Raw genomic sequence first — 141541 nt, 5'->3', positions numbered from 1 at the left:
AGTTGTGTTGGTGGGCGGGCCACATTCAGACCCAATGTCTGTCCCCAGCCCACCACTGGGGCCCCACTCAGACTGGTGTGTACCTTATCTTCCCCTCTCCCAGGGGCGGGACTCACGGTGGAGTGGTGTGGCCCCTGTCTGAGCTACTCGCACACTGCCAGGCTTGTGGTGCTGCTTTGATGGGATCTGGCATATTAGCCAGGGTGGATCCGCAAGGTGCACAGGGGCAGAAGGCGCAGGCTTAGCTTGCTTTGCCACAGGTGGTGTCCTGCGGGAGGGGCCCTGCAGCACTAGGAGGGAGGCTGACCCATTGGAGGGATGGATCCACAGAAGCACAGCGTTGGGTGTTTGTGCAGTGCAAGCAAGTTCAGTGATGGGAATTGGTTCCCTTTAGGATTTCAGCTGGGGGATGGGAGAGGGATATGGAGCTTGCCAGCGCCTTTGTTCCCCACTGAGCTGAGCTCTGTCTTCCAGGGCTCAACACCTCTCTCTCCCAGTGTCCTTTCACCCTTCTGCTCTCCAAGCAGACCTGTTGACTTATAACATTCCAAATGTTAAGTCCTGCTGGCTGTCAGAACTCACGGTGTCCGGGGCTCTGCCTTGACGGGCAGGCTGCTCCTCTACCGCCCCGGCTCCCTCCCGCCAGTCCGTGTAGCGCGCACCACCTCTCTGCCCTTCCTACCCTCTCCCATGGGCCTCTTGTCTATGCTTGGCTCCGGAAAGTCCGTTCTGCTAGTCTTCTGGCAGTTTTCTGGGTTATTTAGGCAGATGTGGGTGGAATCTAAGTAATCAGCAGGACGAGGTGAGCCCAGCGTCCTCCTATGCCACCATCTTCCGTGTTCCTCTCCCAGTCTTTCGTTTTAAAGTCTATTTTGTCTGATATAGTTCTTGCTACCTGGCTTCCTTCCACCACCACCCCCACTTCCATTGGCATGGAACATCTTTTTTCATCTTTTTACTTTCAGTCTGTATGGGTGTTTAGGTCTGAAATGAGTCTCTTGAAGGCAGTATATGTATGGATCTTTTTAATTTTTTTAATTTTAATTTTTTAAATTTTTATTTAAAGATTTTTAAATTAATTTTTTAATGTTTATTATTGAGAGAGAGAGAAATCAGGAGCATGGGGGTGCAGAGAGAGGGGGAGACACAGAACTTGAAGCAGGCTCCAAGGTCTGAGCTGTCAGCACAGAGCTGGATGTGGGGCTCAAACCCACAAACTACAAGATCATGACCTGAACCAAAGTTGGACACCCAGCTGACCGACCACCCAGGCACCCCTAAAGATTTTTTTAATCTATACGCTCACCATGGGGCTCAAACTCACGATGCCACGATGAAGAGTCGCATGTTCTGACTAAGCCAGCTAGGTGCCCCTGAATGGGCGTTAAAAATCCAATGCCTTTTGATTGGAGCATTTAGGCCATTTACATTTAATTATTAATAGATATGTACTTACTGTCATTTTGTTGATTGTTTTCTGGCTGCTTTTTGTAGTTCTGTTTTTTTCTTTTCTTGCTCTCTTTATTTGTGATTGATGACTTTTTGCAGTTTTACATTTGACTTTCTCTCTCTCTCTCTCTCTCCCCCCCCCCCCCCGTGTGTGTGTGTGTGTGTGTGTGTGTGTGTATCATAAGTTTTGGGTTTGTGATTGCCATGAGGTTCCTATATAACATCCTAAGTATATAGCAGTCTATATTGAGTTGATGGTAACTTAAATTTCAACACATTATGAAAGGACTATGTTTTTACTCCCTGCCCCCTCTAGATTTTATGTATACATTGTCCTATTTTACACTTTCTTATTCTTATTTTCTTCTAAAAAGGACCCCCCCCCCCCCCCTTAAAGAAGTCCTTTAACATTTCTTATACAGTCAGTTTAGTGGTGATGAACTTCTTTTAATTTTTGTCTGGGGAATTCTTTCTCTCTCCTTCCATTCTGAATGATAACCTTGCTGGGTAGAGTATTCTTGGTTGTAGGTTTTTTTTTTCTTTCAGTTCTTTGAATTCCATTCTCTTCTAGCCTGCAAAGTTTCTGAAAAATCAGCTAATAGCTTTATGGGGTTTCCCTTGTATGTGACTTTTGGCTTCTCTTTTGTTGCTTTTAAAATTCTCTCTTTACCTTTAATCTTTGACACTTTAATTATTATGTGTCATGATGTGGACCTCCTTGAGTTCCTCTTGTTTGGAACCCTCTAAGCTTCCCAAAATCTGGATGTCTGTTTCATTATCCAGGTTAAGGAAGTTTTCAGCTATTATTTCTTCAAATTTCCCCTTTCTCTCTCTCTTCTCTTTCTATGATCCCTGTACTGCCAATGTGTATTTACTTGATATTGTCCAAGAGATGTCTTAACCTATCTTTAATTTTTTAGGGTTTTTTTGGAGAGTGGGGTAGGGTCAGAGAGAGAGGGAAAGAGAGAGAATCTCAAGCAGACTGTGCAGTGTCAGCATGGAGACTGATGTGTGGCTCCATCTCCCAACTGTGAGATCATGACCTGAGCCAAAATAAAGAGTCAGATACTTAACTGACTGAGCCACCCAGGTTCCCCTAACCTATCCTCATTTTAAAAATTATTATTATTATTATTATTATTATTATTATTTTCTACTGTTCAGCTTGGGTGCTTTCTATTATGCTGTCTTTCAGATTGCTGATTTGTTCTGCATCTGCTGCCCTATTGGTGATCCCCTGTAGTGTATTTTTAATTTTAGTTATTATGTTCTTCAACTCTGGTTGTTTTAAATATTTTCTATCTTTTTTTTGAGCTCTCACTGAGTTCTTTTACTCTTCTCTCCAGTTACTTAAACTCTTTATCAGGTGTATTACTTATCTCTGTTTCCTTTAGCTTTTTCTGATATTTTGTCTTGTTCTTTCATTTGGAGCATGTTCCTCTGTCTCCTCATTTTGCTTAACTTTCTATAATTGTTTCTATGAATTAAGTGGAATAGCTGCTTCCCCTAAACTTGAGGGAATGGTCTCGTGTATAGCCATTTCTGTGTAGACTGTGTGTGTGCCTGGTAACTGTGGCTGGCTAGAGCTGTGGCTAGTGTGAGCTGGGGGTCCCCTGATACTTCATGCTGGGGCTCCCTGATGAGATGGCTGGAGCTGAAGTGGGCATGAGGTGGTGCAGTCCCAGGGCTCTCTGTGCAGAAGGAGGCCTGACATGACAGCTGAAGTTGAAGTGGGTGCAAGCCAGGGGGTCCCGGGGTTCTCTGTGCAGAGGCACTTAAAGGGAATATGGGATGGGGTTGTTCCCGAACTATCCATGCAGAGGGCTCCCTGTCAGGACAGCTGAACTGAAGTGGGTGAAAATAGGGGTTTCTGGGGCTCTGTGTGCAGAGGTCTCCCAGGGAGGACAGCTGAAACTGAAGTGGGTGCAAGCTGATGTCCCAGGGTTCTCCATGCAAAGGACACCTTGGCAGGATAGCTGAAATGGGTGCAAGTCGGGGGTCCAGGGGTGTTCTGCACAGGGGACTACTGCAACCCATTGGAGTTCATTAAAAAAGATATTATTTATACCTCTTTCTCCCCCACCCCCCACGGTTGCCCTAGGTTTTACAATATTCATCCTTTCTAATCAGCCTATCTTTAAATGATATCCTACTACCTCACATGCAGTATAAAAACCTTGCAAATAGTATTATCCCAAATTCTCATCTTTTGAGTTATTGTGGTCATATATTATTTTTGCACGTGTTATAAACCTACCAAACATTGCTATTATTTTTGCTTTAGACAGTCTAAATCTTTTAGAGTGATTAGACATAAGAAAAAAATGTCTTTTAGATTTACATTCATTTTAACTATTTCTAGAAAATTTCATTTCTTTTTGTTAAGTCAAGTTTCCATCTGTTTTATTGCATCTTCTGGAAGGAGATTCTTTAACATTTCTTGAGTGAGACTCTGCTAGTAATAAATTCTTACAGTACTGGCTTATCTAAAAACATCTTTTTCCTTCAGCTTTGAAAGATATTTCTATTGGATATAGAAATATGTGTTTCTCAGTTTTCTCCCTAGCACATTAAAAGGAGCCACTAAAGAGGCTTTCTTAGTTTGGGACTAAGGAATCTACTATAATTCTTATCATTTTCCTCTGTGTGTAATTTTTTTCTGGTTCCTGTAAGATTTATATTCAATTTTCAACAGTTTCCATGTGATGTGTCTAGGTGTAATTTTTGTGGGGTGTTCTTGGTATTTATCTGCTTGGGTTTCATGGTTTAATGATTATTTTTGGAAAAATTCTTGGTCCTTATCTCTTCAGATAATACTTCTGTCAAATTCTCCGTGTAATATTATCCCACAGCTCTTGGATGCTCTTATCTATTTTTTTTCCTCATTCCTTTTCACTTCCTTACAGAGCCTATATAATACCCTCCTCTTGAATGTGAGTGGGACATGTGAATATAATGGGATATCACTCCTGTAGTTCTGTTACCTACCTGAGAGAAGGGATTTCATATATGTAATTATGGCCCCTAATCAATTGACTTGAAATTACTCAAAACTAAGATTATTATGAGTTAGCCTGACCTAATTAGATGACCCCTTAAATGAGGCCAGACAGATTCAAAATAAGTGAGATTCTCAAATTGGCCTTGAAGGAGCGAACTGCCATATTGTAGAGAGGACCATGTTGCAGGAAATGGTCTTTAGTTGACAGTCTTTAGTTGACAGCCAGCAAGAGAGCAGTGACCTCAGTCCTATATCTCTAGGAAGCTGAGTTCTGTCAATAAGCAGTGAGTTCAGAAGAGGATATAAAGCCTCAAATGAGATTACAGGCCCAGCCAACACCTTGACTTCAGCCTGTGAGACTCAAGCAGAGAAACCAGTTTTGTTATGCCCAGAATTCTGGCCTAAAAAAAACCAGATAATAAATAGGTATTGTTGTAAGCTGATAGGCTTGTGGTAGCTTGTTGTACAAATAGAAAATGAATACAACTTTTACCCAGTGATTTTTGTTTTGTTGAGTTATCATTGACATTTACCATGATACTAATTTCAGGTGTACAACATAATGATTGAATATTTGTACATATCGCAAAATGATCACAGCAAGTCTAGTTAACATACATAGTTATAACACTTTTTTTCTTATAAGAACTCTTAAGATTTACTCTCTTAGCAACTTTCAAATATACAGTACAATATTAACTATAGTCAGTCACCATGCTGTACATTATATCCTCACTGGATTGGAAGTTTGTACCTTTTGACCTTTTGCACCCATTTTGCCCATCTCCCCACACCCCTACCCCTGTAAGCCATCAATTTGTTTTCTGTATCTATGAGCTCAGGGTTTTCGCTTTGGTTTTGTTTTATTTTTTAAGGTTCCACGTAGATGTGAGATCATACGGTATTTGTCTATCTGATTTATTTCATTTAGCATAATGCCCTCGAAGTTTATCCACTGTGTCACAAGTGGTAAGGTTTCTTTCTTTCGTATGGCTGAACGGTACTCCATGGGCTGTATATATACACACTGGATAGACACAGGCATCCATCTATGAACACTTGTTTCCATATCTTGGCTACTATAAGTAATGCTATAATGAACATGAAGGTGCAAATGTTTATTCAAGTCAGTGTGTTAATTTTCTTTGGATAAATACCATAAGTGGAATTGTGGATCATATGGTATTTCTATTTTTAATTTACTTTTTTTGAGGACCCCTGTACTGTTCTCCATCATGGCCATACCAATGTATGGGGTTCCCTTTTCTGCACATTCTCACCAACACTTGTTATTTCTTATCTTTTTGATGATAGCCATTCTAAAATGATATCTCGTTGTGGTTTTAATTGGCATTTCCCTGATGATTTGTGATGTTGGCCATCTGTATGTCTTCTTTGAAAAAGTGTCTATTTGGTTCCTCTGCCCATTTTTAGAACAGATTTTGGGCTTTTGCTATTGAATATACGTTCTTGCTTATATTTGCTTTGTATGAGCTCTTGATACATTTTGGTTGTTTCTCTTTATCAGGTATGTGATTTGCAAATCTTTTTCCCAGCCCATAGATTGCCTTTTCATTTTGTTGATTTCCTTTGCCATGCAGAAGCCTTTCACTTTGACGTAGCCTGCTTATTTATTTTGCTTTCTATGTCAACTCACCAAAATTTGACACCCAAAAGCTCATCACCAAGACTGATGTCAAAGAGCTTACTGTCTGTTTTCTTAGAGGAGTTTTATGAGTTAATTTTAGTGTATGGTTAAATAGTGGTCCAGTCTCATTCTTTTGCATGTGACTCTCCAGTTTTCCCAGTCTCTTGAAGAGACTGTCTTTTCCCCATTGTACATTCTTGGCTTCTTTGTTGTAAATTAATCAACCTTATATGTGTGAGTGTATTTCTGGGCTCTGAATTCTGTTCCATGGATCTGTGTCTGTTTTTATGCCATGTCCTACTGTTTTGATTATTATAGCTTTGTAATATAGTTTGAAATCAAGGAGAATGATGCCTCAGTTTTGCTCTTCTTTCTCCAGATTGCCTTAGCTATTTGGTGTCTTTTGTGGTTCCGTACAAATTTTAGAATTGCTTTTTCTATTCTGTGAAATATGCCATTGATATTTTGCTAGGGACTGCATTGAATCTCTTGATTGCTTTCCATTCTTTCAGTCTGTGAGCATGGAATATCTTTCCATTTATTTGTGCCTTCTTCAATTTCTTTCATCAACATTGTATCATTTTCAGTGCATAGGTCCTTTGCTTCCTTAGTTAAGTTTATTCCTAGGCATTTTATGCTTTTCTTTTTTTTTTTTCAGTTTATTTATTTTGAGAAAGAGAGGGAAAGCAAACACAAGTGGGGGAGGGGCAGAGAGCAAAGAGAGGGAGAGAGAATCCCAAGTAAGCCCCACACTGCCAGCCCAGAGCCCAACATGGGGCTTGTACTCATGAACTGTGAGATCATAATGAGCCAAAGTCAGTCGCTCAACTGACTGAGCCACCCAAGCACCCCAAGCATTTTATACTTTTTGAGCAACTATAAATGGGACAGTTTTCTTAATTTCTTTCTTTATTACTAGTGTACAGAAATGCAACAGAACTTTGCGTATTCGTTTTGTATCCTGCAACTTTACTGATTTCAACTATTCTAATACCTGTCATCTGCAAATAGTGACAATTTCACTTCTTCTTTTGCAATTTGGATGTCTTTTATTTCTTTGTCCTGCTTAATTGCTCTGGCTGGGACTTCCTTATTTTACAGGAAAAGCTTTTACCTTTTCACCACTGAATATGACGTTAGCTGTGGGCTTGCTATATATGACCTTTATCATGTGAAGGTACTTTTCCTCGAGATTTACTTTGTTGAGAGGTTTTATTATAAATGGATGTCGAAGTTTGTCAAATGCTTTTCCTGCATTTTGTGGCAGGTTTTGTTTGGTTTTTTGTTTTTAATAGATACTCATTTTCAACAGGGCCATTTTCTTTTTCCCTGTGACACTTGAGTATGATCCAGATTGCAGGAATGTTCTCTTGGAGAGATTTTGCATTTGTATCCAAAATGTATCCTGTTAATTTCTTAGCGTGGCTTTCTAGATCATGTGGATGGAGCATGCTGAAACATTGAAACACAACTGCACAGGGCAAGGGTGTTCCATTTTTCAGGAGAGACTTTTTAAACTTGGAATTTAGGTACTAACAAACAAGATTTCTTTCATGTTTCTTTGTGGGTGTGATCCTAAGATACCCCTTTAATGTGAGGGTGTAGTTTCAAAAATTAGAAAGCCCAAGACTTCTCTGCATCCCCTGATGGGAGATAAAATCCAAGTGCCAATGAGCTTATTGTCACTTGTTCAAACCATTGTACTGACTATGGTCCCACAGGTCACAAAAGACGTTCTTGTTGCTAAACTAAGTGGCAATTTAAATCTTCACAACCCTTGAGTTTTTTGTTGCATATAAACCACTTGCTTTAAATTTTGCTCTTCTTGTCTGTGGTGGAAAGAACACTTTTACGTGGGATTAGGAGATGGGTGTGTGTATTAATCCTGCCATTTGTTGGGTGTGTAACATTGGTTAAATAACTCAACTTTTGAGGTTGATTTCTTATTTAAAATGAGGATAATGCCATCTTCGTAGGATTCAGAGGTTCTAGTAAGTTAGTATCTATAAAAGTACTTAACATATTGTAGAGCATGATAGAAATAAGTTATTACACTATTTTGGTTCTCTTCTGACCACTCTCCCTTTTTTCTCTTATTATAATCCTTTGGTGATATTCAAGACTTGATCTTCTGCCTGTCTCCCATTACAATTTGTCTTTCAAATAATTCAAGATAATTAATTCAGTCTCAGGACTTTAAAAATCAACTTCTAAATCTGTTTTCAATTTTTTTCTTACTAAAACAATACTACTATCAGAGGGCTGTGATGATGATTGAATGAGATAAATGCAGGTACTCTAGTAAACAATATACTCAATAGAGGCTATTATTACATTTTTATGTGCTTCCTGGAGATAGATAGGTAGGTAGGTAGGTAGATAGATAGATAGGTAGATAAATAGGTAGATAAATAGGTAGATAGATAGGTAGATAGATAGGGAGATAGATTTTTGAAGTAGGTGTCACAGCCAGCACATAGCCCAACTCGGGGCTTGAACTCATGACCTTGAGCTCAAGACCTGAGCTGAGATCAAAATTTGGACACATAACCGACTGAGCCACCCAGGTGCCCCCTGGACATTTATATTTTTAAAAATTCTAGTTAATTAACACAGAGTGTTACATAAGTTTCTGTTGTACAATATAGTGATTCAACAATTCTATCCATTATTCAATGCTCATCATGCTAAGTGTACCCTTTTTTTATTTTTTATTTATTTTTTAATTTTTTTTTAACGTTTATTTATTTTTGAGGCAGAGAGAGACAGAGCATGAACAGGGGAGGGTCAGAGAGAGGGAGACACAGAATCTGAAACAGGCTTCAGGCTCTGAGCTGTTAGCACAGATCTCAACACGGGGCTTGAACTCGTGAACCATGAGATCATGACCTGGGCCAAAGTCAGATGCTCAACCGACTGAGCCACCCAGGTGGGGTCATTTCTGGGCTCTCTATTCTGTTCTGTTGACGTATGTGTCTATATTTGTGCCAATACCATACTGTTTTGATTACTATAGCTTTGTAGTATACCTTGAAATCTGGGATTGTGATACCTTCAGTTTTGTTCTTTTTTAAGATTGCTTTCCTATTCAGGGTCTTTTGTGGTTCCATACAAATTTTAGTATTATTCCAGTGTCAACAATGCTTTGGGTAGTATGGCCATTTTAAGAATATTTGTTCTCCCAATCCATAAGCATGAGGTATCTTTCCATTTGTTTGTGTCATCTTCAGTTACTTTCACTGATATTTTATAGTTTCCAGAGTACAGGTCTTTCACCTCCTTGGTTGAGCTTATTCCTAGGTACTTCATTCTTTTTGGTGTAATTATAAATGGAATATTTTCTTAATTTCTCTTTCTGCTACTTCATTCTTAGTGTATAGAAATGCAACAGACTTCTGTATATGGATTTTGTATTCTGTGACCTTATTGAATTCAGTTATTGCTTCTAGTAGTTTTTTTTTTTTTTTGATGGAGTATGGACATTTACATTTAATCTCCACAATACTATTCACCTGTCCTTCCCAAACTGTCTCCCTTTCCCAACTTATTTTTATAAGTGACACCACCATTCCCATCTTTCAAGCCTGAAAAATGGAGTCTTCTGACTTTTTTTTTTCATCATCTCTCTTTTAGTCTATAAATTCTATAGGCATTTCTTGCAAAATATTCCTTACACCCATTCCCTTGGCTACTTACTGGCCCTTCTTTCCTAGTCCTTATCACAACTCATGGCTAAATTCCTGCAATTTGCAGCTGGTTTCCATGTGGGCCAGCCTTCCTATTGTCTATTTCTTAAACCACTTTCCTCATGTCCCTTTTTGGAAAGTCAATGGTTTCCTAGGTTTTGTAGTCTCAATGAACTTTGAAGGGCCTCTATAATTGTAGCTATGCAACATCATTTGTTATTCCTAATCTTTTTCCTATTTCTCCATTGTCCTATGAACATACTTCTCTAACCTTGTGTCTTCACCTTTGTTTTCTTTCTACCCCAATCTCATTCACAATTTAAGGTGAAGCTCAAATTTAATGTTAGTCTGTCTCCTTTTCTGAACTTATAAAGCCTGTTTCCTAAATTATAGACTGGGATTATTTCCTGTCATAGGTGTCACAAGTATGCTCTTTTTCCAAATGGATTCTACTTGAAGGTAGGATCCTGGTCTTTATTTCTACTGTGGGCCCTATAGTCCAACACCTCAGCACAAAGTGGCAGTTCACTGGTACTTACTAGCCAAATTCTTCTCTTCCATGGCCTGTCATTTAGTGGGCCAATACTGATAAGTACCTTCACCAGCAAGAGAAATAACAGAAGCCTAAGTTAAATTTCTATTCGAAATTTTGGTAAGATGTTGTGGCGGGGGGAGAATTTTAAGCAAGAGGTTACAATATTTTAAAACTGGGGCCCGTGGGTGGCTCCGTCGGTTGAGCGTCTGGCTTCGGCTCAGGTCATGATCTCAGTTTCGTGAGTTCGAGCCCCACATCGGGCTCACTGCTGTCAGCCTGTCAGTGCAGGGTCCGCTTCAGATCCCCTGTCCTCCTCTTTCTGTCCACCCCCCCCCCCAACCCTGGCTTCTGCTCTCCCAGAAATGAAACAAATATTTAAAAAATATATTTTAAAATTATCTATGATTTTATATATGCCTCTGCACTACTAGTTATGGCAGGCCTACAGATGTCTCTCATGCAAGTTCTCAACTTATGGAGCAACGTCCTCTTCAACAATAGCTCACTACTTTTGAGGTACTCCTACGGCATCTGCAGGTAAGTAGGACACTTATTAATGAAAATGATAGTGGAAAGATATCTTATTTTCAAAATTGTCACCTAATGTTACCGTGTCACAAATATACCCTAGTCCATAAAAAATAACTTTATTTTGCCTTTAATATCATGGGAAAGGTCTGAAGAGCTTTGCTTGCAATACGTTGAGCTATTGACAAGGCTGTTTATGCTTTTGCAGATGGCCTCATGGCACCGGAAGTCACTTCAGAAACTATTAGCTGAGCTGAATAAACTAAGATGCAAACGAAGTACTTTCCTAAAAATTTAGCAGTTGGGGAAAGTCAATAATAATCTGGTTTTTTGAATGTCCAAATTAATTAATGCTAGAATAGTTGTATTATCTCATTTTATTTTTCACTGATGTTATTTAACTAGACCTTAGGACAATTTTGGATGGAGAAACTTAGCTACGTGTTTAAATTAAAAAATTATTGGTAGAAAAAAATCAAACAAGATAAATAATGCAGTAATAATAGATAATGCAAAAAGGTTTACTTTTGAAGATAATGTATTAACAAATTTTATTTCCTCCTAAACCTAATGCATTTGTTCCCAATTCTGAGAAACTTATAATAGACAACACTCTCATCTCACATTCTGCTAAGTAAACCCCATTAAATAATTATTGCTTATTTTTTTTGTCAAGCTATAGAAAACAGAATTTCTTCCTAATGTACATGCTTTTAGAAAATTAGCAAAAATAATTTTAAAAGGTCCTCCTTTGAGAGAGCCTTCCTTTTTTTTTAAATTGATTTAAAATTTAATTCCAAGTTAACTTACAGTATAATAATGATTTCAGGAATAGAATTTAGTGATTCATCACTTACATATAACAACACCCAGTACTCATCTCAACAAGTGTCCTTCTTAATGGCCCTCACCCTTTTAGCCTATCCCCCCACCCAACCACCCCTCCAGCAACCCTCAGTTTGTTCCCTGTATTTAAGAGTCTCTTATTGTCTCTCTCTCTGTTTTTATCTTCTTTGTCCTTCCCTTCCCCTATGTTCATCTGTTTTGTTTCTTAAATTCCACATAAGAGTGAAATCATGTGATATTTGTCTTTCTCTGACTTATTTCACTCAGCATAATACATTCAAGTTCCATCCATGCTGTTGCAAATGACAAGATTCCATTTAGTCATTGCTGACTAATATTCCACTGTATATATATATACCACATCTTTATCAATTCATCTGTTGATGGACATTTGGGCTCTTTCCATACGTTGGCTATTGTCAATAGAGCTGCTGTAAACATTGGGGTACACATGGCCCTTCGAATCAGCACTCCTACGTCTTTTGGACAAATACCTAGTAGTACAATTGCTGGGTCATACATAGGGTAGTTCTATTTTTAATTTTTTGAGGAACCTCCATACTGTATTCCAGAGTGGCCGCACCAGTTTTCATTCCCACCAGGAGTGCAAAAGTGTTCCTCTTTCTTCATATCCTCACCAAAATCTGTTGTTTCCTGAGTTGTTAATTTTAGCAATTTTGGCAGGTGTGAGGTGGTATCTCACTGTGGTTTTGATTTGTATTTCCCTGATGATAACTGATGTTGAGCATTTTTTTCATGTGTCTTTCAGCTATCTGGATGTCTTCTTTGGAGAAGTGTCTATTCATGTCTTTTGCCCGTTTCTTCACTGGATTATTTGTTTTCTGGGTATTAAGTTTGATAAGTTCTTTATAGATTTTGGATACTAACTCTTTATCAGATATGTCATTTGCAAATACCTTCTCTCATTCCTTTTAGTTTTGCTGATTGTTTCCTTTGCTGTGCAAAAAGCCTTTTATCTTAATGAGGTCCCAATAGTTCATTTTTGCTTTTGTTTTCCTTGCCTCTAGACACATGTCAAGTAAGGAATTACTGTGGCCAAGGTCAAAGAGGTTGTTGCCTGTTTTCTCCTCTAGGATTTTGCTGGCTTCCTGTCTTACATTTAGGTCTTTCATCCATTCTGAGTTTATTTTTGTGTATGGTGTAAGAAAGTGGTCCAGGTTCATTCTTCTGCATTTTGCTGTCTGGTTTTCCCAACACCATTTACTGAAGGGACTGTCTTTTTTCCATTGGATATTCTTTCCAGCTTTGTCACATTAGTTGGCCATACGTTTGTGTGTCCATTTCTGAGTTCTCCATTCTGTTCCATTAATCTGTGTCTCTTTTTGTTGTCAGTACCATATTGTCTTGATGATTATAGCTTTGTAATACAGCTTGCAGTCCGGAATTGTGATGCCTCCAGGTTTACTTTTCTTTTTCAGGATTGCTTTTCTATTCGGGGTCTTTTATGATTCCATACAAATTTTAGAATTGTTTGTTCTACCTCAGTGAAGAATGCTGGTATTACTTTGATAGGGATTGCACTGAAAATGTAGATTGCTTTGGGTAGTATTGACATTTTAACAATATTTGTTCTTCCAACCCATGAGCATGGAATGTTTTCCATTTTTTTGGTGTCATCTTCAATGTCTTTCATAAGCTTTCTATAGTTTTCAGTGTATAGATTTTTCATCTCTTTGGTCAAATTTATTCCTAGGTATTTTATGGTTTTGCTGTAGTTGTAAATGGGATTTATTCCTTGATTTCTGTTTCTGTTGTTTCATTATTGATGTATACAATTGCAATCAATTTCTATACATTGATTTTATATCCTTGCGACTTTGCTGAATTCATGTATCAGTACTAGCGGTGTTTTGGTGGAGTCTTTTGGGTTTTCCACAGAGCATCATGTTCTCTGCGAAGAGTGAAAGTTTGACTTCCTCCTTGCTGATTTGGATGCCTTTTATTTCTTTATGCTGTCTGATTGCTGAGGCTATGACTCCCAACACTATGCTGAATAACAGTGGTGAGAATGGACATCCATGTTGTGTTCCTGACCTTAGGGGTAAAGCTCTTAATTGTTCCCCATTGAGGATGATATCAGCTGGGTCTTTCATATAGGGTCTTTATGATCTTGAGGTGTGACCCTTCCGCTCCTACTTTCTTGAGGGTTTTTATCAAGAAAGGATGCTGTATTCTGTCAAATGCTTTTAGCTGCATCTATTGGGAGGATCATGGGGGTTCTTATCCTTTCTTTTATTGATGTGACCTATCACATTGATTTTGTGAATATTGAACCAGCCCTGCATCCCAGGAATAAATCCCGCTTGATTGTGGTGAATAATTCTTTTAATGTATTGTTGGATCCAGTTTACTAGTATCTTGCTGAGAATTTTTGCATCCATATTCATTAGGGAAAGTGCCAGTAGTTCTCCTTTTTAGTGGGGTCTTTGTCCGGTTTAGAAATCAAGGTAATGCTGGCCTCGTAGAATGAGTTTGGAAGTTTTCCTTCCATTTCTATTTTTTTGGAGCAGCTTCAAAAGAATAGGTGTTAACTCTTCTTTAAATGTTTGGTAGAATTCCCCTGGAAAGCCATCCGGCCCTAGACTCTTGTTTGTTGGGAGATGTTTGATTACTGATTCAATTTTTTTTACTGGTTATGGGTCTGTTCAAATTTTCTATTTCTTCCTGTTTCAGTTTTGGTAGTTTATATGTTTCTGGGAATTTGTCCATTTCTTCCAGATTGACAAATATGTTGGACTATAACTTCACATTATATTCTCTTATTATTGTTTGTATTTCTGCTGTATTGGTTATGATATCTCATCTTTCATTTGTGATTTTATTTATTTGGGTCCTTTCCTTTTTCTTTTTGATCCATCTGGCTAGGAATTTATCAATTTTGTTAATTCTTTCAAAGAACCAGCTCCTGGTTTCATTATCTGTTCTACTGGTTTTGTTGTTGTTGTTGTTGTTGTTGTTGTTGTTCTTTAAATTTCATTGATTCATTTTTTAGTATCATGGGTTTCTGCTCTGATATTATTTCCCTTCTTCTCCGGGTTTTGGGCTTTATTTGCTGTTCTTTTTCCGGGTCTTTTAGGTGTAAGGTTAGGTGTGTATTTGAGAACTTCCTTCCTTCTTTAGGAAGGCCTGGATTGCTATATACTTCCCTCTTATGACTGTCTTTGCTGCATCCCAGAGGTTTTGGACTGTTGTATTCTCATTTTCATAGGCTTCCATGTACTTTTTAATTTCCTCTTTAATTTCTTGGATAACCCACTCATTCTTTATTAGGATGTTCTTTAATCTCCAAGTATTCATGTTCTTTCCAAATTTTTTCTTGTGGTTGATTTTGACTTTCATAGCATTGTGGTCTGAAAATATGCAAGGTCTGATCTTGATCTTTTTGTATTTGTTGAGGTCTGATTTGTGACCTAGTATGTGATCTATTCTGGAGAATGTTCCATGTGCACTTGAGAAGAATGTGTATTCTGCTTTAGGATGAAATGTTCTGGATATATTTGTTAAGTCCATCTGGTCCAGTGTGCCATTGTTTCCTTGTTGATTTTCTGCTTAGATGATTTGTCCATTGTTGTAAGTGGGGTGTTTAAGTCCCCTTTTATTATAGTATTAGTATCAATGTGTTTCTTTAGGCTTATGATTAATTGATTTATATATTTGGGTGTTCCACGTTGGGGGCATAAATATTTACAATTGTTAGATCTTCTTGGTGGATAGTCCCCTTAATGATAGAATGCCCTTTTTCATCTCGTTATATCTTTATTTTAAAATCTAGTTTGTCTGATATCAGAATGGCTACTCCAGCTTTTTTTTGATGACCATTAACATGATAGATGGTTCTTCATCCCCTTACTTTCAATTTGCAGATGTCTTTAGGTCTAAAATGAGTCTCTTGTAAGCAGCATATAGATGGGTCTTGTTTTCTTATCCATTCTGATACCTATGTATATTGATTGGAGCATTTAGTCCATTGACATTTAGAGTGAGTCCTGAAAGACATGATATTAGTGCCACTGTGTTTCCTGTAGAGTTGGGGTTTCTGGTGATGTTCTCTGGTCCTTTTTAGTCTTTATTGCTTTTGGTCTTTTTTGTTTTATTTTGCCTTTTCTCCACTCAAAGAGTTCCCCTTAACATTTCTTGCAGGGCTGGTTTAGTAGTTATGAACTCCTTTAGTTTTTGTCTGAGAAACTCTATCTCTCCTTTTATTTTGAATGACAGTCTTGCTGGATAAAGAACTCTTAACTGCATATTTTTTTCAATTCAGCATGTTGAATATTTCCTACCACTCCTTTCTGGCCTGCCAAGTTTCTGTGGATAGGTCTGCTGTGAACCTGATCTCTCTTCCCTTATAGGTTAAGGACTTTTATTCCCTGGCTGCTTTCATGATTCTGTCCTTGTCTGTATATTTTGTGAACTTGACTATGATATGCCTTGGTGATGGTCGGGTTTTGTTGAATCTAATGGGAGTTCTCTGTGCTTCTTGGATTTTGATGTCTGTGTGCTTCCCCAGATTAGGAAAGTTTTCTGCTATAATTTGCTCACATAAACCTTCTGCCCCTTGTTTTCTCTCCTCATCTTCTGGGACTCCTGTGATTCAGATGTTATTCCTTTTTAATAAGTCACTGAGTTCTCTAAGTCTTGTATTATGACCTTTTGCCTTTGTTTCCTTCTTTTTTCTCTGCTTCATTATTCTCCATAATTTTATCATATATACCCCCAATTCGCTGCTCTGCTTTGTCCAAACTTACCATTGTGGCATCCATTCAAGATTGCATCTCAGTTATAGCATTTTTAATTCTAGCCTGACTAGATTTTATTTATTTTATCTCCACAGAAAGGTAGTCTCTGGTGTCCTTCTATGCTTTTTTAAACCCCAGTGAGTATTCTTATTATCGTGGTTCTAAATTCTGGTTCAGACATCGTGTTTATATCTGTGTTGATTAAGCCCCTGGCTGTCATTTCTTCCTGTTCTTTCTTTTGGGGTGAATTCCTTTGCTTGTCATTTGGAGGAAGAAAAAAATTAATAAAATATAAAATTAAAATTAAAAAATTAAAAACAAAACAAAAATCAAATAAAGGAAGCTAGATCCTAGGTGTGTTTTGGTCTGCTTTTGAAAGTAGCTTGATAGAATAGAGGAAAAAAGGGAAAGGGAAGAAAAAAGTGAGAAAATAATTTAAGAATTAAAAAAACTAATAGAATTATAAAATAAAATAAAGAAAATGAAATAGAATAAAAATTTAGAAAAAATAAAAAATAAAAAAAGTATTTTATCTTTCTGTATCCAAGAAAGAGAAAGAAAAGAGAAAAAAAAAAAACAATTTAAGCAAAACCAGAAGCAAAGAAAACAAATAAATGAGCCAGCAAACAGAATGAAACCAAATGAAGTTATATCCAGTTTCCCCTACAACTGAAACTGTGGAGCACTCTATAGTCTGTACACTAAACAGGTGGAGTATCTTGTGCTGGTCTTCTGGGGGATGTGGTTGGAGGGCGCAGCTGGGCTTGGTGTAATGGCTCCATTCTCAACTAAGTGGCACCGCTTAGCTTACTGGGGTGGATCAGTGTGGTGCGCATGCTGGTACGCACGTGTGCGAGCACGAGAGAGGTGGAAATGGCTCCACCCAGCTCCCTAGTGTCTGGCACAGGAACTCTTTGCCCTCACCGACCTGTGATCAAGCACCCCTCCTTTGTCTCAGGCCTCTGTCCACTCCCCGCCTCTACCCTGTCCCTGTCCAAGCTGTCCGCTTGCCAGGCAGCACCTTCTTCCAGTGTTTTATCTCAGACGGAGTTGTGTTTCAAAACCCTACACTTCGGAGACCCCTGTGGCTTAGACCCATCTACACCGACTCTCTGGTGGAGGGTCTTGCTAAGCAATGGCCAGGTGCCGGCTTGCCCCAGAAACGTTTGGGTGATTGTGCAACGGCAGGGGTTGAGATAATGGCAAATTACAACATACAGCTGTTGCTAGGTTTCACTGTACTCTGGTGTTTTTATCCCAATACCAGCAAACATGGCTGCTCTTCAGAGTTCACTGGGACCTTTGCCTATGGGGAGGCTGTATGGCCTCTACCAAATGCACTCCAAGTAGGGGAACTGCTTCTGTGTGGCACACATACCCCCTCAGGTTGCTCTGCCTGCTCCTGGGCATCCACCATGCTTCCTCACCAGAGCACTGCCCAGCACTGAGGTCCGGAACTTCAGGCTCTGCACTCCCCTGTTTATAGAATCCTGGTGGTGTTGAAACCCTCTCCTTTCTCCCCATCAATGGTTTTGGGAACAGATTTCTTGTTCAGTCTCAGGCTGTGTTTTCACTCTCTCTCTGTGTCTCTCTCCAGGTAGCTTTGGGGAATGCTTTTGTCGCACCATCACGATACACTACACTCTCCCCCTTGCTCTGTCCTCTCTCTGCCAAAAACACCTCCCTTCCCTCTGCAGCTTTCCTCTCCCCCAGTTCACCTCTCTGTACCATGTACCTACCAAATTCTATGGCTTAAGTTATGCAGATTGTTGTGTTAATCCTCAGATCAGTTTCCTAGGGTTCAAAATTGTTTGGCACTGCTCTAGCTGTGTTTCAGGGACCAGACAAGCTCAGGGTCTCCACGCTGCTCCGTCACCTTAACTCCTCCTTGGGAGAGCATTCTTTTGGTGGGGGATGCAAAACCTAATGTAAGTGAATAAAGCAAACCAACCTTTATTCGACATAATGGACATAGTTAAAAATGCTTCCCAAATAATTGAGGTAATGATAAAACCATGGCAACCATTTTGTTAAACACATTCTAGCTGAAGGAATTGCTTTACATTTAAAATTTAATGCAAAATAAAGAGGCAAAGGAAGGCATTGTGATCATGACCATATACTAATGACTTCCTCTTCTCAGAAAGCCACTGGAAAAATTTGCATGTGCATTCGATAAAAGATGCAACTCACTGTCCCGTTATTGAATAACGAAACCCTTCTAGAGTGCTGTGACACATTTGATAATTTATTTTACTATTAACATTTGATTTTGTACTTTAGACTGCTACAATAGAATAAAACTATGCATATATTTTTTATTGTAGGCTTCAATGTCACGTGGCCTTTGTTATTTCAGAATAAATCCTTTGATTTTGAAACATTTTCACTGACTGTGCTTTTCCTATGGCAATACATGGAATTGGCAACTCACCACTTATTTAAATGGTAGATTGCTTTTTCCAGAAAGGTCATTCTAAATTTTGTGTGGGTTTTTCTCTACACAGAAAGATGCTAGCTCTCTAGGATCATGATACTTAGCTTCAATGAGCACCCATGTAGAAGTCTGTTGTTAGTCTTGGAAAGACCTGTATTTTTTTTTTTAACTGTAGGAGAGAATTACAGAAAAAGAATTTGTATTTATTAATAGTTTAAAGAAACGATTTCTCATAACTACATGAGATACAAAATGGTATGAATTGCCTTCAAAAGTAACCATTATCCTGTGGTCAAAATAATCTAGAAAATGTCAGATTAAAAAATTTTTTTAACTTTTTAAATGTTTATTTTTGAGAGAGCACATAAGTGGGGGGAGGGGCAGAGAGAGGAAGACACAGAATCCGAGGTAGGCTCCAGGCTCTGAGCTGTTGGCCCAGAGCCCAACGTGGGACTTGAACTCATTAACCGTGAGATCATGACCTGAGCCGAAGTTGGATGCTTGATCGGCTGAGCGCCGCAGGTGCCCCTAGAAAATGTTTTCTTCTAAATGTCTTTTAGAACTAAATTTTTGGATAACTGTGTTCTCTAGGCATTTTTTTCCCTGTGTCTGTGCAAGTGTATATTTATACAAATGAAGGCCTACAAGTAAACAGATTTCTCCTATAGTTATAGTCTCACAAGTGAATTCTTAATGTCAAGTGTTAAACGCTACAGTCTGAGATGTAGAAGTAATAACACTACATTTAACAGTAAGTACATGCCAGAGACAAGATCATCTTTCCTGTCCTCTGAAACAAATCAATGCAAACAATGAGTTTGACCTTTTAATATTTTTGTCAAATTTTGTTAGGTATCAGCAGCTTGTCTTCATGAAATCTTTTATCTAATATCATGTAATCCAGATTAAGTACCTTCATTAGAACGTGTACCTTACAAAATAGCCATGTGATTTTTTTTGCATCTCTTCAGATTGGCTCAATCTGAACAAGACCAAAATATCAATTCACATGCTCTCCATCTTTAATTTCTTCACTTAGCACTGACCACTTTTAGCATTTGTATTAGGTTAATTGTGGTTCCCAACACTTACCCCCCCCAACCCTCTTTGGAAAGGAGCTCCATCCACAAAGGCACGGATTTTTGTGTTTGGGCTCCTGGTGCATTCCGTGTGCCCAGAACAATGAGTGACACGCTGAGTAGCTCTCACTCACTGAATAAAACGAGGTAGAGGGGTTCAGAGCCAGCACAGCACCGGGGTGGGGAACAAACCATCTTGCAGGCCGCTGTATGGACTTCAGCTCTGAGTACAGCGAGCTGCTCCAGGATTGGAGTAGATGGAGCACCACAAGCTGATTTAATTTGAAAAGTACCATTCTAGCTGTTGTACTGAGGATGGGCTGAAGGAGGAGGGGTGGAAGCAAGGAGGCCGTTTCTAGGCAGATACAGTAAACTGGGTGAACGATAATAACGGTACAGAGCAATAGCACTGTACAGGGGCAGAAGTGGTTGAATTCTGTATTGTTCTGAAGGTAAATCCAACAGCATTTCCTGACCGTTCGGAGGTGGGAAGAGAGAAATCAAAGACACCACCACCGTTGTCCTGGCTTAAGCAACTGGAAGAAGGGAGCTGTCATCAAGTGTCTTATGAAAGACTGCTGGAGAAGCACACTTGACAGGAAGGTGGGGGGGGGTGCTAAGGAGTCAGTGCTGGACGTGTTACACTTGTAACTGAACTATAATGGTTGGCACATAACGTTGGACGTGTTACGTTTAAGATGTTTTGTCAGGCAGTTGCCAAGAGATGCCAGAGGTGGGCGGACTGGTGTATGGGTATCGTTGAGAGAATGTTCGTGGCTGGGGACAAAAGTTAAAAGTTCAGTGTATCTGGCTGGGGCTTAATGAATCCAGAGAAGGACACGGCCTGAGCACCCTGCAGTTGAAACATCTTTAAGGAGGATTGAATTTTATCACAGAAATAGAAAGACTATCCGGTTCTTCTCAGGTAACAAACATCCTGAAGGGGGCAGAAAGCATATTACCAAGTGCTGTTACTTTACGAAAGAGAGGTAAGGACAAGCAAATTATGAACATAATTTAAAGATAGAATTTATTCTCTGATGGTTTACTCATGCAAACTGCACATAAAAGAAAGTAGTACAGTTTGTGTAACATTGCAAATGTAAGGACTCAAAATGCTAGGTACAGAAGTAGTGCGACATCCTGAAAGTCAAAATGGAATTTGTGTTTATACAACTAAGAATGATTTTCATTTGCTGAGCACAGACTGATTTACAATGAAAGTTTTGCTAACCTTGGTAAGTTCATTAACCGTTTACATGACTTCTTACATCTATGTAGTTTTATTTTACAGTTGCAAGAATTCCTGTTACCAAAAACTTTAACTTGCATAAATAATAAAATGAAAGAAAAATGTACTGAAGGACTTAGGAGAGTGAAAAGTTGAGGCTTTTCCTAACCCATCCAAACTTACAATAGAAAATTGCCTTCTTGCAGAATTCATATTTTGTGCCTTTGAGATCAACTCCTTAGCATAACTATGAGAAAATCATGATCAGAAATTCATTGCTTTAAATTACAAAATCAGTTAAAAATAAAAAAAATTTAGAAGTAGAATTATCAACTAAAAACGCTCACTCTTGATAAGCCAAACAATAAAAATCCTATTATCTTCATACTTAAAAGTCCTGAAATGTCATTTGTATAATTTGAATGTTTCCCAGTTTGGAACTTAGGCAGGTGGGATAGTTCCTTGAATTACCAAGGATATTCGATATAGGTTTTTAAAAGGTCAGTCTCGTTAGGAGATGGCACCGAGACATTCGTAAATAGTGTAGTATAGATGCAGAACAGACTACACAGCTTATTATAAATGCGTTACAGATATTTACATAATGGAATCCTGCTCGAATGCCAGAAGTTGCTACTGGGTAGGACTCGTAACTATTTTACAAAGTTTTCTTACACACGTCTACTACTTTATTTTTCACAATTTAGTCTATTTTAAAATATTGTACTGTATCTTGAACATAACTGGAGAATAAAAATAGATAATGGCACATTAGAAAACTCAGTATCCCACGGATGATTGGATAATGAGAAAAGTGTACCTACAATCATCTCCTCAGAAACAAACTACATCATGGAATGTTAGTTATCCAAGCCTGCACAGTAATGACATTTTAAATTGCAATCATCTATCGGCCAGCATCACACCGAAGGCATCGTTAAACATTCAAGCAAAGACTGCTGGCATAAACTATTGAAAGAAACATACACACATAACACACATACACACACACACACACACTCTCTCTCGCTCTCTCTCTCTCACACGCACTCTTGCTTCCCACATTATAATTACAATGTTCTAAAGATAGATACTGATTTTTTTTTTCCCACGAGAAACGTTATCAAAATTTGCTACTAAAAGATGACAGTGCTTTCACAAGAATAAGTACAAGTTAGCTTGCAAGTACAAGACAATGGGGGCAAACAGCCTTAAATTTTCTAAGTAATTTTTAGGCTTTTTCTGGCAACCACACCATACTTGAGTATGCATAAACTTCTCAGTTTGTAACCTGAAATCTGCAAAAAAACCCAAAACCTAATTTCAAAAAATTATTAGCTATCTGATAACCCTGTATCATAGATGATATAATTTCATGTTTTATTAGCCTCAAAACATAGGATTTAAAATACTGAATTTAAGACTTGAAAAATAGTCCTTTTGAAATGTTAGAGGATTCCAAAATTCCCGTCTACCTAAAATCTTAAAGAAAACGCACGACGAATGACCTTGATTTAGTTTGAGGGTGCATAAAAGCACTGTATGTCTTTTACCACGTTTCACTCACTTAAAAAGTGTTCTCTAATGTTCTTCCTTTTGCATAATGTGCAAAATAAAAGGCAAAAAGATTAAAAGCAAATTTCTATCTTTCTCTTGCTAGTGCTTTATGACCTTGTTAACATTACAAAGTCAACAGGGACGATGCAGAACTTTGGTATAAATGATATGACAATACTACCATCACAGTTGAGGGTAAGAGGTGGTCAAAAGAAATGGAAGTGGGAAGAGACTCAGTAACACCCCCATTTATTAAAACACCACCAAATTAAAAGTGAAATAAACCACAATGAATTATAATACAATTTACACATTGAGCACAGAAAATTAATAAATCTAACAATATTTATAAAAAAAGCAAAATCAGTCTTTTTCCAGAGACTAAAAACTGTTGTTCAGGCTGATCATCAACTGCCGCTACACCAACTTTAGAGCCAAATTTAATTTCAAGTAAAAAAAAAAATTTACAACCACAGATTTCGCATCAACGGAAACCGGTCTTTCCTTGATTTCCCTTTGAAGTCACTAATGAGTATCTAAAACTGCCGCACCGCAGGTTTTTAATCAACTTCCTGAGGGCTGTGACTGGGAGGCAGGAGCCATAACAATCTGCGACAGCGCGGGCTCTGTACTCTGGTCCGCCATCTGTGTGAGTACTGAGGTGGCCACAGCTTCGGCCTTGGAGGTTGAACTGACTCCATTGGATGTGCTGACAGAACTATGCTGAATAGCTTCAGGGTGCGGGCTGCTCGGCACTGACAGGTCTTCTGAACTATCGTCTTTATCAGCAGCTGAGCGGAAAAAAGAAGAATCACGGTTTCTTAAAAACAGCTGTAAGAATGTATCAGCAGGTTGTCAACACACAAGAGTAAAAAGTCAGGGTTTGACAAAAGCGGTTATTTAGATACGATGGTATGACTGGAACTGAGCAAACCAAAAGGTGGCTTTCCGATTTTACCTGCAGCAGCTCAAATGAAGGCCTCGCCATGCACACGGAAGCATCTGCGTGCCCAGCTCACAGAACCGAGCCGAGGACGTGTTTGCTCAACAGCGTTAAGAAAAGTCAGGTAGGAATTTGGGAGACAGCCTCTTACAGATATAATCAGACCCTTACCAAGTAACGACAATTTAACACAACCGGTCTGTTTGCCTACATGCCATTCTTATTAAAAGATGAGAAAATTTATACCCACACGCATAAACAAAATGAATTCTTCCATACAAATTGCACTTTCAAATTACTCCCTCTGCATTCTCTAGAACTATATTTATTCTGGCTGACTTTCCATCGATGGCAGCAATGGGTGATTACAACACCTGACTCTAATGATGCATACACATGAGAATGAGCAATATTTAGAATCTAAATGCCACCAGCTGTTAGAGCTGCACGAATTAATTGGGATTCAAATAACAAATTATATAAAACTCTAGAAACTACAATGGAAGATATTCAGAAAGAGGCATTCTGTGTACTTGTGAAAATCTACCAACTTTTAGGACTGAACAATGCATCTCCTACATCTTTCTCATTTTAACAGGATCAAATCCAGTAATTTCATTTAGTGAAAAATCTGATACGCACACCGCACCGGTAGTTACGGTGTACGTAACTTACAGAATGATAACATGGACCAATGATAACTGTGAACCTAGCCCCCAGCTTAAGAGAACACCGCCAATAACAATGATGCTTCCTGGAGGCTCTTCTCCTCATCAAAGGTAATCACTGTTCTGATAGCTCTTTAACCATTACCTTGTTTTTTGTTCGAAGTTTTACCAAATAGGTATGCATCCCTAGAAAGTAGCATTTAACTTTTGAACATTCTGAAAATTGTATCATACTGGATGTATTCTTTTGTACTTTTTTTTTTTTTTTATAGAGTTTATTTATTTTGAGAGACACAGAGCTGAGGTGGAGCAGAGAGAGGGAGAGAGAGAATCTCACGCAGGCTCTGCACTGTCAGTGAACAGCCCAATGTGGGGCTCGATCTCACAAACTGTGAGATCATGACCTGAGCCAAAACCAAGAGTCAGACGCCTAACCAACTGAGCCACCCAGAAACCCCTCGTTTTCTTTTCACTTGGCTTTAAAATAATTTTTATTTAGCGCTTAAAGGTAACAAGCGGGCTGTCAAATCTGACAATGCAGACTGGCCTGCTTACTGGTGGCCAGGTGCCTATTCTGAAAGTCCATTATTAAAAGACTGTGGACGCTATGAAGCAGGACTTATTCCATGATTTGTGATGCAGGAGATGGAGGAGGAGAAACCTGGCCAGCTTGATTTTAGTTCACATGAAACTCATTTTGAGAGTTTTCTGAAATATAGGACTTAAAGAATTTTGACAAGTTTGCCTCAAATCCATGCATTTTTTGGAAAGCAGTTTTTAAAAATGTATTAATTAGAATCCCCTCTTCTCTATAAATCTCCTATCAATGCAAAATCACCCCTCAAGATATAATTAAAAAATCACAATAAACCTTTTAAAATTATATAAAGTAGAAAGGATCCTTTTCTGAGGAAGCAATAACAAATGTTATAAAATATTTCTAATTCAGTTACATAGCCAACAGAACAGTTACGTGTTCAAGAAACCCAAACCCTGGCAATGGCACTCAAACTGACAAGAGTACAGTCCCCTTTACGTCTCTTCTTCAATATGAAAACAAACGGACCTTCCTCTCAATGTTAAGTTCTAGGGATACACCAGCTTTCAAAAATCAAGAGGCGAAGGTGCCTGGGTGGCTCAGTCAGTAGTGTCCAGCTCTTGATTTCTGCTCAGGTCACGATCTCACAGTTGAGCTGAGCGTGGAGCCTGCTTAAGACTCTCTCTCCCTGCCCCTCCATACCCACTCTCTCTCTCAAAATAACAAATTTAAAAATAAAGAGGCTGATCTATGATGAGAGGTCTAAGGAAATGTAAATACAGAGTGCAGGCAATGACAACATAAAACAGTAAATTTTAAAGACAAGTGCTGATCTCCAGACTTTCAGAATCAGGCAAAGCAAATCTTTAGGCTATACAAAGTACCAGGTACCGATTTATAAATGGCGTAATTATACATTCCATATGTAAAATACCTTTATAAAGGGATATACCTGCACCTATGTCCACTTCTGGAAGGTGAGGAGAGAAAAATCACCAACATAACCATAAGCACTAGAAAGAGAAGAGTTCTTACTGCACTCACAGAGCCCTTTTCAGCCCTGCTTAAAGCTAAAAAACCCCCAAGTGTTTGACAATTCACGCTCTGAAGTTTTCCACCTATGTTCATACATATTTTCATTAATGAAAATATAAGCTCTCAATTACATTTAGGGCCCAAAGAAGGTTTCCTTCGCACTTAAGATTACAGAAGCAAGTATAATACAATTTTAATTATGCTCCAAGATTTAGAAAATAGGAATTAATGGTAATAAGATCACTCTTGTGCTTTATTTTTCATAGAATCCAAACATCAAAAATATATTCCTATTTTCATTCATGTTTTATACTGTTTAAGGTGACCAACTGTCATGGTTTTCCCATGCCTGAGGGGTTTCATCCTAGGATGCACGGACTTTGATAATTAGAAGTGAGACCGTAGGGTGGTGTGCTTTTATACTGTCACCTTTATCTGAAAGATTTTTGTAATATTCATTAGTTTCTATTAAACCTTGACTTCACAAATGTTTTGAAAGTCTTAACTACTATTACAGTTCACCATCAGCAATAGCCGTGTGCTAAGACATGCATAGTGTTCACTATTTGTGAACTTCCCCACATTTTCTCCAAGATATAAGTACTCACTTATTCAATCCATCTGCCTTGACTACTAAACAAAAGTCAGATTTTCTCCTTCAAACTTGAAAACGGAAATTACTTTACAATTTCTACAAAATCCAATTATCTCCCAAGAGCTAAAGAGAACTATTTTATACTAAAACCGTATTTTACTTCCATTTGATTATCTAGAGGACTAGGTAGGAAAAAGGCAGGAATAGTTCCAAACGTCAAAAATGTGTTATTCATTTCCTGCAGTCTATACAACCTAGCATAATATGTATTTCCTAAAAATTTATTAATCTAGACTTTCAGTTTATTTAAGGGTATGGCACATAAACCCACACATTTATACCTTAAAAATATCTTTATAAATTGTTGCTTAAAATGAAAAATCGGCTTGCCTTTGCTGTGCACATGCTACCTTGATAAGACATAAAACTGATGGGATTAAAAAATTGCAGATGAGATAAATTTTTAGTTGGATGCAACTGAAGAATTCATTTTCCTTCTAATTTTATAGAATCATTTGTATATTCTTTTTGAACTATCAAAATTCAAGAGTGCTCTCTTGTTAAGAAAATCATAGATGCATAATGCTGAACTCAGTAGCTTCTATCAGAAATTATGTTGTTAAGTCAGATGGGAGCCATAATGGCCTCATCCCTGCAGCAATCATTGTTAATACAAACCCCAAACATATTTCTATATGGTTCCAATTTACTCCACAATGTGTTTCACCATCCTGTGAAAATGACTAGATATCAAAGGACTGAGATTTATTTGCTCAAAACTGACAAAAATCAATGTTCTAAATATATATGGCAATAGAGAGTTGCTAAATCTACTGAATCTTTTAAATTAAAAAATATTGCCCATTCTGATGAAACTGCTTACAATGACTACAAGTAAAGATGGTGGCCATTAAGTTTTATCGTGAGCACCTGAGGAACTGTTTGCATCCAATACAAAATGTTTCTTTCTTTTGAATTACTGACACTGGCAAATTAAAATGAAGTGGATACATATGGTTGAAACAATCTTCACATTTACAAATATCCTGAAATATCACTAAATCATAAAAACAAAAGCTGTGGGTTATATATTATGAATGTTGCCTAATGCCTTCCCAGCTCTGTTACTTGTTACAAATTTGTGTACGATGGACAAAATTGGCCATTTATTCAGAGTAACAGCTGGCTCCAATATTGTGCATCTTATCAAAAAAGAAGGACATTACAAGAAAGAAAAAGCACAATTAACCTCTAAAATGCTGAAAAACAGAAGAATCTCATTTTGGGGAAAACATGTAAGAGGAAACTTAGAAGCAGATAATGTTAAGAAGTGTTCTACTGTAGCATTTTTATGACCAAAAGACTCAACATAAAGATTCACAACAATAAAAAAAACTGCACAATGCTGATATTTAAGAAAGAACAATAGGATCCGATACTGTAAATGGGCACTATGTATTGTTAAACGAAGATAGTTAATTAAAAAAAATTACTCAATGGAGGCTGGAAAAGAAGCAGTGTTTCACTCTGTCGTTCTAAGACCAACCGTTACCCTGGGAAGATGAAATACCATCAGTACTTACAGTATATTTTGAATTATTAACCTGTTTTGTTGATGTATAGTAATCCCTCGAAAAAAGGCTAGAAACAGGAAAATTCAAAAACTCTAGATTCTACAAAGTATATTCCCCGTTCCATAATAACCTTGCAGAAGTTCTGATATTTAATATTAAGTATTAGAACTGCAGCCTCTGTCTTTTTAACTGTAGCGTGGTTCACTCTGGCAGTATTTCACCGACGCACCCTAAGGCTATAGGTGATGGCACATTACTCACTATGATAGCCAGATTTCTTCTGCATGGCGGTTACAGGGCAATCTTTATGAGCCAGAAGAAGCTGTTTCAGCTGTGCCACTTCATTTCTCAGCAGGGTGACTTCACTCTAGAGAAGAAACAACTTATGTACCTTAACAGCATCAGACTAAACGTTTCTTACTGCTGATAACAAGTGAAAATTAAGGATATCGGGTATCTTTAACAGAATATCAAGGAATAAAATACACTGCTCGAGCAGGCTTAATCAGTACACATCAGTTTTTGTATTTTAGCATTTGTACAAAGACTGCAACTTCTATAAAAATTTAAATGAGGTAACAACATGACTGGATAACATATTTCAAAGTTTTTATGTTACCATTTGCCTTGGGACTGCTTATATATTACAGGTAACCTGCAGAAGGTATTTTTTAGTTATGTTGCATGCTCTTTTGATTATCTGAAAAATTAGAAACATCAAGGGAGTCAGAATGAATGTTCACTGTCTCTGTTCACTTGAAAGTGAAAAATTTATCCTGGAAACTCAATTAAGCAAGTTTCTGGTTTTCTGGAAACTATGAAAGCCTCCACAGAAGAAACCACAATAATCAAAGAATCATGGATACCTAAAATGCAACAAAGCACTGTGTTGGACACGGAACCAATGATAGTAGATATAATATCTAGATGACTTAGTTGCCCTTGATCTAGGTAATCTGTACACATCTAAATTTAAATCTGATAAATTAATGGTGATTTGTCCTAGTCCTTATTTAAAAATGAGCACTTCACAGCCTTTGTTTTGGAGGCGTTAATCTGGTAGATTCTATATTAAAAAGTTCCAAATTAAGGGAGTCCATTTAATTCCCTTGGGTCACCCCCAAATATTAAAGATGCAGAAGTTAGTGATAATTACCAATACTCCAGAGTGAGTCATAATATGAATTTAATAAAATGGTAGGAAAACTTAATTTACAAACACATCTACTTATTTGGACTCACATTACCCTTAAGTAACCCGAAGTTAAATAAAGAAATATAACAAGCATGTGTACGTAAAAGCTCAGGAACTTTGTTTTCCACCCCTTGGTCTCTTAACCAGGAAGCTGAATGTAGAATTATTTAGAAGATTAGACTCATTAGATCCTATTAACTGATCAATGACAGAAATATAAAAATCCAAAGAATGAAACTTAAGCAAGTAGACTCATTAGATCCTATTAACTGATCAATGACAGAAATATAAAAATCCAAAGAATGAAACTTAAGCAAGTCTCTTGGGCCAAATAGTTTCTCGCACCCCCACAACAACAAATTGCAACAATGCATTAAAGCACAGAACAAAAATTGATGCTCACAATAACTCGGAACATTAAAAGGCTAAATTGTGTTTAAAATATTGTATTTGAGACAAGAATGGGTGTATGGTGATGAAAATATAAGAGGGAAATTTTTAGTTTCACTTAAAAAAAATAAGCTGCTTATTAGAAAACTCATTTCTCTGTAATACTGCAGTCATCAGCGTCAATACTATAAATTATAGCTCTTTATTAATGACACCAAGCACGAGAAACCACGTTATGAAGAACCTAATATATATTATCCAAAATTCCTCCCTCCCTGCTGCATCAGCTTGATTTTGAGATCCATGTCTAATAAGTTTCTCTCATTAATTTCTGTAATATGAAATAGGGTTGGATATGTATTTTTAGCCCAGAATATATAGTATAATCTTATAATAATCTCTTATAATCAGGTACCTGTGACCACCCTTTCACATTAGTTTGAACCTATGAAAAAAAATACTTAATTGTTCTGAACTACACAAACTGAAGTTCTTGTGAATACACACTATTTTCTCTACCTAGAAAAGCTTTCCTCTCCTTTTTCTCATCTTGCTAATTTTTTCACTCATCTTTAAGAGTCCACTCAGTATAAATTTGGATAGGAAAATAAGTTAGGAGTCCATTTCTGTGTTCCCAGAGCCATATATACATACGTGTGCGCATTTACGTAGTATTCACCACACCAGGATTGTTAATTTTTGGTTTACTTGTTCATCACCTCTGCCAGATTGGGATTATCTGGCTCTCTGTATCCCCAGAGTACAGCACACAGCCTAGTACGGAGTACTATTTAGTACTATTCTAGAGAGAACCACGGTAATTCTATGTCCAGGGGAGGGTTAAAAAATACCAAAGAAGGTGAAATGAAATTGCTTAAATAATATAAAGTTGGTCAGAGGTCCCAATTTCCTTATTTATGCCCACAACCTCACCAACACAGCTACACTGTTAATTCTTCTCAGACATAAAATGAAAATTGGCATATTTTACAGTATCATCTCACAGAATTTAAAAAATCACAAATGCCCTCTCTCCTAAATATTCTATATAGACATTCATCATAAACCATGTTATGATTTTTTTTTTTTTAGTCAAAGTAAAACATTTTTGGTAAGACAGATGCTGAAAAAAAACTGTTATTCTGGTCTAAAAGTAAATTACTTTGGCATTGTCTGTACCATTGCTTCATTCCATCTGTAGCTACTCAAAGGTTAATTACATACTAATGAACAATTCTTTTTTAGTTTATATGAGTAATCTATTAAAGGTTTTCATTGATCACTGGCTATAGATTGAGGACCAAGTATTCCATAAATTTATGATCTTTGGCTTTTCAGTTTAGACACTACCCCTCCAAATTAAATAAGGGAGTTTCTCATTGCTAAAGGTATGATTTTCCTCATGTTTAGTCTTCACAAAAATCAATGATTAAGTATCAAGATTCCCCTCACACAGTTCCAAGGACTGTCATGGATGCAAAAGCTTACACTTGAGAATGAAATATTTAACTTATGTCTATGACGATAGAAGAAGAAAAAAAAGTATTTTGGAAATACTTTGTGAAATGAATGGGAATGACCCTTTTCTCATTCTCCTTAGTCTCATACTTTGTTTCATGTCAGTCTCCTCTGATAGATCACAAATTCTGTAAGTGCAAGGACAATGTCTTTTTCACTGTTGTATCTCCTGTGTCTAATAACATGCTCTGCACACAAAAGATGCTTAACGACAGAATGAATAATAAATAACTAGCATTTGCATAGTGTCGTTATAATAGACTTCTCTGTACTCTCTCTCTCATTTGATCTTCATAATAGTACTTATTCTAGGAGTATGACAGATGGGGAAGTAAAGGCTCAAAGATTTTTAGCAAGGCCTACTAAAACGAAGAACCAGGTCTCAGGCTCATAGTAAAATGCATGAAGTAGAGGTGGTATCACTATCACCCTTTCCCCCTCTACAGCGGAATTTAAACACTCAGGGGAAAAGAAGGAAGGCGGTGATAGCACACAATACTTCCCCGCCACACCCCCACCTTGGAATTAAAACAAACAGGTATAGTATTTTCCAACTGTCACTATTCCTTCCTATTTCAAGGGATAAATACTGAAATAAAATATTGTTTAGGTGTCAGAAATAAAAGGTTTGATTCTATTCCCTTTTAAGTCAACAAAGCAATAACAAAACCTTTTCCGTGTCATCATTAACTTATGAGTGAAGTCTTCCAAGTACCCAGCTATGAAACAATGCTTCCATTTTTAAATTTTTTTTTTTTCCAACGTTTTTTATTTATTTTTGGGACAGAGAGAGACAGAGCATGAACGGGGGAGGGGCAGAGAGAGAGGGAGACACAGAATCGGAAACAGGCTCCAGGCTCCGAGCCATCAGCCCAGAGCCCGACGCGGGGCTCGAACTCACAGACCGCGAGATCGTGACCTGGCTGAAGTCGGACGCTTAACCGACTGCGCCACCCAGGCGCCCCCAATGCTTCCATTTTTAAAAAAACTTACTAAGCTTCTACTCCACACACATTTTGCCAACACTTAAGTTTCAAAAGCAAAATCCACGACAAAAACTCCCAAGTTTTATATCAGAATAACTGTTAAGGAGCTACGGTGAGTAAAGAATCTGTCTTTGTCCACAAAGGAAACAGGGTGAAATTGTAAACTGACAACAAAATTTCAAAATGAGTATAACTGAAAAGCAAAGTCATGAAGAGGCAGAAACTCTTTCAAGTAAAAGACCACAAAAATCACATATTACCTTTAAAAATATAATAATTTATAACCAACAGTATCCAAGTTTTGGTCTAGATTACCATGTCTCCAATTCAACTTCATGATATTGCCTTTTAGCAGCAATTTTAGAAGGCTAAAATATTAAATTCAGTGAGTGGGGCAAGAAGATTGAATAATTAACATGTTCTTTAAAACCTAATATGTATTTGGTAAAAATATGAACAGTCACACCTCAACACTCATTAAAATTTATTTATAATATATAAGTAACCATGGATCATTACTGCCCACTATACTGATCAGCTACGCCTGTATGTCACGTGAAGGATTATTAAGGAAATGTAGAATTGGTGAATGTTTTTACATAAAGTAGAGTTTAATTATTTCTCTGACATTCAATTTTCTTTACAAGTCATTCTGTTCTTCACAGTTAACAGTTTTGCTGTTGGGAGACTGAAAGTTTTCCTCCCTGAATCCAGGTTAACTCTTTACATTCTGAAAATCAGAATCTGTCCCTTTTTAGAACTGCTATTTTATTTGATAACTAAAAAACAATGAATAAAAACCATATAGCCACTTGAAACAATTACTGAAGCATACTTTATTCCCAAATCGTTCATGCTTCTCAAAAGCCTTTTCACCACTGTTACATCCTGGTGCAGGTCATTCTTAAAATTCCACTTATATTTAGGGATTCATTCCTATAGTGATTTCCATATCTACACATTTATTCATCTAACTATAAACTTTTTATTAATGAAAAAGTTATGCTCCAACTATTTTTTGAGTAATTTAGTGAGGTGACATTCCATGAGCTAGAATTAACCATTTTTTAAAAATGTTATTAATTATTTTGAGAGAGAGGGAGACAGAACATCAGCGGGGGAGCAGCAGAGACAGAGAGGGAGACACAGAACCCGAGGCAGGTTCCAGGCTCTGAGCTGTCAGCACAGAGCCCGAAGCAGGGCTTGAACCCACAATCTGCAAGATCACGACCTGAGTCACCCAGGCACCCCTAGAATTAACCATTTTAAAGTGAACAATTCAGTGCGCCTGGGTGGCTCAGTTGGTTAAGCATCCGACTCTTGATTTCAGCTCAGGTCATGATCTCATGGTTTGTGAGATCAAGCCCTACATGGGGCTCTACTGTCAGGAATCCCTGCTTGGGATTCTCTCTCCTCTCTCTCTGCTTCGCTCACATGTGCACTCTCTGTCAAAATAAACAAACAACAACAACAAAAATAAAGTGAACAATTCAGTGGTGTTCAGTACGTTTACAATGCTGTGTAGCCACCTCTCCCAATCTGGTGATAAAACACTTCTGTCACTCCAAAGTAAAACTCCTTACCCATTAACCAGTTTCTCCCTATTTCCTCCTCCCCATGTCACTGGTAACCACCAATCTGCATTTGTCTCTATGGATTTCTCTTCTCTAAATATTTCATACAAACGGAGTCACACGTGACTTTGTTTCTGGCTTCTTTCACTTAAGCATGTTTTGAGGTTCATACACATTCTGTACTCTCACTCCTTTTTATGGCTGAATAATATTCTACTGTGCATATATAACATAACTGCCCCACTCACTTTCTCACTTTCTTTTTACCCCTAATAATATATTACAGATTATTTCCCAGGTTGATACATACATACGAACTTCATTCTTAAGCATTTTAAAAAACATCCCTGATAACACATCATTTCACCTATCTTCACATTCTGATATGCATTTCTAAAACTAAGAACACTTTCTTATCTAACCATGAAGCCATCATCACTTAGTTTTTAATGATTAAACATATGGATTTTACTTTTCTGTTTGTAATTTGAAGTATTAACTAACGTCCTATTAAACTGTAGCGGTTAATTTAGGAATTTCTTTAATTTGACTTCAATTTAAAAGATTCATGCTTTCAAAATGATACGTTTGTTAACTTTTACTGAGGTGATAAATCTTGCCTTTATTCCTCCAATCAAGAAATTTCTACCCAGATTAGGAAAACATAAAATATATTTTAAGATAATGACATTTAATCATAGTTTGTATGGTAGAAAAAAACATGAATGAAGTAAGGATTACATACATTTGTCTCGAATGTTGAATTTTCCAAGGTTTTCTGAAATAACAAAGCACTGTTGCTATTGATAATGGTGATCAGTGCTGCAATACAATTAAGGAAATAGCAATATTTCATTAAAGCTGTTAGTACTACCATACCTTGGGTCACAGCAGAAAACTGGCCCAATCTGAAGTCCAAGAATACCCTGTAGATACCATATATTTCTATACCACTTTAAAGTTTTCAAACATTTTTACTTCTTAAATAGAATAAGCCAAATTAGGAAAATATTGACCAATTTAAGATTTAAAATTTATGTACTTAAAAATTCTTGCACTTATTCTAATTCAAATGATTTATGCAAAAAACCCTCAAGAGAAGTAGGATCAGCAGGCATTATCTCTATTCTATGTGTAAGGCAATGGAGGCTAACAGAGAATGACATGCTTCATGTACAACTAAAAAACAGCCATTCATTTAGAAGAATAATCTTGTTAAGAACAGAAAGGAAACAGATACACCTAAATCATTTTGTTAATGTAACATATTTGAAACTTTAAATTAGTACCTATAATCTGTTTCATTTTAAGAGGACAGAAAATCATAAATATCATGTTTTTTTCCTAAAAAGTTATGAAAATAGTTTTAATATGATTTTTATTTTATGGAGAGAGAATCTTTCTTTAAGTTTACTTATTTTGAGAGACAAAGCATGAGTGGGGCAGGGTCAGAAAGGGAGAGAGAATCCTCAGCAGCGCAATCTCTGTGCAGACCCTGCCGGATCCCATGGTTTGTGAATTCATGACCTGAGCTGAAATCAAGGGTCAGGTGCTTAGCTGACTTGAGCCACCCAGGTGTCCCTAGAGGAAGGGATTAGGGGGAGAGGGGGAGGCAGGGAGGGAGAGGGAATGAATCTTAAGCAGGCTCCATGCTTAGCACGGAGCCCAGCACAGGGCTCGCTCCCCATGACTCTGAGATCATGACCTGAGCTGAAATCAAGAGTTGGGATTGAAAATAGTTCTTGACTAAGAATTTACCAGATGATGATAATATATGTTTAAGATAACCTAGTATGTATTTAAAGTCTCTGTGATGTGGTAAATGTTTAGATTTTTTTCTAAATGGTTAAAATGGCTAAAAATAAATTTTTCAAGACAAATTTATTTGTTCTCGAGCTCATTCCATCAACATCCAAAGCACAATAGAGAATTTTAAAAGATGACTGCTTCACATATGAAAAAATTTTTATAAAATTTACGTTAGGTTAAATACTTTGTCTGATGTTAAAAACTTTTTCCAAAGTATTGAAACAGACATTAATACTGGTGACATCTTTAAAGATAGATTTAACAAGAGAGCAAGTCTCCCCATCAATTATGATTATAAAGAAAGATTCGTTTTTAACTGGGAAAGGATGACTCAAAAGACTGACCGGTAACAAGTACAATTCACTGACATCAATTTTCTAGTTGATGCTCATCGTTTTCCCGGAGAATATTCACAACATTAAAACAAAAACAAAAGAAAGAAAAAAAGAGCATGAAGGAAATCGACTTGGTACCGACACCATCACTGTAAATCTTACCAAAGACTCAACAGGAAAGAGCTTTAAAACCTTTATATCCCATGAGGTTCCTAAGAAACCTGTCTGCGGTGAACTGGCAGGTAGAAATGATTTCTACTGCCACTGGCCATATTGTACCTGTTCTGTGGATAATCAGAGCCCTTCAGTTTCCAAGGCTGTCAATCTGACACCTTTTCCGAGCACTATATTCACTCTAAATAAACAAAACAAAATTTATAATTCAAAGAACAAAAGAAATTAAGAACAAAAAATGCTACTAAAGCAACTTTACAGCTGTGACAGAAACCAAAAAATAAGAAAAATGAAATACCAGTGGTATTTTAAATTTCAAGGTTCTTTGTTTGAACTTTATACCACAACTTTATAAAGTTTAAGCAAGATAGTTTTGGTACTTTTGTATCACACAAGAACTTATATTTAACATTTCTTCATAGTGTCAGTGTTTAAAATGTTACAATCCTTCATCTCAGTATTCAAATAGGTTTATAAAACTATGCTTTAACTACAGATTCCACACACACCCAATATTGTGTGCTAAAATGTCTGGATGGCTAACTGGAAAAAATAGGGAAGAGCTAAGTTCACAATTACTAAAAATAAGACAACATTTACATATATGCACCTTACCTGCAGTTGACCGTTTAATGAACTCAAGTCTTCTGCTTTCTTCTCTAAAGACTGAACCCAGACTTTCCTTTTTTGTCGGCATCTTGATGCTGCTGCTCTATTTCGCTCTAGAAATTTCCTCCTTTTTTCATCAGGATCTTCATTAGCTGCTCTTCTTCGACGACCGCTTGTATTTTGGGTCTGTGGAGTTGTGTGAGCTGGAGAAGCCTATAATAAACACAAATGGAAGCTTTTTATGTTTGTAGCTGTGAGCGAGAACATAGGCAGTAAAGGGTTGCTACTATATTTTCTAAGTCTCATTGTATATTATCAATATTTAGGGGTGACATGAAAATAACCCTGCAGTTTAACGAATTCCTTGAAATAAATAAGCCCTGCTAAAAAAATAAGATTCTCACTTTTTCACTACCATAGTGACTATATTTAAAGTTTGTATAACATTTTCATTTATACAGAAATAATGTGGAAAACTTGAAAACATAATACAAATGAACACGTATAGATCTTGTGTTTTTCCAACTTTTTTTTTCAATATATGAAGTTTATTGTCAAATTGGTTTCCATACAACACCCAGTGCTCATCCCAAAAGGTGCCCTCCTCAATACCCATCACCCACCCTCCCCTCCCTCCCACCCCCCATCAACCCTCAGTTTGTTCTCAGTTTTTGAGAGTCTCTTATGCTTTGGCTCTCTCCCACTCTAACCTCTTTTTTTTTTTTCTTTTTTCCTTCCCCTCCCCCATGGGTTTCTGTTAAGTTTCTCAGGATCCACATAAGAGTGAAAACATATGGTATCTGTCTTTCTCTGTATGGCTTATTTCACTTAGCATCACACTCTCCAGTTCCAGCCACGTTGCTACAAAGGGCCATATTTCATTCTTTCTCATTGCCACGTGGTACTCCATTGTGTGTATAAACCACAATTTCTTTATCCATTCATCAGCTGATGGACATTTAGGCTCTTTCCATAATTTGGCTATTGTTGAGAGGGCTGCTATAAACATTGGGGTACAAGTGCCCCTATGCATCAGCACTCCTGTAGCCCTTGGGTAAATTCCTAGCAGTGCTATTGCTGGGTCATAGGGTAGGTCTATTTTTAATTTTCTGAGGAACCTCCACACTGTTTTCCAGAGCGGCTGCACCAGTTTGCATTCCCACCAACAGTGCAAGAGGGTTCCCATTTCTCCACATCCTCGCCAGCATCTATAGTCTCCTCCAACTTTACTTTTTAACATCATGGTATTATACAATCCTTTGAAAAACTGTGAAGTACTAAAGGAAAAAATTTAATAACTTACTTAAATTCACTATGAAAAAACCGTTTTCTTACTATTTTTGAAGTAAAATTTTAAAAATAAAAAATAGTAAAATTTTCTTTTAAAAATTGGTTTCTCTAAAATTGAGGAGTAAAAGTACAGTAGTGCCCCTTATCAGTAGGGGATGCGTTCCAAGACTCCTGTGGATGCCTGAAGCCACGGAGAGTAGCAAACCCAATATATACTACGTTTTTTCCTATGAATATATACCTATTACAAGGTTTAATTTATAAATTAGGTATAGTGTGAGATCAAAAATAACTCATAATAAAACAGAACAATTATAACAATATACTGTAATAAAAGTTATGTGAATGTGGTCTCTCTTGCTTTTAAAATATTCGTACTATACTCACCCTTCTCGTGATGATACGAGATAAAACGTTTATGTGATGATGTGATGTAAGGTGGATGATAAAGACACTGTGGCATAGTGCTAGGCTACTAGTAATGAGCCTTCTAGCAATCTGTCAGAGGGAGGACCATCTTCTGAGCCATGGTTGACTGTGCGTAACTGAAAGCACGAAAGCTAAACCGTGGGACGAGGGAACTACTGGATATACATAGTTTGGTACACTCTGCTTTCCTTCAATTTGTGAAATTTAGGGTCAGGTTCACATGATTATTAATGTTCATCTTCCTGGTGGGCAGAATCTCACGGGAGTCTAAATTTTAATTTTAACTGGTTCCCCTTGCTCAACGGATCTGCCTAGTTATCTAAGATCAGCCAGGGACAGAAATTTTCAGTCAGTCACTAGTGATACTGTCTAGTATCTGGGGCTATAGAACGATAAGCATTTCCAAGCCTTTCTTAAATCCCAAAATTGTGCCATGGAACACCTGAACTTGGGAGACAGGAAACAGCGAACCCTTGGAAATAGTGCAAAGGAAATAGCACTTTGTGACTACAGGTACGTGACCCAAAGAAGCCTGAAAACAATCTTTTTGCCTAATATGAATTACATTCCAAAATGGGGTGAATAAATAAAATTTCTACCTTCTAATCTACATAATAAGCAATAATCTTATATATAAGCTCAATCAAGGTAAGCTCTGCAGGGAAATCATCAAACTACTTCTCACTCGACAAACTCCAAAACCACAGGTTCTCATTTAATTTCTTTTCCAAATAACTAGCATTAAAAATTATGAGGGTAATTTAACTTATACTGTATTTTAATTGTAATAAAGATTAAGTATTAAATTAGATCATTTATTTTACGTACATAATTGCAAGTTAATCTTTTAGAAAAATATTCTATGGCTGGTTTCAAGAATGGCAACCTTGAAATATTTTCTTGTCTTCATCCTCTTAACTTATTGATAATAGCAGGTTTTTTCTTTTACTCATTTGGCTGAATAGGAAAGAACAGGTTTGTTTGTTTTTTTTTAAATTTACAAGTCAGTTATTACAGCAAAGGCTAATCACATGTATTAGAAGCAGGAACTAATACAGGGTTACATTTGTACATTTTTATACCTCACAATTTAAGGCTACTTAAAAGCATATACTCCTCCTTCTCTCCTTTCTTTCAGTGATCCATTCATTACACATCATTAAAAAGAACACAGGAACTATCCTAGAAACTATAAATACAATATTAAACAAACATAAAGTCCTGCCTTATGAAGCTGTCATCCAATATGATATAAAGATACAAATAAAAATTAGATCCAGGGAAATAATGGTTAGCTTTATATAGAAATTATATAAAAATTTATATTTTTATAGTTATATAGAAGTTATATAGAAATTATTATACAGAAGTTATATAGAAATTATATATTCATTTCTTTTAAATAAACTTGGAGGATGTAAAAACCACACACAGCTTGCAGACGATACAAAAAAACAGCCATGGGTGGATTTGGCCCATGAGTCCGTTTGCTAATGTCTGAATTATGACATTAAAACACACCCACTTATTTACCTTCTCTCTTGGCCCCTATGTTGTTTAGTCGATAACTACCATAACTACATTCCACTTTAAGTTTTGTAAAAATAAAATACAGCTATCTAAAAACTTATGCTTATGAGGCAATCTAGAACTTGCCATTTACCTGTTTAATAGCAAAGTTTTGCTTTTTAATGCCAATGCTAATACTGTTGAAGTATCTCTTAAGATAAAAGTTCTAAATAGAGTTCTGAAACATTTAACAGAAATAGTTACCCTTCCATGTAGAAATGCACTGTAGACATAACAGACCTATCAACCATCTGATAGGCAGTCACAAACTACAGATAAATGAAAAGGACCTCTGGTATAAACAGTGTCCATAAAGCATATATATCTGCTCCTTTGGTAATGTCTCTCACATTTTAATTTAAGAATCATTTGACTGGGGTGTCTGGGTGGCTCAGACGGTAAAGTGTCCAACTTTGGCTCAGGTCATGATCTCACACAGTTCGTGAATCCCAGCCCCACATCGGGCTCTCCGCTGTCAGCATGAAGAGCCCGCTTTGGATCCTTGGTCTCCCTTCCCTCTCTCTGCCCCTCCCCAGCTTGCTCGCACCGCGCTCTCTCTCTCTCTCAGAAATAAACAGAAACATTAAAAAAAAATCATTTGATATATGCCAGTAATCTCATAAATACAATCCACAAAAAATGAGTTAAAAAGCGTCAGTGGAGATTTGTGCTATGTCAGACCAACATACATAGACAAAAGCATTTACAGGGTGTCCTGAGCAGTAATAATTGCTCGACTATTTTAATTATTTACTTATTTATTTTCGGGTGTCAATACTTTTTGAGAGACAGCATGGGTGCAGAGGAAGGGCACAGGGATAAGGAGAGAGAGAATCTTAAGCAGGCTTCACACTCAGCGTGGAGCCTGATGCGGGGCTAGATCTCACAACTATGAGGTCATGACCTGAACTGAAATCGAGTTGGACACTTAAATGACCGAGCTACCCTGGCACCCCTGGGTGTGAATACTTTTACACTGAACTACCTTTCCTAATGTTTTTGGTACCCTTTTGAAATATGACCAGAAGTAATTTTTTCAAAGTATATAGTTTAAGTTTCCTTTAAGTTACCCCGTATTTGTTTTTTAAAGGATAACAGAGTGTAGATTATAAAAACAACACACATACCGGAGTTTCTGTAGTGGATGTGGCTGGCTGTTGTAGGGACTGTGGTCGAGATTCCTCTGACTGAGTTCTAACCAATCCACTACCATGACCTTTGACAGTATCACCATTGGTAACTGGAGGATGTTGCTGGGTCAAAGCAGCTTTTAATCTCTGAAATGCAGACATCAATTTAAAAAAAAAAGTTCCCTGCTTTCCACTCAAGTCCAACTCCCAAAGTATTCTTTAGTTAACCAAAAAAAAGTATTTGTTAAGAAATGCATTTGGCTTTAAAATTAGTTTTATCATTACAAATAGTAAGACAAACACTCTGGAAAGCTTTCCTGAGTCTTTCTGAGTACTACTATAGGATTTAATACTTTGCTATCCTAATCAATTTTGAGGAAGGAGTGAAAAACACCGTTAACTGAAAATAACCAGTTCCGTTCAACTAAAATAAATAAGTTAATTATGTACACTGTCACCTATTTTCTTGCCCTTCATTCCTGAATCTCCATCTTTTTAGGCTCTCCTAGATTCTTAAACCTAAATCTCTTCCAAATTTGGGCCCACTTTGGACAACTGGGCTTATTTGGACAATGACCTGATGTTGCATTTTTTAGGCCACTATATTGACTGTCAGACTGAACCTCCTCCTAGAACCTATAGCTAGGTTTGCCTCCCGTAGGTCTTCCCTGTCTCCAGTAAGAAGGTTTAGTTAGAAGTCTATCCCCTCTACTATGTTCCATTTGCCATTTCACTGAATTGCATCTGACCCACTGCCAGGGTATGAGTAACCTAGGGTCAGAAGGAGGCCTTAGACACTTACGGCTACCTCTTAATAAAAACACAATCTGCATAAAACTTACTATTCTATCAGCAAAAGTGTATCATATGTGAATATCTTAGTTCCTCAAACAGTAAGCTCTTTCAAGAGCAGAGATTTCCTTACATTTCTTTGCATCCCTTTTAAGCGACTGGTACACGGATTTGCTACATGGGTGAACAACAAATGTATTTGTTAACTGAGAGAAATTGGATTCTTTGGCAAAAATGGCACAAGCAATATCTGGGGTAGTTTTATTGTTAGAATCTGTAAATATGAAATAATTAGCACAAGATAATCATACCATAATATCTTAGCAATGAAAGGCACCTGAGAGACCTGGGATTATTATTGTTGATATTGTTCTCAGTAACAGTTGTAGTCCTTAAGCCCAGAATAAAGTTTCATTATCTGTGGGGGAAGGAGGCTACAAAATTGATATGAGAAATGTGTTGCAGTCTATCCAGTGCTTTCCAAACTTCCCAGAAGTCATAATTGGCTGGGTGCTAAAAACAGATTTGTACCCACCTTTCTCTCTCCCTTCCTTGCCGATGGCAGGGAGGAGTGGGAAAGAGATAAGAGCTTTTGAAAAGCACCCAGGTGATTCTAGGACAACTGCTTTCATTTACTCCAAAAAGAGCAACTTAGCAAATTATACAGCTATCCCAAAATTTGTAGTTTATTTTCATCTATGTGTATCTACGATGCCATCTACAAGTGATCCAGACCCCTGAAAAAACTGAAGCATATATGAAAAGGTCCACCAAAATTTCCCTTGAGGCAATAACTATATCTAGACAAGTGTTACTGGACATTTTCTCTCTACTGCTAATCACTGTAGATGCTGGGTATGATTTTAAAAATAAGCCAACAGTTTAAAAATAAAAGTTTACTGGGGTAGAAGTTATACATCGTAAAATGAAGCCTTTTTTGTGCATAGTCCTATGAGTTTTAACAAGCACATACAGTCATGCAACCACCCCCTACCATCAAATACAAAACAGTGCTATTATCCCACCAAATTCCCTCATGCTCCATTCCTGTCACTCTTCCTCCCACCCCCAGTCCTTAGAAACCATTAATCTGTTTTCTGATCCCCAAAGTTTTGCCTTTTCCAGAATGTCATATAAATGGACTTATACAGTGTTACAGCCTTCTGAAATCTGGCGTCTTTCTTTTAGCATAATGTACTTGAGATCCATCCATGTTATCAGTATTTTTTCACTGAGTTTCTAACAGGACAGTGTCCCCATTTTACAGATTGGGAAACCAGAGATCATTTGCCCAAGGTCGTCTTAGTAGCTAAGACACATGAAATTGAGACACTCAACTGAAGGGATAGTATGGAAGTGGATGGATTAAACCAAAATGAGGTAAGTGATCAAAGGAGTAATTGGCTCCAACCAGTAGGACTACTTAGGCTAAATGGTAAAGAACTCAAAGTAGAAAGGAGTTTGAAAGTACAGGTCAATATAAATAGAAGGAGGAAAATCTGGGGAGGTGGTCAGCCTGCATAATTCTATCTTTTAAAAACAGAAATGTTACACATCAAAATAAAAGAAATAGTACCTATAGTGTTAGGTTAGGGCTTTCACTTCTAGATATAAAATGTACATAAATCTAGGTAGTGGTTGAGATGTGAAGCTTGGTAAATTATGTGTTGGTAAAACATTTTGAAGTCCTTAGGTAGAAAACATCATAGAACTGAAGAGCATTTAAAGTTTTATAGTGAAGAGCTTAACTCTTAGAATTAATGAAATACAGTAACTGCACATAGGGGAGTCTGAAGTACATAAACATCACTCTCTTGAATAATCTTTAGTAGGGCAAGTTACTACCTTATAGAGCACTTAAAAGCAGCATCAGTATTCATTCATTATCCTCTCTTGACTGCCCCAGTGTATACAGTACTCACCCAGTGAGGAAGCTCTAATGTTTGCTCCATGCTGTTACATTGATTACAATGGGTCTGACTTAGAAAGTGTGCCACTGGGTACAGAATTTAAGAAAAAGATTTTCAAGGGTTAACACTGTTCTGAGCTGCGTGTGTGTGTGTGTGTGTGTGTGTGTATATATATATATGTATTTTTTTTTTTAAACAGCAATAAAAATACATGTGTGCTAAAAAAAAATTAGAATGGGTTAGGTGAAAAAAGTTGTCACTAAACAGAATTCATAAAAATTTTATAAGGATTTTCTATAATCCACCCAAATATATTTGCTAGAGACATCTTAAATAATGACAAATAGTTTGGTTCAAAATTATTTATTTTAAAATAGAATTTTGGAACTAGCAGATATATTGATAATTAGTCCAATCACCAATTTACAGATGAAGGCCCAAAAAATGAAGTTACTTCCCAGAATCACAGTTAGTTAGAAGCAGAGTGACCAGAAATTCTGTTGACTCCTAATTCGTTGAACATGTTTTAGACAAAAGTTTTGCCAAACTAGAGTTTTTGCCTAATATTAACTATTTTAGATATATTAGCAATCAAGAAGAGTATCAGACATTGGCCAGCTCATTTCTCTCCATATGGATATTTAATATAAGTAAATGAAAAGACTGAGTACTCAAAGAAATTCAGTAAGATCCATAAGGTCTGTATTCTCCAACATGTCCAATTAAAATAAAGCTTGAGCAGAATTTTAAACTAGAGGCACTGTTTGAAAGAAAACTAAAATATCTTTATTACTCTATTTCTAAGCAGACTAGTGTTTTAATATTTGGAATTAATTTTTAGCAATGTAAAATTCAACTACTATATTGAAACTTTTTTTCTTAGATATAAAATGTGTCAATTAAAGGATGATTGGTTTGTTGTGCTGGCCAATACAACTTACTCATTTTAAGAGATAATCTCCTAAAAATAATTTGCTTTTCAAATTCTATGTTATATTTCACATTCCTGGAAACAAATTTTATCACATCTGTCAGAACTTAGTAGGAGCAAACTACTCCATCATAGTTCAAAGAAAAAACATAATGTTCTCTAGAAACAATTTATGAAAAAGTCAGATCCATATTTCATATGTGCCACAAAAGCTCATCAGCGTAATAACCCTCCTTCTCCTGGGTGTTATCCTACCATCTGCTGCTCTATTACTTATCTTTATTTTGCAACTAATTAACAGCATAATCTTCTAAATTCAGCAAGTTAATTATCATTATTGTGGTCTTTGCAGCATCATCAGTCCTCATGAAGTCTTGTCTCCCCACCCCCAGAGAACGTATGAAAATGAAGTAGGTTGGGAGAGAGTCTGTTTCTTTGGAGTGGGCTCATTAGGTGTTTGCTGATTAGCTTGGCATGCAGAGGCAGGTCAGAAGAATTCTGCTGAACATGAGGTTCCATGCAGGGCCCAACTAAGTTAATGTAGGTTTCTGAACATTTGCCAAGATGCCCTCTGTCAGCTCTCGGTAGAAACCCCCTGCAGAAAACCTACTGGCTTCCCACCGTGTGCAAAGTTATTTCTCAGTTTGTCACACAACACTTCAAGGAAGGATTGTGAAGAATGCTACCTAAATACTTTATTAAATCTTCTTAACAAAGCTCCTAGACAATTAACATTGTCTTATTCAGACACATTACCTTTTAGTTACAAATATTAGGTAAGAAAGTTGTTTTAGTAGAAGAGTAACACACATAGCAAACACCTACAGTTTACTTGCTTAATGACAAAACTCCTAAATCTAAATGTGGGGAGGTCCATTGCAATTCTATGGAAGACAGTAGATCCTAGGAATTTTTTTATAATATTAAAAAATACTAGATAATTTTGTATTTGTGAATCCCCACTTACATTTCTTTTTCTTTCCACATTCTTACTTTTCCAAAGACTTAATGTTCTAACAACCAAAAAAACCTTGCTCTGGAGAAATTTCTTTAGCAAAAAAAGGATCCTATTTCAATATTTATAGTAGACACAAACAATATGTATTTGTCTTCCTTATATGAGCACTGGGTTTTGAAAATCAGGGCCCCACAAAAGCATTCCTGGCTATCTTCAGATACAAGTAAGTTTTCTCTTCAGCTGTAGTGTGCTAGTCATTCTAATGTGTTCCAATGCTATTTCTCCTAATTTTTTATTTTTTTAATGTATCTTTCACTATGTTTAAAAATTTTTAGTTCCAGTATAGTTAATATACACTGTTCATTTCAGGACTTATATAGTGATTCAACAATTCCATATACTGGGGCGACTGGGTGGCTCAGTCGTTTAAGCGTCCGACTTCGGCTCAGGTCATGATCTCACGGTTTGTGGGTTTGTGTCCCGTGTCAGGCTCTGTGCTGACAGCTCAGAGCTTGGAGCCTGCTTCGGATTCTGTGTCTCCCTCTCTGTCCCTCTCTCCCTCACTCTCTCTCTTCTCTGCCCCTCCCCCACTCACTCACACACTCTCTCAAAAGTAAATAAACATTAAAAAAACCCCACATTTCCATATATTACTCTGTGCTTATCTAGGTAAGCATACTCTTAATTCCCTATTTCACCCATCCTCCCCACCTCCTCTCTGCTAAACATCTGTTCTCTATAGTCAGAGTCTGTTTTCGTTTGTATTTTTTATTTCTTAAATTCCACATATGAATGAAATCATGTGGTATTTGTCCTTCTCTGACTGGCTCATATTGCTTAGCATTATACTCTCCAGATCCTTCACGCTATTGAAAATGGCAAGATTTCATTCTTTTTTATAGCCGAGTAACATTCCATTCTCCATATATACCTCTTCTTTATTCATCTATTGATGGACACTTAGGCTGCTTCCATAATTTGGCTACTGTAACAATAATGCTGCAATAAACACAGGAGTGCATATATACTCCTTTGAATTAGGGTTTTTGTAATTTTGGGGGAAAATACCCAGTAGTGAGATGACTGGATTTTAGGGTAGTTCTATTTTAATTTTTTTTAACTTTATTTATTTTGAGAGAGCGAGCGAGAGAGAGCTAGAGAGCAAGCACAAGTGGGGGAGGGGCAGAGAGAAGGAGAGACAAAATCCCATCCACGTCATCAGTGCAGCTTGATGTGGGGCTCGAACTCACAAACCATGAGATCATGACCTGGGCCAAGATCAAGATTCAGACGCTTAACCAAATGAGCCACCCAGGCGTCCCTTTAACTTTCTGAGGAACCTTCATACTGTCTTTCACAATGGCTGCACCAGTTTGCATTCCAGCCAAGTGCATGATGCCTCCCTTTTTCCCAACATCCTTGCCAACTCTTGTTTTTCTTTTTTTGATTTGAGCTTTTCTGACAGGTGTGAGATGGTATCTCAGTGAGGTTTTGATATGCATTTCCCTGATAACTGATTTTCATATATCTGTTGACCATCTGGATGTCTTCTTTGGAGAAACATCTGTTCATGTCTTCTGCCCATTTTTAATTGGATTGTGGTTTTTTTGGTGTTGAGTTGTGTTAAGTTCTTGATATACTGTGGATACTTACCCTTTATTGGGCACATTATTTACAAGTATCTTCTCCCACTTGGTACGTTGTCTTTTTGTTTTGTTGATTGTTTCCTTTGCTGTGCAGAAGCTTTTATTTTGATGTGCTTCCAACAGTTAATTTTGCTTTTGTTTCTCTTACCTCAGGTGACCTATCTAGAAAGATGTCATTATAGCCGATGTTAGAGAACTTACCGCCATACTCTCTTCTAGGATTTTTATGGTTTCACTTCTCACAATGAGGTCCTTAATCCATTCTGAGTTTATTTTTGTATATAGTGTAAGAAAGTGGTCCAGTTTCAGTCTTTTGCACATAGCTGTCCAGTTTTCCCAACACTGTTTGTTGAAGAGACTCTTTCCCAATGCATATTCTTGCCTCCTTTGTCAGATTAATTGACCATATAATTGTGGGTTCATTTCTGGGCTCCCTATTCTGTTCCATTGATCTAGGTGTCTATTTTTGTGCAGTACCATACTGTTTCGATTACTACAGCTTTGTAATCTGAAGCCTGGAATTGTGATACCTCCAAGTTTTGTTCTTTTTCAAGATTGCTTTGGCTATTTGGGGTCTTTTGTGGTTCCATGCAAATTTTAGGATTGTTCTAGTTCTGTGAAAAATGCTGTTGGTATTTTAATAGGGATTGCATTACATCTGTAGATTGTTTTGGGCAGTATAGACATTTTAAACATATTTGTTCTTCTAATCCATGAACATGCAATGTCTTTCCATTTCTTTGTATCGTGTTCAATTTCTTTCATCACTGTTTTACAGGTTTCAGAGTACAGGTCTTTCACCTATACTCCTTATTCCTAGGTATTTTATTACTTTTCGTGTAATTATAAATGGGATTGTTTTCTTAATTTCCCTTTGCGCTGCTTCATTATTAGTGTATAGACATGCGATGGATTTCTGTATATTGATTTTGTATCCTGTGAACTTACTGAATTCATTCATTAGTTCTAGTAGTTTTTTTGGTGGAGTCTTTATTTTTTTAATGTTTATTTATTACTGAGAGACAGAGACAGAGCCCAAGCATGAGAAGGGCAGAGAGAGAAGGAGACACAGAATCTGAAGCAGGCCCCAGGCCCTGAGCTGTCAGACAGAGCCTGACGCGGGGCTCAAACTCACAGACGGCGAGATCATGACCTGAGCCGAAGTGGGACACTCAACCGACTGAGCCACCCAGGTGTCCCTTCTGTGGAGTCTTTAGAGTGTTCTATACAGTATATAGAATCATGTCATCTGCAAACAGTTGAAGTTTTACTTCTTTCTTACAATTTGGGGGACTTTTATTCCTTTGTCTTATCTGACTGGTGTGACTAAGACTTCCAGTATTATGTTGAATAAAACTTGTCTTCTTCCTGACCTTAGGGGAAAAGCTTTCAGTTTTTTACCATTATGATGTTAGCTGTGGGGTTTTCATATAAGGGCTGTATTATGTTAAAGTATGTTCCCTCTAAACCTAGTTTGTTGAGGGTTTCTATCATGAATGGATGTTGTATGTGGTCATATTTTTTTCTGCATCTACTGAAACAACCTTATGGCTTTTATTCTTTCTCTTACTGATGTGATGTATCATGTCGATTGATTTGTGAATATTAAACCACGCTTGCATCCCTGGAATAAATCCTACTTGCTCATGGGGAATGACTTTTTTAATGCATTGTTGGATTTGGTTTGCTAATATTTTGTTGAGGATTTTTACATCTATGTTCTGTAGCGCTCTCTTTTTTATTTAGCAGTGTGTTTATTTGGTTTTAGTATCAGGTTAATATGGCCTTGAAGAATGAATTTGGAAGTTTTCCTTCCTCTTCTATTTTTTGGAAAAGTTTGAGAAGAATAGGTTTTAACTCTTCTTTAAATGTTTGGTAGAATTTATCTGTGAAGCTGTTGGATCCTGGACTTTTGTTTTTGGGGAAATTTTTGATTACTGATTCAATTTCATTGCTGGTAATCTATATGTTCAAATTTTCTGTTTCTTCCTGCTTCATTTTTGGGAAGTTATATGTTGCTAGGATTTTATCCACTTCTAGGTTGCTCAGTTTGTTGACACATAATTTTTCATAATATTCTTACAATCCTTTGCATTCCTGTGGTGTCGGTTATTATTTTTCCTCTTTCATTTCTGATTTTGTTTGAGTCCCCTCTCCTATTTTTGATGAGCCTGGCTATAGGTTTATCAATTTTGTTGATCTTTTCAAAGAACCAGCTCCTGATTTCATTCATCTATTTTTTTAGTTCCTAGATCATTTATTTCTGTTCTGATATTTATAATTTCCTTCCTTCTGCTGGGTTTGGGTTTGGGTTCTTTTTCTAGCTCCTTTAGGTGTAAGGCTAGGCTAATATTTGAGATTTTTCTTGCTTCTTGAGGTAGGCTTGTAATGCTATAAACTTTTCCCTTAGAACTGCTTTTGCTGCTTCCCAAAGATTTTAGACCACTGTGTTTTCATTTTCATTTGTCTCCATGTGTTTTTTGATTTCCTCTTTGACTTGTTGGTTGATTCATTCACTGTTTACTTGCATGTTATTTAACTTCCATGTATTTGAGCTCTTTTCAGATTTTTTTCTTATGGCTGATTTCTAGTTTCACTGCATTGTGGTTGAAAAGATGCATGGCATAACTTCACTCTTTTTGCATTTGTAGAGATTTATTTTGTGGTCTAATATATAATCTGGAGAATATTTCATGTGTACTTAAAGAATGTGCATTTTGCTATTGTAGGATGGAATATTCTGAATATGTCTATTAAAACACTAGTCCAATGTATCATTCTAAGCCACGGTTTCCTAATTGATTTCATCGATGTAAATAGCATGTTAAAGTTCCCTACAATCACTGTGTTACCATCAGTTAGTTCCTTTATATTTGTTACTAACCATTTTATGTATTTGGGTGCTCCCATTCTGGGTGTATAAGGGTTTACAATTGTTACGTCTTCTTGTTGGAGTCCCCCTTAATGATTATGTAGTGTCCTTCTTTGTCTCTTGTTACAGTCTTTGTCTTAAAGTCTATTTTGTCTGATACAGCTATTGCTACCCTAGCTTTCTTTTCACACCCCTTTGCATGATAAATGTTTCTGCATCCCCTCTTTTTCAATCTGCATGTGACTTTGGGTCTGCAAGGAGTTTCTTGTTGGCAGCATATACACTGGTCTTATTTTTTTTTTTTAATCCCTCCCATCACCCTATGCCTTTTTTTTTTGGAATGTTTAGTCCATTTACATTCAGAGTAATTATTGGTAAGTCTGTATTTATTGGTATTCTGTCATTTGTTTTGTGATTGTTTTTATAGATCTTCTGTTTTTTCCTTCCCTTGCTCTCTTCTCTCACCACAAGTTGGCTTTCTTTAGTGATATATTTGGATTCCTTTCTCTATTTTTTTTGCATACCTATTACCAATTTTTGATTTGTGGTTACCATTAGGTTTGTATATAACATCTTCTGAACCACACATCATTTTAGCAAAACGAAACAGGGAGGATGTTTAAGTATTTTCAAAGAGTTGAAGGCAACAACAAAGCACAGTCCAACTCAAGCCTGAAAGAAGACATTGTAAATTTTACTAGAGGGTTAGCAGACTGGAAAAAAAAAAATTATTTAATGTGTAACATGAATCAAAGGGATAAGAGCTGGGAATCACTCATTTGGAGAAACTGGATTTGGAGTCCTATCACTGATGGAGAATCAAGTCCTGTGATCATTTACCTGTCATTAAGGAAACCAGTCTCAACTTTCTTCAGTTGGGAGGATACAATTATTTCCTCAATTGGTAAGTCTTTTACCTTATTAAGCTCCAGGGGGCTAAAAATCAATGACACTGACATATTAATTCAAATTTTAAAATCATCTGTACCTATTTGGTATTCTATGTTCTGAAAGTAATTAAAGTAACTTGCCACAGAGTAATCAGTTACCCTTGAATTTCAATTTAAAATGGTTAAAAGATCAATTCAGTCTTGTGATTTTAATTGGAAGAGCTAAAATAATCTCATAAGCCTCCCAATAATGGACTATTTAAGAAAACCAAGCCTCATATCTATAAGTTTAATTAAACTTAAAAGGTTATTAAAGTACTTAGAGAAGTTTATTAGACAACTGAGGTACCTATAGGGAAAACAGGATATATTAAGTTTAAAATGAAGTTTGGCATGTTTAAAATTAATTATATTTGAAGACCTTTAAAAGCAATTATATAGTTGTATTTGTAAACTGGCCTTAAAAATTCAGGGAAGAACTAAGTTTCTGAATTTGTAACTTTAATAAATCTAATATATTTTTTAAAAGCAGTCCCTGAAAAAAAAAATAAAAAATCAAATAAATAAAAACAGTCCCTGAATAATGGTTTTTATGCACAAAAGTTATCAAGGGCACCAAAAACAAACAACTCACTGATATAATCCTAACTGCTAAAGAATATAATCAATGGCCTTAAAAGAAGACTTCTTTGCCTCTCTTGATGATCACCAGAACGATTTGCAAGAGAAACTCAAAATTTAAGATCACATCTGCTGAATTTCTTAGTACCTAAGAAATGTATGTTAAATAAATGATAATGGACAGAAATAATTATTAAATGAGACTGAGGGAAAACATATGAACATGAAACCAACTACAAAACCCAAACTATTTTTAGGTCATTTCCCAATGTTGGTAGATTGGTTTTGTACTTGTAACAATATAGAAGTATAGTTGATAACACGCAAGCAGTGAAAATTCTTAGACAGTAATTAGACTAAGGGAAACCAGACTAGCAATATTTCATAAAAATATAAAACCAATGATGAAATGTGAAATTATTTCTGTACAACAACAAAACCCCCAATTAATCAGAATTCCCTTAGCATTCTAGACAATTGGTATTTTGTTACCAGTTCATATTACCTGGATAGAAGGGCAATATCTAATTTTCACAAATGAGCCAAACAGGTATGATATATTAGAAAATGGAAACATAGGACAAGCAAATATACCAAAGGTGGTATGTTCTCAAACCACAACGTAATTAAAATAGAAATCAAGATAAAAAGGAAAGCCCCCAGATATTTGGAAATTATACAATATACTTTTATATAAGTGCCAGTAGTTCAAAGAAATCACAAAGGAAATTAAAAGATATATGATAATGAAAATATAGCAGATCAAATTTGTGGAAAGAAATTTATAGCTTTAAATGCCTATACTGGAAAGGTAAAAAAGGTTTAATCAATAATCCAAGCTTCCACTTTAAGCCAAAACAACATAGGCACATTAAACCCAATTAACTAGGAGAAAGCATTAGAGATAAAAGTAGCAATGAATGATATGTTTGTACTATCATTAAGAAGAATAAAGCCAAGCTACCCACTAAGAGAAAATATTTGTAAGACATATGTAACAAAAATTTCGTATTTAGTATATCTAAATAGTTCCTATAACATAAAAATAAGAGACAACCCATTTTAAGAAATCAGCAGAAGATATCACAAAAGCATCTGGCAAAATCAGAAATTAAATAAAACCATAAGATACTGCTACAAACTGCTAGAAATGTCTACAATGAAAATGAGACAAAGCCAAATGTTGGCAAAAATGTGGAACTGGAATTCCCATACTCTGTGAGAATTCAGAACTTTGGCAAATGGTCTGGCAGTTTCTTACAAAGTTAAATGTATACCTACCCCTTACTCAGCAAATTCTACCCTTCAGTAGATAGGCCAAATGAAAATAAACATCCGCAAGAAGAGTTACACAAGAACGTGCACAGCATCTCTGTTCACAATGCTAAACACTGAAAACCATTCAAGTGTCCACCAACAAGAGAATGGATAAAGAACCTGTGTTATATTCACACAATGGAATACTACTCAGCAATAAAAAGCAGCAAACCAATACATTCAACAACATTGATAAATCTTGTGGCTGGACACAAGAATATATATGGATTCATTTATATTAAATTCTAGAACTAATTGCTGGTGACAACAGTTGGGTATACTGATTGCAAAGGGAAATAAACTTTCTGGGTAGATGTTAATGTTCTATATCATGATAGCAGTGTGAGTTACATTAATACACTTATACATCAAAATTAAAATTGGTTCATTTCAATGTATATAAATTTTACACTGAGAAAGGCCTATTAAAAAATAATTGAGTTGGGTAGGGAATGGTCTGAGGCATAGATAAAACACGAATGGCAGTTACAGTGCTAATAATTGAAGCTGGTGATGGGTACATGGGGGTTCATTATTCTATACTGGTTACTTTGTATATGTTTGAAATTTTCCATAATGAAAAGTTAGAAAAAAAAAAAAAAGGAAACGGACTAATTTCTGAGTCTTTTTATTTAATTAAAACAGGACAATCTTATTTACTACTCCAATTAAAATAGGCAATCACCTAAATATGGTTATTTTACATTAGCAAAATCCTAATAATAAATTTAACTGGATTGTTAAATTTAAGTAGGGCAATCTATGACTCCCCATGCTATTTTTTGGGCCTTCAACCAATGATTATTTTCCATATATAAAGTTATAGCTTTGATTTTTTTAATATACAAGCACACAGAACACTTTTATTCTTGTTAATTTCCTGATGACCTAAAAGAAAAAGTTATTCAAGGAAGTATTAAATTTAATAGTTTCTACAAGTATGGCCTACTCTTATAGCCAAAAGTATTTCTTTAAATCTGACTTGTTCCTTTTGAATTAATTTGCTAGGAAAAAAAGTCCACTGAATATGTAAAAGTATTTTTAGATGTAGGATAGAACAACAGATCTCGTTAACTCCTATTTCTACTCTATTCAGTTCTCACTAAATTGAATTTTTCACTAGTACGGTATGTTTAGAAGTATAAAAAACATTCCCAATGAAGCTTTTTTGCTATCAAGTGAAGATGCATCTTAGTATTTCCAAAGCTTTGAGTTAAACATGCTGTTAATACAAAAAATTGCCCTCTTGGGTTTTCATAAGTTCTCTCACCACAATCAATAACTAGCTAATTTTTACACTCTTCAAACATTGTTCATTCAGATGGTGTGTTAAGTTTTACTGTTAGTTATCACATGCCATTTTGACATTATTAGCAATGGAGAATAGAGGTAAAAAACTTGAAATTTTGCAATATATAATGGTTTTTATATGTACACATTTATACTGTTAGTATACTGCCTAGCACAGAACTGATGCAAAATTATCTATTAATTTTTCTAAGGATACATTAACTGATGTTCAGAATTAGTCCTGAAAATGTGTTAAGACTATAGAAGGGAGAATTACATGGATTAAAAAAACAAAAAGCAGCTTTAGTTTTTTGCCAAGGAATTTAGCACATTTATGGAATTTGGGGCTAAGAGAAACTCTAAAAATCAACGTTTAATCTCTTTACACCTAAGAATACCGAGTCTCCTCAAAATTAAAATGGCTTGATTAAGGGTAATGAACAGCAGAGTCAGAATTAAAATTAAAACCCATGTCTTTGGACTCCTAATCTATAGCTTATCCCTTAAACACCACCAGTTTCTTGGTGTCAAAACGCAACTCAAAAATATGGATTTTCTTTATGTATTATGTGCTACATTTACTAACTTGTATACAATTTCAGAATTCTTGTCAAAACTGTTCTACTAATTCCTATCACTGTTTAAAACCATCTGTATGGCCTTCCAATGTCTGCACCTAGTTTCAGCTGTAATATTCCTAGCTACCACAAGGAGGAGATTTTGTTCAAAACGCCACAGCTCAAAAGCAGACAAACCGATGACAAGAACTAGGACTTTACTCTCAAATTCATCCATTTATTGTAAAGTACCACTAATTAGTCACTATGCTAATGGAAACTCTTCCATATTATCTGGTTCTTGCATAGTGTAATACATTCCAAAGCTTTATAAAATGTGATCTAAACTGTACATTTGAAGCAGGCTTTAATGGAAAAACTAATTCAAAACAGGCTCAAGAAATGTACAGAACAAGTACAATCTTGCTTACCATTTTTGCTTCTGACTGTACTGGTTGAGGGGAGGAAGGACCTGGAATTCCTGGAACACTAGGCACCATGGTGACTGGCCGAACAAGCTATGCAAAATATATTAACAAATAATTGCTAGAGAATATATTCAATATGAGATTTGTGCTATATCTGCGCAATGGTTATACAAATTTGAGAGTTCAGAATCAGAAAACTATAAACCCTTATTGATCTACTGTCCTGATTTATCTTTTAAAATTTGTCAATTTCCATAAAAGTTCACAGAGAGTGTCCTTATAAACAATTCCTGCAATAGTCAAAGTACCATGGAATTACTGGACATGTGTTTTCGTACACATATATTCCTAAAGAACAGAAATCTGTGTTAATAATTGAATTCTACAAATCTAGTCAAAGTGAAATGGGCTGAATAAGGAATAAATTTCTTAAAATTAAAAATACAAGGAAGAATTTGAGAAACTTAACAGAAGACCATGGGGGAGGGGAAGGGGAAAAAGAAAAAAGTTAGAGAGAGGGAGGCAAACTATAAGAGACTCCTGGATACTGAGAACAGACTGAGGGTTGATGGGCATTGAGGAGGGCACTTGTTGGGATGAGCACTGGGTGTTGTATGGAAACAAGGAAAAGAAAATTTTGAGAGGATGGAAAAACATTTTCTAACCAATTAATTATGTTTGTTTTGAATGGTATATGCTGTCATTATAAATATGAATAAACACACACTACTAACCCCTAGTAAGTATTTTTTTGGATTCAGTTTCATAAACGAATCAAGCAGCCCTAGATCAGTTTACAGAGTCTAAACCTCAAACTTACCGGGACTGCAGCTGGAACATGCACATTAGAACTTGTAATTGATGCGGGAATAGCAACAGGCATGGTCTGTCCATTAGGAAGATGCAACAGAAGAGGAAATGGGCCCGGTACAGGACTAAGAAAAATAAAAGAAGAATAATTAAAGGTAAGAAATCCTTATCAGCCACTTCTAACAATACGAGAGTATTTTTACTCCTATTATCATATTATTTAAAAATAAATTTTCTAACCACTGCAAGGCAAATTACAAAATTTTATTATTTTTAATTGTATTCTAAATACATAATGTATATAGCAGTGTGGAGAAACAACAGGTCCAAAAAACAGGACAATCTCCAATATGCTGAATGAGAAAAATTCTTATCAGAAGGTCTTGAGGGTCACCTGGCTGGCTCAGTTGGTACAGCATTTAACTTCTGATCAGGTAAGTTGAGCCCCGTGTTGAGTGTAGAGATTACTTAAAATGTTTGGGAAAAAACCAATGTCTTGACATATGTTTAAGAACTGAAAAAAATGTCATCTGCTGGAGTAATTTTATGTATTCTGTGTGAAATAGCATGAAAATTAGAGACCACCTTAAATTCACATTCAATGCGATTTTTTTTAAATTAAGTTTTAGATATTTATTTTCTAATCTATTAGATAACACTAAGAGAAAAAGACAACCCAAGTACTTTTTCCAAAAATCAAAGCATGCAGAACATGATTAACATACACACACAAAACTAAGGCCACAATTTGAATTACATGTCGTGGGAAAAATTGTGACAAGAAAAACTTGATTAATAAACAGTTCAATGACTGGCCCAAATCATCACTTACACGATTGGCCTGTTGGAGGATGGTGCCTGGGTGATCACAGTACTTGAGGTTGGTGAAGGTACTGCTTGCTGAATAATTACACTGGAGTCAGAACTTGTAAGCAGCACATTGGGAACCTGTAATGATGCTGGACGAACGATAGCTGATGTGGGCTGTGCAGTTTGTGCCAATGGTACCTCCTATTTAGTGATGAAATAAAAAAGGGTGGGATTTAAAATTATAAGTCAATCCGGGGTGTCTGCGTGGCTCACTTGGTTAAGCGTCTGACTTTGGCTCAGGTCATGATCTCGCGGTTCGGGAGTTCGAGTCCTGCAGCAGGCTCTGTGCTGACAGCTCGGAGCCTGGAGTGTGCTTTCAGATTCTGTGTCTCCCTCTCTCTCTGGCCCTTCCCCTCTCAAGCTCTGTCTGTCTGTCTCTCTCAAATAATAAATAAACATTAACAAAACATTTTTTTTTTAATTTTTTTTTTCAACGTTTTTTATTTATTTTTGGGACAGAGAGAGACAGAGCATGAGCGGGGGAGGGGCAGAGAGAGAGGGAGACACAGAATCGGAAGCAGGCTCCAGGCTCTGAGCTGTCAGCACAGAGCCCGATGCGGGCTCGAACTCACGGACCGCGAGATCGTGACCTGGCCGAAGTCGGACGCTCAACCGACTGCGCCACCCAGGCGCCCCAACAAAACATTTTTTTTAATTATAAGTCAATCCATGAAACTTAAAAGTGAACAGAATATAACACACTTCTAAAAGCATCTACACGCGTCGGGCTTTGTGTTGACAGCTCGGAGCCTGTTTCGGATTCTGTGTCTCCCTCTCTCTGACCCTCCCCCGTTCATGCTCTGTCTCTCTCTGTCTCAAAAAAAATAAACATTAAAAAAAAAAAAATTAAAAGCATCTACAGAATAATACCCTCCCCCAAAGTAATGTCCAAAGTTATTTAAAATTTTACAAGCTAAAGTTATTAAAAAGAAAATTTTAGAAGTAGCTAAAAAGCGTCAAATATAACGTTCATATTTGAATTTAAAAACACCTAAAAAAAATAATAAAAATAAAAACATCAGAGTGGTGTTTTTTTTTTCCATACTACTTGTTTCCTATCAATCCAGAAACAGGCTAAGTAACTTGGCTATGATTCCATGAACATTTCTGAAAATCCATGAGACCGCCTAGTCCTACTCCATCATTTATACTGTAAAAAGGGGAAACAGATCCAGAGAGACTGATACAAATTAGTAATAGAAATGATTAAAAAATTTTAATACAATTGTTTGCTACAACAATTTATTAATGTCAAAAGGTCAAGTAATGTTGATATCCTGAATGTAAAATAATTACTGGAGTGAAATCTTTGCAAATTAAAGAAAAACACAGAATTTGTTGAGTTAGCCAGGACCTTAAAGATGGTCTTTTCCCCAGTTTTACAGATTAGGAAGAGATTAAGAGCTTTACCTAGAACTCCTTTTACTAGTTAGGGTAAAAATTGGGTCTACTGTGTTCTTAGAATTGGTCTTTATGCTGCCTCTTATTATCAAAATCTTATTTAGCTACATAGGAAGAAAAGATCAACTAGTACTATTGGAACTTCATTTATTCCACAAGTTTGAGAATTTATAGCATGCCCTCAAGGGCTACTGGGAAGAAAGAGACAATTAACAAGTAGAACAAGAAAATTCCAAATAGTAGTATGTTATAAAATAACAGTACAACATAATAAATCATGAAAGATTAACTGAGGGAAGGTTGGGGTTGGCTTACTTTAGATAGCATACATAGTGAGGTGAGGTGAGCTTTTCTGCAAAAAATGGTGCTGGATGAACAGATACTGAAAGGACAGCCGGGGAAAATTCTATCTAGGGAGAGGGAAGCAATACCAAGAGTAATGTCTTTAAGGTAGGAGAAAACTTAGAATATTTGGGGAATACACCAGAGTGGCATGAAGTGAAGGTCGAATGGGCAGACAAGCTTAGATCAATGAGGCCTTATGAAAGGACTATTAGTTATCTTAAATGCCATGGCTAACCACTGAAGGATTTTAAGCAGGAAAGTGATTATATAATGTATTAATAATAAAGCTACCTATAGAATATTGGAGATGGAAGTAGAAAGTCCAGTTAGAAGTAATTATTAATAATCCAAGTAAAAGATGATGGCTTGGGACTAAAGTGATGACACTGAAGATCAAAGAGGATAAATTAATATTTCAGAAAGTAAGTCTGATAAGATTTGCTATTGGTGTTGGTGTGAAGAAAAAGAAGAAACTAAGGATTCTTGACTTGATTCTCCATCAATGGGATGGAGAGAAAATTTACTGAGATGGGGAGAATTATGGAAAAAAAATCAAGAGTTCTGATTTAGATGTATTAAGTTTAAGATGTCTTTCAGTCATAGAAAAGGAAATGTCAAGACGGGAGTGAGAGATGAATATGGAAATCCAGGAGATATCTTGGTTGATAGAAGTTGGAGAGTCATCAGCATGTAGATGGTTTTTACTTTTATTTTTTTTTCAACGTTTTTTATTTATTATTTTTGGGACAGAGAGAGACAGAGCATGAACGGGGGAGGGGCAGAGAGAGAGGGAGACACAGAATCGGAAACAGGCTCCAGGCTCCGAGCCATCAGCCCAGAGCCTGACGCGGGGCTCGAACTCACGGACCGCGAGATCGTGACCTGGCTGAAGTCGGACGCTTAACCGACTGCGCCACCCAGGCGCCCCATGTAGATGGTTTTTAAAGTTATGGTCTAGGTGATCTCACCTAGGAAGAAAAGTGAGAAAGAAAAGTGAAGAGGGCCCAGAATGGACTTTAACAAATTGGCATGGCTATGCCCTGCCCAGGAGGAGGCTGGAATGTAGCAAGGATTACTCCTGAAAGAAGCTGAAGCAGCAATGAACAGCGAAAAACTGTTGAGTGTGAAGGGACTGGCACGATCTTTAGGAAAAAAGATATTCATATCAAAGAGTTCACAATATTTCCTGTAACTGTGATAATGTGGAAACCTTTATGTCCAAAAAACAACAAGATAATTAAATACATTAAGATAATGATAAAGTACAACCATTAAAAATTATGATTTTGTGCGAATGTAAACTGGTATAGCCACTCTGGAAAACAGTATGGAGGTTCCTCAAAAAATTAAAAATTGAGCTACCCTATGGCCCAGCAATTGTACTACTAGGTATTTATCCAAAGGATACAAAAATGCTGACTGAAGGGGCATATGCACCCCAATGTTTATAGCAGCACTATCAACAATAGGCAAATTATGGAAAGAGCCCAAATGTCCACTGACTGATGAATGGATAAAGAAGATGTGGTATATCTATACAATAGAATATAACTCGGCAATCAAAAAGAATGAGATCTTGCTATTTGCAACAATGTGGATGGGACCAGAATGTATTATGCTAAGCAAAATAAGTCAGAAAAAGATAAATATCATACGATTTCACTCATATGTGGAATTTAAGAAACAAAACAGATGAATACAGGGAAGCAAAAATAAGATAAAAACAGAGAGGGAGACAAACCATAAGAGACTTAAATACAGAGAACAAACTGAGGGCTGCTGAAGGGGTGGCTGGGTAGGGGGATGGGTCATGGGTGATGGGCATTAAGGAGGGCACTTGTTGGGATGAACACTGCATGTTATATGTAAGTGATGAATCAATCAGATTCTACTCTTGAAACCATTATTACACTACATGTTAACTAACTTGGATTTAAATAACATTCTCAAAAAATGAAGAAAATTATGATTTTGGAAATTTTCTAATGATGTGGGAAAATGTTCATTAATGCTGAATGTCGAATGCATGATATAAAAGTAAACTCGGATCAGGATGCCTGGCTGGCTCAATTGGTAGAGCATGTGACTCTTGATCTTGGGGTCATGAGTTCAAGCCCCATGATGGGTGTACAGCTTACTTAAAAAAAAATTAAAAATAAATTTTTTAAATTAAAAAGTAAACTAGGATCTTTCTTCGAATTTTTCTTGGTATCTATTTATCCTTCTAATGAGCTATTCACTTACACAGTATATTTGTATAAATGCATGCATATATCTAGGAAAAAATGTTTCAAAATATTAGTATTTCTTATCACTCAATTATGGGCTAAGAGGAGATTTTGGTTTTTTTCCTTATATTTTTCTATATTCTTAAAGTTTTTATAAAGAGACTCGCTTTTATAATTAGGAACTGAGGAAAACACCCCACAAAACATCTAAGGTCAAAGCCATGTCATCCTCTGCCATGACAGAAATCCATTAATCCATTTATGGTTTTAGAATAAAACAATCTACACAGAAACATTGTCAATGCCTCTTCATTGTGCCACACATACCACCCCATGTGTTCATTAGATGTGCTTATGAAAAAAAGCAATCAAGAAATACTCACAATAATGGTTACTCAACCCATACTATAGCCCAAAGGGTCCCAAATTACCAAGGTATTCAAGATCCAGGAATAAGCCCTAAATTGCCTACAAAAGGCCTGTACTAAGACAGTATCACCATCACCTCAGTTGGCAGTACCAAAGACCCATTGCTGAGAATGAGTATTGCTTTAGCCCTTAAAAAGCCTAAATAACCTTGGTTCGAGCAATTTTTAGTAGTAAAGAAAAAGCTGTCACTATATAAGAGCAGTGAAGAATAGGGGCGCCTGGGTGGCTTGGTCGGTCAAGCGTCCTACTTCACCTCAGGTCATGATCTCGCAGCTCCAGATTCTATGTCCCAACCCCCTATGTCCCCAACTCCCCCGCTTGCACTCTCTTTCTCTCAAAAATAAACATTAAAAAAAAAAAAAGGTAGCAAAGAATAAAATAACAAAACCCAGAAAAATTAAGTTTTTATAAATTTGTGTAGCCTTTAAAAAATAAGTTTTATTTAAAATGACTGCTGTCCTCCCCTGTAATTTTTCTGTGTAATAAAAAGCCAATTTTTTACAAAGGTGACGTCTTCTTGCCCTGAAATTTCCATGAGTATTCACAGGCTTTTACATATAAGACTATTACAACCTGACACTCAATTATGTACAACTTATTACATTAACATTTTATGTAAATCAAATACTAAACTTTACTTGGGGTGATTTTCTACCAAAAATGCAAATTTCTAACCTTTTCATCACTGGTAGTAGATTCTGGGTGAGGTAAAGGACTATCTTGGTGAGTTGTTTCTACAACAGAGGGCTCCTCAATTTTGCTTCTTATAATGGGTGTTGCAAGAGGGGATAAATCTAGAGGCATCTAAAATACAAACGTTAAAAGAAAATGTTAGGAATTCCAAAATGCCAATCAGCATTTCTAAAATAAGAAAGCAGGAAGTGTTAGCTATGATTATCGTTCTGTTAGAAGTACTCTTTTTTTTAATTTCATGGTTAACAACATACTTTTTTAATGTCGTCTTCTGAGGCTTTCTTGAATTCATTCTCAAATGGACTTGCCAATTCATTAAACAAACCCACTTCTTCACAGTTTTTCAAGAATCTTGTTGGTGTTGGGGTCTGATCTGAAATAAACGTCAAGAAGCAATCACATAGATTTAAATATCATGCAGGACCCTAAAATATAGCTAGTAAATTAACAAATTAGCAGGACTGGTTCAATCAGCTGTTAATTCTCTTTGGAAAGACCTCTTCCTTTAAAGCAAACAAAATTTGGTTAAGTTTTTGTTGCAGTTCAAGATATTTCCTCCAACTTTATGAACCATAAAAGTATGAAAAAAGTCCTTCTTCTTCCTTAGTCCAGACCTTCTCTCTGAGTAGAGTGACAAGCATCTTCTACTCAGAGATCAACTATTATCATTATTTAAGGCAGTAAGAATTTTAAAAATTTTACATTATTAAAAAATTATGATTGTTTAAAATACATGCACTTTGGGGAAAACTAGGACTAGAGCATGTATCTTCACTCTAGCCTGGCCCTTCCACTAGTGTTCATAATCTATTACGAAAGCAAGCTTAAGATAAAACAGAATTTTTAGGAGGTAGATCAAAATACTACAAGGAAGAAAAAGAAGGTTAAAACAAGAGCCCTGAAACAAAAACAAACCAAAACAACAACAACAACAACAAAAATAACCAACCCTCCTTCCTTATTACTATCTGCTAAAGCCAATTTTCTATTTTAATGCATTTTTCAAGTTTGGAACAAGGGGCTATTTAAGAGTTACATATTTATGTAAAGTTCTACCTTAATTTCTAGGCAGTAGAGGAATAGTCAACTCTATTTTCTCACAACTTGGAATATTTTAACTATCCTTGAATATGTGCTTATGCTATGTACATTAACACATATACTGGTTATAGAATAAATGCCAGTTAAGGTCCATGTTGAATAAAAAATAGTATTTTTATGGACTCTGCCTATTTGGTCTCATAATTTTCCAGGCTATTTATTCATACTGACCAGAGTTGGTGGCACACTGAAATTCTATTCACATTCTATGTATTTTAACTTACAGGTTGTATTAGGAATCTAGCCTAAATTAAATACATGTATAAGGATGAATCCTGGTTTAAGATTTTGTAAAATTAAAATTCATATATTTGTTAAATACTGTGCCCCCAGAATGGGCATTACTTATTGTTTCATCTCTGCCCCACCTATATCTAGAGTAATGATATGCTTACTACATATAAATATATTTAACACTAAAATGACCTACATTTCACACATATTATGTATAATGTAAGCCTATTTCAAACACTACTAGTATTATCTAAATTACTGAAGAGACTCTCTCTTGCCATCATTTTACCTGTTAGTCTACAACATACGTACCCACTAACCCTCAAAAGACTTCTATAACTCTATCACAGTAATGGCTCAGAATACTCATATCAGTTTAAGTCCATCATAGCTGAATTAGTAAACTGAATATAAATCTGACTCTTCTATTCACATGCAAAAGGTCTATCTCACCTCAACAGAAGGCTCCTAATTTGTGTTAAAGGGAGAGAAAGAGCTTAAAAATAACCATGTTTTATGCGTATGCATTATTAGTGATTACTGGAATGATGAAGCCTGAGAAAAGAAACATCAACACAGGCATGGTTTAAACAACAACGGTTTAAATATGATATGCAGTGGCTTATGGCTACTGACCATCAAATATATACCACACACATCATGCATTATACAGTAATGCTAAACTACTTATTTCAACATATGTTAGTAAAAAAATGGTCAAGTGCTGTGTTTGAACATGTTCTATTTTTCTACTGTAATAAAGGTAAAGCAACAGGAGATTTCTAGAAACCAATCCCAAAACATTTTTAAGTTGAAAATTTCCAGACATTGCTCTAGGGCAAGAAGTTTCAGACAAGCAAAGACCTTCATGCCTAGGAGAGTGAACTGTCCAGGTTGTTGTTACTTTGTTTGACTGCTTTTTTTTGGTTCTAGCTCTTTAGATCTGATGTATACCATTTTAAAGAAAGGTATAGCTCATTCTTCTCTGCTTCCTTTTATGGAACTAAAGATACACTGAGCATTCTCTCTTTCATTTTTCCTAGTTTTTGACAAATTACCAACTTTTTGTTACCTCAAATTTTTTCAGTACAAAAATTATGATACTGAAAGTACAGGAAAAACCATCTGCCTCATTATCTCTCCAGAGCACTGCATATGACAATTTCTATGCTGGGTATTAATTTCAAAATATTCATAATATTCAGATATCAGGGTTAATTCCAGACTTACAAGCAGTATAACCCAAACTTGAGAAAAGAATAATTTAGGGGTGATTCTGAATACTTACGACTTTGTGGTTATGACACTAAAGGGTCTGAAATTTATATAAATATATTAAGTTTTATATGAAACTTTGTTTTCTTATCATGATACTTATAAAATATAGAAAGTGCAGTAAAACTATGCGTATTATGTGTGTCCATACACATAGACGTGTGTGTATATATATTTAAATACCAAAAAAGGGGCAGCTAATACAGCATGAAAGGACAATAAAACAATGCATGAATTTTCTCTTTTCACATATTGTGAAAGATATTCATCTGCTTATGTAATACTGTATGTTCATAGGCTCAAAACACAAGAAAAGCAAATACTGAATTTCGGCCCCTTTATTGAGAGTATTTTACTAACACAGATGTTTTAGTCCCAAAAGAAATATAAACAAATTCTAGTGAGCAAGTCAGCTAATTGATCTCTCTCCAACAGGAGAAGCTTGATCATTTCCTATCTTCCCACAGCATTGTAAACCAGGTGTAAAAAGCTAAAAGAAACACTGACTAAACATCACATTAGTTCAATTATCAATTAAATGTATATTCTGGAGATGCTATAAAAATGCTCCTGGGGTTCTAAATTAACTTCCACAAAACTGACATTGAAATCTACATTTGAAAAACCACACACAAAAAAAGTGAAATGAATGGTCAGAAGGAAACATGAAAATGTAATGGGTAAAATACATGTTGCCAACATTTACTGTAAATGAATTGGAATATCACCAGACTATATTATTTACAGAGAATACACAAAAATTGTGCACATTCCAGGTGAAATATGTATATAAGCTATTAATAAAAGCATATACTAACCAGCCACAATGACACTGTCATTACGTGCTGGACCAAATTTCAGTGTCATCTCATGTTTATGTTTATGGACAGCCAAATGATCCTCGTTGGTAAAACGCTGTGGCAAAAAGTTTTAAAATATAGTTAAGATTTTCAATTTGATCAAATAAGTAAAATGATAAGGAAATTCATTTCCACAACATGTAAAACCACCATTAACAATGAAATAGTTTGTTAACTATAAAAGAATCTATTGTTAGTATAAACACAGAAGACTTCATATAATCATAGAGAAACCCATTACCCAAGAATAAGCAATACTGATGTATTACTAAGTCACAAAACTCATCTGACTGAGGCAAACTCATAAAACCTGAGGCAAAGAAACTTCATATAAATTTCATTTGGATACTAAAAACAGACCACTACTGATTTTTTCTTTTTTTTGCTTTATCATAGTAGAAATATATATTCCATGGTACAATGACTTCTGAGGAAAGCACTGTATTGACCCAGACTTCAGGTTACTTACCACTTTTAAAATGAGAATTCTCTTATAAAAATATTATTCCCGGACAAATTAAGAAGTAAATCAGGTTCTTTATGTTACCACGTTAAAAAAGAATGCTTTTGTTATAATCCAACAAAGAAATAGCAACCAATATAATAAGCTAGTTCATTTTAAAATAAAATTATGTCTGGACATCAACCTTTATGAAGATGCTCCTTATCGAGCAACAATTATAACTGAAAATAGGGAGCACTTATATTTTATTTCAGAGCAATAATTATAAAATGCCACATTAAGAGATATAAACTCTCTGTTCTACATCCTTATAAACGGGAATGTTAAAATTATACATATTTGAACTCAGTTCCCCTAAACCATCAAAATGGATTCCTTCTCTTGTAGAAATATTACTCCTGAATAAATTAAGAAGTAAATCAGGTTCTTTATGTTACCATATTAAGCAAAAATGCTTCTTGTAATTCAGTGAAGAAATAGCAATCAATATAACAAAGCAGTTCATTTTATAATCCAGCTCTTTCCCACTCAAGTGCTATCTTACTATTGCTTTATCATTATAAGAATTACTCCCAAATTTGGAGGAAGAAGTAGCTGTCTTTTCATAGACCGCTGAATAACTGCTCTTAGAGAATGAACATATGTGTAGAATTTACTAGCATATTTAATTACCTTACATTAGAATTTTAAATATACATGTATTACATTCCACACTAAAAGTACCTTAAAGCAAGATTCACTTTATGTCCAAAGAACCTAACAATGTAATTTCTCCCACGGAGGCAATAATTAAACATTTGTGAATAAATGCATTTTGGTAGAGGTCATAATTAACAGATAAGAACATGGACAGTTATCTCCTAGGAACTTATTCTACCACTATCCCCTGCCTGGATTGGTTCGACCACAAATATCCAAATCAAAGAGCAACTACATACAGAATTGCACAAATTGTACAAAACATGTGAAAATGGCACCAAATTTAATCCTAAGTAAAAAAGAACAGTTAAAAGAACCCTAAAAACCATTTAGGATCATGTGAATATTAAAAGGGGGAGAACAAGAAATATGAATTTATGAAGTCTCACATATGATCTACAGATCAAATTTACCAAAATGCTATTAAGAGATTTTTGATCAGATGATATTATTGATGTACATGGATAAAATACATTGAAACTGGTACCTGATATAGGGGAGTTGAACCTTAGCTATCACCTGAGCTAATTTATTTACCTTTAACTAGAAACTTAAAAAAAATGCCAACAGTCATCTTGTCAAAAGGCAGTCACCAGGAAAGGACAGATATATCTATAGATAGATGAATATATATCTATGTATATGAATGAAATAAATTATTTTTTCAACAAATGCTTATAAAATAGCTACTACATGCTAAGTTAAAATTTTTGCAAAATCTATTTGAACCGTTTTCTGAGCCAAATTAAAAAGTTTATTTTGAAAGTAAGTTTTACAGAAAAATTATGATACTACTAGTAATAACAACATACTGAATTCATAATTTCTTTCTCCCAGGCAATTCAGAGTACAACCCCAATGCAAACTGTTATACATGTACACAGTATTTTGCTAAACAACAAGGCTTTGAGCATACAGCTGAATAAAATGGAAAGGCAGTCAAGAAAAGTAGGATAAGATAACCATCTCTCTTAAAAAGTTAAAAAGGGTAACCTGACAGATGGAAGGGAGGTAAACCAGTTGCTTCTATAAGGAATTTAAGCTCTGATATCTGAGAAATCTGTGTTTCTAAGGCTTGAACACTTACCAGAACTAACTTCCTAAGACGTCAGTCATTCTGCATTTAATACATGCATTCACATCCACGATATAGATTACTAACAGATTAAATAGGTACAACTAAGTTATAAAACCATCAGACCACTAGCTCGTCTTACTTTTTTACTAGTTGAAGAAATCTACTCAACATCAGAAAGTTATACACACATACTCACATTAACATACCTCCAGTGACACTTTAGACTGAATAAAATCAATCTTAATTTCCTTTGCAAAACAGCTTATAACGTATAAACATTCTACCAAAGAGATAATTTTCAATGAAAGCATCACCAAAAGCAAAGCTATTACCAATAAAATAGAAGAGTTCCCATGTTAAATGAATCTTTCACTAAATTATCTCACTTTGTCTCTTTCACCAAATTCAGTGGAACATCACTTTAAAACAAATGCAATGAATGCAACTCTTTCTGTGAAATACATAATAGTGGCATATAAAAACATTTTTTAATTTTTTTTTTTTTACATTTTTTAAAATTTGTTTTTGAGAGACAAGAGCGAGACAGAGCACAAGTGGGGAAGAGGCAGAGAGAGAAGGAGACAGAGAATCTGCAGCAAGCTCCAGGCTCTGAGCTCAGCACAGAGCCTGATGTGGGGCTTGAACTCACAAACTGCGAGATCATGACCTGAGCCAAAGTCGGACGCTTAACTGACTGAGCCACCCAGGCGCCCCTAAAAACATTTTTAATAGCAACAGTCAACAGTTAGTATTCTCTGCACTGATTTCTACTGGTCTCTCTCCAAAATAATATCAACAAAGTATGTTTTAAGAAATTTAAAATCTCTTTGAAAATTTAAATTTAAGTGCACTAAAGCTAAATTTCAAATTTGGAATAGTATCAATACTTATGACAAAAAAGAACTTGTACTACATTACCACCACCAAATTGGTACTTCTAAAATCAATTTTTATATGAATTTTCAATTTCCTAGGAAATACTAGTCATAAAAAATTCTGGGAAGTGTAATTTTTATAGCTTTCTTCAATTTACAGAAAAATGAATATCAAATATATGTCCAAAATATATGTCAAATCAGTCTACTTCTCTATATTTCCACTATTAGCATGTAGACAAAGACACCATTATCTCTCACCTAACAGCTGTCAGTCTACTCCCCGTTTGCACTCTTAGCTCAGTAATGGCTTTTCATCACTCTGTGAATAAAGCCCAAATACCTGATCACAGTCGACAGAGTCCTAGAGAGTAGGACTCTTTTTTTCTACTTGACAGCATCTCTTACCCTTATTTATCCTTGTTGGTCACTGCATGCTCCAGCCACAACAGTCGTCTTTCTGTTTTTAAACACACCCAAACCCATTCTCTCCTTAGGACCTTTATATTTGCTGTTCCTTCAGTTTAAAAACTCTTCCTCCAGGGTCTGCTCCCACATTTTCACGTTTTAATTAAAATGTCACCTTATCAGAGAGGCACAACCTGTCTAAATAGCACCAACCCTGGTAATTCCTATCTTTACCCTGGCTCAGCATCATCAGATATCAGGTAAATTAAGATCATAATCAGATACAACTACATCCTCACCAGAGTGACTAAAATTAACAGACTATCCAAAACAATCTTCAAAAGGAGAAAGAACTAAATTGGTGAACTTCCCTTTCCTGACTGGAAGCATTATTATAAAGCTAGAGTAATTAAGATATTGTGGTACTAGCATAAAAGCTGACAAACTGATGAAAGGAACAGAGTAGACTGCTCAGAAACAGACCTACAGTTACACAGTGATTTGATTTTCAACGAAGGAGTTGAAGCAAATTAATAGAGAAAGAAAAATCTTTTCAACAAATGATGCTGAAAAATCACATGGAAAAAAAGTGAGCTTGAATTCCTACCTCACACCAGTATATACATATACAAAAACGAGTTCAAGATGAAACAGAGACCTGAATGAAAAAACAAGCTTTCAGAAAAATAAAGGAGAATACCTTTGTGACCTAAAGGTAGGCAAAGATTTCTTAGACAAGATTTCTTAGAAAGCAACAACCATAGAAGAGAAAAAGTTAACACATTAGACTTCACTAAAATTAGAAAGACTTGTTCAAAAGCTTTTATCATGAAAATTAAGATGCCAACCAGACTTAGTAGAGAAACTATTTGACAATGGACTGGTATCCAGGATGGCAACCGTCCAACAAGCACATGAATAAGTGCTCATCTTTTCATCAAAGAAATGCAAATTAAAACTACAGGATATACAATAAAAATGGCTAAAATGAGAAGACCAACACACCACCAAATGTTGGCAAAGATATGGCACAACCAGACCTCTTATACACTCTTGGTAAGAATGTAAAGTGGTGCATCCATTTTTGGAAGACAGTTTGGCAATTTCTTAAAAAAGTAAATACATATCTATCATATGATCCCACCACTACATTCCTATGCATTTACCCAAGAGAAAAGAAAGCATTCATCTATACAAAAGACTTGTACACAAATATTTACACCAGTTTTATTTGTAATAACTGAAAACTGGAAATAAGCCAAATGTCCACATTTAATAATGAAATATTACTCATCAATGAAAAAGAATTTATTGATTACATAACATGGGAAATCACAAATTAATTATGTGGAACAAAAGATGCCAGATAAAAGTACAGACTGTATGACTCTATATAAAATTCTAGAAAATGCAAACTAATCTATAGGGATATAAGGCAGAATAGTGGTTTACAATGGTAGGAGGGATAACAAACGGAGGGATCACAAATGGGCATGAAGAAACTTTTGGTGTGATGAGTATGTTCACTATCTTAATTATGGTGATGGTCTTATGAGCATATACATGTTAAAACATGAAATTGTACATTATAAGTATGTGCAGTTTATTTTATGTCAAATTATGCAATTTAAAATGTCAACTAAAGAAAACAAATAACAACCAATGAAACACAAATGCTTATTTATGATCTACAGTTTGTATCGTTAAGTACTCTGTAATTTGACTACACATTAAATTTATCCTTTTACTGGTGTCTGTAAGTTAGAATTATCATAATAGCAATAGATTAATAATGTAATAGCCTGTTAAAAACACTGAAATATTATTTTTTGAAACAATGCTGATTTTTCTGAAAATACTTCACACATGCTCTGTAGTGAAAATGTTAGACTTAAGTACATTAAGAACATTAATGCATTAGTGATATTGTCAGAGGTTAAGTATTAATTTTATGAGTTCAGCAAGTAAAATAATTTTCAAGCAAGATAATGTATATTTCATTTCCAATTAAGCAAATTACAATGATTTTTAACCAATAATGGTCAAATGAAAATACTTTTAAGCCCTGGATTTCATCTAGGTATCCACCTTTCCATTACAGGAATTTTAACTTTTTTTCCCCATATTAGATTGTGTATTTTAAAATTCAAATATTCTATTCAGAAAAATGAAGAATTTCTTCTCAAAAATTTTCGAGGTTATTTTTATTCGAACTCCAAAATGTTACAAAAAATTGCAGGAGAATCCTTTTCATGACAACAAAAACTGTCATCAGTGTTTTAATAAATGTGACTATACAAAATGATTTAAAGTAATTTATATATTACCTGGCCACATCCAGGGGCAGTGCATAGAAAGGGTTTGTCATCACTCATATTCCACAGGTCCTTGTATTGCCTATAATAAAACATTAAGAGATGACTTAACATTTTACAGTACAGATTTTTAAAGAATAATTTAAAATGTAGTATTATATGATTTTCACTAAGCTTATTACCTTTTCTACTTCAATGTGAACTAAACATTTTTTTTTTAATTTTTTTTTTTTTTAACATTTTATTTATTTTTGAGACAGAGAGAGACAGATCATGAACGGGGGAGGGGCAGAGAGAGAGGGAGACACAGAATCGGAAGCAGGCTCCAGGCTCTGAGCCATCAGCCCAGAGCCCAACGCGGGGCTCGAACTCATGGACCGCGAGATCGTGACCTGAGCTGAAGTTGGACGTTTAACCGACTGAGCCACCCAGGCGCCCCTGAACTAAACATTTTTACTGATATTTTAGCCCTATTTCCTTTTCATCTTCAATTTTTTTTTTTAAAGTTTCTTTATTTTTGAGAGACAGAAAGAGCAGCAAGGGAGCTGCAGAGGAGAGAGGGAATCCCAAGTGTTCTCTGCTGTCATCATGACATGAGCCAAAATCAAGGGTCGGGGACACTTAACCGACTGAGCCACCCAGGTGCCCCCCCTTCCATTTTCTTATAATGAGTAGACAAATACATGTAGCATGCAGATTTTACACTACAAAAGGAAAAGGTCAGGAACCTGGGTCTGTCAGACTAAATTTTTCCTGTTCAACAGTTTAAGTGAAGAATGAATGAAACAATTAGAAAATCATCACTTTAATCCCCAATGAAATAATGGATCTAGACCAGGTCACCATTGTCTGATGAAACCATTAGCAAAAAAGGTGATGGGAAACAGGTCAACCTTAACATCACTAAGAATGGGACAATCAGACATTATGCACAAGAAAGTAGTCCAGGGAGGCAGGGTGTGTGTGTGTTGGTGGGGGGGGGGGGGGGGGGGGGGGGGGGGAGGTGGAACGGGGTCAAACCTGAATCTAACTGAGCATCTCTAGATCCAGCTACAGGAAATATAGGAGGTAGAAAAACCTGTGAAAACAATCTGGAAGCAGTCAGCCAAATTCTATAGGACAAAGCCCTAGTCACTTCAACAAATAAATATCATGGAGTACACAAGAAGAGAGGAGGTAGACAGGAACTGTTATAAATTAAAGGAGATTTAATAAATCTCCTAAATACTAACTACATGTAAATCCTCTTTTGGATCCTGATTTGAACAAAATAACTAAAAAATTTTTTTGGGTCAAGATTATTTTCCTATTTTTGATTTAGACTTAAAGTTCCCAATCACTCCTATCAACTTGTAAGTTTTCATTGTTTTGGTTTTCTTTCTAAAAATTACATATAACTGGGGCACCTGCGTGGCTCAGTCGGTTAAGCGTCCGACTTCGGCTCAGGTCATGATCTCATGGTTCGTGGGTTCGAGCCCCACATCGGGCTCTGTGCTGACAGCTCAGAGTCTGGAGCCTGCTTCGCATTCTGTGTCTCCCTCTCTCTCTGCCCCTCCCCCACTCACGCTCTGTCTCCTTCTGTCTCAAAAATAAATAAACATTAAAAATTGTTTTAAAAAATTACATATAACGGTATTTGACTCAGCTAAAAATTCAGTAACATTGTTCTTTTTTCAACATTAGCTTGTTAAGCCTTCAGAGCAATGTTTCCCAAAGCATATTCAACAGGGATGACAGCAGCTACTATAGAAACAAGGTATGTAATCAAACAAATTTGGGAAATGCTGGAGGACTTTTTTTCTTTAGGACTTTTAAAGTCTTTAATATGTTCAAGTGAAATGATTAAAGGAGCACCTAGAATATGGCATTTTTGCCACATTCATTTGCTATTTGAAATCCTTTTTTATGTAACATCTCATGGAACTAGTATTATCTGACACTGTAGAAATCAAACCCTAAAATATGTTTATGTTTGTCATAGTAATATGTATTTTAATGCTCCATTTGATACTTTAAAAACATAAGAGGAGTATCAGCTAAACTAATATACCGGATAAGTGTTTTCTTTTAATAGAAAAAAATATTGAAATATTTATCTAGAAATAACTATGAAAATTTTTATAACCTAAAATATGAAAATGGCTAAAAACCCCAAATACTGCATACATACCTGGCAGAATTCACATGTAACTTGAATTTCATAAGTTGAACAACTTATCACGTCCTCTTTTTCATGGCAAGGATACTGAAAAAAATAGTTTTCACACTGTTAAAAATAGTTTTGAAACATTTGAATAATATTGAAATATTTGAATAATTATTACTTTGTAATACTGTCACCCCCAAAGCCTGTCACTATTAAGAATCTTTATAATAGGTAAGAGTAGTGCTCCTACAATATGAATACCCATATAAATGCCTCAAACACAGGATCTATATATCCAACTCCACCACAGAGGATAAAAAAGGAGAAAAAACATTTAATTCAGCTCTTAGGGCTATAGTTGAAAGGAAGCTATTAAAAGAGTAAAAATTCTGGTTTTGGGAGTCTGATGAGAAAGAGGAGATCTAGCATTTCAGAATATCTATTTGGAAAGTTTTTAACTTCTTAAAATATAGTCAGAGGTGATCAAGTTCTCAGCCTAATTCACCAAAATCTATTTGTCCCATAATATCGTTGATCTATATAAGCATCTCTCTGTTTCACAACTTTATAACTTATTTATTTGATAACAGTTTGAGAACAAGTACAACATGTTGGAACTATCCAGGTCAGTGGTCCATTTTCTTTTATTAAAAAAAAATTTTTTTTAACATTTATTTATTTTTGAGAGAACAGAAACAGAGTGTGAGCAGGGGAGGGGCAGAGAGAGAGGGAGACACAGAATGCGAAGCAGGCTCCAGGCCCTGAGCTGTCAGCACAGAGCCCGATGTGGGGCTCAAACTCACAAACCGTGAGATCATGACCTGAGCCGAAGTTGGATACTCAACCAGTGGAGCCACCCAGGCGCCCTGAGTGGCCCATTTTAAAAACTCTGCTAGGGGAGCCTGGCTGGCTCAGTCAGAAGAGCTTGCGACTTTTGATTTGGGGTTGTGAGTTTGAGTCCCACGTTCGGTGTGGAGATTACTTAAAAAAAATAAAGAGGGACGCCTGGGTGGCTCAGCTGGTTAAGCACCTGACTTCAGCTCAGGTCATTATCTTATGGTTCATGAATCTGAACCCCGAGTTGGGCTCTATGCAGACAGGTCAGAGCCTGGAGCCTGCTTTGGATTTTGTGTCTCCCTCTCTCTCTGCCCTCCCCAGCTCGCTCTCTGTCTCTCTCTCAAAAATAAATAAATATAAAAAACAAAACAAAACAAAACTTAAAACAAAACAAAAACCCAAACTCTGCTAATACTTCATCTTACAATTACTAAAACCCCATCCCGTGGTGAACAAAGCATATGCTTTTTTTCAAGTTTACTTTGAGACAGAGCGCGCATGTGTGTGCGCGCACGCTTGAGTGGGAGAGGGGCAGAGAGACAGAGACAGAGAGAGAGGGAGGAAGGGAGGGAGGGAATCTCAAGCAGGCTCTGCACTGTCCGCACAGAGCCTGATGCAGGGCTCGATCTCAAGAACCACAAGATCATGACCTGAGATCAAGAGTAGGAAGCTTAAAAGACTGAGCCATCCAGGCACCCCCCAAAGTGACTATATACTTATCCAAATAAGCCAGTGATGCACAGAGAAAAATTTTTTTTTCTAATTTTGCTTATAAATGTGGTAGCAAGAATGTCTTGCTCAGAAAAACTGGATAATTCCTGTGGGGAAATGTGTAAATAGCCACCGTTCTGAGTCTTGGGGTCAAGGGTGATCTGGTATAGGAGGGTAGGAAGACAGTTTTTTCCCTGGTTTCCAGGCAAAACTTGTATCTGGTAGGGTTCTATTCCTCTAGTCACATCCAACTCTACCATGCTGTCTGTGAGAAGAGGGAAAAGAACACCAGAATAATCTAAAGGAAATCTGTAAAAGTTCTGCTTCTCTTACTACCAGTAGAATGTGACCTTAATGAGGGCAAGGAACTTATCTTTGGCTTAACTACCTAAAACAGTGCCTATCTCACAATAGCATTTACTCATTAAATATTAAGGAATGAATAGTCATATGATGTGAACAAGTAAGTTTTGTCTACCTTAACAAACTCTTCTAAAACTAGTAAGAAAATGCAGTATATAACTGATTGCCATGAAAAATCAAAGCAATATTTAAATTCAGTTAAGTTCAAGAAACATTTAAACACCAAATACATGCCACGACACAAAGATGAAAAAAGTCTCTGTGCTTGAGAAACTTTCAGTCTAGCAGAAGAAAGAGGAATACAGAAATATAATTTCAATTCCTTTGATAAGAACAAGAGTTAAAATACTATGACAATATACAGGGAGTGCAGGGACAAACCTGACAGTTCTAGAAAGGCTTTCTGAGAGAATTAGCCTGTGGTACCCTTCTCTCTCATCTCTTCCACTCCTGCACCATTACAACTGCCCCCTTCCTCTACAAAAGAAGTTCCTTACCTACATATCAGCCTACTTCCTAGCCAAACAATAAAAATTCCCATTCCTTATTACTATTTTCTAAAACCTCGCTGAGGTAGCTGTAAATACAACAGGTGAAGCACCTTGAGACATAAATGATGATATTTGCTCTGGGAGGTATAAAAACTATCTCTTCCTTAAACTGAATCTCAAGCCTCTAAATCTAGCCTTATCTCCCTTTTACAGCAAGGTTGGAAATACGTTCATAGGGAAAGGAGGCTTTGTTCACTATAAATTGTTGGGACTTCAATGACTACAGACAGAGAATTGTTAATATACCACACAGCTCTCTGGCAAACATCCAAAACTACACTGGTAGGAGAATTATTGTCACGAAGAAGACACAAGAGGATTGTAAGCAAAATTTAAAAGAAGCTCTTTGGTTTCTCTAATTTCACTCTTAACTCTTATTCTAACAGTTCTTTATCTTCCTTGCCCTCAAGATCCCATACCATTGGAGTTTCCTCTTTTCTTCTTTCAATCAACAAATACTTGAGCATCCACTCCCGGCTTGGCACTCTGCTAGATGCTAGGGATGTAGTGGGGAACTAAGATAGGTACCTGCCCTCAAGAAGCTTCCAGGATAGTGAGGAAATTTACATCAGCTAATCTAGCATGCAACTCAGACTTCTTTCCAGGTTTCTAAGTCAATTCCACATGTAAACATGTATGTGTGCCCTAAAATATATTTCTCTATTTCTTTGCTATAAGGCATTTTATTTTAGAACCCCCAACCTTTTTTTTCATGTTTATTTGAGAGAGAGAGAGAGAGAGAGAGAGAGACACACACGCACGCATGCATGCACGCATGAGTGGGGGAGGGGCAGACAGTGGTGCTGTCAGCACAGAGACTGACACAGGGCTTGATCTTATGAGTGGTGAGATCATGACCTGTGCCAAAATGAAGAGTCAGATGCATACCAACTGAGCCACCCAGGTGCTCATAGAACCTCAACCTTCAACCTATACTTTGAATGTTAGTATACTTTGAATTTTGTTTGTTACAACAGAGCCAGAGCAATTTCCGGTATTAGATATCCTACATAAATTAGCAGTATTACAAAATTCTGAAAAACTTTTAAAGCAAAAGTCTGGGGTTCAGAAGAAGGCCATTGTTATTTCCTGATAATATGAACTAAATTACCCCTACTAAATTAAGATATAGTAAGGAGCTTTAAATTTGCTCCCATAAAAATACAGAAGAGCAAAAAGAAAAAAATAAAGTCACCCAAAATACCATGATTTAGGGACAACTACCATTCAACATTCCAGAGTACATATTCCAGTCTTATCAATGTATGGAGATATGTAGCTTTACAAACTGTAGAAACAGTGTTATAACTTTCTTTAAATTGCAATCATCTAAATTTTGCTACGTCATTAAATAGTAAGGTCATTAAGTATTGTATATAATTTTTAATTGTTATCTAGTATTCCAACATATGGTTGAGATATATTCATAATTAATTTTCTATTAGTGGATTTTTTTTATCATCAACAAATATCTTTGGCAGCAAATCTTTGTGGAGTATCTGTAATAATTTCCACGGGAACAATGTCTAAAAATGAAATGAAATTACTATGTCAAAGAGCCCAGCACCTCTTCTACCATGTCTTCCTGGGCCAGTGGGAATACCCCGAAGCGGCCTACTGGAACAGCTCAGGCTGGAGGCTGGAACTCCCGCAGTAGCACATGCAGAATACCTGCAGGGATGTCCTGCTGGTAGGTAAGTGTTCCAGCTGGAAGCAACCCCTTCCAGGAGCCCAGATCCTGTGCTTTATTCTAAAAGCTGTGGGGAAAAAAGTTCGCTGAGGAATGCATTTAAGCACAAAGTGATGAAATGACTGCTTCCAAGTCTCAAGAAAACACTTTTCTCCAGCCAAATGGCTTTTAGATATTTCAGACCTTTCCTGTGGTCTGGTCCTATAACCAATATTCTACAGAAATTGATGAGTTTCTATTCAGGTAAGGAAACTGGGTGAAGGCCATTATTAAACAATAATGGCCTGATTCTTCTGGTAAAGTGTTTTTTATGTTTAAGACAAAAAAAATGTTACCACCAAATATACCTCTTTCCTAAGTGAATTACTAGTGTTGCTACACCTGGAATATTATGTTTGTTTTATTTACTGAATGTTTCTTTACGTTTTGGGAAGGAAAACATTTTTGTTTGTTAAAAAACTGGGGGCACCTGGGTGGCTTAGTTGGTTAAGCGTCCAACTCTGGGTTATCGGTGCAAGTCTTTATCTCACAGTTCGTGGGATCAAGCCCAGCGTCAGGCTCTGTGCTGACACTGTGGAACCTGCTTGGGATTCTGTCTCTCCCTCTCTCTCTGTTCTTCCCCTATTCTCTCTCTCTCAAAATAAATACACTTTTAAAAAATTGAATATTTGTAATTTGTTGTTCCTGAGATTTTTTATACCATAACAAAACTTGTTCTTTTCTCATGAATTTACAGTTTCTAAATGAAGACAAGCAAGTATAAAACTGGGGAAGAATAGACTTTATTAATCAAATGATGTCTTGATTTTTCTAAATGAGAAGACTGTTTTATTTGTAACACTAAACATGGGAGCAGTTTCTTAGAAAACTTGTTTGGAAAGATTCATGGTGTATTATGTATCAGATTACCCTATCCTATGTATGAAGATTTGATCTGTGTCTTAAGTTCCTCTACTTTATAGTTATACTTAAAAAAATATACTACATTATTTCATGTCTTTAAAAAATGTTTAAATGTGAGGGGTGCCCGGGTGGCTCAGTCAGTTGGGCGTCCAACTTCGGCTCAGGTCATGATCTCACCGTCCATGGGTTCGAGCCCCACATCGGGCTCTGTGCTGACAGTTGAGAGCCTGGAGCCTGCTTCGGATTCTGTTGTCTCCCTCTCTCTCTGCCCCTCCCCCGCTCAAGCTCTGTCTCTGTCTCTCTCAAAAATAAATAAACATTAAAAAAAATTTTTTTTTAATGTTTAAATGTGATCTTAGAACACTGCAAATGATTTAAAAAAATAATGTGAAAATACTACAACCTAAATGAATTCTTAATGTCACAAGTGTTTAATGATGTGCTTTTGATTTAATTTGGGACACTTTTAAAAGGATACTTTGTGTTTGTAATCATCTTTGATGAGTTTGGAAATAAACTTTCTGCTTAATTAAAAAAACAATAAAAACAAACAAAAAAACAATTAAAAATTACTGTATCAAAGTGAAAGCATATTTTTAAGACTTGATTTACACTGTTAACTGCCCTCCAATATAGAGTACTGATTTCTCCTTTACCAGTAGTGTACAGAAAGACCTCATTTCTTCACACCCATACCAATAGTGAATATTACTTTTTAACATTTTTGTCAGATTACTGGAACAAAACCCTAATTTTAAAGTTGCATATTTTGACACACTTAGGTTATAATTTTTCATATAATTATTATTTGTAGTTCTGTGAAATGTTTACAATTGCCCATTCTTAAAAATAATAAAATCTTAGTCCAAAATTCTCTCTTGACTATAGATCATAGGCTTTCTTATCACACAGATTTCTGATCATGTACCTTATTGATTCCTGATCTAGTCCTGACTACCTAACCTACAAATGAGGTCCCAAAGGGTGAAATGACTTACTGCTAGGTAAAAAACGGGACAAAAACATTTTTAGTGCTAGACTGTACCTGCCAGCTGGTATGCCTTGCTATACTATGTTTATCAACTGTTACGCCTTGCTATCCTATGCCTACCAACAATCTAGAAATTTTATGTAAACCATCTTTTAAACATAGTATAGAAAGACTCTTCTAGGACTTCCAGAATTATTCAACAGACCTATTATCAAATAAATCACACATAATATGAGATGCCAATAAGAAAATAGTAAAGAACACTTCCAGGAACAATGAATAGAAGAAAATGGGAGAAATTAACTACCTAACATTTCTTATAACTTAAAATTAATATGGGGTGCCTGGGTGGCTCAGTCGGTTAAGCGTCCAACTTTGGCTCAGGTCATGATCTCAGTTTGTGGATTCGAGCCCCACATCGGGCTCTGTGCTGACAGCTCAGAGCCTGGAGCCTGCTTCAGATTCTGTGTCTCCCTCTCTCTCTGCCCCACCCCCACTCACACTCCGTCTCTCTCTCAAAAATAAATAAAACATTAAAATTAATATAAAAGCCAAGCCTCCAGAAAAAACATATATTTTGGTGTCTTCATGAGAGGCAGCTTAGACAGGCTAGTGGGGAACAGACCAGCGCAGAGTGTCACAGTGTGGGCAGAGTGAGAAAGTTGTCCATGGCAATGGAAGGTGGCTGGAGGGAAGTCTGAGGAGGCAACCACATGAGGTAAGGAACAGAGATGGTATGAGTCTAGCACAGGATACCAGGGCCCAAGCTGGAGAACATCTAGATGATGATGAGAAGTGTGTGTGGTGGCAACAGGTGATTCATTATGTACAAATACAAGGAATGACAGAATAAGATATATCAAGGATGTAGGTGAAGGGAAATTTACACTATAGGTGAAGGTAATTATAATACAGAATGAATCCTGGCAATTAGATGAAATTTAGAGATATTGGTGTGAACTCCTGACTTTCAAAAGAGATATAAAGGTACAGAAATATAGACGATAAATATGTGTGTGTATATATCTGCATACATGTTCATGTATTTCCCTAGCTGTGTCTAGTGAGGGGGGCCTGAGAACACAGATACCCCCAAAGCAATACACCTACTAGGCACCCAGATCTTGATGTCTAAATACCATTCTCTACCAAAAGGAACCTGAGCTCTTTCAAGAATTGTCTGATTCCAGGGCTAGGACAGGGCAAGTACAGGATGGCCCTTGAATATCTTGTGCAAGAAAATTAAGAAGGACTTATGAATTTGGCCAGAAAGTGGCCAGATCTGAAACAATTTGAGAATCAAAATCAAAGATGATAGTAATGGATCATACTGTGAATAAAACAGGATCCCATTAATCCATACTGATACAAAAGAATAAACTCAGCATTTGATAAGACAGGATATTTATATCCTCTCAAAGTATTTCCTGATAAAATATATCTTAATTATAAAATCCTGGCAAATATTACCTTACTCAAATGATCCAAGTTAAAATTAGAAATAAGAAAAATCGATATGCAATAAGGACATAGCGTCATTTCTACGACAGTAAAACAAAGATACACACACCTGTATCTAATCTACACAATATCAGATACCTGTCTCTAATATCACACAACCCCAAATTGAGGTAAACTCTTCAAAATAACTGGACTTTAATCATCTAGTCACTAGTGCCCAAGTCACAAACTCAAGGAAAGACTGAGGAACTATTTCAGATTAAAAAAGACCAATGAGACATAACAACTGCAATGTGAATTCTAGACAAATCTTTTGGATTAGAACTGGCAGAACTTTTTTTTTTTTTTTTTTAGAGAGAAAGCACAAATGGGGTAGAGGGGCAGGGGTTGGGGAGGGGAGGGAGAGAGAGAGAGAGAGAGAGAAAGACAGAGAGAGAGAGAAAGACAGAGAGAGAGAGAAAGACAGAGAGAGAGAGAGAGAGAGAGACAGAGAGACAGAGAGACAGAGAGACAGAGAGAGAGAGAGAGAGTCCCAAGCAGGCTCCATGCTCAGTATGGAGGCTGACATGGGGCTTGATCATGACCTGAGCCCAAATCAAGAGTCGGATGCTAAACCGATTGAGCCACCCAGGCACCCCACAACTGGTAAAACTTAAATGTGATATGCAGATTAGATGTAGCAATATATCAATGCTAAATTCTTGGTTTTCGGGGCTGTATTGTGGTTTTGTAGAAGAATGTATTATTGTAGAAAATAAAGTATTTGGGGTAATGGGACATAAGGCTGGCAACTTTTAAATGGTTCTATACTAAAAAATTAAAAAAAGAAAAACTTATAGAAGGTATTTATAATGATATGCACTATAATAATTCACTATATACCCATTATATAGTATCATATGGTGTTTAGGAGTAGTTATGAGAAAAATACTACAAAACATGGATTCTCTAACAATTCTCTACTCATTTCTGGTTTATAACTTTCATGTTATAGAGATCAAAGAATAGAAAAATCACATCTGTATTGCAAGGTTAAGAGCAAAGAGAACCTTACTATGGTAAAAATATTACCCTGTACCTGAATATTCAAAGAATGATATTAGACAATTATTTGTCTTATTAGTTCCTTTTTTAAAATACGAAATGAGTTAAGCAAGGTAAGATGATCCTATAGACTATAATACCACTACTCCCATGCTATACAGAACTCTATCATTCAAATGATTCAGCTGATAAAAAATACATGCTTTTCTTAAATCTCTGTCAAAAACGAATTAAGAAAGAAACCAATTTACTTCACAGAAAATAGTGTGGGTAAATGAAGCTTTAAAAATGGGACAGGGGTGGGGCGCCTGGGTGGCGCAGTCGGTTAAGCGTCCGACTTCAGCCAGGTCACGATCTCGCGGTCCGTGAGTTCGAGCCCCGCGTCAGGCTCTGGGCTGATGGCTCGGAGCCTGGAGCCTGTTTCCGATTCTGTGCCTCCCTCTCTCTCTGCCCCTCCCCCGTTCATGCTCTGTCTCTCTCTGTCCCAAAAATAAATTAAAAACGTTGAAAAAAAAAATTAAAAAAAAAAAAATGGGACAGGGGTGCCTGGTTAGCTCGATGGATAGAGCATGCGACTCTTGAGTTTGAGCCCCATGTTGGGGTAGCGATTACTTAAAAATAAAATCTTAAAAAAAAATGGGAGGGAGCAAGTCAATTTCTGGTACTAACTTCAAAAATCTCTAGATTCTTTTTTTTTTTTTTTTTAATGTTTATTTATTTCTGAGACAGAGAGAGACAGAGCACGAGTGGGGGAGAGGCAGAAGAGAGGGAGACACAGAATCAGGAGGCTCCAGGCTCAGAACTGTCAGCACAGAGCCTGATGTGGGGCTCAAACTCACAACCCTAAGATCAAGTGTCCATACTCTCCCGAATGAGCTGGCCAGGCACCTCCAAAATCTTTATGTTCTAAAATGTGAATTTTAGGGGCTCCTAGGTGGCTCAGTCGGTTGGGTGTTTGACTTCGACTCAAGTCATGATCTCGTGGTTTATGAGATCTGCGGCAGGCTCTGTGCTGACAATTCCGAGCCTGGAGCCTGCTTCGGATTCTGTGTCTCCTTCTCTCTCTGCCCCTCCCCTGCTTGTAACTCTCTCTCTCTCAAAAATAAATAAACATTAAAAAAAATAGTTAAAACAAAATAAAATAAAATATTAATTTTACTGACCCTCTTAGCTACAGAACTGTAAATGTTGTAATTTCTTACCTTCAAAGCATGTACTCAAGTTTCAAAGCAGATTTCTAAAATACGGATAATACTAAATGTTACATACAACGTACAGCATTCCCAAGCATTTCTAATACAACAAATTTATTTTGTAAAATGTATTTGGAAAACATCTGACTGCCTATTTTGTATCTTATACCATATTGAGAATAAGAGATACGGTCTTTGCCCTCAAAATCAGATTAGTAAGGGTAAACAAGTATAATTCAGTGATATAATAAGTATAATATATAATATTTATATTATACAATTCAGCAACATAATAATAAAGACATGCACAGGCACTATGGGAACATAGGGGCTTAAGGAGTATACTGGAGCTGGCCACCTCTCCTCAGCACCCATACTGCCCTCTTAGAGAGTCTGATTACCAGTAAAGGGCAATCCTATAATATCCACGACCTTGACATACTTGCCTCAGGTGAATCAGGGGACACTTAACCAAGTTAAGTCCATCAGATTACCTCTTCAGGAAATTTGTAAAAAGAAAAAAATCAGGCAAACAGAAGTGAGCACCAGAGATTCTAAATCATACTCAGGACTGGTAGACATTTATAGTCATGTTCATACTGATAAGAAATCAATGGGGGTGCCCGGATGGCTCAGTTGGTTAAAGCACCGACTTTGGCTAAGGTCATGATCTCATGGTTCGGAAGTTCGAGCCACGCATCCAACCCTCTGCTGTCAGCACAGAGCCCACTTCAGATCCTCTATCCCTCCTCTCTGCCCCTCCCCTGCTTGAGCACACATGTGCATCCTCTCTCTAAAATAAACATTAAAAAAAAAAAAATTAATGAAAGCCAGAACCAAGAGTAGGCACAGAAAAACAGAGATGAGAAAGCATGCAGCCAAGAAGAAGGAAAGAAGTTTCTGTGATGCCTATGTTTTCTGTGGCTGAATTATGCAGGTCTTCTGTATTCTGAGTGTGAGCTCTTTTTTCTTTTTGAACCCTGAATTTATCTGATTAAGTTTCTATCCTCTAACCAAGACAAGTACCTAGCCAAATGTGGAGAGAGGGTCTGAGAAGACTACTACTGAAGGAAGAAATGACTGTGTGTAGTCTCAAAGGAAGAGGCATCAGCTAGTCAAGGATGATGTTTTCAGCAGAGAAGACAGCATGTAGAATCACAATAAAGCAGAGTACACTGAGGGAACGCTGGACCCCTGAAATGTGGGATAAAGGTTGAAGGGAAGAGAGAGAAGGCCAGAAAGTGAAGCAAATCTTGAAGGGGCTTTATTATCCTGGTTAGGAGTTTGGATTCCACCCTCACCACCCCCATCCCACTGCCACTCTGAGGTTATAAATATAGGCCTGTGCTGAAATGTTGAACCAAGCAAGTTTTTCATATTTTCAAATGGTTGGGGGTAGGGATGGGAGGAGAATAAGCAACAGAGACCACATGCGCCCCCAGAAAGTCTAAAATATTTACTATCTAGCCCTTTAAAGAATAAGTCTGCTTAATCCCACTGTAAAAAATGGAAAGATTTTAAGATGATGAACTAGATAATCAAAGGGGAATTCCTGCAAGATCACTAATAGAAATGTGAAGGATGGATTAGAGAGGGCAAAACTATGCATAAGAAAGCCAGTACAAACTACTGCTAAATTCAGAAAAGAGAACGACGATTTGCACATCAGCAGTACCAGTCAAAATGAGAGCAAAGGACCAGTTATGAAAAAAATGTTTAGGATAAGGCTTCAAATCCATAACATTGTCTCCAGACCTTTGCATGGACGGACCCCTGCCTCCTCCTACCCCAGTCTATGCTACCCCTTCATCTCCTTGGCTCCAGTTTTATGTCGGCTTTTAATCAGCTCCATGTGGAGCCTAGAATGCTCTCATTTCCTACTCACCCATCTCTTTCTTAGTAAACACTGCTCACCCTCCATCCACTAACCCCTTATACTCTGAAATTCAGATCACTCATTTACTTCATCCTTTAGTTAATAAATATTTATTGAGTACATGCAAGAGGGGAGGAATTGTGTTAGACTCCAGGATACAATGATACACAGTCCCTGCCCTCGTGGAATTTATGCTTTATGTAAAATACTTCTAACCAAATCAGGGTTTGAACATTTAAGTTCATCAAGTAGCTCAGAATTTATTTAACATATATATCAGTGTGCAAGAAAAAGTTTGCCATCCTTTTCTCCTTAAAAAATTTTCTGTTTAGGGGAACCTGGGTGGCTCAGTCGGTTAAGCGTCCGACTTCAGCTCAGGTCATGATCTCATGGCTTGTGAGTTCGAGCCCCACATCGGGCTCTGCGCTGGCAGCTCAGAGCCTAGAGCCTGGAGCCTGCTTTGGATTGTGTGTCTCCCTTTCTCTCTGCCCCTCCCTGCTCGCACTTTGTCTCTCTCTCAAAAATAAATAAACATTAAAAATTAAAAAAAAAAAAATTCCTGCTTAAAACTTTTTACTTTTTCAGGGGCACCTGGGTGTTTCAGTCAGTTAAGCGTCTGACTCTTCACTTTGGCTCAGGTCATGATCTCACAATTTGCAGGTTCGAGTCCATGGACATACCAGGGTCCACACTGACAGTGCAGAGCCTGCTTGGCATTTTCTCTCTCTCTCTCCCCCCCCCCCCACCCCCCGCCCTTCCCACATGCCTTCTCTCTCAAAGTAAGTAAATATATTTAAAAAAATTTTCACTTTTTCAAACATAATATTTATATATATATGTGTGTATGTATATATATATGCAGGTACACACACACATATATATATAAATATTTTCCAAATTTCATCAAAATTAGAGTAACTGTATTTTACACATGGTTTCACTTTCAGTCTGAACCTTCAGATTAAGGTACAACAGCATAGGCCAATCTGCTTGTATATCTTGATGTATCTGACAAAGTCTACCACTAGACCATTATGTTTTAAAAGATCACATTTATTACATCAATATTTCCCTTCCATTTTTAAAAGCTATATTCCCAAACTATAAATGTCTTACAGCCAGAAACCACTGTACTTTGTATCTTTAACATCACCACACTGGGGCTGATACATAGAAGATGTCCAAAAAGGATGTATTTGAAGAACTATACAATTTCCTATTAATGTTTCTGTTCAGTACGAATAATCACTGAACTAAACTTAGTTGATTTAATTCAATCCAAAAGCAAGTAAGTTTTGACATTTTAGTTAGCTTGTATTTAGTTAGCCTTAAAATGGGTAATACTTTTTGTCCAAAAAAATTTTGCAGTATAGAAAATACTTCGGGGAGCCTGGCTGGCTCATTTGGTAGAGCAGGTGACTCCTGATCTTGGGATCATGAATTCAAGTCCCATGATGGGCCTAGAGTTTACTTAAAAAAAAAAAAAGAAAATACTTCAAGGATTAACTATTGTTACTATCCTTTATAAAATCTTCGGAGAATTAGGACTTTCATATGGGGGCCCTTTACTATAGAGGATTCCCTAGTCAGATAAGTTTAGGAGGCTCTGAGTTAAAATTTAAAAATTTAATGTAAGTCTTCAGTGTGCTTTAGATGCAGAAATGCACTGTAGCTCCAAAAGGACATTTCCAACTTTGCTGAACCTCCAATTTATGTATGTATGTATGTATTTATTTATTTACTAAACACTATCAATAATATGATAGGACACTAGCATCCTGAGGATACTATCTAGAAGCATCTGTTGAATTCAGTAATACTTGAGAGATAATCGCAAAATAAAGAAACACTTTTGCATAAAAGCTTAAAGTCTCTTACCTTTCTAGCTGGTGGGCCATGGGCTTTATTTGCTCTGCTGCCAGGAATCCTTCAGCTCTAATTAAGTAAGCAGTACTTCTCAAGTTTCCATCTATGTATCCCTAGGGCAAAGGAGAGGCAGAAAAGAGTGAACCCCTTACTCTGTGATACCTAAAGAAACAGACGCATGCAGTTAAACTCCGATACAAAAAATGTTAAGTATTTACTTTATGTTTTAAAATGTATGTAAAGTTGGCCTTCTGTTCCATTTTTTTCTGATATAAAAATTAAGGTTCCCTTCAAAAGTTTCAGTGCTCCAGGAAGGTGTTTATCCTATGGTCTCCTGTAACTCCCAGCAAAATGCCACCTATCCAGAGGTATAACAGTTTCAAGGATGGAAGTACAGCAACGGAGTCTTGGTGAAAGGGGAACATTGAAGCTTTTCACCACAACAGAAGGGAGAGGTAGTTATAGATGACAGGTGAAATGGCAGTGCTGAATCTGCTGAATCTTAGAGTGGAGACGAAAAGTTTCTCCCGTGTCAGTGCTGCAACATAACATCAATGGGACCCAGTTCATATGCTTTTCATTTGGTAACAGCTTGATTTTTTTATACCTGTATCAGTTGGATTAGGTTCAGCTATGAGTGACAGAAAACTCAAAATTAGCAATGGCTTAAATGATTCAGAAGTTTTTTTCTCTCACATAAAAGCACAAGCAGTCTGGAACCATGATCATTAGGAACCCAGGCTCCTTCTATTTTGTTGTTTTGCCATCCTCAACATGTGGCGTCCACTTCATGGTTTAAAATAACTGCTTAAGGTCTAACCGTAACATCTGCTGATCAGATAGCAGGAAGGAGAATGAGATGAGCAACAGCCTCCCTTAAGGAAACTTTTCAACAACTCACAGGAAACTTCTATTTACATTCCATATGCCAGAACTTAAGTCACATGGTTATACCTGAGAAATACATTCTTTATTTTGCCATATGCTCAGTTAAAAACTGGAGCATCTATAATAAAGAAAAAGAAGGAAATGAATATTGGTCAACATTTAGGCGTCACTCTCTCACTCTAAAACAGAAGATGGTTGAATACCTTGTGGAGATGCCTTAGTAGTCCACTGAAGGGAGCTTTCGAAAGCAGAAAGTCCTGCCAGTGGACAAGGAGCAAGACCAGTGTTCGTGAGAACGTCTCTAAATATGCAAGGCCAATCTGTAGGTGACAAACAAGGGAAAAATCTGAATAACAGAATAACAATATAAGAGCAAAGAAACAACCTAAACAGTTGTGGTTTGGGAGGATAAACTCACATAAGCAGTCCACAAAACTCAGAAATGGGAACACAGGGCCATTATGTAAGTAATGGAGTGCTCAAGCGGAGTCTGGCCGCGTAAGATCCTGGCATTAGGAAAAGGCAGTATATCCTTGGAACAAAATGTTAAAAGGGAAAGTAGACTTTCCTCTACCATTATTTGAGAACCAAACTCTCATTATTAGCCTGTGTATGAACTTGGGAGATGTCCCTATTGCACAGAGTGATGATAAGAAGGGTTGCACTTTACCACGAGTAAGGTTGGCTGAAACAGTCTTCATGTTCAAAACTTTGAAATGAGAATATCAGAAGCCAGAAAGACTCTCATTTCAAAGCTGGCAACAAAATTCTGTCTTAGACAGAATGTCTCTTAAAGGTAAAGGGACCTGAACAGGCTATTTAGCTATACAAATGTAAAATAGGGACCATAAATGGAGCAGCAATTCAAAGGACAAATGCCTTTGTGTAAAGGTTCACATTTTCTAGGTAGAGAGAAATTTCTGCAAATTGTTTCTTTCAGGGAAATGTTTATTTTTAAAAGCAGGGCCTCAGATTTTCCTATGGAGTGTTTGTATTCTTATTTTAGCAGTTGCTCACAAAAGACCAGGAACTAACACCCTAGAAAACAGCAAGATGGACTTCTGGTCTTCAAGTAAAAGGCAACAAGATTAAGCTAACAAGCTGTACCTGGCTTATACAGCTTATGATTTATGCATGCAATGTTAAGATTACCATCCAGACTTTGGAAGACATTAAACGTAATGTTTGGGGGGGCTTTTTTGGTAGCTTGAAACACATAGATGTAAGGAACCTCTCTTTTACCACTGCTCCCTATCCTAGCTACTGTCTATATATTTCTTATACAGGCATACCTTGTTTTATTGAGTTTCACTTTATTGTGCTTTGCGGATGTTTTTTTACAAATTGAAAGTTTGTGGCAGCCTTCACTGCATTGAACAATTCTATTGGTGCCATTTTTCCAACAGTATTTGCTCACTTCATGTTTCTGTGTCACATTTTGGTCATTCTTGCAGTATTTCAAGCTTCTTCATTCTTATTATATCTGTTTTGGGGAGTTGTGATCAGCGATCTTTGATGTTACTATTGCGATTGTTTTAGGGAGCCATGGACTGCACCCATATGAGACAGCAAACTTCATTGATAAATGTTGTGTGTGTTCTAATTGTTCCACCTACCAGCCCCTCCCCCATCTCTCTCCCTTCTCCTTAGGCCTCCCTGTTCCCTGAAACACAACAATATTGAAATTAGGCCAATTACTAACCCTACAATGGCCTCTAAGTATTCAAGGGAAAGGACGAGGGGCACATCTCTCACACTGAACCAAAAGCTAGACACGATTAAGCTTGGTGAGGAAGGCATGTCAAAAGCCAAGACAGGCCAAAAGCAAAGGCCTCTTGCATCAGGCAGATAACCAAGCTGTGAATACAAAGGTAAACTTGACGGAAATCAAAAGTGCTATTCTAGTGAACATACAAATGGTAAGTAAAACAGCTTTACAACTGATATGGAGAAAGTTTTAGTGGTCTGAATAGAAGATCAAACCAGCCACAACACTCCCATAAACTAAAACCTAGTCCAGAGAGAGGTGCCAAAACTGCAGAAGAAAAACTGGAAGCTAGCAGAGTTGGTTCATGAAGTTTAAGGGAAGAAGCTACCTTTATAACATAATAGTACAAGGTGAAGGGGAGCCTAGCTAGCTCAGTTGGTAGAACATACAACTCTTGACCTTGGGGTTGTGAGTTCGAGCCCCACACTGGGCACAGAGATTACTTAAAAATAATAAAAATTTAAAGTGCAAGGTGAGGCAGCAAGCACTAATATAGGAACTGCAGGGGCACCTGGGTAGTTCAGTAGGTTAAGCCTCCGACTTCAGCTCAGGTCATGATCTCACTGCTAGTGAGTTCGAGCCCCGCATTGGGCTCTGTGCTGACAGCCCAGAGCCTGGAGCCTGCTTCAGATTCTGTGTCTCCCTCTTTATGCCCCTCCCTGCTCATGTTCTCTCTCTGTCTCTCAAATATAAAATAAAACATTAAAAAAAAATTAAATAAATATAGGAACTGCAGCAAGTTATCCAGAAGACCCAGCTAAGATCATTAATGAAGGTGGCTACACTAAATAACAGATTTTCAATGTAGATTAAATAGCCTTAGATTAGAAGAAGATGCCATCTTGGACTTTTACAGCTAGAGAGGCATTCACACCTGATTTCAAGCTTCAAAGAACAAGGTGACTCTCTTGTTAGGGGCTAACACAGCTGGTGACTTCAAGTTGAAGCCCATGCTCATTGATCATTCAAAAAAATCTTAGGGCCCTTAAGAATTATGCTAAATCTACTCTGCCTTTGCTCTACAAATAGAACAACAAAGTCTGGGTGACAGCAAATCTGTTTACAACATGCTTTAACAGAATATTTTAAGCCCACAGTTGAGACCTGCTACTCAGAAATAAAGATTCCTTTCAAAATCTTAGTGCTCACTGAAATGCACCTGACACCCAAAAGCTCTCATGGAGAAGTGATTAATGTTTTCATGCCTGCTAATAAACACATGTATTCTGCAGCCCATGGCCCAAGGAGTAATTCTGACTTTCAAATCTCATTATTTAAGAAATACCTTTTGTAAAACTGCAGCTGCTATAAATAGTGATTCCTCTGATGGATCTGGGCAAAGTAAACTGAAAACCTTCTAGTAGAGATTCACCATTCTAGGTGCCATTAAGAGAATTTGAGATTCATGGGAAGAGATCAAAATTCCAATATTAACAGGAGTTTGGAAGAAGTTTATTCAAATATTCATGGATGAGTTTGAGGGGTTCAAGACTTCAGTGGAGAAAGTAACTACAGATGTGGTAGAAAGAGCAAGGGAACTAGAAGTGGGGCCGGAAGATGGGACTGAATTGCTGCAATCTCATGATAAAACCTGAACAAATGAGGTGTTTCTTATGCATGAACAAAGAAAATGATTTCTTGTGTTGGAATCTACTCCTGGTAAAGATGCTATGAAGATTTTGAAATGGCAGCAAGGAATTCAGAATACTGAATTCCTTAATTGATGAAGCAGTGGTATGGCTTGAGAGGACTGACTCCAATTTTAAGTTCTACTGTGGGTACATTTCATTGTCTTATTTAAAGATATTGTCAGAGCTACCCCACCTTCAGCAACCACCACTCTGGCCAGTGAACAGCCATCATGGACAAAATCCTTTATCAGCAAAAAGATTACAACTTGCTGAAAGCTCAGATGATGGTTAGCATTATTTTTTTAACGATAGTCTTTTCATTTTTTGAGAAAAATAACGTGCACACGCAAACGAGCAGGAAAGCGGCAGAGAGAAAGTGAGAATTTTTTAATGTTTTATTTATTGAGAGAGACAGACAGACAGACAGACAGACACAGAATCCTAAGCTAGTTCCAGGCTCCGAGCTGTCAGCACAGAGCACAACGCGGGGCGTGAACTCAGGAACGGTGAAATCATGACCTGAGCCAAAGTTGGTTAACCGACTGAGCCTCCCAGGTGGCCTGAGGGAGAAATTTAAGCGGGCTCCGCACCTAGCTCAGAGCCCAATGCGAGGCTCTATTTCATGACCATGAGATTATGACCTGAGCTGAAATCAAGTGTCAGACACTTAACTGAGCCACCCAGGGGTCCCAAGGCATATATAGTTTATTTTTTTTTAGACGTAATGCTAGCACACGCTTAACAGACTACAGCACAGTGAAAAAACATAAATTTTATATGCACCAGGAAACCAAAAAATTTCACTTGACCTGCTTTATTGTGGTAGTCTGGAACCAAACCCGCCATTATCTCTAAGGGATGCCTGCATTTGGATATAATTAACCTGTGGGTAGGGGGTATGGTCTCTGCTGAAGGAGGCAAATACTGCTAGTGGTTAAGTATTCTGGAAGGCAGATACTGTCAAACAACAGGGCTCAAAAAGTAGATATTCGTGTGAGAAAGGAATAATTCTCTCTTGACATGGACTCAGAAGAGTCTAACATATTTAAGGGCAACTGGATAGCAGAGAGAATCCTGAGTAGTAGGCTTCTGGCCTGGTGGCAGACTAGGAGCTAGCCAGTGTTCAAACAGGCGTACGTATTACTGAAGGTACACTAATGCTTTCCAAGTGACATCTGAACAGGATAAGTTTTAAGAAAATTTCCATATCTTTTACTTCTCTACATTTGCTTTACCAGAATGATCTGCCTAGTTTCCCTAAATCCTTATTCTTCCACAGTTCCAAAGAAACCCATACCAAATCTTATTACCACGCATTGCCCCAGGCTGTAAAAACCTCCAAGGAATAAAACAAGGGGATTATTTAAAATAAGAGTGGCTTAAAGCCTCCCTTAATCCAGGCACCATTAAACCTCAGGCTTGCATCTTCGTCTGTCTTCTAAGTACTTCTGTTAAAGCAAAGCATTGCTTTTAAGAATGGTGTTCTGCCCTGTGTTTAGGAAATGTTCTGAATTCATATATATTGTTTAGTGTGACGACAGGAACAATGAAAACTTCATATTTAGACTGATTCTTCCATTCACAAAATATTGTTAAAAAATGAACTGTCCTGAGAGAGCTCCGTGAAAAGAGGAAATCAATAAGAAACTTAGAAAAGTTCAATTTATATTTATTGCAGAGAAGTAGGATAAGGTGATCAATACTTTAAAACATTAAAATTCACTGAATTCAAATAAAATCATGTTGGAGAAGTGGAAGTTAAATAAAAGTTCCATAAGAAAGAGGAATAATGAAAACTTCTAATAAAAGTGAATTATAGTTTTTTAAAAACCAATGATAACCTCAAATGACTATTGAAATTACTTGTAAGAGCCAGAAATTTTTTTCCCAACTATTTAAACTTACAATGAAAAATTATAGGATTCAGCTTAGAAACAAGAAAAAAAGGTGCAAGGGTTCACAATTTACCAAATTTCTTTTCAGAAGCATAGGAGTGTAGTAGGTAGAATGGTCCCCCAAAGATGTACACACCCAAATCCCTAGAAACTATGAATAGGTTATATTACATAGCAAAATGGACTCTGAAGATATAAAAAGGTTACAGATCCTATAACAGGAAGATTATCCTGAGTTATCCAGATGTCCCAATCTAATCACAGGAGCCCTTAACAACAGAAAACTTTTCTCTCTGGAGTCTGAGAGATTCAGCAGCAGCATAAATCACAGAAATTAGAAGCATGAGAGAGACCTGACCTGCCTTTACTGGAGGGAGCAGAAATGAAAGCCTTCCAGCTTCTGAGAGCAAATACCAGCCATGGTTGTCAGTCCGCAAGGAAAGAGAGACCTCCCCAGTCCTACAACTGTGTTCGGCCAATCCAGGAGCAGATTTTCCCTAGACACTAAAATGGAATGCAGCTCAGTCAACATATTTTGGCTTTATAAGATCCTAAACTGAGGACCTAGGGGAGCCCACCTGGACTTCTGACCTACAAAACCTGTGAGATAATCTGTGTTGTTTTAAGATGCAAAGTATGTGGTAATTTGTAATGCAGGAATAGAAAATTAACAGAGTGAGCAAAAATGTTAACGTACCCAGGAAGACAGGCTTGTGTCACAAGTCTTCAAGAGCAGCAACACCTTACAGACACAGTTTTCTCTGTGCTGTAATTTCCTTCTTAAATCTTGGTCAAGAGCCACAAAATGCAAAAAAGTGATCTTAGAGCAATCCTGGGTCCTTGGAACAGCACTATGGTCATAACAAAAACACCTATGAGTTTAAAAATCTGTAACTATGAGCTAGTAGGACTTTATTCCTTTCAAGATTAAAGTATCTTTGAGTTTTATATTGGGAAAAATTTTAATGGCATGATTTTACTATGATCCTCTTCAATAGGAAATAATACACCAGTTTTAGGGTGGTCAAAAAGCATAAAGGATAATAACATATGTAAAATGTATAGTGCATGGCACTTCCATGGTATCTATTAAGTTTATTAGAAGCTTTACAGTATTTGACTTTAAGTGTACATTTTCCTGAGGCACTTGGCTGGCTCAGTCAGTAGAGCATGTGACTCTTGATCTCAGGATCATGAGTTCAGGCCCCACACTGGGCCTAGAGCTTACTTAAAAAAAATTTATATGTACATTTTCCTAATGCTTTAATCAATCCTATTCTTACTACCATCTTTAAAGCCCGAAACTGAGAATTACATGTTTAATACTTAAACAAAGGTTTTTAATCTTTAACCCATGAATTTGATGTTATCCCATAAGGTTATCTGGTACATAATGTTTAGTTCATCTATGTAAGGAAATCAAATGCCTCAGAAGTGATAAAAATAGAATTTAATGAGGGAAAGCAGCTTTTTGAGGAAAGCAGTTTTTAATTTTGCCCCACTCACAGCGACACAACAGATAATCTTCACACATATCACCAATTCCCAAGAGTATACTAATGTTTTGATGAAATTCCTCAAAGTTGATGGTACACATAACGAGCGCCTCAGACTTTTCCCAATATTGTATTCATGAAAGTACGGAGTATGTGAATATTGAGATCAGCCCAATATATCAGAATCTTCTTTAATAAAAATAGCAGTTTTTAAGTTAAACTTCATTTTTTTAAGTGAGTATTGATTATTCCCAGACCTGTAATCTCTAGGTGATTTAAGGTAAGAAAGTTCTTGTCTTATAGCTTAAAATTACAACAGTACATTAGAAATACATATAAAAACTTACATAGTAATGGTTACGAATGTGAACGGTGCTAATGCAAGATTTTATTAATAAGATAATTTTAGATTTGGTAATCTATTATAAAAATAATGTCCATAGCATTATTTTTCTCAAGGTAAACGTATAGAACATCCTTATCTATTATTGTTTTATTTCTTAAAAACTTATCTTTTATAAAAGTTAAAAAAAAATTGAAATTCACAGCTCACCAAGAATTACAATAATTCCTAGTCATCACTGCTATTAAGAGTATATCGATATTAATTTCCCATTATGAAGAGGGCACAAATAAGATACGGTATAGTATTTTTAACTTTTTTTTAAAGTTTATATATTTTGAGAGAGAGAGAGCACACACACAAGGAAGCAGGGAAGAGGAAGGGAGGGGGGGAGAGGAAGAGGCGGGGGGAGAGAGAGAATCCCAAGCAGGCTCAGAACCGTCAGCACAGAGCCTGACATGGGGCTGGAACTCACCAAATAGGAAGGAGATCATGACCTGAGCCCAAACCAGGAGTCAGATGTTTAACTGACTAGACACCCAGGCACCCTGATAGGGTATAGATTCTGTACAATTCCCAATACAATACTAGTAAGCTCACCTCTCACTTCTCTCAAAGTATGTCAAAATTCAAGTTAAGTGAAAGAGATACCACAGGAATAACCCTCAATCCGACACATGTCAATAATCATTAAAACCTTCCTTACAAATGATAAAAACATAGTGACTCTTAACAGTGTGGCTGAGAAGTGATGGTACAGTTACACGGAGTAATCGTTAAAGCATTCAAAAAAACCGAAGACATACAGATGGCCAACAGACACATGAAAAGATGCTCACCATTTATCATCAGAAAAATGCAAATCAAAACTGCAATGAGATTATCACCTCACACCTGTCAGAATGGATAAACTCAACACCATGGTGAGAATGTGGAGAAAAAGGAACACTCGTGCACTGTTGGTGAATGCAAACTGGTGCAGCCACTGTGAAAAAGTGTGGAAGTTCCTCAAAAATCTAAAAACAGAACTACCTTATGATCCAGCAACTGCACTATTGGGTATTTACCCAAATACAACAACACTAATTCAAAGGGATACATGCACCCCTATTTATAGCAGCATTATTTGTAATGGAAGCAGCCCAAGTGTCCCTTGATATAAGAATGGATAAGAAGATGTGCAGTGTTGTGTGTGTGCGTGTGTGTGTGATGGAATATTACTCGACCATAAAAAAGAATGAAATCTTGCCATTTGCAATGACATGGATGGAACTAGGGAATATTATGCTAAGTGAAACAGAGAAGGATAAACACCACATGATTTCACTTGTATGTGGAATTGAAGAAACAAAACAAAGGGAAAAAATTGACAAATCAAGAAACAGACTCTTAATTATAGAGAAAAAACTGATTACCAGAGGGGAGAGGGTAGGTGGATGGATTAAATGGGTGATGTGGATCAAGGAGTGCTTGTCATGAGCACAGGGTTATGGAAACGCTGAATCACTATATTGTACACCTGAAACTAACACTATATGTTAACCAGAATTAAAATAACTTTCAAATTAAAAAGAGAACATTATAAATGTGGTATTTTACTTAATCATTAGCTCTTCCACTATGAAGAGAAAGGAATAAAAGGTCTCACCAAAATGTTTTTAGTGGAATTAGTAGAATAGAAAATGGTAATTAGATTTTATGGAAATGATACTACCACTGTTTTATCATCTCAAAATATGAGGATGCTATTGACTTGGGGAGAAGGGATGTATATGAAACAAAAAGTATATGAAATACTCTCTCACATGGATTTTTGAAAATTCTAATGTAATAAGCTGCACCACAAATTGTAAGTTCCTACGGAAAACTCAACTTTATTGCCAAAGCTATCAAACAGATGGTTGAAATCCTGCTTTCAAGTTACATCACACATTCCTGGAGGGGGTATGGTAGATTATTGTTATTTCTGAATGTACTTTAACAGTAATAATTACCACACCATTTACTAAGTATTCGTTAGTTCCTGACACTGGTTTAAGCATCACATATACATTATTTGAACAAGGCTATAAATTATTACCTTTAAAAATAAGGACAAGGAAGCACAGAGAGTTTATATTATTTGCTGAAGGTGATACAGACGGTAAGTTGGAAGACTCATGACAGTCTCTGGCTCCTAATAATCACGCTAAAATGTTGATTATATACTTACTATATACCAGAAGATGATATTGAGGAAACAAAAACTCAGTCAATTTGGCTATAACATACATATTCTTTATTTCAAGGGTTACCTATATGGAAATAAATGTTATTATGAATTTTAATCTCATAAATGTATAGGTCAGAAAGTAGCTCTTATATTAAAACCAGCATAAAACACCCAACATGTAAACCATTAAAAATACATCGAATGTAAAGATTATTGTTACTATACCATTAAATGTTTCAGTTAATTTTTAGGAGAAAGTCAGTGAAATGACAGAAAAAAATGAAATATACAGTATCTGTCTCAGCACACAGATCACTGGCAGATAAATAACTACAGACTGAAATGGTCTCCTAAATAAAACTACTAAATAATGCAAGTTACTCCCAGAATTAGTAATAATTCCTAATTAAGCAATCCTACTTTATTAATAAGCATAACTCCAAAGTTGATAAAATCATGATAAAGTCTGTGAACTCATATTCTCATGACAGTGTAAATGTGCTCAACTCTTTGGGGAGGCAAACATTTGGCAATATAGAAACATTTATATCCTCTGACCTAGTAATTTCATTTGAGATTAGTACCGTATGGAAAACAATTCAAAATAAGAAAAAAAGATAAATGCATAGAGATGCTCAATTCAGTGTTAAAATAGAAACTGAAAACAACTATTTTCCTGTTGGGCATTTAAAATTGAGTATACGTAGAGGTGCCTGGGTGGCTCAGTTGGTTAACTGTCCAACTCTTGATTTTGGCTCAGGTCATGATCTCACGGTTCGTGAGTGAGATCAAGCCCTGTGACCCACCGGCTCTGCACTGACAGCATGGAGCCTCCTTAGGATTCTCTCTCCCTCTCTCTTTCCCCTCCTCCTGCTTGTGCATGCATGCACAAGCTCTCTCTCTCAAAATAAATCAACTTAAAAAAATCAAAAAAATAAAATTGAGGAAATGTTAATACTCATTTGGTAAACTATCAGGTAACCATTATATATTACAAAGGTTAGACAGTATGGGAAAATGCTAAAGCTAGAAAAGTAAAACGTAAGTGTAAAATTCTGTTAAAACTACAATGTATATGCAGAAATTAGAAGGCAACAAAAGTAATGAAAAGTTATTTATCAGTAGGACACTTGTAATTGATTTTTAGTAACACTATTTTAACTGTTCAATAAATAGAAAAAAACACACTAGCCCACATAACAAGAATTAGAAAAATCAAAGCTATAAAATTGGAACGACAAAGGTTTAGATTCAGGTAGGCAAACTAAAGAACATTTAGGGAATTTGTAAATTAAGGGAGTATTATAAAGATAATGATACACAGGACTAGCCAAAAAATCAAAATACTCTTGGTATTTTGCCCACTGGCTTTTTGCCAATTTTAATCATTCCCACCCTTTCTCTTTCCCTAGTAATCTTGTTGAGAATCTCTGTGATAATAAGCTACTACTACCATTGGGAGTGTTTCTATTCCTTGGGTATTAAGACAGGAAAAAAATGGGAATCACTATCTTTGTTAAGATACAGAATGCAGACATGAATGCGTAAGTCTAGCCTGGAGAGCATTCTACTTACATCCCTTCTTGTTACAAAAAAAATGTTTTTATTTTTTTATATTATTTTTAAAGTTTTTTAATGTTTACTTATTTTGACAGAGAGAGGGCAAGCAGGGAAGGAGGAGGGAGAGAGAGAGAGAGAGAGAGAGAGAGAGAATATCTCAACCAGGTTCCATGCTGCCAGCACAGAGTCCGATGCAGAGCTCGAACACACTAACCACGAGATCATGACCTGAGCAGTTGGATGCTTAACCGACTGAGCCACCTAGGTGCCCACAAAAAATGTTTTTAATCACTGTACTACCACTGCCAAAATTCTGCCAAGAAGAAAAAGCATCACTTAAACATACTTAAAAATGTAAATGAATATACAAGTTTCAAAATTGTTAAAAAATAAATGAAAATAGTACATATACATATATCTGTAATTAATATAATACATAACACATTCATAGTAATATATTTAAAATAATTCCAATTATCGTTGGCCTTAAAGATCCACAAACTTCCTTTTATTTTTTTGAAATTATATTTTACTTTTTCTTGAGCTTATATATTTACTTCTTTTCTTGAGCTTAAGAAACAGAGCAAAAGAAATGTTTTGTGGGTTTTCCCTTGGACGTAAATAGGTGAATACTACTACTAATACCCCCTCATTAAGAATTACATTAGGAGAACATGCAGTTTAGATACGTTCTTAGTCTCATGGAATAGGTGTGAGTATAGGATAAACGCAGAAATACTAAGTTAAACTACTGACTGTAACAAGGCAGATTTGTTGTTTTTCTATAGTACATTTTAATCACAGTGAATTGCTTAACAAACACTTAATGTATTGACTTTTACAAGGATCAGTTGACTATCCAATTGTTATTTGATGGGTTATTTTTTTTTTTTTAAGTTTATTTTGAGACAGAGACAGTGTGAGTGGGGGAGGGGCTGAGAGAAAGGGAGAGAGTGAGAATCCCACCCAGGCTATGTGCTACCAGCGCAGAGTCCCATTCGGGGCTTGAACTCATGAAACTCAGAGATCATGACCTGAGCTGAAACCAAGAGTTCCATGCCTAACCGACTGAGGGACCCAGGTGCCCCATATTCAGTATTTTGGGGTTTTTTTCTAAGTTTATTTATTTTTGAGAGAGAGAGAGCAAGCAAGCGCACAAGTGGGGGAGGGGCAGAGAGAGGAAGACAGAATCCTAAGCAGGCTCTAGGCTCTGAGCCGTCAGCACAGAGCGCCCACGGGGCTCTAACTCACAAACCTCAAGATCATGACCTGAGCCGAAGTTAGACGCTCAACGGACTGAGCCACCCAGGTGCCCCTCAGTGGGTTTTTAAAAGACAGACTGTATTATTTGCTCAAGATGACACAGGTAAGATCTACACATTTGCTCTAACATGATCTAACAATTTCATTAATCGGCAGAGAACATATAAATCATTAAACCCAACTTTTTCAAAACACAAAAATTTAGGTAGGCAAAATGTTCATTATTTATTGAGACTTCATACTAGTTGATGTATAGCCTATTATTTTTAAAAATGATATTCAGAAAGCTTTCAAATCCTGACTACCAAGAAAAAGCATTCCTCCAAATTATTTGTTAAAGAGCTGACATAACAACCTTACTTTGTGCTGTTATTTTAATTTTTAAATATGAAACAAATACTCTCAAGTAAATACAGGAATTTCTGGTTTACATATATAATAGATTATGGTATAGTCCCCAAAGATGAAATAAACATTCTAATATGGTTATTTTAAAAAGAACTTCGAGGAAATGCAATCAGGTCTACAGAAGGCATGGGTACCTTAGAAACACACACACACACACAGTTCCTGAAAGCTACTTCTTTACTGACAGACACCTACATTCTAAATTACCACAATACATTTTAAATAATTCAAAACTTAACGGCAGTAATCCTCTCAAAGCAAGATTAAACATGTTTCAGGAAAGCAGCATAGAGACCACCATAAATTTGTAAGATTCTTACAAATTACAAGGACTAGAATTTCTAACTGTTACTTAATTATTGGTGACCTTGAAGATCCAAGAACATCCTTAACTCTACTTTGTGATCTGCAGAAGGGCATCTCTATTTTTTAACATAACTTTACAATGGTGTTCCTGAAGTTGTGAGGAGTGTTGACAGTGGATTTCTCAAGTCAGTGTAACACATTTAATTACAAGATGTAATTGCCACCGTATTGGTCTTTCAGGTCACTTAACCCTGTAGGGTTGACTTTTAAACAAGCTTATCACCTTCGTAATTTTGGCACACTAGACTAAGTAAGGTTACACGCTATTTAAAAATTACGCCTAGAAAAGCTATTACTGACAATGTCAGTGGTTTCTTCAAATAGGACAAAAAGTGCACTCAAAGGAACAGTTTTTGTTTTGATTTCAAGTATGTCTATTAAACTTACACATTGTTACTGTTTCCATAATTTAAAATTCCTAAGAAATCACAACTTTCACATTATAATTTAGGGATCAGTCAATATGCCTAAAGTCCATCAGGTGTACTGCCTTTTACTCCATCATATTCACAGTAGTTTTGCTCTTGGCCTCAACCAGTTTTAAGCTCCCGATTAAGCAAAGGCAGTTTTACACTACCTAAGGACACAAAAATAGTACCCAGCTCCTCCGCCCTCTCCCTCCTCTAGCGTCGGTTCAACGAGCTAACACAGAAAACACTCACTCACTCCCTCTCCCCCTGTCTCGGCCTTGGCCCCTAGGGCATCACTAAAAAGCACAGGTTACTTCCCTACGGAGGTTCTGCAGTCCAAGCAGGGAGGTTAAAAATGGGGGAAAATACCAGAATCAATCTGCACCCACATCTCAGCCCCGCCCCACCAGGAAAAAGGGGGGTGGCGAGAGTGTGAGGGGGCAGAAAGGACAGAAAATGCCCAGACTTCCAGCTCATAGGTTCTCCATACCATTTGTTCCATCATGTTCCACCAAAGGCAGAGACCCTGACCCTATTTTCAGCGGCGCCTCCCGATCCTCCTCCCCGCCACCATCACATACACACGGTCCCCAACGACTGAGTCTTGGGTGGGGAGAACAGAGCCGGCCCTCTCCCGGCTAATCCAAGACTAAAGGGGGTCTCCTTGCGCCCCCGGCGGACCCGACCTGCAGCCCAGGGACCTCTGAACTAACCAGAGAAGGGGAAGATAAATCGGGGGGAGGGGTCTAACAGGAGCCGTTATTCCTTTTTCCTCTTCGTTAGGAAAGCGCGCGAGCGGGGAGGGGCCGGAACAACGAACGCCAGTTACCTAACGGTCCCGCCCGGCCGGTCGGGCTCCTGAAGCCGACGCCGCGCGGGCCGCTGAGGTGGCAGAACAGCCACAGTCGCCCCGAGGGCTAGGCACCGAGGCAGGAGCGCCGGAGGTGATGGGAAGCGGGGGGTGGGGACTACGGTGAGCGACGTCGCCATGTTAGTGCCTTCTTTCTCCGTATCCCTACGGTTTCCAGTCCTTCGGCCTTCCCCCATCACTACTCACCTTTCCAGGTCACTAGTTCATGCTTCCTTCGGTCGCCACCGAGGCCCGAGCTCAGCGGTGTTTACAAACTACCCCTGGAGGAAAGGGCTGAACCGCACTTTAAAGGCCACGGGCTCCCACAGGCTTCCGTCCTCTCTCGCGAGATCGGACTGACACCCCTTCCCTTCTCCCCGCCCCACTCCCGGCATCCCCCCTTTCTTCTCGGCGCCCCTCCCCTCCACCGCACACGCCCCTTCTTGCCTTCTATCTGATGGAGCGCCTCCGGGTCAGGTGATTTCGTCAGCTTAAAGGGGAAGGGGGCGGGACTTCAGGAGGGCGGGGATGGAGGGGGTGGGAACCAAAGAACACTCGGTAGCGGGTGATTGGACAAAGTGCCCGAAGGGCGGGAAGCAGGCCTGGAGGGGGCGGGATCGGAGAGCCAAAAGAGAGGAGTCTCCTTAACCTGTGCGGAAGCCTGTGATTGGCGGCTGGCTGCAGACTCGCGCGGGTGTGGGGCGCTGGAGCAGGTGGATGTTGGGGTCGAGGGAAGGGTTTGACGGTGTGCGGAGAAGTAAGGTGAACTCTGGAAAAGGCTGCGAGTGGCGGGAGAGAAAGCGCGATGAGTCCTCTGAGCTCCGCCACGGGGAGCCCGGTATTTTTGTCACTGTCACTTCCCGGCCCTGGGTAGGAAGGCAGGCAGAACGTTCGTTAGAGAGGCGCGCGCCTAAACCCATTTTGCTGCTACTCTGAAGTCTGAGAGAGGGTGTCTCCGTTAAGCTGGGGTTTGGAAGAGGCGGAGTTTGCCTCAAAGTATCCCCAAGGCCCAAAGCGGGAAAGCAAGATAAGTCCGTTTTGAAAGCAAGAGAAAAAAAAAGCCTGTACTTTGGATGGCGTTTGGTCGAATTTTACTAAACTATAACTGAAGCTGATTCTTCTGGCTCCTAAACTCCTGGTACAGTGTAGGATGTTAGCATATAATTATATCTAAATAACTTAGCAAAAGAAATACAGTGCCCTCCACTATATTCCCGTAAAACAGTGCACAGAATTGTTTATAAGAGAAAAATCGGGGGCGCCTGCGTGGGTCAGTCGATTAAGCGTCCGACTTCAGCTCGGGGTCATGATCTCCCGGTTGGTGAGTTTGAGCCCCGTGTCGGGCTCTGTGCTCACAGCTCAGAGCCTGGAGTCTTCTTCAGATTCTGTGAGTCTCTCTCTGCCCCTCTCCTGCTCGTGTGCGTGCTCTCTCTCTCTCTCTCTCAAAGAAAAAATAAACATTAAAAAATGTAAAAAAAAAAAAAAAAAAAAAAGAAAGAAAGAAAGAAAGAAAAAATCTTCTATGCTGTGGTGTATTCTATTTTATCAATTTTACTGAGTAGTTACCGATTTTAAATATATCAACTTTAGGGACACCTGGGTGGCTCAGTCGGTTAAGCGTCAGACTTTAGCTTAGGTCCTGATCTCACAGTTTGTGAGTTTGAGGCCCCACATGGGGCTCTCTGCTGTCAGTGCAGAGCCCGCTTTGGATCCTCTGTCTCCCTCTCTCTCTCTCCCCCTCCATCGCTAATGCTCTCCCTCTCTCTCTCTCTCTCCCCCCTCCCTCAAAAATAAATTAACATTAAAAAATAAATATATCAACTTTATTAGAAATAATTTCAAACCTTTAAAATATCAGCATCTGCTTATTAACATTTAGAGAGGACCAAAGGACACCAAATTGGAATTTGGAATATGGAATAGAAATGGCTCTCTACCCATAGTACAATCCTACCGCCCACTAGGTTGCTACAGTGACAAAGAAATGTCCGTCAAACTTTGAAAGAAGCTGTTTAAAAAAGGGTGCTGGAGGAAGACAGTTTGATTCACATGAGGGACAAAAGAGACCATATTTACTGCTCTGCAACTGACACAGATACACTCCTAAAAACACAGAAAGAAGTATAGTGCTGAAAATATTTTTTTTCAAAATTTTTTATTTGAGCAGCAGGCAAAAGTTTATTAGAGTATAAGATTAGAAAGAATAGTAGGAAAGCTCTCTTTACAGAGAGGGGACATTCGAAAGTGAATGCCCCTGAAAATATTTTTTTAATGTTGCTCTGTGATTCTCTATACAACTTAAATATTTCAGTGTCAGGTGTGGGGATATTGATTGTTCAATAAACATACACTGGCACAAGTTGAAAAGTATGATGAGGGGCTCCTGCAAAAAAACTTGCATCAACTTTTTAAAAACCAGTTGTTTTTCAGTGCCTTGTTTTTTCATCTATTACGTGATTTCTAGTCTACAACAAATTATGAATAAAGCTTTGTGTTAATATAAAATGTACTCTCAAACATCCAAACCAAAGTGAAACCGAAATTATTGGAAAATTGTGCAGTATTGTATTTGAAAGTTACACTTGCAGTTCAATAATGGTATGTGACATAAAAATGAAATCCTGATGGCACTGAACATTTTAACGGGTTTCTTTCTGGCCTATGGACATATATGTGAGCCAACTCACTCTTCTTTTGAAACTCATTTCATTATTCAAGAGACCAGAAAGAAGCCACTGTTTACCTTCTCAAGTTAAAATGAAAGTACTATTCCTATCTAATAACAGTCACATTGTCCTAGTGTTAATGTAGTGTAGCACTAGTCACATCAGTTAAACCTCAGCAGCTCAGACTACTGAACACGAATATGATGATGGACAAAATGTGCAATTGACAAATGGCAAATTGTTAGGTCAAGTATATATTCACTACAATGGTGCTTCTCTCCATCTCTCAAAATGGCTAATAATGTCTAATGTGAGAAAAAGAACTATAAATGTTATGACATTTCAAAAGAACTTTGCGTCAATTAGAGTAGCGTTTTAAAAACAATTATTTCCATTCACTTATATCAAAAATTCGAAATTCTTTTCTCTGGCTTTGATTCATTTTCAATTGGCAGTAGGTTTGGTTTTAAATCTCTCCTCCTCATCCAGTCTGTTGTCAAGTAATTATCTACGTAATGCACTAGAGGAACATGTTCATTTAAAACTTTTTTTTAATGTTAAATTTTTTGAGAGAGACAGAGCACGAGCGGGGGAGGGGAAGAGAGAGGGAGACACAGAATCCGAAGTAGGCTCCAGACTCTGAGCTGTCAGCACAGAGCCTGACATGGGGCTCGAACCCACGAACTGTGAGATCATGACCAGAGCTGAAGTCGGACGCTCAACCCCTGAGCCACCCAGGCGCCCTATGGAACATGTTATTTTAAAGAAAGTCTTTCAGGAGTCCTCATAGACAAGAGAAGAATATTTAGTAATACAAATAGTACTCTGTTGGAGAATGCAGTTTTAGCTACTTTTCTTTTTTAAAAAAGTAAACTTAAGGTGCGAAAAAATAAAGCAGCTCACAGGAAGAAAGCAGGTGGAAAAGATGCAAATCTGTTCCATATGCATGTTGGCAACCTTCTAGTTAGAAAGTGTCTTACTTTAATCTACATATTTGTAGCTCCACCACATTTCATGTAATATAGCTATTCTACAAATGAAAAAAAACATTCAGCTTAGACAAAACGAATGTAGTTATGACTTTTAATTCTGATCCCGTGAACTTGGAAGTCTCACTATATCTTAATAAAATGCTTTGCTTTTCAGTTCTTTTTCTCATTGTCATTCCTCAAGCTCCCCTGACAGCCCTAAAATTCTCTACAATCTTCTCTTTTGCAAACGCAGGAAGTCTGTTCTGGACCCCTTCTTCACCTGGCTTATCATTCCAAACATGCATCTACCCAACTTACTCCTAAGAGAGTTGGTAAGGACCTGGTAAACCTCCTTTAAGAACCCAGCATGACTTCTGAGTAAAATTGGTATCCCTTAGATACAAGAGGCTATTTGAAGAAAACTACTTCTATTGTAGAAATGCCCATTATTAAATACTGCAAGAAATAATGGGGGCCTCTCAATGCTCTCAAAACCTTCCAATGCCCAGAATGTGGTATTTCTGCCTTGTTCAGAAGACGTGGTTGTTAATCCATTAATCTGTTGTTATTCTTAAAAAGTCAACTAAAACCCTGCTCGAGTAGTATATAAATATACTAACATAGAAGTATACAGATCTGTATATATGAAAAATAAGGTGAAAAGGAAGATTCAATTCATAAGGACATAGTTACTGTTTGTAGCTAAACAAAACATAGCATATTCCAGGACGTCCCTTATGTCTGTCTTGAACTCAGAGAAAAAGCCTCTGTGTTTTCACAGGTATCCTCAAGATATAGCCCAGTACAGAAAGATGAGACGAGGACACCGTGACCCTAGACATTTTGGTTGATTCTTTTGGTAGCTTCTATCTCCAGACGGATCTTCTTTCCCTCCCTCTGACAACCCAGGGCTTTCCTGCACATCCTCGAAATTGCCTATGCTACAGTTAACCTTTCAGCATCTGTTCTCATAATGGAAATATCCATTCAGAACATTTCAAGTACAAGGTGGGGGGGGGTCATTGTCCACTTCCCACCCTCAATGTCTCACAAGAATTTGTAATTAATTGTGTGTGGCATTGTGAAGAAAAAAAAATTAGAGGGCTGTCTTTATCTTCAAATCATACTTTAGCTTATGCCAGCCTCAGTGATATCAGCCCAAAGACAGAGAATGGAATTTAAGGCCCTTGTTTCCATCCTTCATATCAATGCCTCCTTCCACCTCTCTTCTCATCCCACTCACTAGAAAGAGGACTTGTCTGGGAATGCAAGCTGGTGCAGCCACTCTGGAAAACAGTATGGAAGTTCCTCAAAAAACTAAAAATAGAACTACCCTACGACCCAGCAATTGCACTACTAGGCATTTATCCAAGGGATACAGGTGTGCTGTTTCGAAAGGACACATGCACCCCCATGTTTAGAGCAGCACTATCAACAATAGCCAAAGTATGGAAAGAGCCCAAATGTCCATCGGATGAATGGATAAAGAAGATGTGGTCTATATATACAATGGAGTATTACTCGGCAATCAAAAAGGATGAAATCTTGCCATTTGCAACTACGTGGATGGAACTGGAGGGGATTATGCTAAGTGAAATTAGAGAAAGACAAATATCATATGACTTCATTCATATGAGGACTTTAAGAGACAAAACAGATGAACATAAGGGAAAGGAAACAAAAATAATATAAAAACAGGGAGGGGGACAAAACATAAGAGACTCAAATGTGGAGAACACACTGAGGGTTATGGGAGGGATTGTGGGAGGGGGGATGGGCTAAATGGGTAAGGGGCACTAAGGAATCTACTCCTGAAATCATTGTTGCACTATATGCTAATTTGGATGCAAATTTAAAAATAAATAAATAAAATTAAGTAGAAAAAGAAAAGAAAAGAAAGAGGGCTTGTCATCGTTATATTCAGCTTTCTACACACTATTAAGTTACCAATGCAGGTAGATAGAACCACTCCTAGGATAAAGATTTTTGTCTGTCATTCCAGTGTCTACCCTTGATGACTCGCCATAACTAGTCTGTCACCCTGAGGCCCACCTAGTACCAAAGCTATGAATTCCTTATGCCAGAGACCAGAAAGTCTTGGTCATATGGACCCTCCTAGGCCCTTAGATTAATACTTTGCTCTTTTCAGTTGCATTCTCACCTTGGACACAGCCTCTTAGGGTAACTATCAACCTAATGCTCTGTTTCTATACTTTATTACCCATAAAGCATCAATATTTATTGAGCATGAACATGCCAGACACTGTTCCTGGCCCTGCTGCTACAACTGTCAACAAGACAAAGCCCCTTAGGGAGATTTTCATGGGGGAGGGGAGTCGCGGCACATACATAAACCGTGTGACCATTTAAAGAGTAGTAAGTGCTGTGGAGAAAATAAGGCAGGAATGTGATAACGTGCAGTATTATAAGCTTATTCTTTTTGTACAACTCCTGGGGTCTTGAGAGCTAAAGACGTTTTGGATATCTCTAGAGAGGTAGGTAAATACTTTGAACTGTCCTTTAGATAGAGGAAGTCTTGAGGGAATCATACTGAGCTGTCCAGCATCTGAGACACTCAGCCAAACTACATTAACCCTTGGACAAAGCAAACTCTGGGACTCTCATGTAAGAGGAGCAGATCCTGGAATCTCCACGGCTGGGAAATGCTGACTAAATGCTTTTGTTGAAAAGTAGCCACTGCCAACAACCATGGGTCCTCTTAGGAGTCTCTGCCAAGATCAGCAGTAGGATGCTAGCTCATGCTAATAGGAGAACAATCAAAAGCCCTTGGATTTACGAGTCCCCATTGATCTTAGGTCAATTCTTTTCAGTATTTAAGCTCCCTTGAAAAAAGAAGCTCTAAGTTACTAAACATCTAGGAGGAGATAGATTACTTGCATCATTTGAGAAAGCAGTGCAGATTCTTACTAGGAACATGGGCCGATTTTTAGAGATTATAAATAGATTGATAGCTAAAGGGAAGTGACCTAGGGATACAGGGTTACCTTCAACTTACAAAACTGACATTTCTATAAAGTTGTAAGTGAAAGGTCATATTGGAGCCTGTTTTCTCACGGACAGACCAGTCAGGGAGATTCAGTACCCTTCACTCCATAACAACATGTTAACATAAATAACATTTTTTTGAAAAAGAACTATACTTAAAAAAAAAAAAAAAGAAAAGAAAAGTAACTATAGTTTCCAAAGCAAAAATAGAAGAATGGCATTGTTTTCATTTTTGTAAATAATTAAGTCACACAATCTACTTCTGTATTTGATCTGTTGCAATATGTTGTTTTGGTTGAAGTGTTTAATGACAATCTAGCCTCACGTAGCCGTGCAAGCGGCAAAGGGAAGACCTTGTGAAACCCCTGAAAGAAAGGTTCTAGGGGCCCTCATTAGTTTTCAGACCACACTTTGAGAATCACTGGTGTACATTCCAGGAAGAAAGGGGTGTGAGGGGGAACTACCCAATTAATGAGTTGACAACTTTTTGAAAGATAAGGAGTCTGAGCTAAGGCATATGGGGGACTGCAGTATTCTAGACCAGTACTCTCAAAGCTTAATGTATATACAAATCACCTGGGATCTTGTTAAAATTCAGATTCTGGTTTAGAAGATCTGGTGTGAAGCTCCAGAACCTATATCTCCGACAAGCTCCCAAGTGATGCTAACACTGCTGACCCCTGGACCTCACTTTGAGCAGCAGTGCTGTATATATCGTGATATACACATCACCAGAAAGCCTTTAACAAAATGCGCTGCTGAGCTTGTGTATATGTGTGGTGAAGGAGGAGGGTAGGATAAGGGTGGGTGGAGGGAAAAGAGGAGTATAAACAAAGCCATGTTATCTACTTTCCAAAAAATCTGTAAAAACGATGATATTGCTTATAAATCCTATACTATCACAAGTTTCGACTGCTACGTATCAGCTATCTCTACATCAAAGCAAGCTAAGGCATAATGTTGCTATTGGCAGAGACAGTCTAACTGCTTTGTCTGTTGAGGCAGAGGAGGATGGTACTGGATCTGAAAAAAATAATAATTTTTGGCCATAGTAATGTAAAGTATTGGGCAAGTAATTGACGGACGATGTATTGAGGTCTTAAGTCCAGAATATTATCAACAGAATAATACCATGAAATTACTAAATTAATATATGCTCGGCATGTAGAAAATTCAACAACTCATAATTTCGTGTGTAGAAATCACATATTTTAAAAGCCTTTGCAGAGGATAGTACTGAAACAACACATATCATCCTCTCCCAAACATTTAACACCCAAACCTACCCACATTGGCTAAAAGTGCCAAATAGAATTTGAAACTTACCAGGGCGCCTGGGTGGCTCAGTCGGTTAAGCGTCCGACTTCGGCTCAGGTCACCATCTCACGGTCCGTGGGTTCGAACCCCGCGTCGGGCTCTGGGCTGATGATGGCCCAGAGCCTGGAGCCTGCTTCCGATTCTGTGTCTCCCTCTCTCTCTGACCCTCCCCCATTCATGCTCTGTCTCTCTCTGTCTCAAAAATAAATAAACGTTAAAAAAAAAAATTAAAAAAAAAAACTTACCGAAGAACTATGAATATATATATATATATATATATATACATTCTCAAATCATATTTCTCACTTATCTACAATCCTTCCTTAAACTTCAGTGACATTCATTTTTTTTTAAGTTTATTTTTATTTATTTTGAGAGAGAGATAGAGAGCAAGCCAGGAAGTGGCAGAGAGAGAGAGAGAGAGAGAGAGACAGAATCCCAGGAAGGCTCCGCACTGTCAGCACAGAGCCCAGTGCGGGGCTTGAACCCACAAACCATGAGATCATGACCTGAGCTGAGGGCAGACGCTTAATGGACTGAGCCACCCAGGCATCCGGGCATTCATTTCTACCTAACTTTAGCTCCTCAGCAAATTTTTTTTTCATTCGTTGGACCTACTTACCTTCAAGAGCTTGCACTCTGAAGTTCTTTAAATTTCTTGTCTATTTGTTGGCTCTTACTGAAATGGATCTTCCGCTGTTTTGTACCCTCTGGGCCCTTGACTGTTCTAGCGCTGTTTTATTTACATAAAATACATATAACAAAATTTACCATCGTAACCATTTTCAGTTTATGTTTCAGTGATATTAAATACATTCCTAATGTTGTGCAACCAGCATTATCATCCATGCCCATAGCTCTTCATTTTGTGAAACTGAAACTCCATACCTGTTAAACTGGAACCCCTCCCCTTTCTCCTTCCCCCAGCCCCTAGCAACCACCATTCTACCTTCTGTCTCAATGATTTTGACTACTCTAACTACCTAAGTGGAATCATACAGTATTTTGTCTTTTTGTGACAGGTTTAGTTCACTTAGTATGATGCCCTCACGGTTTATCGACATTGTAGCCTGTGTCAGAATTTCTCTCCTTTTAAGGCTAAAAAATATTCCATTGTATGCATATACCACATTTTGCTTATCCAGTCATCCATTGATGGACACTTGGGTTGCTGCCATATTTAGCTATTGCGAATAATGCTGCTATGAACATGTGTGCAAATATCTCTGCAAAACCTTGCTTTCAGTTCTTTGGGGTACATACCCATAAGCGGAATTGTTGGATCTCATGGTAATTCTACTGGTAACATTTTGAGGAACTACCATACTGTTTTCCACAGCAGCTGCACCATTTTACCTTCCTCCCAACAGTGCACAAGAGTTCCAATTTCCCCACATCCTTGCCAATGCCTGTTTCTTGTTTTGTTTTCAGAGTAGCCATACTATAGGTTGTGAGATGGTATCTCACTGTAGCTTTGATTTGCATTTCCCTTATTATTAGTAATGGTGAGCATCTTTTCGTGTACTGGTCAATGGGGGGCAGAGTTAAGATGGCAGAGAAGTAGGGGGACTGGGATTTTCCTCCTCCCTCAGATACAGCTGTGTTGAGGCCAGCTTACTTGCAACACCCAGGAAATCGATCTGTGGAGTGGCACAAAGATCTCCACAGTTGGAGGGAGACAGCATGGTGGTATCGAGGTGTGTGTATGTGAATTGGGGGAGAAAAAAACGGTGTAGGCACAGAGGGGAGGGAACCCCTTCAATGGAAAGACAAAAGGGTGAGAAAGGGAGAGAAAGGCTGTGAAATTGCCCTATTGAGTTAGCTCAAGAGGCAAACCTCTCCAGACCACGGACTGGGGAACGAGAAATAGGGAGGGTGCCAGTTTCTATTTTGCAAACAGCCTTAGGAGCTGAAACTCGGAGGTTTCAAAAGTGCGCGACTTTCTCCGGAGGGAAGGCCACTCTGTGCGCGTGTGCTGGCTGGCAGGGGAAGGAGCCGCTCAGCGCATGGTAGCGATCTCAGGGGTGTCCTAGGAGAGAGCAGTCTCCTCCGAGTACTGTGAGCCCCTGCATGTGCCAGCCAAAGAAAGCCCTTTTATCAGCAGAGCTGAGTGACGCTGCACCACGAAAGGGTCCACTCGGTGCAGGGTCCTTTAAGACTTTGGGTTTTGAATCCCAGCCGAGCACCTAGGAGGCGGGGGAGAACTGGGGAGCAGGGCTAGCCGGCCACCCATGCTACTCTGTGAGGGCTGAGGGCTGCCTGAACAGTGTGGTTTGAGACACCCGGTCAGGGGAGGAGAGATCGGGGTGTCGCCATTCTTCTCCCCAACACCAGCATGATGGGACTGGGAGAGCAACACAGCGGCCCCCCGGGGAAAGTGGGACGCTCTTACACCTGAGCCCTCCCCTCCGTGTGCGTGGCAACTGCTTATCTACTGGAGCTGACTGACCCGATACAGCCTGCCTCTCTCCTCCAGGCCAGCACAGCCACTGGTCCCAGGCACCAACAGACGAACTGTTAATTTTTTGTTTTTCTTTGTCTTTGTCTTCTTTTTCTTTCTGCCCTCTCATTTTTTTTCTTTTGGAACCAGGCTTATAGTTTCTGATTTGTTTTTGGCCAATTCTTATTTTATATTTACATCTATCTATATCTACATACCTCTCTATAGTATATATAGATGTAGGTCTATAGATATAAAATAGATATAGAAATGTATCTATATATAATTTTTTGTTTGCTTGTTTGATCAGGCGTTTTTACTCTCTTCTTTTTACACTTTTTTCTATCTCTTCTTTATTTTCCTTTCTCTTTCTCTGGATTTAGCCTTATAGTTTTTTTTTTTTTTTTTTAATTTTTTATTCTGGTTGGTCTTCTTTTCTCCCCTTTCGTTTTTCTCTTTTATGGGATCAGGCTCCTCCCCTCCTTTTTTCCTTTTTTTCCAGGGTTACTTCAACGAACAAATCAAAGCACACCTGGCTGAAGGTCCAAACACTCACTACTACAAGCAAGAAGGAGCTTTGCAGAGGACTGACCAGTGAGATAGAACAGCCAAAACACAACAACAGACTGTCTGCAACATACACCAAGAACGCTTCCTGAAGCACCAGGCCCTGGACAGTATATGACCCCTTTTTAATATAGTAGTTCTTGCAGGTGCAGGAATATAACAAGCTATTAAAATACACGTAAGACAGAAAGTTACCCAAAATGACAACATGGAAGAATTCTCCTCAAAAGAAAATTTGGGAAGAAATGACAGCCAGAAAATTGTTCAAAACAGATATAAGCAATATATAAGAACAAGAATTTAGAATAACAGTCATAAGACTAATAGCTGGGCTTGAAAACAACATAGAAGACAGCAGAGAAGCTTTTGCTGCAGAGATCAAAGATCTAAGAACTAGTCGTGATGAATTACGAATGTACAAATGAGATGCAAAATAAACTACATACAGTGACAGCAAGGATGGAAGAAGCAGAGGAGGGAATAGGTGAAATAGAAGATAAAATAGGTGGAAAATGATGACTCTGACAACAAAGAGGGAAAGGAAATTACTAGATCACAAGGGGGAGAATTAAGAGAGCTGAGTGATTCCATGAAACATAACAATATCCATATTAGAGGAGTTCCAGAAGAAGAGTGAGAGAAAGGGACAGAAGGTTTATTTGAACAAATTATAGCTGAGAACTTCCCTAATCTGGGGAAGGAAGCAGACATCCAAGTCCAGAAGGCACAGAGAACTCCCTTCAAAATCAACAAAAACAGGTTAACACCATGACATATCAGTGAAACTGGCAAAATACAAAGATAAAGAGAATTCTGAAAGCAGCTAGGGACAGATGGTCCTTAACCTGTAAGGGTAGACACATAAGGGTAGTAACAGATCTGCCCACTGAAACTAGGCAGGCCAGAAGGGAGTGGCAGGAAATGTTCAATGTGCTGAATAGGAAAAATATGCAGCCAAGAATCCTTTATCCAGCAAGGCTGTCATTCAGAATAGAAGGAGAGATAAAGGCTTTCCTAGACAAACAAAAACTAAAGGAGTTCATGATCACTAAACCAGCCCTGCATGACTACAAAGCAAAGACTACAAAGGACCAGAGACATGGCCACAGACATGGAAATCTACAGATAACACAATGGCACTAAATCCGTATCTTTCAACAATCATTCTGAATGTAAATGGATTAAATGCCTCAATCAAGACATAGGGTATCAGAATGGATAAAAAAAAAAACAAACCCATGATCCATCTATGTGCTGCCTACAAGAGACTCATTTTAGACCCGAGGACAACGTGCAGATTGAAAATGAGGAGATAGGAGAACCATCTATCATGCTAACGGATGTCAAAAGAAAGCTGGAGTACCCATACTTACATGAGACAAACTAGATTTTATTTTAAATGTTTATTTATTTCTGAAGGAGAGACAGAGAAACAGAGCATGAGCAGGGCAGGAGCAGAGAGACAGGGAAACACAGAATCCAAAGCAGGCTTCAGGCTCTGAGCAGTCAGCATAGAGCCTGATGCAGGGCTCAAACCCACGAACTGTGAGATCATGACCGGCGCCGAAGTCCGCTACTTATCCAACTGAGCCAGCCACCCAGGCACCCCAGACAAACTAGATTTTAAAATAAAGACTGTAACAAGAGATGAAGAAGGGCATTATATCATAATTAAGGGGTCTATCCATCAAGAAGAGCTAACAATTGTAAATGTTTATGCCCCAATGTGGGAGTATCCAACATATAAATCAATTAGTCACAAACATAAACAAACTTATTGATAATACCATAATTGTAGTGACTTTAATACTCCACTTAACAACAATGGACAGATCATCTAGGCAGAAAAATCAGTAAGGAAACAATGGCTCTAAAGGACACTGATATTGGACCACATGGACTTAACAGATATAGTCAGAACTTTTCATCCTAAAGCAGAATATACATTCTTCTTGAATGCACATGGAACAGTCTCCAAAACAGATCACATACTAGGTCACAAAACAGCCCTCAACAAATACAGAAAGATTGAGATCATACCATGCATATTTTCAGATCACACAACCATGTACTGGTTACCCATCTGAATATCTTCCTCAGGGATATGGCTATTTAAGTCCTTTGAACATTTTAAAATTGTGTTGTGTTTTTATTGAGTTTTAGGACTTCTCTATATATTGTGGATATTTTTAAGCCCTTATCAAATACAGGATTTGCAAATGTTTTCACCCATTTTTGTATGATGTCTTTTTACTCTGTTGACTGTGTCTTTTACTGCACAAAATTTAAAATTTTCATCTTAAATTTATCTAATTTTGTTATTTTATTGCCTTTCTTTGGTGTCATATCCAAGAAACTATTGCCAAATCCAGTGTCCTGAAGCTTTTGCCTATTCTTCATTTTTGGAAAGTGTTTGTTTATTTAGAGAGTGAGCTCGTGTGCTTGTGCACGTGAACACAAGTGGGGGAAGGGCAGAGAGAGAGGGAGACAGAGAATCCCAAGCAGCCTCCTGCTGTCAGTGCAGAGCCCAAGGAGGAGCTCAATCTCAGGAACCATGAGATCATGACCTGGGCCGAAATCAAGAGTCAGATGCTTAACTGACTGAGCCACCCAGGCACCCTGCCTTGTTTTCTTCTGAGAGCTTTGTAATTTTAGGTCTTGTATTTAAGTCTTTGATCCATTTTGAGTTAATTTTTGTATATGTTGTTAGATGGGGGTCCAACTTAATTCTTTTGCATGTGGATATCCAGTTTCTGAGGTCCCCATTTGTTGAAAAGTCTATCATTTCCCCCATTGAATGGTCTTGGCACTCTTACCAAAATTGGGACTTATTGGACTATATACGCAAGGATTCATTTCTGGGCTGTCTATCCAATTGGTCTACTCTTTCCTTATGCTATTAACACTCTTGATTATTGCAGCTTTGTGCTGTTTCAGTATAAGGAAGTTCATATATCACTTTTTAAACTTACTCTACCTCTTCCTTTAGTTCTTTCATCATCTCTGAGATGGTTGTTTTAAAGTCTTCATCTAGATATCTGCTATCAGGTCTTTTTCAGGGACAGTCTATTTTCCCTTTGAACGGGCGCTACTTTCCTGTTTTTAGAATGCCTTGTGATTTTTTTGTTGCAAACTAGATATCTGAATAATGTGGTATCTCTGGCAGATTATCCTTCTTTCCTAGGGTTTAATTGTTGTAAATGATCTCTGTGCAAGGATTAGCCTGATGTGTAAACTTACTGTTTTCTCAGGTCTTTTCTGAGCCTGTGCCTTTTCTTGGACACGAGTGATCACTTTCAACTTTTCCCTGCATATGCAGTTGTTTTTGAATGTCTTAGTCTTTAGTATCTGGCTCCCAAAAGGGGAAAGAGAAAAAAGGGTGGAAATGAATACCAGCTCTTTAAATCCCCTGAAGTCACTTCAGTTGGGAGTGGAGAAGGGCTTGTAACAATTAAGAGAGGTACAGCAACAATGGCCACCTTCGTCTTTATCTGTACCTCTGTAATCAGAAGTAGCAATCTGTGATAAAAGCATTGATGACCAGTATTTGGAGGGCAGGGTTCATTTTGCTTACCCTGGCTCCTGTAAGCCGTGTGTAAGCTGCTCCAGGAAGATGTACATAGTGGCCTGCCCTGGGGCTGGGGCTGAGGGTTGGCAGCTGCTACTCTATGAAGACCTGAAATTGAAATTAACCCCAATTTACAGTCCAAGCCTTCCTTTGGAAGTTGCAAGCCTTTAATAGACCAGAGTTCCAAGACAGTTCTAGTAGATAGGACAGTGCAATTGCTGTGTAGGTGGTGAAGATTCTTGGTGCTTCCTACTCCATCTTTCCAGAATCCCCTTGACCAGCCTCTTTTATTCCAACTTGTCACTATTGTGACTCTACTCATTCCTTACCCAGTTTGAAGCTCACAGGTCAGCCTGTTGAACAATGTGCTGGCTTGCTGTTGCTTAGAGCCCCTTTGACCTGTCATTTCTTCTTGTCAATAACCAGACTTGAATAATCCTCACTGCTCTTTATGAGTTTATGTTAACAAACTTTCCAATATTACTGGGTAGTCATATAGTAAGGTTAACGAGGCTCATTACCAACTCAGGTTACTATCGGGAGCTGGGTTCTTACTGCTGCTCTGTGCTGCTTTTATTCATATCTACTCCATACCAAACACCATTCCTTTCTTCTTTTCAAGCCCACAAGGCTATCTGTAAAATTATACTTCCATTTTTTGCTTTAAATTCTATAACAAAACAGTTTCTCCCAAATCAGCTTTTCCTTTGTCATCCCTTACAAAAAAAAAAAAAAAAAAAGGAAGAAAGAAAAAAAAAATCAAAGCATGGGCTTTGGAATCAAGGAAGGTCTGAATCTGGACCCTGACATTGCCACTTAATGGCTATGTGATTTGGGGAATTAACCCCTCTGGGCTTTTTTTTCTCTTCATCTTTCCTCCCTAATTATGGAAGATTGTCATCGAGGACTAAATTACCTAAGATACATTAAGTTCCTAGGACAGGGAGTGGCACTTGTGTGATGCACATACCCTTGTCCTTCTACAACTGGTTCCCAAGATCTAGACATCAAATCTTACAGGTACAATTTCTATATTCTTCTTTAACATACTCCATGTAGTATTAGAAACAAACTACTGTTGAATCAACTAGCATCCCCAAATTCTAGTGATAACCAATGCTTTAGCAACTTTTGGCTTTAAAAATATAGCCAATTCAGCTTACTTTTTGGTATTTGGTTTTTAACGAGAGCCTTGTTCAAGTAAGAAACTAGATGCTAATTAGATTTTCTTCTTAGAAACTCTACTTTGTTATAGGACACTTAATTGCTAAATGTGAGACGTAACTGAAAAGCAACCCCTCCCCCCAGTTTAACAAGACTTCAATTCCTAAAAAGCTGACATTTATTTTTAGATCCAGCTGTGTAATACTAGCCAAGTTAGTCTTGGAAGGTAATTCTGCTCCTAGGTATTGCTAGACCCTACAACTCATGTTAGCTCTTAAAAACACAAAACCATCTCAAGCAATTAACTATTTTGGTTTAATTTATCATGTTTCATAGAAGCTGAAAACACATATTTCTCCTTTATATGGATAACCAAAAGCCCTACAAATTACAATATGCAGAATACTATCTATATAAGAGAATTTTCATGAAATTGGATCTTTTTCATCATGGGCCAACAGCCGTAGTTTCCTCTGACTTATACAGCATCTATCTGAATGCATATTCTTCTTTATGATGATCTAAATTTAGGTAAGTACAAATCACAGCAAAAATTAAAGTTTTTACCTTTAATGAAATGACCTTGGAAATAACGTACATTTCCATGACACCAACACTATAGTTTTCGGAGTCACAGCAAGATACACAGAATTACATCCGTAATTAATATGAATGCCAACATTTCAAGCAGTAATTTGTTACATGGCAAACAAAATCAAGAAAGCAACCATCAAACAAAAGAGACCCATAGCTTCAGACAAGGCAAATCCCAGGATAGCATATGAGAACAGCTGCTGCTTCAGCGAAGGATTTCTAAAAGAGACACAACACATATAATTGTTACTCTGAAATATTATTTGAATTTCAGAATGTTTGGTAAATGCTAAAGAATCAGATTATTACTGTGGGATCTTTGTAAACTGGGTGAGTCCTGGAAAAGTATTTGCCCAGCTCTCTTTTATTTCTGCCTTTGATATTCCTTTCTCCTCAATCCTAATCACATGGGGAAAAGGTAGGAAGCTAACTCTGTATGTCAATATACATGGTTAGTCTTCATCCATTTTAAGGGGTTCAGACATACTTGTTATCCCTGTGAAAGTATGTTCTGTACCTCTTAAGATCTAAGAGTTTAGAAATAAGGTCTTAAATAAAACGGGAAGTTGATACTTCTAAAGACTGTGCTGTTAACTATATTCCAAAAACAGCTTCACAATCAAGAGTACAGACTCTGAAGTCAGAATTAATATTTATTTTCTGACACTTACTAGCTACTTGGGCAATCAGTGTAATTTCTACGTTGCTCATCCCTCACAGGTAACCTGGAGTATATCTCCAAGGGGTGTTGTGAGAGTTAAGTGGGCTCATGCATGCAAAGCCCTCAAAATACAATGCAAGACACAGAGTTGGCCCTTAATACTAAGTACTTATTATCTGACTAGTTTTCCAAGTTTCCAACTATGTCAAGCATGCTCTTTAAGTAGCTTATTTGGTGATAGAAATTACCTGGCATAACCAATGATAAGGCTGCCAAAGACTGTTCCAATACCAGCACCAGAACCAGCCACTCCCACAGTGGCAGCACCTGCACCAATAAATTTGGCAGCAGTATCGATATCTCTGCTGACTGCACTGGTCTGAAACTCCCTTTGGATTAGGTGGGACACACCAGTCCTGGACCCATTAAATACCGTAGAGCCCTAGACAAAAGGAAATAAAGGCAAAGGTCAAATCAATAATCACAAGTAGCTATTTTAATTACTCTCCTGTAAATGGTAGCTACTTCTCTATTTTGTAACTGAGTCTGAATAAATGGAAAAATCAAGAGTTTAGAATAATTCCAAAGCTGTAGAATAGGGAGAACAATATCTATTATAAGGCTGTTGAAAATTAAGAGACAGTGTATTTGAATATGCTTTTTGGCAGGGCAGGCTTTTCAATAACTGTAGCAAGGGTAATCTTAAATACAGGCATTCAAAACTATGTATTTAAATACACAGACGGACTGGACTCCATTTCTTGGACAACTCAAGTAGGTAAGTTTTGGATACAGAAGTTCCTTTCACTGGCTTACCCTCTGCACTATTTTTTTGACAAAAGGGTGGAAAAAGACTGCTCTCAAACCATTCACAAATGAGGTTTTTCCTCCCCTTTGATTAAAACCACAGGACCTACTTGGTAGGGTTACTCAATTTCTATCACTACTGCTATTACCTCTTCAGTCCTAGTCTCTGGTCGAGATAACACTGATGCAGAAATTGGTCTGTATGCAACTCTGGATCCAGCTCGGATCTATGAATGAAAAAAATATTCCAAATATTAACAGTGGATAAGACTTCAATGACCCTTCTTGTACCAGGAGTTCTAAAAAGGCAAGCAGCAAAAATGAATCAGAGAGCTTATGACTTTTCTGTACTGTCTGGTATCTTGCTGTTGGATTATTTTCAGTCCATGAAGGTATTTTAATAGTTCTAAAGTTGCTAATTAAAGTTTAAAGTGTGGTACATAACCTATTTGTAATAATCTGAACAAAACTTCTAAGAACAATTGGTGGAAAGAAAGCATTATTTTTAGATTTTCAGTTACTGTGGTGCCACAACTCAGATCAGAAAAACAGCAATAAACATGCCACATTCTTCAGTAAACTTACGGTGCAGCAACAAGTATATCGGAGTGTTGCTAGAAAAGCTTGTCATTTAAAATAGCCCATCAGTTAATATGAGTCCCACCACTTCCAAGATATTCCTATATGTCCGTTAATTATAAAATAAAAAGGCAGTTTAAGCAATTCTGTACCAACGTACGAATCACCGGGGAAATACTCTGACCATAAGGAATGTCTCGCAGTCCAGCGTTTCTGCCCTTGACCGTCCACTAAACTAAGGTCACAGAAAATCCCTTCAGAACCAAGACTTGATTCTCTAAGACAAGTCCCCCACATCCTCACTTCACCTAAAGCCTCCAAAATGGTTATGGAAATGACAGCCAGAGGCAGGAAGAAAGACTTTCGACTCCTCCACCACCTTCCTCCGCCCACACAGGGTGAGGCAAAGTCCCTCCTTCTGCAGCAGCGAGTTTGACCTACAGATAGGCAATGGAAAACGCTAATGCGGTCAAGTAGGCCTCAGGGGCCCCCAGCATCCTTAACAGCACCCCAACCTTCGCGCCGACCCCAACCCCACAGAGTCACCGAGGAGGTGGGGGAGGGGGCCACTCCGGCACTAGCTGCAAGGAGGGTTTGACCTACAGCGAGCGAAGCGTGACAACTAGGCCGCGGCTGCGCCCCACCGCCCTACTGGTGGGGAGGAGCCGAGCGAGGTGCCCCAGGATCAGAAGGAAAGGCAGGAGAGGGCACAGAGGGTAAGAGGTGAAGGGGTGAACTGTCCCCCGAAGTTGGTGTGCCGTGCCCCATTCAACAACGTGGACGCTCCGGGCCAAGAGCTCGGCCCTCCGCGTCCCGGCCCAGCCTGGGCTACGCACCAGAGCAGGGGTGCAGGCGAGCTTGGCGCAGGCGAACATCTTACAGTCTTCGGGGCGGCGCGGCTGGAGAACGTGGGTGAATGGCGACGTGGGCTCTTCTGCTTCCCCTCTGCGGAAGTAAAGGGGCTTAAGGTCAAGTGCCCTCCAGGGCCCGTCCTTCCCACCCACGTCCCGCGGGCTCCCGAGCACGCCGTCGGCTCGGGCCCTCGTCCAGCAAGGCGCCAGCAGAATGAATGGATCCCGGCTGGACGCCGCTCCGGTCGGGCCAGGCCCGGCTGTCGCGCCCTCCGCTTACCTTCCCGGGAGGCGGCGGCGGCAACTGCGGCGGCAGAGGTCGAAGGAGCGGCGCGCGGCGCGCAGGCGCGGTCCGGCTCTTATCCGCGCCGGGGCACCCGGATGGAGAAGGCGGGGAAACGGGGCAGTAGGGAAGGCGCTCAAGGTCACTTTGTACCAACTTTATTGGCAACTAGTTGGGAAGGACAACACAGTCTCACACAGGTGGGCTGGCGGGCAGGGGTGGTGGAGGAGAAGCAGAAAGAAGAAATTGAAAATTGGTCCTGGCTGAGAGAATTGAACAGGTTGTTCCCCTTTTGATCTGAGCTGGCTGGAGGATAGCGTGACTTTTTCTTTTTTAAAAAATTTTTCTTTTAATGTTTTTATTTATTTTTGAGACAGAGAGAGGGAGCATGAGCAGGGGAGGGGGAGAGAGAGAGGGAGACACAGAATCCGAAGCAGGCTCCAGGCTCTGAGCTGTCAGCACAGAGCCCGACACGGGGCTCGAACTCACAGACCGTGAGATCATGACCTGAGCCGAAATCGGACACTCAACCGACTGAGCCACCCAGGCGCCCCGTGACTTTTTCTTTAAATTGACACCTTGTGTGAGATTTGGCCTCTTAATCAGTTCTTTCTCTTTACGGGAGGGGCCCCCTTCCCGGTCTTTCTCCTTTTTTGTGAAACTGGACTGTGTGTGCGTGGGGAAGGAGTTCAGTCACTGCTTGACCGACGAAATTAGGTCCCAGCAAAGCACATTTCTTTAAAGGAATCTGGAAAAGTATTCCAGAAGTATGGCTAATGGTTTGGGCGACAGAAGACGTGACCTAGAAATACTGGGACAAAGGAATGAGCATGTGAATAGATCAAAAAGTTATGTGACTGAGCATAAAGTTGCCTTTTGTAAAGTAAGGGAGGTCAATTTTTCTTCCAGCTCTGTGCTTGGAAAAAGTAAGGGATGTGATGTGTTTCGTGGGACTAAGGAAAGTCTGAGTATTTTCAAAACCCACCCAACTTTAACACTTGTTTTTGGTAACTTTGGACACATCATCTTCTTCGATGAATGCAGAAATGTCTCAGAAAAAAATGGCTCCTACTGAACTTCTGGTGGATCTAAAATTCCGTAAATTTTACTTAGTAGTTCTAACAAATGACTACTAGCAGTGATACAAGCTAACATAAAAGATTAAACATCTAGTATGACGAGCTGAAGGGATAGCTGGGGGCTGAAATCACACCCACTCCACCTAGAGAGTTGGCATGGGACAACATCCACCCAGAGGATCACCCTTTTTCTAGTTAGCACAAAGGTTCAGTATCATCTAGCAGCAACCCCGGGGAGAAGCCCTCAGAAGTAAAACATGAAGAATGAATAAGAATGTGTCACTGATCCAACTTCAAACACAAATGGCTCAAAATCACGTGAATGCTAGCCATTTTAGGCTCGATCTTTAGCCATAAAATAGAGATAATTCATGTAAATTCACACGTACAGTTCAAAGAGAGATTATTCATTTATTTTCTCAAGTATTTACTTCTTACCTGAAGTATGTAGTGTCCTGTGATGCCTACAGTAGAATAAACAAAGCTCTCTATTCATCAGAGTTCGCCAGAGAACCAGAACCAGTGGGAGATTAATTGATTAATTAATTATTGACTTATTTAGGAAGAATTAGTACATGTAGTTATGGAAGCTGACAAGTCCCATGATCTGCTGTCTCCAAGCTGGAGACCCAGGAAAGCCAGTGGTATAATTCAGTTAGAATCTAAAGGTCTGAGAACCAAGGAGGCTAATAGTGTAATTCCCAGTCTGAGTGCCAGAGATGAGATGAGATGTCCCAGCTCCATAGTGAGATGGGGGGAAAAGGGGACAAATTCTTCCTTCCTCTGCCTTTTGTTCTATTCAGACCCTCAATGGATCAGATGATGCCCACCCACATTGGGGAGGACAGTCTACCAAGTCCACTGATTCAAATGCTAATCTCATCCAGAAACATCTTCACAGACATACTCAGAGATAATATTTAATCTAAGCACACCCATGGCCAGTCAAGTTGACTCAAAATTAACCATCACGTATCCTATACTTCAATAATAGATTCTCTTAGGGAAAAACTATCCTAAGTGGATTTGTGTACAGAGATGGTGTAAGGGAACTTCCTATTTCTTCAGCCATAAATGAGTAGCAGTAACTGTTGAGGAGGAGGAGGAAGCAGGAGAGAAGCCAGGGTTCCTAAGAGGATCACTTCCAGGGTGTATTTGGGTTAGGTGCCTATGGTAGGGAGAGGTGCAATCTAAGTCCAGGCTCCCAACTGTCAATATGTCGATTAGTAGGTGAGCTGGCCTAGAAGAGGAGGCAATAATAGGTCCTTGTGTGTTCTACCAGAGTTTAAGTATTTATGAAGAATATGAGGTGTTCAAAGAACAGGTGTGTTAACCTGTGGAATGGTGTGTGTGTGTGTGTGTGTGTGTGTAACAGAGAGAAGTGGATCTTGAGTGACACCAGCCATGTTGATAGGGGGTGGATATTTACACTGAGGAAGTTTGAAGAAAAACGGCACCTTCTGAGAGGAGTAAAGTGAGACCACAATGATGCACAGGGGACTTCTTTGAAAGTATTCAATTCTCTTCGTATTTTTTCTTAAATTGTGGAAAGAATCATCTTACGTTATGACCTCACAGTTTGGCAGTACCTGATAAGCCTGAGTGATGATGGCCTGGAGACGAAAGGAATGGTGCAATAAAGAGAAGTATGGGCAAGCATTCCCAAATATACGTGCAGCAATCCCTCCTACCCTGCATGCCCCTTTGCGATGGGACTTTGCCACTCATCAAGCAATGGAGTCTGTGTCCCTTCTCCTTAAATCTGGGCTAATCTTTTTTTTAAAGTTCGTTTATTTATTTTGAGGGAGAAAAGAGAGCGAGTGTGCACAAGCAGCGGGGGGGGGGGGGGGGACAAGAGAGGGAGGGAGAGAAAGAATCCCAAGCAGGCTCCACACTCAGTGCAGAGCCCCACATGGGGCTCAATCTCGCTACTGTGAGGTCATGACCTGAGCTGAGATCAAGAGTCAGATGCTTAAACGAGTGAGCCACCCAGGCACCCAAACCTGGACTAATCCTATGACTTGCTCTGACCCAAAGAATGCATTGGAAGTGACACTGTGTGAATTCTGGACTAGGTCTTAAGTAAGAGGTCTCATAACTTTCATTCTCTCCTTGGAAGCCAGCCATCACATCAAGAAACATGGGTTACACGGCTGACGGATGAGAAACCTTCTGGACAGGAAAAAAAGCCTCATGACAGAGAACTGAGGTGCCCCAGACATGTGAGTGAGGCCACGTTGGCTTCTCTAGCTTTAATCAAGCTTTCCCAGCCAACACCACGTAGAACAGAAATGAGCCTTGCCTAAACTCCTGACTCACAGAATCAAACGCCATGAAAAGGTTATTGTTTGAAGCTACTAAGAATTAGGGTGGTTTAATACACAGCCATAGGTAACTGAAACAGAAGATATTGTCCTCAAAATATTCATTCCTCCTTTGAGATCCATGTGGAGGCAGCAGCATCTTTTTTTTTTAATCTCTATGCCCAACATAGGGCTCAACTCCACGACCCCCAGATCAAGAGCTGCATGGTCCACCAACTGAGCCAGCCAGGCACCCCTTATCAAAATTTTTAAAATTGTTTTTAAGTAATTAGGAGGCAGCAGCACCTTAATGTGGGCAATTTCAGTTCAGAACTCCAGGCATAACTCAGAGAAAACCAGATAGAATCACATGTCTTATGCACTGACTCCCCTTTCCTTGAAATTCTGGGGTGGAATGGGGTTGTTACTGTTAAAACTATTGCATGGGGGGGGGGGCACCTGGGTGGCTCAGTTGGTTAATTGTCTGACTTTATTTTTAAAATTTTTTTTTTAATGTTTACTTATCTTTGGGAGAGACAGAGACAGAGTGCAAGTGGGTTAGGGGCACAGAGAGGGAGACACAGAATCCAAAGCAGGCTCCAGCTCTAGAACTGTCAGCACAGAGCCTGATGCAGGGCTCAAACTCATGAACTGTGAGATCATGACCTGAGCCGAAGTCAGATGCTCAACCGACTGAGCCATCCAGGCGCCCCTAGTGTCTGACTCTTGATTTCCGCTTAGGTCACGATCTTGCTGTTCGTGAGCTTGAGCTCCATGTTGACCTCTGGGTTGACAGTGTGGAGCCTGCTTGGGATTCTTTCTCTCTCCCTCTCTCTCTCTGCCCCTCCCCTGCTTGGGTTCTCTCTCACTGTCTCTCAAAAAAAAAAAAAAAAAAAAAAAAAAGGTATTGCAAGGTAGTTCTAACCTGGACACATGGAAAGATGTTTAAGTTACCTGCTTTTGAGAGTTTTCATTTTAATACTAATTCTCACATTAGTGTGATTTTAAAATATACATATTATTTGTGGAAGTGAAAATCAGAAATGTGAGTTAAAAATATTCTGGGCTTTATTATAAAACTATTTTGCTTTTATTAAAATTTTTGTTTCATATCAGTGGCCTTAATTTGCTATCACTTTATTATTTTTATTTTTTTATCAAAAAATTTTTTTAACATTTATTTATTATTGAGAGACAGAGAGACAACAGAGGGTGAGTAGGGGAGGGGTAGAGAGAGGGGGAGACATAGAACCTGAAGTAGGCTCCAGGTTCTGAGCTGTCAGCACAGAGCCCGACGCGGGGCTTGAACTCACAAACTGTGAGATCATGACCTGAGCCGAAGCTGGTCACTTAACCAACTGAGCCACTCACATGCCCCTCATTTTATCTTTTTTAAAGGAAAACAAACCTCCAAACCTGTGCTAATTCTATAGGATCATTCAAGTCAGATAAATACTGGGTCCTCTCTTTGAACATAGTGAGTATACAGGAAAATGTAAGAGTTTTCATTATTATTGGGGTATATGAAAAATTAAACTAAGGTATATAAAGGATTGGAGACAAACACAAATTAGTAAATGTTCTAGGACTAAGTTGTGTGGTGTGTGATAAGGGAAATAGCTTAAGAAAAAAGATTGGGCTGGTTAGAAAGTGCCTCATTTAGGGGCGCCTGGGTGGCTCAGTTGGTTAAGCGTCCGACTTTGGCTCGGGTCCTGATCTTACGATTTGTGGGTTTGAGCCCCACGTCGGGCTCTGTGCTGACAGCTCAGAGCCTGGAGCCTGTTTCAGATTCTGTGTCTCCCTCTCTCACTGCCCCTCCCCTGCTCCCAGTCTGTCTCTCTCTCTCTCTCTCTCTCTCTCTCTCTCAAAAATACATAAACATTAAAAAAAAAAAAGTGCCTCACTGAGAAAGACTTGAGCTAGGATGAGATGGGATGATGTTTACAAAACACTTCTTGGCACCCCTCATATAAAACCTAACACTCTCAGGTCTGTCTAGGGTACTGATCACTTTCTGGTGCAGAAATTTTTGTTCCTAAACTTCATTTTTGACTCCTCTACAAATTTTTTTAGCTACTGTCATGCCATCCAGTGTAGTGGAATAGATTATTTACTAAAGGACGCGAAAGAATTTAGTAAGGAATTAAACGTAAATGTACCTCTTTATGGCCTCGCAGAGGTTCAGATGGTCCAGGCTAAAATTTATATTAAAGAGTTGATATGGAACAGTATATTAATACGGTAAATATTATTACAGTAAATATTATTCCATCCTTTTTTCTTCTGATAAGATGTCGCTAGTTATTGAGGAAAAAACAATTTTATGTCTCAGTTGATGATTCATGTAGAAAGACTATTTACGTGAGAAGAAAATGAATAAGTATGTGGATATGAGATCAGGTCCCTCTTGCCTCTTGCCTAGCAGACACCGCATAGGGAAGATAGTCAATAATATCGTAATAATGTTGTACGGTGACTTGTGGCAGTGATTACATGTATTGTGGCGAACACTGAAGACTGTATAGACTTGTTGTACACCTGAAACAAATATGACATTGTGTGTCAACTGTACTTCAATAATAGACCAAAAAATAAGTAATTTACTCACTTTTCACTTAATTTGTGGCAGATACAGCTAATTGCCTATCCAACATATGTTCTCCCTTTCTTAGTTACAGAACTAAGAACTGTCCGCAGGTTAAAAATACTGAACTTCCCAGGTTTCCTTACAGTTAGGAATGGTCAGTGAAATGTGAGTTAAAGTCACTTGGTATTGCCTCTAAGAATGTGTACAAAAGGTGTAGATTCGACTGGCTCATTTCTTTTTTTCCTTTCCTTTTTTTTTTTTTTTTTTTTTCCTGTTTGGAATATGGATCCAATGTCTGGAGGTGAAGCAACAATCTTGTGCCCATGAGTATAGAAGCCAAACAGTAAGGATGAAGAAGTTGGGAACTAAAAGAAGACTGAGTTCTTTTTTTTTTTTTTTTTTTTTTTTTTCTTTTTTAGCAGCTAGAGCTGACTGTCTACTTATGGACTTCGTGTCATATATGAAAAAACCTCTATTTGTTTGAGCCACTGAGGTCAGTTTTCTGTTACATGCAGCTGAACACAGCACAAACTGACATATAATTCCATGAATCGACATCTCTGAAGTTTTTTTGGTGTTTGGGCTGTGATTACAGCAGAAATAGCTCTTTTCCCACAGAATTTACATTAACTTACATCTGTCTTTTTTCCATATTCCATGGTATATCTGACAGGGACCAGCCAGGAGACAGAGACCAGTTTAGTAATTTGAATGAGGAAAATTGAACATAGAGATTGCTAACCAATACAAAGTACCTACTACTAAGAAGGGTAGAGTGGATTGTAAAGGGGGTGCAGAAGTAGCAGCTGTCAAAAGAGCAACCACCCTTGGCTGAGGAAGAGTGAACAGAAAGAAGAACGTAGAGGTTAGACGAGAGGGCATGGCTGTCATAGGAACTCATAGTCCACTTGTGGTGACGGACTTTGCTGGAGGCATCCGCCACAAGTGAACCAGGAGGACTGCGGAGGTGAGCATAACCAGGCCTCTCTTGCAAACCAATCCATGGGCTCCACATCAGAGGGAAGAAAATTGTTTCCTCCAGCTCTGGCCTCACAGGGGTCTTTCCACCGTCTTCTTTTGGCAAAACCTAACATTCTTCCAGTTGTCAAAACAGAAATGCCCACAGCGTCCAGCTCTAGAATAGGGAAGCGAGGTAAAGAAGGATGGATTTGTAGCTGAGAAGTCGTTAAGTTGATAACTGGCACAGATGGTAAGATTCTCAAGGGCAAGGATTAGGTCTAATTCATATTTATGTCTTCCATAGCACCTGACACAGGGGGTTAAACATAGTAGTCACTCAATAAATTTTTGCTCAATAACATATAAGGGATTTAGTATGTACAAAGTAGTTTGCAATAATTGTTTTTGTTCTTCTCTTTTGACTAAGACTGTAGTCTCTTTGTTCAAATTAGGATGATCTGTAGAATGCCTTTATCTTTCTAGTATTGCAAAGTTCAATCTAAGAGAAACTGAGGAACATTTTTTGATCTGTGGCGTGAATTTGTTCAAACATTTTCGTGTGCTATGAAGGACTCTGTGTTTATACTCTCACGTGCTTAATGAAGTCACTGAAAACCCAAATTACCAGAGCCCTTTATTGATCTAGTCTCTGATACAACCTAGTCTAGGCGGGAATGGGACATAAACCGAAGCCGCCACAAGTCTGAGTTGTGAAGTAAGCAATGTCTGTCTGCAGTTACCCTTTCACTTCTTTTTTCAATGCCTTTGGTTCATTCCTAGTCAACTTGCTCTTTTCTGCCAGCACCTGGTATCTTCATGGTGACTTCTGACTACGCGAGGTTCTCGATGGGAGCACCTACTGAAGCCACCTCTCTCCAGTGTCCAGCTTCTAAACTTCCATCCATGTCAAATATTAATCTCTTAGTGCTCATTTCAGCAGCACAGATGCCAATATACCAATATTATGATGATAGAGAAGGTGAGCATGGTGCCAATGCAAGAACAACACACAAACTCAAATATTCCATATTTTTGTACTGTGCTGCCATCCATGTCAGAAGGAAGGGTGGGGAGGGGTGGGGGATGTGACTGCATCTGAGAAGCGGAAGGAATTCAAATGTATTTCCTATATTTAAAAACTAGAAGGCTCATAGATGGTTACCTGTGGGAGAAGAAATAGGTTGGAGGGAAGAAGAATAGAAGCTAGACTTCTTCTGGAATTCTTGGCTTTGTAGATTTGAATTTGGAACCATGAGAACCATTTGTCTTCATTGATTTGTTTAAAAAAATGAAAACAAAATTTAAAGTAAGCTCTACTCCCAGTGTGGGGCTTGAACTCATGACCCAAAGATCAAGAATCGCACGCTCTACCAACTGAGTTAGCCTGGGACCCCTCCACACAAACCATTTATGAAAGGAAATTTAGGGGCACCTGGGTGGCTCAGTTCCAACTTTGGCTCAGGTCATGATCTCACAGTTGATGCGTTCCAGCCCCACGTCGGGCTCTGTGCTGATAGCTCAGAGCCTGGAGCCTGCTTCGGATTCCGTGTCTCCCTCTCTCTCTGCCCCTACTCTGCTCGCGCGCTGTCTCTGTCTCTCAAAAATAAATAAAAATGTTTAAAAAATTAAAAACATGTAAATGTAAAAAAAATCCCTAAAAATTGAAGGTAAATGAAGCAAATGAATTTAACTGCATCTAGTCGGTACCCATAACTACACAGGGTAAATGCAAAGGTTTCTATAGATGGATAAAAACATAGCTCCTTGATCACTCTGCTTCATGCTATTTCTCCAATATGCCAACCATATTCCATCTCACAGAGCTGCAAGTCTGTGCCTTTAGCTTGGGCCATCTTTCCTCTGGATATTCACTTGGTTTACAACTCCATTTTGTTCAAGGCTTTGCTCAAGTCTCCTCTTAAGAGAGGCCTTCCTGGATCCCTTACATATCTTAATATTTCTTCATAACACTTGCTGCTACTTGTCATTATTTGGCTCCTGCATTAGACTGTAAGTCCATGGTGGGAGGGACTTTGTTTTGTTCTTTGCTGTATCCACAGAGTCTAGAACATGCTTGGCCCGTTGAAAGGCACTCAGTAAATTTTTGAGCCAAGAGGGTGGAGAAGGAAGGGAGAGACTGTTAACTTTTTCTTCACACACCACTGTATTACTTGACAGGTTACCATGAGCGTGAATTACTTTTTTTTTATAGTTTTTTTTTAAATGTTTATTTTGAGAGAGAAAGCACAAACAGGGGAGGGGCAGAGAGAGAGGGTGACAGAGTATCCAAAGTGGGCTTTGTCCTGATGGTAACCCGATGCGGGGCTCGAACTCATGAACCACAAGATTATGACCTGAGCCGAAGTTGTACTCTTAACCAACTGAGCTACCCAAGTGCTCCATCAGTGTGAGTTACTCTGATGTTTTAAAAACCAGGATGTTAGGAAAGTTTTAATAGTTTGCAATCATTGATAAAATTTATTACATTATCCCCTATGTGGTACTTGCATTAATTAAACCAAAAGGAAGCATTATTTTTTTTAAATAATTTATTTTTAAGTAATCTCAACACCCAATATGGGACTCAAACTTGTAACCGCAAGATCAAGGGTCACATGCTCTACCAACCAAGCCAGTCAGGGGCCCCAGGGAAGCATTATTCAATGTTGACTTTCAGTTCTTGGTGATGGGCTTGGCTGTAGCCCCACATAATGATTTTTTTTTAATTTTTTAATGTTTATTATTGAGAGAAAGAGAGAGACACAGCATGAGCCAGCATGAGCAGGGGAGGGGCAGAGAGAGAGGGAGACACAGAATCCAAAGCAGGTTCCAGGCTCTGAGCTGTCAGCACAGAGCCTGACGCGGGGCTCGAACTCACAAACCATGAGATCATGACCTGAGCTGAAGTCGGACGCTTAACTGAGCCACCCAGGCACCCCAGTGATTTTTAAATTACACTTGAAGTTATGGTAGGCTATCCCTGTTTTAAAGCACAACGTGTGTGTGCACGTGTGTGTGTGTACCTTATCTCTATCTTGGCTGAAGTTTCTTATATGTGATTGCAAGGCATCTTGCCAATTTCAGCTGTTTTTTAAGACAATTACATGTCCTGCTCTCCTTCAAGAAGTTAAATCCATTGATATTCAATGGACCCAGATATTCAGTTTAGGGTTAAGAGATAAGAAGTTTCACAACACTAACACAATGTGTGAGAGGACTCTTGCTTATCTAACTTTTCTGCTATTCTAGCCCTAGTGAGGTCTTTAAGGGTCATATTCCTAGTCCTAGTGCCATGTGATACAGACAGGGTCTTATGTCAATTTTGGGAGTTATAGGGTTTCTATATGACACCAGTGCATCATTCTAAGTGATGCTTTCTTTCCTTTTTACTTTTGGATTTTCATGACTCTGTGGAGCCTGGTGAGACCCATTTCAGAGTTCTGTCCTCCAAAACAGAAAAATAATTAATTTGTGTTGTTTTAAGCCACTCTGTTTGTGGTAGTTTGTTACAGCAGCCACAGGAAGCTAAAAATAGTCAAACCCTTTCTTGTCTGATTCCAGGCACAGGTTATCAATCTGGAGAGACAAATCAAAGATGGGATGGGGACTTAATTTTGGAATGCAGGCAGCTGAGTTGCCTGGCATTGTATGGGATAGGTCATTCATTATGGATCTGAGTTTAGTACAAGGTCAGGGAGATGAGCAGCAGGGGTGTGCTCTGACGAATAATGGCATGATCTCCAAGAGCATAGTAGGTATACTAGCCGGCTGACTAGGTCATAGGACCAGGCCCATCCTGGGCACCTGAAATTGGGAGGCCAGGAGAAGAGCCAGGTATCCAAGAAACTGGGCAGAAGTGTATCAGAAGGGAAGACTGATATCTTTAGGGAGGCAGTTATAGGAAGCTGATATATAATGTTGTTGAAATGCTGTTAAGCATAAAGCATCAGAGCACTTTCAGAACCACACTGACTTCTAGAAGAAGAGCTAGGAATATCTTTCTAGGTTGCCCTTCAAATTGCTCTTAGGATATAAAACCCTGTAGGATGAAGGTCATCAATGGCAGGGTGTTGGGTGGAAAGGGAATAGAGTGAGGGCCAGGAAATGTGAGGCAGTGTCAGTCCAATGATGAGTCAGTCATGGATAGGTCACTAGAGGGTAAAAGTCATAGGCTTCCATATTCACACTTCTTGACTATCCAGGGGTCTTGTCCAGGGACTCACTGGGCAGCAAGTCTCCATGTATTCTTTTCTTTTCTTCCCCCACCGAAACCACCTATTTAGGCCAATGTCTTTCTAGTATGAGTGTACTCTTAGTCTACTTGTCTTCATCTCGTCTCCTTCAGATTTATGTGTCATTTATGCAACAAGCATTTTATTTATTATATACAATTGTGAGACTGCTTTCCAAAGATATTTCATGGCTAAAAACTAAAATAAAATACACACTGGGCGCCTGGGTGGCTCAGTCAGTTAAGCGACCGACTTCGGCTCAGGTCATGATCTCACGGTCCGTGAGTTGAAGCCTCGTGTCGGTCTCTGTGCTGACAGCTCGGAGCCTGGAGCCCCCTTCAGGTTCTGTGTCTGCCTCTCTCTTTCTGTCACCCTACTCACCTACTCACACTCTGTCTGTCTCTCTCTCTCTCTCAAAAATAAACAAACATTAAATTTTTTAAAAAATAAAATGCATACTAACTAATGTAAAATTAAGATTTTTTTTCCCTGTTCCCTTGCCAGTCTGCTCTGAAAATCCTCTGGTCTGGCCAAAATAGTCCACTTGCCATTGTCCCAAAAACCATTGCATAAAAACCTCTTTGTACCTTTGGCTGCTTTGCTCTGGCAAAGTTTACCGAGACCTCTAAGTCTTCAGTTACCTCTTACATACTTCAGCAAAATATATGCTATCCAAATACAGCTGAGACTTAAAAATGGAATAAATTAGGGTGGGAGATTGGGGGGTAGGTGGGAGGTTAAGAATTAGGACCTAGTCTTCTTAACTGTCTCTATTTGCTATTGTTGCGGCCAGATTATCTGGACAAACAGCATTACCCTTGAGATCTGCTAATTCCTTCCCACGCTACAGTTCTCCTACCTCAGAGTTTTTATTTAATTTGGACCTCTAGCTTGCCAGAATATCAACCCTTGGCCTACTAGTCCCATGCTTCAACATCCAATCAACTTTCTCTTAAAGACAAATAGGAAAAATATCCCCACTAGAACTATCTTTTAAAATTTATATATGTAATATATAAATACAGGCTTATAAATAACCTAAACAATATAAGATTATGTACAGCAAAAACTGTAGCTTTTGTGTATCTTCCTCCCCAGATTGTTTTTCTTTCCAGAAGTAATCACTATTAATAGTATAGTGGAGGGGTGCCCGGCTGGCTTAGTTGGTAGAGCATGTGATTCTTGACCTCTGGGTTGTGAGTTTGAACCCCACGTTGGGTTTGGAGCCTACTTAAAAAAGGATAGTATAGTGTATATCTTGCCAGATCTTTCACTATGTTTTTTATGTGGAAGTGTATGAATACAGTTTAAAAATTTTTTTAAATAAAAACTTACATCTTTTTTTTTAACAAATAGTGTTGGGAAAATTAGATAACTACATGCAAAATAGTTGGACACTTACATTATACCATATGCAGAAATGAACTTGAAATGGATTAAAGACCCAAATGTAAGATCTAAAACTATAAAACTCTCAAGAGAAAATTAGGGGAGAATCTTTATGACACTTTATTTGGCAATGATTTCTTGGCTATGACACCAAAGGCACAGGCAACAAAAGGAAAAATAGATAAATCGGGCTTCATCAAAATTAAAAATTTTGTGCATGAGAGGACATTATCAAGAGAGTGAAAAGATACCCCACAGAATGGGAGAAAATATTTGCAGATCACATATTTGACGAGAGATTAGTATGTAGGATATGTAAAGAACTGCAGCTAAACAATGCAAAACTCCAAACAACCCAATGAAGAAATGGTCAAAGGAATTGACGTTTCCCCGAACAAGATATACAAATGGCCAATAAGTACATGAGAAGATGCACCACATCACCATGAGGGAAATGCAAATCCAATGAGATTCTACTTCACAACCATTAGAATGGCTATTATTTTAAAAAAGGAAAAGTAACAACTGTAGGTGAAGATGTTGGAAAACTGGGCTCCTTGTGCATTGCTGGTAGGAATGTAAAATGGTGCAGCTGCTGTTGAAAACAATGCGATGGTTTCTCAAAAAGTTAAACATAGAATCACCATATGATCGGCCGTTCCACTTCTAGGCATATGCTCAAAAGAACTGACAGCAGGTACTCAAGCGGATACTCGTCCCCTAGTGTTCACAGCAGCTTTATTCACGATAGCCAAGAGGAGGAAACAACACAAATGTCCACCAACAAATGAATGGAGAAGCAAAATGTGGTACAACGCACAATGGGGGTATTATTCAGACTTAAGGCAGCATGAAATTCCGATACATGCTATACCAGTAGATGAATCTTGAAAACGTTATGCTAAGTGAAATAATGCAAAAGGATACATATGGTGTGATTCTACTTATGTAATGTATTTAGAATTGGCAAACTTATAGAGACAGAAAGTAAAATAGAAGCTACCAGGACTCCCCTAAGGGGAGGGGAAATGGAGAATTATTGTTTCATGGAGATAGAGTTTCTGTTTGGGATGCTGAAAAAGTTCTGGACATGGATAGTGATGATGGTTGCACAACGTGCGAATGTACTCACCGCTACTGACCCGTACACTTCAAAATGATTAAAATGGTAAATTATATATATTTTTCCATAATAACAAACAAACAAGTTATACTTTGATTTTTCGATAAATGTACATGTTAGTAGTGTTTCAATTTCAGTAAACACATAGCTACTTCAATCTTTTAAAAATAATGTTTAAATTTTATAATGGACGTTTCAAACATATTCAAAAGTAAAGAGAATGGTATATTAATTCCCACCCATCACCCAGCTTCAACAGTTATCAGCACATGGTCAATCTCATTTCTTCTATTCTCCTTCTCATCCACCTCTTCCCCATCTACCCCATGTCATTTTGAAACAATTTTCCGAAGTCAAAACATTTATATTATGAATGTGTAAGTATGAGTTTCTATAAGGACTCTTTCCTGAAAAACATAGGTACAATACCATTATCATACCTAAAGGATCTAACAGTAAAATCTTAATATCACCAAATATGCAGCCAGTGTTTAGATATCCCTGAGTGTCTCTTAATATTAACAGCTCATTGGTTGAAATTAAGAATTTGTACAAATTCTTTGCATCATTATTAGTTATATTATGTCTTTTAAGTCTGTTTTAGCCTGTAGATTCTCCCTCACTCTTCAAATGCGTTAGTTCAAGAATCTTGGTTGTTTGTCAAATAGAGTTTTCCGCATTCTGGATTTTGCTAGTTTTATCCTCATGGTGCCATTTATTTTTTGTTTTAATGTTTATTTATTTTTGAGAGAGAGAGACAGACAGACAGAGCATGAACAGGGGAGGAGCAGAGAGAAAGGGAGACACAGAACCAGAAGTATGCTCCAGGCTCCGAGCTGTCAGCACAGAGCCCGACGCGGGGCTCGAACTCACAAACCTCGAGATCATGACATGAGCTGAAGTCAGATGCTTCACCTACTGAGTCACCCAGGCGCCCCCTCAAGGTGTCATTTAGCATGTTCATCAGAGCTCTATATTTCCTATAAATTGGTAGATGGATCTAGAGTCTTGGTCAGTTTTTATTTTCTTCTTAAAGTATCCTTCACAGGTGGTGTATTTCTTATGTGTACCACTTAGGTGGCACATAATGTCGGGTTGTCTTTTTTGCTGATATTAAAATTGATCAGTGAGGTCAGCATGACTTATCTATTATAAAGTTCCCCATCAGCTTTTTCCTTAATGATTTTAGCAGTCACTGATGATTATTTCTGAGGATTGAAATATGGCGATATTCTCTTTCTATAATTTCTTTTTCTTTTAGTAGCTGGAATTATTTTATAAAGAAGAACATTCCCATATCAACTATTTGTTACCTTATATTACAGCTAGGACAGAAAAGACAGAATAAATAGTTGATTCTTTCTCTTTTATTTACAATTTTCAGAATAATGAGTGATAAATAATCTAAATCATTAGGAAATGAGTATAGAGTGATTTATCCTATAGATTAAGAATGGGTGATGGATCTTTAAGGAAATCTGAATGATTTTCTGCCTTTGAAGGAAGTTTGGACCAGGTGATTTCTAAAGTTCCTTTGAGCTCTTACAGCTCATAAATTTTCTTCCTCATGAAAAACATTTATGCTTTAATTCTCAATTTCAAGGGAATTAGTTAATATCTTTCAGTCGTCTTCAGAGAGTAGATGTTCCTTTAACACATAACATAATTTGCAATAATTTTGTGGGTTTGTCTCAAAGTACTGGAGAGTTATCAGGTCTTTTTTGAGGGGACTACTTTTCTATCTTTTCAAAATTATTATATAAAAAATTTTAAACCTAGATTTTTAAGCTTTAAGTATTAACAAAGAAAAGTTTCAAAAAGAATACAGAGAGCTACTGTTTACTCCTTATCCTGATTCACTGATTTTTACCACTTTCTATACTTTTTCATATTCTCTTTCTTATTCTGTCTGTAGATATGCGTGCGCGCGCGCGCACACACACACACACACACACACACACAGCATATGTATAGAGTTGTCCATATTTATAGACATCTATCATCTATACACACATGCAGACATATTACACATTTTTTTCTAAACCATTTGAGAGTAGGTTGCACACATCATTTCCCTTAATATTTTTGTGTATATTTCTTAACAAGAAGATTCTCTATATGCAAATATTGAATTATTTTTATACACCTGAAGTGAATATATCAATTACACAGTCATAAATATAGATTCTCTTACATAATCACAGTTTACTTATCAAATTCAGGAAAAATAACACTGATAAGATATTTTTATTCAATCTACAGTCCACATTCCAGTTTCATCAGTTGTCCCAATAAGGTCCTTTATAGAATTTTCTCTCTCTAATACAGGATCCAGTCCAAAATGACATATTGCATTTAGTTGTTATGTCTCATAGTCTGCTATAATTTAGGACATTTTTAGCCCTTCTTTGTCATGACATTGAGAATTTTGAGGAATACAGGGAAACCTCACTCTTTTTCACTGCCATGATTATACACGTTACGTAGTTCTCAGTTATAAGTCTTGAGTTACCTACCGATTTAAGCAAGAAATGAATTTAATCAAAAAGGCTTTGGGGAGCTCCTAGAATTTCAAATAATATCAATAAAAATATTTTCCTTTGCATATGTCTATCAAACAATATTGTTTACAGAAAAAAAGATAAACGATACTTTACTGAGCAATTATAATATAATGGACACTGTCCTTATTACATTACATGAAATGTGATCTACCTAAAACACAGCTCTATTAGTTAAGTACTCTTTCGAATACTCCTAACTCCCATTTTAACAATGAGACAATTGTGGATTATGAAGGTTAAGTGGATTGCGCAAGGATATACAATTCATTAGGGACTCAGAGTTCAAAGTGATGTTTCGTCTGACACTAAAGTCCATCCTTTTTCTATTCCACATTTTAATTTTTTTATTTAAAAATTTTTTTCATTTTATTTATTTTTGAGAGAGAGGGTAAGGGGAGGGGGAGAGAGGGGAAGAGAGGGGGAGGGAGGGGGAGGGAGAGAGGGGGAGAGAGGGGGAGGGAGGGAGGGAGGGAGGGGGAGAGAGAGAGAGAGAGAGAGAGAGAGAGAGAGAGAATGAATGAATGAATGAATATCTTAAACAGGCTCCACGCTCAGCACAGAGCCCCACCCTGGGCTCAGTCCCATGACCCTGGGATCATGACCTGAGCCGAAATCAAGAGTCAGATGCTTAACTGACCCAGCCACCCAGGTACCCCTATTCCACACTTTTCAATGGCTGCATAACTTGAAAACTTTCCTTTAAGATATTTACTCAAAAATAAATAATCTGTGATGATCTGAAACATTAAGTTTCGCTTCAGTTGATAGTATATGATAAAAGATGTATGCTGAAAAGCATACACATTTTAGTAGTTTTTTTCATCTTCAAAAGTACCTCACAGACATAACCTAATGCAAGAGGAGCTGGCCAGAAAATCCTCAGCGTGCACATCAAAATATACCCACTTGGGGGCACCCACAATGCAGCTTTTCTGCCTGTTTTCCTGCCCAGAAGCTTCAAGCCCTGAAGAGCTGGAGTTGAGCCAGCAGATGAATTTAGTCTGCTCTCCAGGACTCAGCCAGCCAGATCTGATGTCTCAAGGAATAGCCTTCTTTATCACCAGGTTCGGGGAATATCTTATTTAGCATGTGGCCCGCACAATAAACTATTATGTGCTATTTCAAACATTAATCATTAGTGTACTTGTTATAGGCCAAATGTGCTAGATATGTTGTGTTAGTAAGATTCAATAGCCAAGAACTAAAAATAATTTGCAGATTCAAAATGATATATTTGTCCAAAGAAGGTTCTAGATTATGGCTATGCCAAAATTTGGAACATAATAATTAACTAGCAGGGGTAAAAATGTGCCATAAAATAAAGCTAAATGTCTTACACTGGTGTTGCATGTGTTCTCACCTAAGGCATGCTGTCTGATATGGGTATGGTTGGGGGTCCATAGAGCATGGGAGGCTTCTGTAGATATTGCTGCTGCTGTAAGCTCTAGGTCAGTCATGTGGTCTTTTGCTGCATCAGATAGTAGAGACGCCCCTGAAATATACTGATGCCAAAGATGTCATTGACCCAGATGCAGTTGCTGTGACCCTGCCTGGAAAGGGGTTATTATTCTAGAGTATAAGGAAAGAAGGTGTAGAAAATGAGGTTGTACTGGGCATGGCTATCACAGTGTCTTTTACACCTACCACCTCTGCCAAAGAGGCAGATGAAGGTGTCTGTGTTTTGTATCATATAAGTCTGTTTTTCATAGGGCTGATTGTACTACAGAGAGCCACAATATAGACTGGGAACAGTCTGTGGGGTCGCCTAGCTCAAAAAGCTCTTTTCATTGAGACACAGCCATTCCAATCATAGGCTTACTCATGGGAACCTGATTTGGGAAACAAAATATGAGGTGGGTAACAGAAGGAACTGATAAGAAAGGATGTATAGAGGGGATACATTGTAGAATAGAGAATAAGATCAAATCTGGGTTATAAGGAAGCTACACTGTGAAGAAAATAAGAATAATTAAGCAGAAGCTGGGAGAAAGAGAAAACACGGGGAAGAGGCATCTACTCCTTTAGTGGAAGGAGTAGGAAGGCATGTGAGGAGAAGCGGGGCCGGGGGAGGCTGAGGCATGTTTGTGATGGAGCACTTGAGTGGAGTCATGGCTCTTGCCCCTGAGGGTCCTTGGGTTTCTGTTCCAGTCACGTCCCTGTTCATTGATTGCCATGTGATCCTGGCTCCATCCTGACTCTTGAAATTGACGGCCATTACTTGTGGAAACTTGAGTGAATATTTGTTCCCCAGTAACCAAAGCAGCTAACTAGAATAGGAGTGGTATGAAAGATTAATGTTGCTGCTTTGGGTCTTAAAAAAAATCGTGCGAAAATATACCTAACATTTACCACTTTAGCCATTTTTAATGTAGGGTACAAGGGCATTAAGATCATTTGCATTGTTGTGCAACTATCACCACTATCCATCACCACAACTTTATCATCTTCTCAAATTCTATACCCCCTTTTTATTATTTATTTATTTAAAAAATTTTAATGTTTGTTTATTTTGGGAGAGAGAGAGAGACAAAACACAAGAAGGGGAGGGGCAGAGAGAGAGAGGGAGACACAGAAGCTGAAGCAGTCTCCAGGGATGTGAGCCATCAGTACAGAGCCCGACGTGGGGGTTCAACCCACGAACTGTGAGATCGTGACCTGAGCCAAAGTTGGATGCTCAACTGACTGAGCTACCCAGGTGCCCTTATTCCCTCCTTTTTAAAAGTAAGCTCTATGGCCAACATGGGGCTTGAACTCAGGACTCCAAGATCAAGAATCACATGCTCTACCCAGTGGGCCAGCCAGGAGCCCCAATATCCATTTAAAAATAACTGCCCACCATCCCCTCTCTGCAGCCTTTGGCAGCCACTATTCTACTTTCTGTCTCTATGAATGTGTGTGGAGTCTTTTTTGAATGAATAATATTAGTATTCAATGGTTAGGATATTATTTATACAGCAAACCTGTAAGCAGCAAAACCATTGCCCAGAGTTTTGGGAGAACTGGAGTTACTTTACCCCAAATAGCCTGGAAAGTGTAAACTACTTATTGTGTATGGTCAATCAACTGCAGAAAGAACACAAACCAGACAGGAAACCAAACCTGAGTGGGAGGCCCCCAAGGGAGTCTGAGATGTTGAGCTATGGTCTTTTGTCATGTTCTAGCAAAGGGGTTGCTATGTTTAGAGGAACACTTCCTTGATGTATGAAGTAAAATGGCCCTATCTGTGGGGGGAAAGACTAAGATCTGGGAAGTAAGGAAGCCAAGGAAATTGTGGGTTAAGGTCTATTATCTGTATATGGCTAAAATAGAATTATTATAGCAGTAGGACTCCTGAAAGTTATACTTTGGAAGCATCCTTCTAAGAGGCTTCAAAGAATCATAGGATATATAACTTGCCAATGGTCATCCCAGAGCCCTAACAGTGGATCTACAAGAAGATGAGAGTAAGCTTAAGTTTTACAGGGCAAGGGTTTGGGGGACTGACCCTACCAGTTTCCAAGGAAGCTGGACCAGAAGTCCAAATCACAAAACCCCAATGAAGGTATTAGATAAGATGAGCTGGGATCCTGTAGCCAGAGTCTCTGAGCAGTAACTATGGTGGTGAAACTCCATGGGGGATATTATTTTGGTTCAGATGCATACAGGATCCCAAAGAACATGTGGGGATCAGGAATATGGGCCAGACCCTACAAAAAAT

General features: G+C 38.0%; 2 protein-coding genes across 14 annotated transcripts; both read right to left on the bottom strand.

The window, feature by feature from the left end:
* Nucleotides 1–20979: 20979 nt before the first annotated feature.
* ATF2 (activating transcription factor 2) lies at nucleotides 20980–102491 on the bottom strand. 13 transcript variants are annotated; one of them, XM_049615999.1, is made up of 16 exons: nucleotides 102341–102491; nucleotides 88135–88251; nucleotides 87262–88049; nucleotides 87056–87156; nucleotides 73582–73656; nucleotides 71424–71493; nucleotides 65532–65628; nucleotides 62358–62476; nucleotides 62086–62214; nucleotides 56970–57148; nucleotides 56148–56262; nucleotides 55331–55417; nucleotides 41113–41262; nucleotides 36704–36910; nucleotides 28369–28474; nucleotides 20980–23545 (listed from the first exon to the last, which is right to left on the bottom strand). In XM_049615999.1, the coding sequence occupies exons 5-16, from the start codon at nucleotides 73611–73613 to the stop codon at nucleotides 23319–23321; spliced, it is 1518 nt and encodes a 505-aa protein (XP_049471956.1). In that variant the 5' UTR covers nucleotides 73614–73656; nucleotides 87056–87156; nucleotides 87262–88049; nucleotides 88135–88251; nucleotides 102341–102491; the 3' UTR covers nucleotides 20980–23318. The 13 variants fall into 13 exon arrangements, 12 of the variants coding, with proteins under 12 accessions (XP_049471956.1, XP_049471957.1, XP_049471951.1 ...); XM_049616000.1 differs by lacking the exon at nucleotides 87262–88049 and adding an exon at nucleotides 83311–83345; XM_049615994.1 differs by lacking the exon at nucleotides 87262–88049 and having other exon boundaries at nucleotides 97277–102491.
* Nucleotides 102492–118386: 15895 nt separating this feature from the next.
* ATP5MC3 (ATP synthase membrane subunit c locus 3) lies at nucleotides 118387–121689 on the bottom strand. Its single transcript, XM_049616021.1, has 5 exons — nucleotides 121605–121689; nucleotides 121310–121418; nucleotides 120044–120121; nucleotides 119336–119529; nucleotides 118387–118645 (listed from the first exon to the last, which is right to left on the bottom strand). The coding sequence occupies exons 2-5, from the start codon at nucleotides 121346–121348 to the stop codon at nucleotides 118531–118533; spliced, it is 426 nt and encodes a 141-aa protein (XP_049471978.1). The 5' UTR covers nucleotides 121349–121418; nucleotides 121605–121689; the 3' UTR covers nucleotides 118387–118530.
* Nucleotides 121690–141541: the final 19852 nt, after the last annotated feature.

The sequence above is a fragment of the Panthera uncia genome, assembly GCF_023721935.1.
Source record: "Panthera uncia isolate 11264 chromosome C1 unlocalized genomic scaffold, Puncia_PCG_1.0 HiC_scaffold_3, whole genome shotgun sequence".
In the NCBI taxonomy this organism is placed as follows: domain Eukaryota; kingdom Metazoa; phylum Chordata; class Mammalia; order Carnivora; family Felidae; genus Panthera; species Panthera uncia.
This window is presented reverse-complemented; position numbering and strand designations above follow the sequence as displayed.

Coding starts and splice junctions, on each gene's coding strand:
- ATF2 (XM_049615994.1), bottom strand. CDS start 73,613: ATGAAATTCAAGTTACATGTGAATTCTGCCAG. Junction 41,263..55,330: donor TACAGTCAGAAGCAAAAATG/GTAAGCAAGATT, acceptor TCTGCATTTCAG/AGATTAAAAGCTGCTTTGAC. Junction 23,546..28,368: donor GAAGAAATCTGGCTATCATA/GTGAGTAATGTG, acceptor TTTTCCGCTCAG/CTGCTGATAAAGACGATAGT.
- ATP5MC3 (XM_049616021.1), bottom strand. CDS start 121,348: ATGTTCGCCTGCGCCAAGCTCGCCTGCACCCCTGCTCTG. Junction 120,122..121,309: donor TCGCCTGCACCCCTGCTCTG/GTGCGTAGCCCA, acceptor TTTCATTCATAG/ATCCGAGCTGGATCCAGAGT. Junction 119,530..120,043: donor CAGAGACTAGGACTGAAGAG/GTAATAGCAGTA, acceptor CCTTTTGTCTAG/GGCTCTACGGTATTTAATGG.